The 124,680-nt window shown below is 41.3% G+C and overlaps 9 protein-coding genes and 3 non-coding genes across 19 annotated transcripts; 9 read left to right on the top strand and 3 right to left on the bottom strand.

Moving 5' to 3' along the window:
• Positions 1-3,003: 3,003 nt before the first annotated feature.
• On the top strand, positions 3,004-11,834 carry ccm2 (CCM2 scaffold protein). The gene is made up of 10 exons (XM_070849099.1): positions 3,004-3,389; positions 7,403-7,579; positions 7,734-7,817; positions 7,968-8,151; positions 8,633-8,769; positions 9,266-9,401; positions 9,543-9,600; positions 9,738-9,873; positions 9,977-10,115; positions 10,543-11,834. The coding sequence occupies exons 1-10, from the start codon at positions 3,360-3,362 to the stop codon at positions 10,836-10,838; spliced, it is 1,377 nt and encodes a 458-aa protein (XP_070705200.1). The 5' UTR covers positions 3,004-3,359; the 3' UTR covers positions 10,839-11,834.
• Positions 11,835-14,691: 2,857 nt separating this feature from the next.
• rps12 (ribosomal protein S12) lies at positions 14,692-58,417 on the top strand. Of its 2 annotated transcripts, none has more exons than XM_070849194.1 (6): positions 14,692-14,701; positions 55,328-55,374; positions 56,191-56,307; positions 56,496-56,598; positions 57,058-57,159; positions 58,331-58,417. In XM_070849194.1, the coding sequence occupies exons 2-6, from the start codon at positions 55,361-55,363 to the stop codon at positions 58,391-58,393; spliced, it is 399 nt and encodes a 132-aa protein (XP_070705295.1). In that variant the 5' UTR covers positions 14,692-14,701; positions 55,328-55,360; the 3' UTR covers positions 58,394-58,417. The 2 variants fall into 2 exon arrangements, with proteins under 2 accessions (XP_070705295.1, XP_070705294.1); XM_070849193.1 differs by lacking the exon at positions 14,692-14,701 and adding an exon at positions 55,138-55,203.
• Positions 17,143-22,351, bottom strand: fam167ab (family with sequence similarity 167 member Ab). The gene is made up of 3 exons (XM_070849638.1): positions 22,319-22,351; positions 19,011-19,547; positions 17,143-17,979 (listed from the first exon to the last, which is right to left on the bottom strand). Exons 2-3 carry the CDS (start codon positions 19,377-19,379, stop codon positions 17,716-17,718), a joined length of 633 nt encoding a protein of 210 aa, XP_070705739.1. The 5' UTR covers positions 19,380-19,547; positions 22,319-22,351; the 3' UTR covers positions 17,143-17,715.
• On the bottom strand, positions 23,693-28,759 carry lca5 (lebercilin LCA5). Its single transcript, XM_070849446.1, has 9 exons — positions 28,716-28,759; positions 27,016-27,416; positions 26,385-26,626; positions 25,852-26,157; positions 25,606-25,743; positions 25,393-25,489; positions 25,115-25,251; positions 24,804-25,002; positions 23,693-24,720 (listed from the first exon to the last, which is right to left on the bottom strand). Exons 1-9 carry the CDS (start codon positions 28,718-28,720, stop codon positions 23,801-23,803), a joined length of 2,445 nt encoding a protein of 814 aa, XP_070705547.1. The 5' UTR covers positions 28,721-28,759; the 3' UTR covers positions 23,693-23,800.
• sh3bgrl2 (SH3 domain binding glutamate-rich protein like 2) lies at positions 30,860-37,803 on the top strand. The gene is made up of 5 exons (XM_070849283.1): positions 30,860-31,076; positions 34,728-34,913; positions 35,812-35,892; positions 36,501-37,371; positions 37,458-37,803. The coding sequence occupies exons 1-4, from the start codon at positions 31,032-31,034 to the stop codon at positions 36,513-36,515; spliced, it is 327 nt and encodes a 108-aa protein (XP_070705384.1). The 5' UTR covers positions 30,860-31,031; the 3' UTR covers positions 36,516-37,371; positions 37,458-37,803.
• Positions 40,755-51,892, top strand: LOC139218312 (scavenger receptor cysteine-rich type 1 protein M130-like). The gene is made up of 17 exons (XM_070849875.1): positions 40,755-40,878; positions 42,059-42,133; positions 42,544-42,570; positions 42,706-43,017; positions 44,475-44,768; positions 44,900-45,214; positions 45,701-45,991; positions 46,157-46,471; positions 46,624-46,923; positions 47,412-47,720; positions 48,332-48,646; positions 49,184-49,492; positions 49,586-49,879; positions 49,977-50,312; positions 50,409-50,516; positions 50,974-51,058; positions 51,173-51,892. Exons 2-17 carry the CDS (start codon positions 42,085-42,087, stop codon positions 51,312-51,314), a joined length of 3,801 nt encoding a protein of 1,266 aa, XP_070705976.1. The 5' UTR covers positions 40,755-40,878; positions 42,059-42,084; the 3' UTR covers positions 51,315-51,892.
• LOC139218157 (SH3 domain-binding glutamic acid-rich-like protein 3) lies at positions 52,436-54,470 on the top strand. The gene is made up of 3 exons (XM_070849714.1): positions 52,436-52,580; positions 52,795-52,962; positions 54,110-54,470. The coding sequence occupies exons 1-3, from the start codon at positions 52,536-52,538 to the stop codon at positions 54,170-54,172; spliced, it is 276 nt and encodes a 91-aa protein (XP_070705815.1). The 5' UTR covers positions 52,436-52,535; the 3' UTR covers positions 54,173-54,470.
• Positions 56,023-56,097, top strand: LOC139218389 (small nucleolar RNA SNORD101). Its single transcript, XR_011585658.1, has one exon. It is a non-coding gene; the product is annotated as a small nucleolar RNA SNORD101 (small nucleolar RNA).
• Positions 56,346-56,428, top strand: LOC139218393 (small nucleolar RNA SNORD100). Its single transcript, XR_011585662.1, has one exon. It is a non-coding gene; the product is annotated as a small nucleolar RNA SNORD100 (small nucleolar RNA).
• Positions 56,706-56,789, top strand: LOC139218394 (small nucleolar RNA SNORD100). Its single transcript, XR_011585663.1, has one exon. It is a non-coding gene; the product is annotated as a small nucleolar RNA SNORD100 (small nucleolar RNA).
• A 376-nt stretch (positions 58,418-58,793) lies between the features above and the next one.
• On the bottom strand, positions 58,794-100,738 carry eya4 (EYA transcriptional coactivator and phosphatase 4). 7 transcript variants are annotated; one of them, XM_070848826.1, is made up of 20 exons: positions 100,436-100,738; positions 96,400-96,460; positions 79,363-79,412; positions 77,065-77,186; positions 74,344-74,427; positions 73,271-73,348; positions 72,517-72,583; positions 72,173-72,315; positions 71,421-71,564; positions 71,104-71,186; positions 69,843-70,017; positions 68,478-68,614; positions 68,155-68,238; positions 65,125-65,214; positions 64,521-64,579; positions 63,978-64,138; positions 63,023-63,137; positions 62,813-62,934; positions 60,906-61,186; positions 58,794-59,652 (listed from the first exon to the last, which is right to left on the bottom strand). In XM_070848826.1, exons 2-20 carry the CDS (start codon positions 96,430-96,432, stop codon positions 59,572-59,574), a joined length of 2,109 nt encoding a protein of 702 aa, XP_070704927.1. In that variant the 5' UTR covers positions 96,433-96,460; positions 100,436-100,738; the 3' UTR covers positions 58,794-59,571. The 7 variants fall into 7 exon arrangements, with proteins under 7 accessions (XP_070704927.1, XP_070704931.1, XP_070704930.1 ...); XM_070848830.1 differs by having other exon boundaries at positions 61,086-61,186; XM_070848829.1 differs by having other exon boundaries at positions 60,906-61,006.
• Positions 100,739-109,849: 9,111 nt separating this feature from the next.
• LOC139218311 (zinc-binding protein A33-like) lies at positions 109,850-115,718 on the top strand. Its single transcript, XM_070849874.1, has 7 exons — positions 109,850-109,973; positions 112,623-113,041; positions 113,161-113,256; positions 113,350-113,580; positions 113,679-113,701; positions 114,388-114,506; positions 114,675-115,718. The coding sequence occupies exons 1-7, from the start codon at positions 109,850-109,852 to the stop codon at positions 115,190-115,192; spliced, it is 1,530 nt and encodes a 509-aa protein (XP_070705975.1). The 3' UTR covers positions 115,193-115,718.
• The last annotated feature ends 8,962 nt before the right edge of the window (positions 115,719-124,680 follow it).

Below are 124,680 nucleotides of genomic sequence, written 5' to 3'. Positions count from 1 at the left end.
ATGATGAATGATTTGTAGTGCCAAGACGTAAAGTTTCTGTGTCGTTTGTCTCGTGTGAACAATACATCCTCTAGCCAAAACAATAATGCCTGCAGTTGGAGTAAAACATGGAAGATGTTAATGATGACGAAATGCGCAAAAAAAAATCACTTATGTCGCATTTTCTTACAATGGAATGGCGAAACAGGCCCGATAACTGATTCACTTTTGAATAACTTCATCTCCTGGTTTTCCCACCACCTTCCAGCATGCGTTTAGAACTCATTGTGAGGTGACCCTCAACATTTAGCATGTAAGTGCTCTCGACTGCACAACAGTCCCTCTGATTTCTGCATTAATGTGTAGCAGCAGGTCATTGTAGTGTTTGACTTGGTTAAAGTCTGTACCTTTGTGTCATGACCATCTGTTTGACCACTGGAGCAGTATGTTCAGATGATAAAACGGTGCATTTTCTTCTCTTACCTTTGATCCTTATTTGATTTGTGTTAATAACCTGGTGCTGAATAAACACATTTTAAAGGTGCTACCACTGTGGACTGCAGTCCGCTCCCTGGCTCTCTGAAAGCATAGCCTTCCGGTTGACTGAGAGGGCCCACGCCCTGCAAACTTACAGTCTCAAAATGCTACAGAGCTTGCACCTCAAATCCACACAGTTTACAGCAGAACTCAACACTCAATGGTGCCATTTTGATTTTCCGATCTGCACAAAAAACTACAGTTACTCTACTGTTCATATATTGTTTATTATACTGGTTTCAACATATGGTATGTTTCTGTTTTACTATGTTTCAATCTGCACTAGGATTTTTTCTTTCTTTTCTCTGAACAAATGAAACTGGCAGGTGACAAAATGCATCTTTTCAGCGCACAGGAGCACAAATGTACTTCTGCTATTGGAATTTGGGTAAAAAAAAAATATATAGAACGTGATTGCTGTGTTGTAAATTCCTGTCATCTATATGTCCTTATTCTGTGTGTATCTATTTTTGTTGTTATTGTAGAATTGGCTGTAACATTTTGTTTAAAAATGGATTTGATATTCCGATGAAGCGACTATGGTTGTCATATTAATTGCTGCTGATTTTTGAAATTGTTATCAAAGGTGTTGGGAAATATTGCTTTGTTTATATTCAATCAATTTCTAGATTGTGTTAGCTTGTTGGTGTATTTCACAAATCTATCAGGATACTCCCTAGACTATATGATTTATCCGGGGTATTCCAAGAGTTGGCACAATGTGAGAAAGCAAATTCGCTACAGTCTGTAGCATCTTTATGAAAGTGTACTCATACAACCTATGTTGTGACTGAGAACATATAAGGAATGATTTCTTTGTTGTTGTTGAATATAAAATGTAAGTAAATTGTTTCATGGAATCCCCGTTCTTTAAAAAAGCAAAACTGATGTCCTATTTTTGGGAACAATATGAATATTATTAATAACATATGGTGCTAAAGTTCTTTTTGTATGTTTTGGTTTTTAGATGAAAAGAGAAATATTATGCTGAAAATGTAATGTTAAGCCTTACTGTAGATTCATATATCAGACTGTTCATCCCAGAAGAGAAAAATAAATATAGTATTTGAAAGTGCAATATATCAGTACTGTATTCACGTGCACCTTTCACATTTCAGCAGATGAAAGCAGCTGCAATATGCGGCCTGCAAAGGTGTAAGATGTGAGCCTACACACTCTGGACTAAAGATGGAGACAGTTTAGTCAGTATGTCTTGATATAATGCATTCCAGGAAGTGTTTTTAACTCGTGATTATTACATCTTGAACTTGAGGTAAATGCCTGCACTTCACTTACTTTGATTGGACCTCTGCAGGTTGAAGTATGATGGGAATTATTGCATGTAATGTCCCAAAACTGATGTCCTAATAAGAATGGCAGAAGTTAAAGTTGTCAGACCCAAACAGCAACAAAACTACAAAAAAGTGAGAGAGATTACAATCAACATAGACAAATAATGAATGGCTGCACTGGGGCTTTTAACATGGCAGCAATCATTACACTAATTATGAGGTAACAGCTCTTGCACATTGGATCAATAATCAACATATAGATGTTGAAACATAAGCATAGTTTACTACATGACGAAATCCTCTTGAGACGTCATCAAAGTGACATTTCCTGACCATTTCAAACAAGCAGACACATTAACCTTCGCCTGATTTATTCACAGATTTAGGAAAATAAAGGCAGAATATATTTCAAAAGTATATATGACCGACCATTACCGAACGTACAGGCTTTCCCTTCTTTTGGTGGCACTCATGCAGTCAACCTAATGAGTGACTCTATTCACATCCTGTCGCTGTATGCATCTGTCTTTCTCCTCTTGTCTCCTCCGTCTCTCTCTCTGTCGCCATGTTGATGTCCGTCTACATTCTTGTCCTGGTAAACAGCATGTCAAGATACTTGAAATAAGAGTGACACTGAAAATTGTCTCTTACTCCGCTTACAAAATGGACTTCCATTTTAACTTCCATTTAATAATAATCTCTCGATAAAGTCTTTACAGAGCAAGAAATGTAAAGTTATCTTGCATGTTTTATCTACAAAATGCAAGTGTAACATTAATAACATCTGCTTTACATTTAGGTGTGCCAGTGCAAGCTGGAACACATAACATATATGAGCCACCTGTGCTTTCTTTGATATTTCAAGTAAAAATATCATCTGTTTATGAATTTTGTGCATAATTAAGTGGCAAAAAAAATGATTTGAGACTTCCCTTTAGAGAATTGGAGCAGTTGTGTCGAGATTTCTACCTAATATGTAACAGTCCAGTCCTGCAAAAGTCAGTCCTTGCCAGCATATATGGCTCAGGTCTGATGTGAGTCTCTGTTGTTGAGTAAATTGATATTTTCTGCAGCCACAGCGCAGCACAGCTCCGTCAGGCTGGCTTGTCTCATCACTCGTCGGTGTTATCGCAGTCAGACACAGCAGCAGCTGTTTGGGTTTGAGCAAAGCAAAGCATGCTGGACCACAGCTCAACGCCCAAAATGGCGGCACGATTGAAAAGTTTTGCCTGTTTTATCCGAGTTTGTCTTCTTTACAGACTATTTGTGTAGTTGCTCCAGCGGCACTGACGCATACCACTTTCACACTGGTGGCACGCCGGCATTTTTTCTAATGTTTGTTGAATAAGGCAGAAATCAGGATGGCGTTTTGCTATCAGCTCAAATTCGGGCATCAATTTACCAATGCTAGGCTAGGCTAGGCTAAGCTAGGCTAGCAAGCTAACTACTGTCAGATGAGTGCTGGTAAAAAGCTTCAACTAGTAGTAATGTCTTGTATCAACTGGATCTCCACGCTGAACAGAATATGAAGAAGAGGACATTTACATAGAAATGGAGGATGATGTGAAAAAAGTGAAAAAGGTAAGTCGGGCAGTTGACATAGTTACTATGTACTGCAAGTTGACTAGCTAGCATGCTAACGTACTAGCTAGTCATACCAGGCGAGCTTAGCTGTTAGCTGGCTAACTTCAGCCAACTATCTCATAAGTAAATATCAGCGCACAGGGGCCAAACACTCAGGATAACACACTGACAGACTTATTGTCGTTTAAATTAGTAAAATGTGTAACTTAAGGACCATTTAATGAATGTAAGTTCAGGCGCAACAGATTGAATTTTAAAAGAGCGAGTTAAGTGATACAAGTAAACATTTAAAGCGTTTTATCGTTACTGTTTCAGATCAGGATTACCGTCAGTTCCCATATGTTTTTGTTTTATATAAAGAAGAATTTCTTTTTATATCAGTCCGCTGTGATAAATCATCAGTCAATTTTGTATTAATGAGATTAATGTATAGTTGTTTTTTGTTGTTTGAACAGTGAGGGTGATGCTGGTATACAGCAGTGTCAGTTTCCTCTAAAAAGGTAATGAAAGCTTCACCAGGTTTCCCAGAGTAACAGCCCTTGTTGTTCAGTGTAGGCGTGGGTCATGGGCGATCTGTGTGCTCAACACCAGCTGTCAAAGGCAGCGGTTATCAGTGTCAGTCATGCTAAAGGAAATCAGCACTCCTCGGTTGTGGCAACCATCCTGCCCTTTCTCACACATACAGCACACACATAGTACCTAATGATCCCATTTGATGTGGAGACAGATCTTTATGTTGAGACACATGGCTGACATTTCTTATGTCTTTTCTTACCAATGTATCTCAGAACGGACACGAGGGACATTTCCCCTCTGTTCCTCTGATTTGGTACAGGAGGAAACTGAAGGGAGGACCCACCAAATCAGCAGCAGGACATGACACTGACGGGCTCTCGCAGCCTGAGCTGCTCACTGCTCATGAGAAGTGAAGTGTCCGAGGTTAACATCTTGGCTATGATTGTGCTGCTCATTCCATCATTTTTCCGTGACAAAACCTCTAATGTTACTTCCCATGTAATCCCACCTCCTCTTGATGTGAAGGGAAATTTGGACGGAAATGAAGTGATATCCTAGTGTTAAGAGGGTTTGTTGTGGCAAGGAAATGTTTTTCGACCGCACTGTTTATTGATCTTAGTTTGATAGAGCATTACTTAAAACGCCACTCAGAATAGCTTTTCACTAATAATAAGTTGCCACAAAAGACATGTCCATAGGAAACTAATAGCTTTATCCTCAAGTGGAAAAACAATATTTTTCTTCCCTTTAATCTCAGTACAAATTAATGTTTTAAGTGAACAGCTTCTTGAAACTGCTAATGGCCTCTTTTTGCTAGATGTTGGTGCCGAGTCATTGCAAGTATAAACTGAAAATGTGTGCTGTTGTTGACTCGTGTCCTCATCAGAGGTGATGAGCTTTGACTTCTAGGGATCAGCGGCACAAACACATATAGTTCATGTTTGTGCCACTTGGTGGAGATAGTGAACAGCATTTAGCCCGGGGGTACTTTTTATATCCGCTACATGGAGTGATGCATATTATTACACAGGTTCAAGTGAAAGCTCAGACCACTTCATATAACATGATTAAGTGTTTCTTTTATTTTGGTAATTTAGAAAGGCCTAAGGAGTCCTGGAGTGGTAATGTCTTACAAGGACTAACACATCAGGGATGAAGAACATCAATATGTAATAGAAGCGCTGCAGGGAAAGATTGTAGCATTTTACAGAAGGGCCACAGGTGTTTGGGGAACAAATCACAATGGGGGCTTGAATTACTCTAATGCTTTATGTAAATTTAAATATTAAATACTCAACTGTGAATAGCTCAGTCAGTCATCAACAAGATATGGTAATTACTTGTAGGATTGGATTGTTTTTCATACACCTTGTTGGTTTACACTGAATATACTTAGATCAAAACAATATGCAAGCTAGAGTGTCTCATCGTAACGCCTCTTATACTAAGTTTTGTTTTTAAGTATGAGGAAGTCCACCTGCATTGTTGCCACCCTGGCCATGACAGACAAAGAAGCCATACATTATCCTCACTTATGTGTCTTTGTAGACAGACTTTCACCAAAAAAGGGCACTTGTTCATCCAGAGGCCATTCACCGGGGTCAACTACGGTAGCTTTTGTCTCACATTTCACAAGGAGAAGCCATACAATGTTAATGCGCTTTTCTTCACGAGCTGCGTACTATTAAATAATGCACTGGTCATCAGTTGTGCTGTTGTATGGAGTCTACAGTCTGTGATCAAATGTCAGCACATCAGGCAGGGACCACATTAAGTGTAAAGAGTCAAATAAATCTCTCTGACCCTTTGCTGAATTCACCATTGTTGTGCGTGTGTTAACAGATTAAACTTGTGATTTTCTCCAAACCAAGGTTTTATGTATGCTCAACTTTGTAGATAAGTTAATACAACTCTACCAAGGACTTAGAACTACTACAGCATCATCATCTAGATCAAACTTATTCTTCCTGCTTGATATTGTGATTGTAGCTTAAAGTTGTTACTTTGACCTTTTGATAAGGTGGCTGAAAAAAGGAAATAAGCCCTAAAGAGCTACGTGAGATTGTCTGCATTGTTTTCATCTGCAGTGTCAGCAGCACTGCAGACGTAACATCTGTGGTTAGTATAATAGAATAAGCTCTTGTATATCTGTGGGTTAGCAATGATTTGTATGGACTGTCAGTTGCAGAGCTTAGTCTTAAGTGACATATGTAAGGCAGCTATCATTAACCGGTTGAATGAAATATGAAAATCTGGAGTAAAAGTGATCATCTTCTGTCATCTGTGAGGCGGTTTTGAAGAAAAAACAAGAAGTCTGCTGCTGTTTTTTAAACGTTTCAATATTCAACACATGAATGCGCGTGTCTTCACAGGAAGTTGTGGCTAGTCCTCTTCCTGTCCTTGTGCCTGAGTATAGAGAGTGAGAGAGACACTTCCCTTCCTCTATGGGGGGTCACACCCCTCACATACACAAGGGCTGCGTTCAGTCCTGTATGTCTGTCACCAGTTGGCAGCTGTCGCTGTGTCTGAGTGGAGGCAACAGGTGGTTAGTTTGGACAGTGCGCGCGTCACAGCATCCGTGGCCAGGCTGTGTTTAGCTGTTGAATAGGCAACTCTCATAGCTCGTGTTCATGGAGAACGAGGTAAGCATTTAAAAATGCTTTTGAAATGTTTCTTGTTATACACGAGCTCAACAGCTTGGACAAAATGTATCTCAGTTTTTAACTGAGCTAGCTGAGTGCTACAGTGTTGACATATTACCAGCTGATACAAGAACTAAAGAATGATATTTGCAAGCAAAATAATGAAGGTGCTTTAAAATAAAATTTTTTAGAATAAAAGGAAAATTTGTTTTTCTCTTGTGATGCAAGACACAATCTGTGGTGGCTGCTCGTTGATGTTTTGAGGTTGATGTTCACAACTTAGATGTTAAGATGTCATTCTTTGTCGTGTTTTACAACTGCAAAACCGTCCAGTATTGCACAATGCAGAGTTTCCTTTTGCGCGTGTTATTGTTGACATTTGAGCAACACATATTGGGTAACACTGAGGGCTGTGCATTTGCTCTCTGAAAGAGTCCATCTGCTGTGTCTCACCGTGCAGCTTGCAGCACAGTAAGGGGAGGCAGGAGCAGCAGAAATTACATGGCAAAAAATAAGCATGAACTGGACCTGTGTGTATGAACAGTCAACAGAAGTTTGATGTTGTTTCTACTTGTTTTTTGGGGGGACAGTGGCTGCGTTTGCAATTGCTTTACTACATTGCCAGCCCATTGCAATTGCATCATATGTGTATGGATATGAATAGTAATAATTATAGTATACCATTGTACATATCATTAATGGTATACTGTTGCATAGAAACGGATAATACCAATGGTTTATAATTTAGAGTCTCTGTTCTTGCATTTGCATTTTTCTTTGCTTTGCATTTCAGAAGATGGCTTAACAACCCTCTGCTTTCTCAACCCTGCTGTCTTTGTCTTTATTCACCAGCCTGGTATCGTGTCTCCGTTCAAGCGAGTCTTCCTGAAAGGAGAGAAGGGTAGAGACAAGAAGGCCCAGGAGAAAGCCACTGAGCGCAGGGCCCTCCACACCTTCTCCCTCTCTCAGCCTGACCACCGCATCGACCCTGACATCTTGCTTAATGACTACATTGAGAAGGAAGTCAAAGTGAGTGTGACTAGCAGAGATATAAAGTCCCTACTCAAATGTTGTAGTACTATGAACTTCAGAGTTAATGATAATTTACATGATTGTAGGCTACAAAGTGTAGATTTTTGTACAACTCTTAGTAAAACATTTGTGCATGTTCTGTCCTGTCCAGTATTTGGGGCAGCTGACATCAGTTCCAGGATACTTGAACCCATCAAGTCGCACAGAAGTGCTGCAGCTCATTGACACTGCAAGGGTAAGTATCCGAGTAAGAGGATTCGACCTGATCCATCAATTGGATCTTATTTATGGTGAACTGGAATATTAAAGTTGTCAGATATGGTATTTGTAATTTCCTTCACAATAAGGATAATAACCCACAATTGTATGTGTCTGTGATCCTCAGAAGTCCCATCAGCTGGCAGGCCAGCTGACATTAGAGCAGGATGCAGTGGTGAGCTTGTCGGCATACAACATAAAGCTTGTATGGCGAGATGGAGAAGACATCATCCTGAGAGTGCCCATCCATGATATCGCTGCTGTCTCCTACATCAGGGACGATTCTTTGCACCTTGTGGTGATCAAAACAGGTAAACAAAAAAACATTAAATGGTCCTGTAAGTGTTGTGATGTTAAAATTAAGTCATAAAATTAGTCTTGTAAGATGTGAGTCTACAGATGCTTAAGGACACATAAAGATGTGGCTCAAGATGTCGTTCTAGCAGGAGCGTCATATATATCTTCCAGACAGGAGTTACCTGCAGTCCTGTTGCAGCACACCTATTAAAGTTGTAGTCAGTGTTGCCCTCTGGTTCTTTGTCCTCATGGCCTTTCCCAAAGACAATTTCATTAGCAGGGAATAATTGGGGTCTGATTATGTTAAATCCAATTTAAAACAAGCGCTTAACTGACATCATCCTGCGAAAAAGTTGACTCAATGACTCAAATATTGTGGCACAATAATGAAGAAAATATTTAATATATTTAATAAAATGCCCAAAGTAAGTAAGTCTGCAACAATTTAACAATGGAATAATTAAATATGACTGTGTGTTTCTCTCTGTTTTTCAGCCCAGGAGTCCGGAGGCTCTCCTTGTCCCAGCTCGTGTCCTGATCTCAACAAGTCTCAGACCCTGAGCTCCTTATCAGAGAGTGGAGCTGTGCTTGTGGAGGTGTGCTGTCTGCTTGTGCTGGCTGTTGATAATAAGGTATTATTTTTCATCTCCGTACCTGGAAAATGGAATTCTGCAAAGTAAATTTTTTTAAATTCAGCTCATTAACAAAGATGAAAAAAATCAAATCGAATGCACAGCAAATCGAATTACTGAAACTGCTATAAATGTGAATTTAAATCATCAGGGCCCCTTTAAGTGTCAGGATGTAACCTGAGTCAACTGCAGAAAAAATACTGTTTTGTTTGTAAAATGACATTGATTTCTAATTGCCAGCAGTGACTTATAATTTTTGAAATTTATGGTAACAATGAAGCTAGGGCTAACAACAGTCTGCAGTTGTATGTACGTGCGTGTTCCTACTGGTAATTCCACAAGTGGTGAATAACTAACTAACTAAGTGAACAAAAATTCAGCTGATGGTGCTGCACTTGTCAGTCTCATCATGCCAAAAACTTTTTTAGAGAATAACGATACACAAGTTTCTACACAAGAGTGCACCTTTTAATCGCTAACTTTTCTCGTCTTTTAGGCGGCAGCAGAGGAGCTGTGTCTTTTGCTCAGCCAAGTCTTTCAGATAGTTTACACAGAGTCAACCATCGACTTCCTGGACAGAGCCATTTTTGATGGAGCAACTACACCTACCAGACACCTTTCTCTATACAGCGGTAAAAGAAAAGAATTTTTTTGAAATTTGATTTGGTGTGATATAGTGAAATACTGTTTCGTTAGTGTCTTTGGAGATTTCCCTCTTCTCAAGTTACTGAAGTGTGAAAGCTTAAGTCAGACCTTCTGCTACTACTTTGCAGATGACTCTTCAAGCAAAGTGGATGTTAAGGAGGCCTTTGAAGCCGAAGCCAGCACATTGTAAGTGCACAGCTGAAGAGTCCTACTCTGGTGAATGGTCTCCATTTTGGACACAGTGCCCAAGACAGACTTTTGACATATCTCTGAAAGTGGTTTACTTTTGCATGTCGCTTACAAGGGGTGCATACTTCTCTCAGTCCTTTCCAGGGCTCTATGGAGGCAGACGAAATCTCTCCATCTGCTTCCACCCCAGCATCTCCTCAGACGAAGACCGCGAGCGAAGGAGAGCTCAGCACCACAGCTGCAGAGCTTCTGCAGGACTACATGACCACAGTATGACAATTTCACCCTCTTTCTTTGTTCTGAGACACTTTTTCAAGCTTTCTTAATTCTTGTTTTCATTTTATTGTTCAATTTCTCTCTCCTCCCCTCCTAGCTGCGGACCAAACTGTCATCACAAGAGATCCAGCAGTTTGCTACGCTGCTCCACGAGTACCGTAATGGCGCCTCCATCCACGAGTTCTGCATTAACCTGCGACAACTCTACGGGGACAGCAGGAAGTTCCTTCTTCTTGGTACGACCACTCTGTTTTCTGTTAAGAGACGATGATCTTGTGTAGCCAGAGGTCCATATTATGGAGTTCAACGTGGTCTGGAGAAACTCGAGCACAAAATTAGATTAGAAAAGGAGATAAATGCTGCGTTCACACAGATTCCGCAAACACAACGTTCCTAATGGTACAGGAAGAACAAACAAACGAATGGCAGGATGCCTAAACGAAACAGGCATGATGATATGTTGCTATGGTGATGTCGTATTGTTCACAAAAAAAATTATTTAATTATATAACATGATTGTTTAGCAGTATTATATATTATATAATATATATTATGCATTATTGCATGCTTTCTGCTTTTGTGATGGAAGTACACAACACCTAGTTGTAAATTCTTTCATGAAGGATGGCGAAAAGTAAAAATATTTTAACTTTGCCCCTGCAGGCCTGCGCCCCTTCATACCAGAGAAGGACAGCCAGCACTTTGAGAACTTCCTCGAGACCATTGGTGTGAAGGACGGCCGAGGCATCATTACAGACAGCTTCGGGCGTTACCGGCGCACAGCCAGCTCCGCCTCCGACTCCACCACCAACGGCAACGGAGCAGCCGGAGGAAGCGCTGCCTCAGACGAAGGCCAGGAGGCCTCTGAGGGAGACGAGTGGGACCGCATGATCACTGATATCAGCAATGACATTGAAGCTCTCGGCTGCAGTATGGACCAGGAGGGAGTGGCACCCTGAGAGCAGACACAGAACGGCAGCCAATCCTCACACGAATATTAGGCATGAGCTGAACGGATCAGATGAAGGTGGTCCTTGGCACTGACCTAAGATTTGGTTATTTGTATTTTCCTCTAATTGTCAAGAGGACGTTCCACAGTCCCTACACACTCAAGGAAAACCTCAACGCATTACCACGAAAACATGAAGTCAACAAATGCACTTATGCACACCCTCTAGATGACACGCTGTCAATTGGCTAGTTTTGCATTTCAGAGAGTTTCATGGCCTCTGTTGTACTTCTAAAGTTTCTTTGATTTTTGTACTCATTTATTGGCAGTATCTGCCACTGCTGTCAGCAATGTAGCGAACATCTCCCGAGTCTTTGGGAATATCTCAGTCTGTTTTGAAACCCCTCAAAGACTCTGGAGAATCCATCAGAGGACTGTGTATATGTTTTAGAAGGTTAAGACTGAGGCTGTACTGGTTTGTGCTTTTGTGTTACAGTAGGTCAATCAGCTTCATCCACCAGGACAACTTTGGTTTTCTTCATTAATTTCACATTTGTGTGTTGCTGTGAGAGTGTAACATTTTTCTATATATATATATATATATATATATATATATATAAATATATGATTTTGTTTTTCAGTAAGATTTGTGTACCACTTTGTTTTACACTATCATTTGTTATCAGTGTTTACTCATTTTTATTATTTTGCCTTATTCAAACTGACCAAGGAAATGCTGTAAAAACAAAAATTCTCATTCAATTGAAGTGATTGAGTGGGGACTGTATTTGACAAAGCCAGTTAGCTTATGGCTGATGTAAATTTATGATTTTTGATTTTTGATTTTTTTTTCCTGCAGGTCATCTTGTTATGTCATACATTTATCTGTCATTGTGCCTTTACACTGCAGTACTGCTGCCAACTGTCTGTCACACGCAGACGGGTAATTATGAACTGTAACTACAGTTGTTGAGCAAATCATGGTTATTAAATAACAGCTACTTTACAGTGTTTTGTTGTAAAATTATGTTATGATGTTTGAAAGTACGTGGTTATTATCCTTAACACCTGTCTGCAGCTATATGAGCAGTTTAAAGTGAGACTGACCACCTCATTTAATTTGACTTTCATACACCAAAGATGACTCGAGGTGAGAGATTTGTAATCTGATTATGATCTTCTCTGACTGGCTATTTGCTTGGATGCACCTAAGCTTCTGTGGAACTTCAGCTTGAGTTTCATCAAAGCAATCACGCTGGATGTTGCCCTCAAGGTTGGGGATTAGTTCTGTGAGTCTGAGGGACGAGAAATTGGCAGCACAGTTCGAGCCGAGCACATTCCATTCTGTAAAGCCGCTCACCAGGCTTTTAAACCATTTCTTTCAGACCTGCTTTTACACGATTTTCCTTTAATAAGTTTAAAAGTGCAAAACAAACTGCAATCGAAAGATGTTTGTCCATTGTCTGGATTGTCTTGTGTTTGCTGTAGGAGTGGAGCAGAGGTATGGGGGCGCATGTACAGACTGGAACACTACACCTGGCTTCAAATATCCACTTTGGCCTGAGACACTGTCTGCCTCGAACAAAAGGATGAGATAATCAAGAAGCCTATGATCTCACCGAGCAAATAGATTCTCCCTAATCACACGAGCAAAATATTTGTGGTAAGTTGTACCCATCTGCGACAATGTTGTTTCATTGTTTTGGTACAGAAGGAGAGGGAAATGATTGTTTTTGACACAGTCTCAGTGTAATTGAACCGTGCTTGGCTTCTCACAGCGCCTGGCAGAATCCTAATTGGCCTCCTGTAAATTCTCATCTTAATCCAATTTTCGAGAGAACAGAATGACTCGTTACAGTGCTTCATTTGAAGCAAGTAATTATTAAATAGATCTGTCGGGTTAATTAAGTCATTAAAAGATCCCATGCTGTTTTCTAAAGAGTTTGCCAATTATCTTTACAGCATCGACTGGGGCCCCTGTAGTGCCTCCCACCACCTTACATGATCGTGCCTCGTGGAGAAGAATCAGATGGCCGATTGTTTAGTTGTTCCATTGAAAAGAACTGTGTAGTCAGGAATGAAAGCTTGAGGTCTCGGCCTTAGTGGTAAGTGGATTAAATGTACAGGCCTGGAACTTCACTGGGTTGGCAACTTCAAATATTAGACAGTGATGAAAAACTGATCATATCGTAGACTTAATAGTAGTGACTTCACAGTAATGATGTTTAAGTAGAAACATTTGAACGTGCCCCCCTTTATGCTTATTGATTCGGTCAAGTTTTGGTTGAATGTGTCCTGAATAACAATAATACTTCCAAGCAGCTAACACCAATACTGTATATATAAAAGAGTACTTCTGATGAGCGCTGAACTCACTTAATATTTATCTTCTGACTGCAGGTCTTTATGGAGAGCCCATCAGCTCAAAAACTGGCGATTTCAGCATGTTGATAACACGTGATTTTAACACAAAGTAACACATAAAGTTTACTTTAAGTTGCTGACAACATTTTGACAGCGCCTTATAACACGTTATCAACACACAGACAAAATGCTGGTGTTCTTAACATTATCAGTCAAATGTTAACATGTCAACATGTTGATAAATCGTCAGTATTTACATGTTGATAATGTGTCGTCAACCCGTTCATGACTTCTTGTTGTTAATGTGTTAAGAAGTTTAACATTGCGTGTATTTGAACCGATGGGCTTTCCATACTCCTCAGTTTTTTAGAATCTTTCAGTTCATTGTTTTGGTTTTATCGTCTGCAGTTTTAGTTCACTCTCACCATTTGCATGAACATATTTTCTGGCCGCTATTGAAAAAAAAGTCTGTTTACGCTGCCTGCCCAGGACCAAACTGCAGACAACATCAGCAGCTGGATATGCTGCATCTAGCTGAACATATTTTAGCATTTAGCAGCTAAAGAGCCAGCTGCTTCCCTCCCGAAAAGGTGGACACCAAAAACACAGTTTAAAGGAGAAAGATTTGAGCATTAATCTGGAGTTCTGGCCAAGTTCTGGTCTGCTGGATGTGCTAATAGGCAACTGTTTGCTCATCCTGTGTACAGGATGTTTGTGCTGCCCCTTGATGGTTAAAAAATCATTTTGTGCAACTTTAGCAAATTCAAATACACAGAAACCAGTAACCAGTGATTTCACATCCAAGACTCTTTTGCCCACTTGCCAAATCTTTCACACAGCACACAGCTTCATCCAAAAAGAAAGGGAATCTGCAAGTGAGGGACTTTTTTGAAAATTAATATCCCACATAAAAAGCTATGGTTATATAGCTATGAGTTATTTTTAGCTCCTGGACATTCATAATATGTGTCCAGGCGCTGTTCCAAGTGTTCCTCTGACCTTATAAATCGATTTTCCAACAAACCAACACAGTCTGAATCAGTGTCTCGACACTAGGGGAGTTTAATTGTGTGGGCAGGTTTAAGCCTCATGAGTCTGCAACATGCCTTGTTTCTCCAACCAAAACAGAAAACGATCTGATTCAGCCGTTATTTCCACACCATTAAAAATTAAATGTACCAGTGCCGGTTAAATGATTTCCAGTAAAGCATAATAAATACAGGAGTCTTAAGTTACAGCTTTGTGAAGTGTCACAAATGAGGAAGCAGGAAATCTCGTCACCAAAAAAAGAGACGAAATGGGGAATAATCCATCAATTAAAATCCTGCTGTTTGCCTGTTTTTTTTGTGTTCTTCTTTGGACCGTAGTGTCAAATGTGTCACCCTTACAGTTAACCTTTGCTGAGATGAGATGAGATGTGCAGAGACACTCCTGCACAAAGACTCGGCGTGAGATGCAGTCTGGGATCCTCGCCAGTCCCACCCCGTCGCTCACCTTGGTGAGGTTTCTGTCAGCCATTCACGGTTGAGTTTGCAGGAGAGGACGCCATCTCTGTGGTGTTACATCTGTTATATTCCTTGGCACAGGATGGCAGCTACATTCCCGGGCATGAACATCAGAAATACAGCTCTCGGTAGACACGATATCATGATATTTATCCAAGTCGCTCTAAACCATCTCCTTATTCAAACTCGCAACAGGATGCCTAATTGTGCATCAGGACTGAGGCTTTTAAATACAGTATCTGGTCGTCATGCTTCAGCAGCAGAAATAGTGCCTGATTTTATATGCCTGTCAAGTCATTTTGTCATGCAAATGAGATGGTTTAGGCATGAAATTAATGAAATGACAAACTCTGGGGACAGCTGTTGGGCAGGAGTGGACTCTAACCAAGCACAAAGTACTTTTTGTTTTTCATTTTCTCTGGAATAGTTTTTTGGAATGCACATTATTTGTTTAGTTGCAATTACTCAAGTATAATGAAAAAAATCTGCTGGCAGTGCTGAAAAAAAGAAATGAAACTACCGTTGATCGGTATCAGCTTGTTCGAAAAAGTGTGTGATCGTCCCCTTTGGCAGCCTTTCAGTCAAAAGGACTTGTGGCTTTCAGCAGCGATAAGCTCACATAAAGCTGGAGCTCATGCATAAAAATCTCAGGCTCAGCAAAGTCATTCATGACATGCCACTTCAGGCCCCGCAGATGGAGGAGGACACGGGAGGCGCTCACATGCAAAAACTCATGCCCCCACGCCCCATGTCTCCACACATGCCCAACACTGTGGGATCCCAGGCTGTTCCCAACTGTTGACACAAGTAGCTGTGTGGTTTGTACACATGAAGCTATTTGCAGGACAAAAGCTGTGAGAACAAAGATGACAGAGAGGCTCATTTGACCAACGGGCATGAGATATCCAATTTGTGTCACTCTCCCAAGCTTAAAGGAATAATTCAACATTTTGGGGGAAATACGTTTCAATACGTTTTCTGGTTGAGAGTTTGATGGGAGCGTCGATACCGTTTCTCATAACTGTTAATTAAATGTGAAGCTACAGTCAGCAGCTCTCTGCAGTAGCTTAACAGAAAGACTGGAAACAGCGAGCCTAGCTCAACTTTGCTTGTTTACATTTGCCGGTATTGGGGATTACGTGCAAGACTACACTTTTTGTACAGATTAAATAAAGAAAATCCTGTTAGAGCCTCAGAGGTTCTTTTCCAAGTCAAGCTAGCTGCTTCTGCACTAAGCTAAGCTAGCTTCATAAATAACGGACAGATATGTGGTGTGATTTTACTCTCTGCAGGTCATTTCCCACAATGTCGACAGTTTCCTTCATGCATCTGTTAATATTAATGTGTCTGCTATCACAAGGACTCCTAAAACAACAGTAGCTTCACAAGCAGATAGAAGATATTTAGTTAAAGGCCCTGAACGCCTCCAGAAAACTTCAGAGTAACTTTAGGTGTTTTGGTGACCCACTGTGACGTACTCTGCACCCAAGTGCTAAAAGATTGCTGTGCTCAGTGTATCTAAGCTTCTTTACTCCATATGCCTAATCTCCCAGATCCTTCCATTGTTCAGAGAGCACTTTAATACACAGTGTGCTGATCAAAGACTCCCCTCTTATCCCGTGTTTCACTGACACGTCTAACCACATGAAAACACCGTGTTGTGATGGCAGCACATTGACGGACGCATCCAACTTCTTCATGGATCGTTTATTTCCAGTAAATTTGAGAAAAGCACTAACAATGCCCCATTTAAGGTATCATATTTTACCAAACCAGTTTTTAAAGGTGTGTTCCAGGCTTAGTAACACAAGATCAAGTTGACATGGCAGTTGCTTTCTTGCCAGGTGGCATTGTGCCACTGTTCAGGGGACACGGCAAGCTGAGACAATACATAAGTGTGTTGTGCTGCTGTAAAAAGCTAATCATACAATGTTGGAACAGTCTGATCAGACACTGGTGTTAACTTTGTCAATTCAATTGTTGCTATAGGAGGTAATGTGCTCGCTCACAGTTGTGGCAAACATGTTAGATGTGGTGCGTGAGAGCTGGGATTGTATTATAGCATATCTGGGCCACAAGGAGGAGCATCGCAAACCCTGGAACCTCTTTTTCCAGTTGCAAGGCTTGTGCATTGGGACTATACTTAACTGAGATTTCTATATGCTTATGGTTCAAATGCAAAACCCCACAACCCAAGAGAAAATGAGCGAGGAAAGGTTACCTCCAATGATGTATCCCATCACAACTGCAGACATAACAGAAAGCTTATAACAAGATCCACATAATCGTGTCATTTGGTACACACAGAGATCCAGATGAGTTCTAAGTCAATGTTTACCCATGAACCTAAACAATGTCTTTGTTTCAAACAAACGATGCCGTCTCAGATGGTTACCTTCTGTCTGGAACGTAACAACTGAGGCATAAAAAGGGCAAAGCTCCAACCAAGAGCTAAATATATCTTTACTATAAGAAGCAAACCTGTGCAATTTGACAATCATTAACTGCTCACCAACTTATAAATGCATTGTGTACAGTATAGTGTCCAATTTATATTAAGGCATCTCTTTAAATGCACAAAACATTTAGATTTGCATCCACAATACAAACAAATTATTGACTGTCACTGAATGCATCATACATAGATCCGTATGCAGTAAAACTATATTTAATCTGAGCTTGATAACTTTTGTCTTGTAGACAGGATTGGAAATATACAAGATTTCTTGCTCTACTTTAGTTTAAAAACTGCAAGCATGCTGTTTCAAGTCATGGTGGCCTAAAGGTCTAAAATCTGACAAAGAGGTTTCAGGATATTGCTGCCACGTATAATTTAGTGGCAAAAAGTCTAATTATGTACCTATTACACTGAAATTACTGTCTAAATAATACAACGTACCTATATCTCTGTCTTTAATTATAGTGTCTGTAAAACTGGGTTTACCTCTAGAATTTCTCCTCATAACATTGTCGTCTAGCCCTAAATGAAAAAGAATGTATGAGGTGATCCCACTGCCACTAGCAGAGTGAGAAACGGCGAGAGTTAATGTTCATCTTGGTGACGCCGATGAGTCTCAGCGGGGCCGAGAGGCCCAGCCCGGGGGTGACAGGGCATTCGCACAGCAGGTCCGACAGCTCGTCCCGCTCCTCGAGGCCAAAGGTGGCGTCATTGAGCATCCGGCGATGCAGGTGGCACGTCTGCTCTATCTTCAGCTTGTTGATGTCGTTCCGGAGCCGCATGAGCTGCCTGGCCAGATGCTGGTCCTGCAAGCGCATGTCTGTCTGATGAAGAGAGAAACAGTGGCACTCAAACAACCCGCTGATTACCGGATTCATCAGTTCATCACCTCACAGATGGAGCTGCTCAGTCGTGGTTTTACAAGAGGTGTTAATTAGTGAGTCTTAGAGGTGCTTGTAGGCAGATTATGTGACCTTTGGACAGAGCCAGAGTAACTGTTACTCCCTGTTTTCGGTCTTTATACTAAGCTAAGCTAATTGTTTCCTGGCTGTAGCTCCATTATTTACTGTACAAACATTAGAGTAGTATTCTCTCACCCAACCCTCAATAACAAAGTTTCTCAAAATGTTCAATAGTTCCTTTAAACACAATTTGAAGTAACTGAACTGTCACAATTCGAACAACAATCTACGCGTCGTTCTCAGGATCTAGATTCCCTGGAGGACCATGCATTCAGTCCTTCAGTCTAAAAGGAAAACTCACAGCGGAACATACGCAAACCAACTTCTCGTCATAAGCTCTCACAATTTTTTTCTCCTCGGTGCCTACTGTCTGTGTGCAAACGCCTGTGCAAAAGATCACAATCATCTCTCTTGTCCACTGTCGTGCAAAATCTTCGTGGCCACATACTGTGTGAATGTGGTTGCGCCTCTGACGGTGCCTCTTTCCGTGCTCAGTCCGAGCTTGTGAACGGTGAGCGGATGTGCAGAGTAATTGAGAACTTGCAGAAACTATGTGTGACAAGCATTTTTCCCAGAGTCCTAATCAATCTCATGACTAGTGTCAATGGGCCAGTTATTGGACATTGTTTCCATCAATAACTTCTAATTGGGAGGAGGTTATTTCCAGTCGTGCCTTTAACTGTAAAATTATAAAGCTGTTCAATTTGAAAATGTGAATTAAAGTGTTTGAATTTGGGTTAAGTGCCAAAACGAGATCTTTGAAATAGGACCAACTTTGAACAAGGGCTGCAAATACTAAACGAAATGAAATATTTTGAGATGCCAAACTTATACCAAAGTACTCCATGTTTTACAGATAGATGACACATTAGTACACCGTGAAAATGTCTCACCAGTTCTCTCCTCAACCAACTGAGAGCTTCGTCGATGTTCCCAAATCCCTTCAGGACACCTGATGGCAACTTGCACTGAACCACATCAGAGTTCACTACAGTCCCTTTGGGCGTGACCACTTGCCCTTCGGGCTCCGCTTGGTTCAGGCCTTTTCCATTTCCCGACTCTCCGAAGCTTTCCGCCTCGAGCCGAGCTTTCCACTCCAGGTAAGAAGGTCTCCTGGTCTCCAGTCTTAATTTCTCCGTCAAGGCCTTCAAGTTCATGAGGTGGTCGTCTGTAGGCAAATCCACGTCCTCCACACATTCTGCTTCCTCCAGGACACAAGCCCCGTCCACCACAAGCTGAGGAACTGTGGGAGCGTCCATCATTATTCTGTCAGATACAAAGAGATCCCTAAAAAATGGGTCACAGTGAAAAAAGATGAAGATAGCTGGTCTTCATTGGTGGCCTTCTTCGTTGTCACAAATGAGTTGTGGGTGTATGGCCTTCTTGCGTCCACTTTCTCTGCTCTTTGTCATAAACGTCGCTCTTCAAAACTGTAGAGAAGAGATGATGCAAGTTATGAAACATTTGCTGACAATACCACTGTCAACCATCTCCAAATGACAAGGGGAGAAAACTAAGGTGACATCTGACAAAAGGGCTGTGCCTCAACTTTGGCACGACAGGCTCAGCGACGTGACTGGATAGATTAAATCCCAGAGAGACTGAGCGATGAGCGTAATGAGTGAAGTTTGTGCACTCGCTCTCCACGTTCCCTCTCACTCTGTAAACTGATATATTTTGAGCATTTGGCTTCTCGTGTTTGAAATAAAAAAAAAAAGAAAAAGGATTTGCACGCTGAGGGAGCACACCTCCAGGATTTCAATTTAACAGGAACAAATTGTTTCCATAGCAATGACACAGGCGCCGCAAATGAATCAGCAAGTTTCCACCGCCTGTCCTCGGGGCTTATTGCCTTAACCGACCTGAAGTGACAGATGACTGGCAGCAGTGCACCTTCTATTTTTGACTAAAAACATATGCAAGAATAATACATACGTTTCAAAAATGACTTTAACTGATCCTGAATTATTATTGTCATTATGTTCATTAGTTAATGACGTACTCCTCATTAGATATGTGCAAACAAAAACATGCTAGTCAACAATGTGCATTTTGTCATTTTTGAGCGAAATGCTAAAATCATGCAAACGTGCTCACAATGACACTAACTGTGGTCACCGCCTTAGTTTAGTGTGTGAGCGCTAAAGACAGAGCACAGCTGAGGCTTGTGGGAATGTTAGCTTTACAGGTGAAAAGTCAGGGGATAGCCAGTGCCATTATTATCATTATTATTATTATTATTATATTTGGCGACATCATGGCAGAGCTAATTTAGGACAATTCAGGAGATTTTTAAAGTTAGTGGGATTCTTCCTATGGTGACCTGTCAAACTTTCATACCAATTTTTCCAAATCCAAATATCCCTTTTTTATTCAGACCAATCTAGAAACACTGGTGTGAGTCTGGAGGCAAACAGAAACTCAGGAAATGAAGTCACAAACTAAATCTTTAACACAGCCTTTTTTAAAATTATATTGCATTCATACTTGCACTCATAACAGTGGCAGAAAGGCAGACTTTCTGCCCGGTGTCCTCTTACAAAGTCTTCAAGCGCTCAATAAGTGGTTAGCGCTCAGTTGTTCCATAATGGGCACAGCAGACCAGCAGTGAAGTCATTGCCCTTGTATCTAATGATAGGCTTTGGCTGTTTTTGCGAGGTAAAATAGACCTCTGACTGTGCAGAGTCGCTGACTTATGAAAGCCTGTGAATGGATCCCCTCCTTATTTTCTAAGGGAATCAGTGTGTCTCTGGAGACCACATTGTTACAGGAGACCATTAAAGGAGGATGAAAATCCATGCCACATGCATTTTTAAACAGTTTGTAAAGATCCTGCATGTACAGCAAGGAAGCGGGTTAAACTGTGAATAGGAACTGCCGAGCCAAGAGGTTTAGAAAGATGAGGAAGAGTGTGTGTACGCAAATATTATATAACGAGCTGTGATTGCCAGTATGAAGAAATAAGGGGTTTAAAAACATAATAACCAAAAGCCAAAACCAGGCTCTTGTTGGCTGCTTGATCATTTTTGGTGAACCAAGCCACATTTAAATAGACCAGCAGGAAATCTTTCTCTTGAGCCAAACTTTACATTCTGAATATCAAATGCAGCCTGGGCCAAAGACAAACAAAGACAAATCTAGGGAAGAAAAGCAAATCGACAGAATTTATTTTGTGGTGCTGGACTATAAGATGCCAAAACCTGGTCTGGCTTATAAAGTCAGGCTCTCTTATCTGAAACACGTCCACACATCACAGCATGGCTGCAGAGTAACTAATCAAGCTTGAAGAGTGCATCTCTCCAGTCTATAACATAACACTTCTGCGTCATTTCTATTCAAAGGTATCACATTTCACACCAGAGGGTTGATAATGTGCTGATATGCGATGTAGCACATGAGAATATGAGCATCGTCTGTAGAAATCATCAGCTAGATCACAAACTCGAGATGAGTGGCCTGAAACAAAAGCTATCCATGAAGGTAAACTCCCAATTACTGGGGCATGTTGGATTTCTTTGTTATGGCAACAGAAACTTATGGCACTTACTTGTGGCAAATATGCCACATTGACGGCCTAAACCCATCACACATACAGAAAAAACTGCATATCAACAGGTGTCCTTTTCTGGCTGTATATGATTATTTAGCAGAGTGTCCTGCATGACGTGCACATACATACAGGAAATGATCATTACATGAGTAAGAATAAAAAATATTTTTCTCACCATTTTTTTCCTCCATCAACCCAAAACATTGCCATTATTCGTAGTAATAGCAATAGAACTTATACATAATAAATATTTATGTAACAGTTCTTTCTTTGGGTTTCTGATTTCATTGACTTCACCTGATTTCAGTGTTAGTCCAGTCCCATTAAAGTGGGGGTGTGGGAACGCAAAGCCAATTTAACACATTTTTCCAATTCTGATCATGCAGCCAGTTGGGTTTTTTTTTTTTTTCTCTCAGCATGAAGGCACCACCATGCAGTTCTCGTTGGTTTCTTCAGGAAATGGCAGGGAATTCTTCATGGCATAATTTCTGTAATAAATCTGACGCCACATAAAGGCTGAAGTTTCCGCCACGCACCAATACAGCGTCCACATTTTCTAGACGTGAGCAGACATGTATTTAACCCCCTCCAGCCACCCTGATGGCGCGCTTCACGGTGGGGGACACTGTGTCACCCTAAGTGCTCTCTTACCTTGGAGGAATCCCCCCTCTGCTGCCCCGGCAGTCGTCCCAGCATGAGTGCAGACCTGCAGCAGCAGCCCGCTCCCTCTCACATTGTCCCCCAGCAGCACCGCCGCGGTCCGCTTGTTTTTGAGCAGGGAGCTACCGGAGGAGGGGCGGGACGGTTGCGTCAGGTTGTGGTTGCTTGGAGACGTCCCAGGAATCCCTATCAGACTTCCCACCGCATGAATATTAATGTTAGTGCGCCACAGACTAATAACCAACAACAGCTTCACTCTTACTGTCATTTATTTTCATTCCAACCCAACACATAAACCTTTTTTTTTAACCCAAAGCTGGAAAACAAGTACACAATGTGAAAAATTCAGAACATGAACACAGACTAATCAACCACAAAGTTTTCACTAGTTGCACATTATTTTCCCTCAGTAAAGTCACTAGAATAAATTCTGCCAGTATACATACAAAAAGCTTTATCAGAAAAGGTATATAAATATATTAAAGCAGAGTGGTAATAGCCATAGAGTTTCTGTGAGAATCTAGTTTTTTCCACCATGGAATATAAATCTATAACAACACAACATAAATATAGACAAAATAGAGCATTTTGTTTTAAAACTGGTGGTTTGTTTCAGTGCTGATTGTCTGCTGTTGTACCGGTGCAGGTGACACGACTAATGTCAATGAGTTTATAACTATTTTGAATAATTTGATTTGACATTAAAGGGTCATTGGGGCATTTTCCTTGTTATGCAACATTTAATCAATATCAATGTAATATTGGTTATTGTAAAACCGCAGAGACTCAGCATTTCTATAAAGTTGTAAAATAACCCGTTTATATAACTGTCAGTCTAAATATATTGTGACTGTTGTATTGCTTCGTTGTACACTCTTATGATACGGACTCAAAAATGACCCTGCCCAAACTGTGTAGAATAAAATCTGTCCACATACAGATGCACAAAGAAATGGAGGATACCAAACCAACCAGCAATAACAGCAACTCCAAACTATTAAGACTAAAAAAATATGGCAAAGTGCTAAATTGTGAAAAACCAAAAAAAATGTGATTTGCAGCAAAAATCTCTTTTTAGGAGGAATGTGTCAGGGGCAGGGATTCTGTGTGTTGTGGATCTACTGTCCTTTTAGTCAGATAAACTATGTCTTCAATACTGGAATGCAACCTGAGAAACCTCCTCATATTTAAGTGCAACCAGTTAAACCAAGAGTTAAACACAACACTTCTAATCAGCAAAAAAATCTTATGTTACCAGTTTCAACAACACTGTGACAGTGATCTTTGTCTTCCATGTGTTGACACATACGCACCTGAATCGAAGGTCAAATTAAATTACAAATTTTCCACAGGATAAAACATTAAATACAGTAATACAAGTTAAATGATTCATCATTTATATAGACTTATAGTATTTTAGATTCTTTTCACTTCTGTGTTGGCAGACAGACAAACAGATCTCAAGTCTGAATTTCATAAAGTAAGTTCCTCAATGTCATCATCGAATGAGGGGATGGCACGGATGGCAGGCCTGCTATCTGCGATGTGTAGGGTGTTAAGGGAGGATGCTGGAGGGGTGGAAGACCCTGAGTTGAAGCTGAGCAGTCCTTCCCTTCTTGAACGTACCCCGTTGATAGTTGGAGGACTATTGAGGACCTCCATTTTATTGGAGGTGCCCACGCTGTCACCAGCAGGTGTTGCCAGGGCACCGAACAGCTGCTGCATGAGGCTCGCCTTCCTGTCCTTCGCCACTCCGCTTTCCGTTACCTTTTCTTTCTCTGTCTCCACCCCTCTGAGACTAAAAATGCCAATGGCTTCTAATGCAGAGTCCCCGTCGTCTACGGGCGGAGGTGGAGGGAAGCCTGAAGAACCACGGGACGTTGAATGTCCGAAAGACGGCGCGTAGCTGCCGAATGCCAAGTCGTCACTGGAGATTTGGGAGCGCAGTGCTCTCCTCCCCAGTCCTGTTGTGACAGCCCCACCCTCTGTGCCCGATCTTCTCTTTCCACCATCCCTGCTTCCAGCGCCAGCAGGCAAACTGGCGGACACCTCTGCTTCTGTGAGGTTAAAAATCGAAGAGTTTTGGTTCCTCTGGTCAGGAGGATGAGGAGAAGAATGTTCGCTGGTGCCCTTACTGGGCTCAGATGGACTTGGTGCAGCATATATTGTGTCCGGGGTTCCCTGGTTGTGACGATCTATTTCACGCATCTTAGCCAGCAGCTGTTCTTTTTTGCGACGTGCCTGTGCTACTGCTTGCTGATTGGCCAGAGCCTCCTGGTTCCACCTCTCCACCTCTTCCTGGACATGGCCACGCTTCCTCTTGTTCTCTTCCTCTTGGTTTAACAGGGAACTTGTCCTCTTTCCATCTTCTTCCTCTTGTTGTTTCTCCCAGCCTGTGGACATAAGAGGGCCAAGCACTGTTACTAATTTCCTGAATGCGATAGGGGTGCACATGTTTACTCTTTGCTCATCTTACCATCTCTCGGCCTCTTTGCCTTCTCCTCAAGCACATTTAGCTCCTGGTTAAATTGCTGTTTGTCCTCTTTCTCCTGCTCTTTCTCCTTCACCAACTTGGTTTCCTTGTCCCTTTCTTTTCCTCTCTCTTTCATCTTCTGCTGATCTGGCTTTTGATGTCCATCTTCTGTCTCTGCCCGTCTGTCCACTCTGTCAACCTCCTATTGACATAAATTGATTGAGAGAAAGAACCATTAGAGGCAAATGATGAAAATAACAGTGACAGAAGATGAAGAGTGGATGTTGGGGTAAAGTGAAGTGGACTCACTCTACCTTGAGTGACAGGTATTCGTCAGGGGGCTGTTCACTGTACTCATTGGCATCAGTGATGGCAGGGGGAGGTGAGGGGAAATCGAGACTGGACAACCTGTCTGCAGTCTGCACTGCTTTGCTGCTGTTCCTGCTGGGGACTATGAGTGAAACAAAAGCAGATTATATATTAGATTCATTTTGCTAATCCTATTCCAAACCACCACTAGTGCCTCATGATCAATAAAAAAAGGTAATGGAGGCAAAACAATCACGAGGAGCCACCAGCGGTTAGACCTTACCTTTCCGCTTTGTCCCACCATCAGTATCTTTTCTTAGTGAGGGTTTCATCATGCGGTTGGCGTAGATGTTCTTGGTATCTAGTTCTCTCTCCTTCTCCTGGTAAGAAAATACAATCAGCCATACAATGACCACAATGTTTATGCCCAATTATAAAGGTAGACTTGTTTGTGGATGGATGTCGTGGGTTGTTTCAGTTGGCATCTTTAAGTAACCTTGAGTTTATTAGTCAGTCGTTCTAGCTCCTCCTGCAGAGTCCTGATCTCCTCCTGGGCACTGATTGTCTTCTTCTTCTCTGCAGCCAGCTGCCTCTGGAAACTGCTGTTGCTCAGCTCCATGCTGCGCTCCAGATCCTTCAAACACATACCAAATTACACCAAATGCTGCAAGACTAAAGGAAGTCTGATGATGAAGTTAATATTATCATATTAATAAATTAATGAAATCTAAAGTAAATTTACCTTAATCTTCCGTTCTGCCTCGAGGGCCCGTGTCTTCTCTTCCTCTAGCTTGCGGCTTAGCTCGTCTCTGGTTCCTAACTCTTGCCGGTCGACCAGCTTCTTCAACCGTGCGATGCTCGTCTGACTTCTTCGCAGCTGTTCCTCGCTGTCCTTTAGCCGCCGCTCAGCTGCCCGCTCCCGCTCTTGAGTGCGCCGGAGCCGTTCACGCAGCACTTGGGTCTCATTGGCGTGGCGCAGCAGTAGCTGGGAAATCTCGCTTTCTGTGTCATCGTAGCGCTGCAGGGCTTTCTCTTGACGCACCTGAAGCTGCAGCATGGAGGAGAAGAAATTGAGTTGTAGGAAGAAATTGAGTTGTAGAATTTTAAGGTAAAAGATGATGTGATTGATTTTCCTGCAAAGATTTGTGGGTTTATGTTGTTGCCAGAATTATTTTTTACTATAAAACATCAGTATTTGCCACTAAAATCAGATATTGTTTAGTCCAGACTTTTCTTGGCCTCATGTATTTAACTTAAGCAGAGGGTTAGAGCTACCTGTCTGAGAACTCGATTCTCCTTCTGCAGCTCGTCAGTTCGCTGTTGCAGCTCAGCAAGTGCATTACGCAATTCATTGATCTTTAGCAGGCGGGCTGAAAGCATCCTCTTGGTGACCAGGTCCAGGTCTTTGGGTGGTGTGGACTCCTTGCTTTGTGAGCGCACTCCCCTGCGATGCTGGAGGGTCAGGGGTTGGCCACCTGGACGGTGTGGGCGAGATGCACCCCGGGGCCCTGCACCACCTGCAAAGAGAAACACACATTACGTACAAATAATTTAAAGGGTAATGATAGTAAGTAAGAAGTAAGAACTTTTACAGACTAATACTGAAACACATGGACAAGTGGACCAATAGTGGTGAATATAAACGTTGAGACTGATCAAAATCAAACCCTTCTCATGACAACATCATGAATTTACTTTGCATGACAATTTATTTTGTGAGTCAAAGTTCAGAGTGAGACAAATTCTCTAAAATTAAAAAAAAAAAAATCTTGATCATCTTCTGCAGAAATCACCATGTTAAAGTCTGCCTTACACTGCCCTCACCTGGACAGTAAAGCAAATGTAATCAGGGTTACGTTTCAGCCATTTATCTGATCATACTTGTTCCTTTTCTTGCTTTACATACCTGTCTTGTAAAGGGGGATACTAGAAATCCTCTTCACCCGCACCCCTCTCTGACGGGTGGGGGATGGAGTCCGGGACTGGGAGTATGGTGAGAGGGAGCCCTCTGAAGGAGACTCATTCTCATAGTCCTCTGAGTAAAACGACCTACTACTTCTCCGTCCCTCTCCATCTGATATCTGGTCCCGATCTGGATCTGAATGCCAGGTTCGGGTTTTTGATCTGCTCTCAACGCAGCTGTCCTTTTCATCCTCATCCTGAGTCTTGTCCCGGTAGTTCCTCACGTGTTTTTGGAAGGATGATTCTCTGGAATCTTTCTTTGTCCTCTGGAGTGATTGACGACTTTGATCGGCATCCCGGTTGTCTCCATACGGGCCAGTTATGTTTTCAGATTCCATTTTGTCCCTTTGAGAAGAAACACTGGTTTGAATTTAAACACAAAAAGTGGGAAGGAAACATGTCAAAATTTGAGTAAAATCTGAATTTTTGTTTAAGCTACAAATTTAAAAATAAAACCAAGGCTTACTTGTACCTTACCTGATTTAACAAAATTACATTAAAAGCCCCCTGATAAACTGACTTCACCATTTGTACTCTACAATTCAGATGAAAATTCTCAAAATGAACCCAAAGCAGTAATAAGAAGCTAGGCCAACTGGTTTCTCTAAGGTTTGCTGTATTGTGTGTCTCGGTCACTAAGCGACAACACATGAGGTGGAATTTTCCATGAGGCTGAATGATGTATTATATCGCTGTTCATACGGCTGCTGCTACATCCAAAATACTAGGCTGCCCCCATCTGCCCTGGTGACTTATTAAAAAGCAAGATTATTACTAGTGCAGTAATATGCACATGTGCTCGCATGTTCTAATACAGAAAAAGAGAAAAATTAGTAAAAATAAGCATGGTCATACATTATAATTTTATTCTGTTGTATTATGTTGTATATAATGTAACACAAATATATATTATGTATTCCTGCAATTTTACCAGATATTATATGGTACCATATATAATTCTCAAAACAAAATTTTATGAGTAACTGTATATGTATCGTATATAAAACATGTCTACACTAGGCAAATCCTACTTTTCCACATATCCCCCCCCAAAATGTCTATCTGGACAAGAGCCCATGTTTGAAACAGAAACACATATTTTTTAAAAGTCCAGCATCTCCAGATTGTATTTGTTGTCATTTGTGAGACAACAAGTTTTAAGTCAAAAAACAGAATTAAAACCTTATTCTGAGGAGCCAATACGCTCTTTAGTATTGTAAAGGTCGTGCAGTCATCTGGCCCTTTCATCCGCTCTGACAACAACAGAATCACTTGATGATGAAGTATCTATGGCAACACCAGTACACACAGCAGCATCACCATAAATAGAAAAGAGCATAATAATAGGTGAGGGAGGATGGACAAGTCTTACACCTGAATACAAACCTGTACAAACTACAGATAAATGGCTCTTGTGTATTGCGATTTCTCCTCTCAAATAATCAGCAAGAAATACATATTAATAAACATGCATTAATGAAGACCGCTCAGTCAAACTAATTTGGCTTACAGTTTAAGGTTCATTATGGTGATGATTCAGTTATATGAATTACCAATACTTGCTACTTAAACCTATCAAACCAATAATTAGACTATGGAAAACATGCCTGGATGTACAGTAGTATCAACATATTCAACACTCACCACATTCAGTAGGTTACATTATATCCCCATCACCTCTCTGCTGTAATCATCATCCACGTCTGAGAAAATCTAAGCAGTGAAAGCAAATATACAAAGAGAAGTTAACAGGGGCTCACTATAGCGGTGGTACTAGCTTCCCCAGCCTGCTCTCTATGGCACGAACAGACTGGATTAAAATAGGCCATCTGTTGTTGACAGGTGCAATGTTTTGAAACTGCCTGCCCAGGAAAAATCAACAAAATGTAACATTAGCTAGTAACGTTACCTGACGCCAACCACACATCTGAGTGCACCGTTTACTCATATAACTACAACGTTATCAAATAAACGTGCGTAGGACAAAAAAAAAGCAGATGTCCCAAGCAGCATGAAGAGGTTGTGGAAAGCTAGCAGTGACAGAGCCATGACTTATTGGTGATAGCTTGTTATGCTAGCCTAGCCACAAAAAGCTACCATCAACAGGTGTGTGTTTTAACGTCAGGTTAACGATACCGCTCGTTGTTTGCTGACACCAAGCTGTCCGTCTTACCGCATCTACTCCTCTGCCTGGTTTACGTTTGACTTTGTAGCAATTAACGCTAACAGCTTCTGGTGTCGAATCGATCGGCTAATGTTAGCTAACTACCACCAAGCTAGCATGAACTTTAGCTAACTTAGCTAACGTTAGATGTAAGAAGGCCTAGTCGTCCGCCCTTTTTGGACAGAGAGAGTCGTGACTATTGTTTTAAAACGCGTCGTCCAGTAATTGTCCACTGTGAAACAGCGAGGCGGAGTGATGCTGCCAGTCTGGGCCGCTCGGATACGTCTTTTTATCGCACACCTCGATGTTAGCTGCAGTCCTGCCGCTGACGCCGTACCATGGCAACCACAGCCCTCCCTGCAATACCGCTCTGTGACCAGGGGGCGCTGTGGTGCGTGTTGTGATTATAAATAACTGTGGCTCACAGTCTACGGTTTAAAGTGTGGGGGTTTTCTTCCACAATGTTTTTACTGAGTTTTCAACAACATGAAATACAGCTTTTCATATTCATATGATATATAAACAGCTGTCCATTGCTGCAAAGAAAACAGAACAGAAATTCTCCTCTTTTTTAACAAATGGTAATCTTTGCAAAATGGAGTACATTATTTCCTTTGTGTAGAATATAACGAGTAGACCTATTAAGAAAATAATGATTTGGAAACTGCATTGTTTGCAGAAGCTAAGCTCTCAAATACGTGCTATTTTGCCCTTAAAACAATAAGTTATCCTTTCTGACGGGAGGCTTGAAAACATCTGTCCCATCCACTGAGTAGTGCTTGTTCTGTGAGTCTAGACTATGGGTTTTACTTGATTAATGTTTATGTTAATTAGCACTGCTATTTGGCCATCTGATATACAGGATATCATAGTCAGTCAAAACACGTGTCATTCACAGCATAGTGAATGATGTATAATAATGTTGTATTATAATAATAGAAAAGTGTTCATCTTCATCTGGTTCTAAAACTGTATCAACAAACAACATAGTGATAAACAGTCATTGGACATACAGCCAGATTTGTATGAAAGTTAGAGCAGCTAAGTCTGGACCCACACCATAAACCATGTCACGCCTAAATTCATCAAATCTGATCCAAATCTGAGACATGCATGTAAATCACAAACTCACCAAAAGAACAGGCAGCAGCCTGAGAACCACATTTCCCTGTCATCATGGCCTAACCTGAAACCCTCTGAGGAGGTCACCTGCGTCAAGTTACCGGATATAACCAGAGTCAAACACAAGTAAAAACAAAATCTTTCAAAATAAACAGTTAACGTTTGACACTAAAATTACGTGTTTGGGATCTATTTATTAAAAGCAAACCTGTATTAGACAATATTTAATTGTGCTGAGAAGTATGCAGAAAACAAAATCCGATTTTTTTCATTAAAGCGTAGAATACGTTAAACTATATTTATTCGGACCTCAGATTTGATTCGCACTCTTTTAATTCCACAAATGTACCCTCTATAATTTGTGTCCTACGTGGTCTTATATAGGGTCCTAGAGCTATCACGTCGTTTGATCTTCTTTTATTTTGAAACTTTTAACCGGAAGTTTGGTGTTTTGCATAGTGTCTGCTGTGTATGCGTGTGTGTGAGTGTGTGCGGTGAGACTCACGCTGTTTTATTATCATCATGGCTCAGTTTAAATACTGGAGACGCGTGTCTTCTCTCATCTGAAGCAGCCTGAAGTTTAAAGCCTGTTCTTGTCATTTTGGGGAGAAACGAGACTCGCAGCCCCCAAATCAGTTTGTTTGTCGCCCGTCTGACATCAATTTGGGATTAAAATGGTCATCAAGGTTTACATCGCCTCCTCAACGGGGTCTCTTGCGGTGAGTGTTTGCGAATATGTTTTCCAGCTTGTTGACAGTCGCTCCTGTGGGAAGCAGACATGTTACATAGACGTGTGGGAAATGTTTGAGCGCGCAAAACCGCCGAATAGTGTTTATTGGCATTATGTAACTGGACTGTGAGAGCGTCTGTTTGCACTCGTCGACTTCGGATTGTTGACAAGCAGTGAAAGTACTCAGCATCATTCAGACATGAGGTTTTACTCACTTAGATGCACATTTTTAATTAGCAGGGTGGATTTCTTATGTGCATGTGTCAAATCAGCCACATATGTTTTTTTTTTTTTTTTTAAATATGCATTTAAAAGAAAAAAAAAAACATTTTCCATGCAGGGCCTTCGTTGTGTAGAAGCCTTATAAATAAATTCTTGTAAAACTTCTCCCTCCTGTAAATAGGGCTGAGTACGTGTTTGGTGTGCAAACAAGCCATGAGTGGTGCACCCCACTCATGGGGAGGACCAAATATCAGAAATGATAAAAGTAATGATTCACAAACAGTACTTACGTTGTGTGACAGAGGATACACTGATATGAGCACATACTCAGCAAGAGTAATGTTAATTTAAAAAAAAAAAAGGACAGCTGCATTGCTCTACTCTCAAGCATTCACTTTTACCTTGAAAGCATCATCAGGAGCAGGTAGAGGTGCGCTTCTGTCCTTTTTTGGAGTAGCCTTTCTCTTATTTGTGCTGTGATGTTCCTGTCAGCCCCAAGGGTAGAGTTAAGGTATGAGAACCAGTGCAGAAGGCCTTAGTTCAGATACATAAGACTGATTTAGTCAGTAGCCATTTACTGTGAAGCTCATACACTAAAATCATTACTTGATTAGTTGATCAACAGAAAATTTCAGCATCTCGGATGTGAGGTTCTGTACATTTTTACATTTTAATATTATTGTATACTTAGTATACAATAATATTTGTGTCTACCGTCTGACATTCAATAGGTTTAACAATTAATGGATTAATCAAACAGTAGGCAGATGAACCCACAATGAAATCCCCTGTTGGGGAAACAACAGGCACATGCCTGTGAGAAGGCCCTGCTGATATTGAGTATGAGCCGAAAATCATCAAACAGCACTCCTGCGTGAATGCTTCGAGCCTTAGGTAATGGGACAAATGAGTAATATATTTACTTTATCATGCTCCATCTCTAGAAGAGGGCAGCGCAATCTTTGAGCGTTTACAAAAGGGGTTATTTTTAATCCTATGACACATACTGTACATTCAAAACACACAGACCCACTCTCTGTCTCACACACTCAAAGCACAGTCATACACGCTTGAATAGGTCCACCATTTGGGTCAGTTATGCGAGTGTGGCGCTCATGTGAATGCAATTCAGTCTGAATGCTTTTGAATTGAGTTACAAGTGATTGAATAAAGAGGATAAGTAGGACTGGACCCTTCAGCCGGTTTTAAAGTGAAATGAAAGTGTGCGAGTAAAAAGGGAAAAAAGAGAGAGACTGTAGTAGTGTGAGATGGAGCTGGAGGAAGACAATAATACAGTGAAAGATGGTGATGAAAACTGGAAAACAGACAGGTGCAGAAAGAGACAGACACATGGGAAAAGAAATAATCAAAGCAGAACGGTGTCCCCATAAAAATGAGCAGTTCACAGCGTAACCACAGCAGATTAGTGGGGCGGAAATCATTAACACAGAATGAATGACGTGCAAATTAGGTTATCCCCCACTCCTTAGTGGATATGTATCAGGTTTTCAGTCTCATCAGATTTTACATTTCCTCGCTGTTGATTTCTAACGTCCTGCTAATTGTAGTTTCTAATAATTGAAAATAGTCATTGCTATGTATCCTCACATTATCTAAGAAATGATTGTATGTGTAAAAAGCATAGTTTTTAGTTTTCAGATTGTTGGCTTTTATTTTTTTCCTGTCACAAGTCCCATCGTTTCCTGTGTCTCTGTCTTTCCACGACGAAAGGATTAGTCTTAACCTCCAGTTAATCCCTGCATGTCAGAAAGTGCCCTCAAACAATACATACATACTCATTTACTGTGATGTGAGTGTTTGTATGTCTTTTATTTCTGCATGCACAATCTGAACTCGTCCGTCCCCCGATGCACACTCACTCACCCTCACTGGGGGCACCTCTTTCATTATTTAGACTCACGCTGCCTGCCTGTCAGCTCAGAGGAATGTCGTGTCATTTGTACTATGTTGGAGACCAGCGATATACAGTATAGACTCAGACTAGAAGGTAACACTGGAGTTTTAACCTTTGACCAGAACACACGGGCATTTTCACTTTGAATAAAGGCAATCGGTAACCTTGCGATTCTTTTACTGTCTTGAGTCCAGATAAAGCTGTTTTTATGGCCACACATAGAGTCACAGTTTTAAAGACAGATTATTCAGTCTAGTTTGGGTTTGTGTCTAGAACAGCCTCTTACTGTCTTTAAGATAAGACAATAGCCCCATTGTGTCTCTTAAGGTCATTAAAACAATGCACACACATGCATGTGCACACACACACACACACACACACACACACACACACACACACACACACACACACACACACAGAGAGAGCAGCACAGAGCAGATGTCATTACAGTTTAATCATTTAATTATTTTTTGCTTTATTTCTCATCATCTCCATTAAAGGCAGGATTCATAGAGTAAGGTAAAGTACATTTTCAGGGTAGTGGTTAATTAATGGTAGCTTTCAGCCACAAAATAGTCCCTATATTTGTTCACACTGTCTTTCCCTCAATTGGTTTTGAATCATCAGCCCTTTTGTGATGTTAATGAATGCTCAAGGATACACAAAATAATAAAAAATACAATCTAGATGGGAATGAAAAAAGGTGAAAAAAAAAGTGAAACAAAAAAGCTGAAATTTGGTCAAATAAGTGTTTTCTTCCCTTTTGCATCCTAGCTAATTGTGCCTTGATTATGTTGATTGATTATCCTTCTAATTATGTTTGCTTTTATTCTTTTAAAAGTGTAGAACATCGGGACAGAGAGGAGAATGACACTCAGCAGTTACTGGTCTAAGACACCTCGACAGCATTTCTCTGTCTGACGTCTCTTTATGACCTTCCCTTCCATGGGAATTTTCTGTCCTCTAAAATTATCCTTGAATTTTTTTTTCTCCAAGCATTTGTAATCACTGTCATGCAGTTTCACTCACGTACAGAATGTCCCAGAGCACATAGGACAATCCTTCAGGGAGCTGTTGCATCCGTCCCATAGACCACAAACGGGGAAGAAAACACGAAACATCCTAATCTAGGACAGAATAAGAAGTAGCAATAGTTTGAGCCTATAGCCTCTTCTTAGATTTAGTGAGCTGTCTATATGTGACAGATACATAGCATACTGTATAGGAAAAGAATGGTAGCTTTCCAGTTTTAAACCTAGATTCTTCCACTAATCAATAATCCATCTTAATGTCACCATTACCAATGGGGTCGATATGCACTGAATACATACATTACACTCCACATATATGTGTGTGTGTGTGTGTGTGTGTGTGTGTGTGCACATGTGTGTGAGAGGAACGCTGCTCTAGTTTGATCAGTGTCAGCTTACCATTTGTCATTGCAGGAGTGTATGCTTTGTTCACTTTAGCTGCAGCTCTTTCTTTCTTTCTCAACCTCTCCAGGTAAAGAAGCATCAGCAGGCAGTAGTGGGTTTCCTGGAGGCCAATCGAATCGCCTTCCAGGAAGTAGACATCACCATGCTGGAGGATCAGAGGCTCTGGATGTACCGTAACATCCCCAGACACAAGCAGCCAGAGAAAAGCAACCCTCTGCCTCCACAGATCTTCAATGAGGATCACTACTGTGGGGTATGATGGATGTTTGTTTCTAGTGTTTATAATGAGCATATGTCCATTAGGCAGGTAGGTATGCACATCTGCTCTTTAAAGGTACGAATTCTCACCAAAACCCATTGTATGTATCAGCAACAGGAGAGTTGAAATCTACAGATGGGAGAGAGCGTCTTTATCTTCTGTAATGAGTGATGTATTTCTGAGTGAAACGTAGTATGTGTGTAGGGTTTAATTACGAGAGAGATGTAAAATCAAATCCCTGATCGGATCACTCGGCTTAGTAAATACAGAGCTATATGGAGGCGTAGTGGCATACAAATCTTTAGAGGGGGCCTGTTGGCCTCCACCTCCTTCACCTACGTTCTTACTGTAGATCAGATGGTGGGGGATGAGGGAGAAATGGAAACAAATCAGGCCTCAACCCCATTCTTAGGAGATGTAAACAAAGCTCTTACAAGCTGAGATCCAAACACACTCCTCTTATCTATATCGTTCTGTTAGCTGCAATAAGAACAATGAGATTGAGTTATTATATACATTGTTAATGTTCAAACTGGTTGTGATAATAGTCATCAATCAGTGTAAGTCAGTACAAGGTTGAGGTAACCATGCTGGGGGATGAGTTCAGTCACTTAGTGCTTGCCAGTTTATGTCCTCAACAGAGTTTGCACGCTACTCGGTAATCCTGTCGTAATCCATTTTCACGAATGGGGCAGATTATCTGCTCTGCCTGCAGTCACTCTCACTGGCCAAGGTAATCCAACATTACTCTGCAATGTCATGGTCATCGAAATATATTAAAAACAGCAGTTGAGAGGGTATTGGGGAGGGCGGGGGATGTTTATATCCATCTTTCAAACTTGTAGAGATTATATAACGCTCAGCATCCTCATTTTTTTGTCTTTCCCCTCAGGATTATGAAGACTTCTTCCAGTCAAAGGAGAACAACACTGTGTTTGCATTCCTTGGGCTCAGTTCCCAACCCTCTGTCAAAGTAAGTGAGAGGATTTAGTCATTTGTGGCTGTGCGACACACAAACACACTGTTTTCTCGTGGTATAAATCACACATTCAACAAGGTTTAAGCATCTCTCTACTTGGCCAGATCAGCAGCTCTAATTTCTGCAAGCTGCCTCTGAAACATTTGATTTACAACAATTAGTAGCACATGCACATCATTTTTTTTTTTTTATTGGTAAGAAAAAGAAAAGTCAGTTTAAATCCAATACGTCTAGATTCATTGGCCTTGTATCATTTGCTCACTTTGTTAGACACACATCAAGATTCATCTGCTGTGTCTAACAAAGATCCTCTTAGAGACATAAAAGGAGCTGATTTCCATTCATCACTTTGAGTATTTATTGGATTTTTTCCCAGTCACATCCTTTTTCTGTCTCTCTTCTAGAGGTTGATTGGATAACTAAGTTAAAAGAGATCCAATTATGTATAAACCAGGAGGATACTGCAGATGCACTCAGTTTGGAAACACTCGTGTTTCATGTTTAGCAGAGACGTCTGGCTCTAATGCATATAACGTCTACTAAGAATGTAGATGATCATTGTTCAACTTCTGTACACTTCCCCCCCCCCCCCCCATCTCTAGGATTCTGAGTCATAGCCTAGACCGACATCCAGGGAACCTTTTTAAGGACAAAGGCTGCATCACTTCCTGTGGTCCCTCTGCTACGATGCCAGCATGTTGCCAAACATCAGGATTACCCTACAGGTTTCACCCTGTACAACCTCCCCTGAGAGTAAAGACTCTTTAAACAACATTCCACCATCCCTTAAGTGTCTGAGAAGTGTCTGAAGAAGGGGATTAGCTCCATGATGGATGTATTTGTGTTTCCTTTTCATGTTTAACTCACTGTGACAGCAAACACTTTCAGTAGCATTAATTCTGTGCAGACTAGAAGACTATGCAGTGGCTTTTGCATCAGCAGACGAGTTGCTTTAGACGCTAATCTACAGTACAATGCAGTGCACGGGGAAGAACAGATCAGGTGCAGCAGTGCAGCACAAGACGCCTGAATACACACCTATATTGTGTGTGCATGCCTTAGTGTGTGTGTATCTGTCTCAATCAGCAGCTGTTAATGAAGGCTGTGGTGAGGGGACCTGAGAGGCACCACTTAATGCAATCTGAAACAACCTGAGGCCTGTGCGTGCGTTTGTGTGTGTGTGTGCGCGCACCTGCACGTGCACATGAGTGAGGATGCTTTCCCTGCACCTTACCACAAAGCAGAGGAGACTGAATACTGATCCTAAAATATATGAGGGATAAAAATTATACCCAACATCATTGCCAGCATTCCTGTTAAGTTTATAGTCACTGCCATCACATTAAACAAACCTTGTTCTTATTTCATTCCACTGCCAAACTGCTTTGATTAAAGTACAAGCATGGCATTATTCAGTCTTTTTTCCTCTTGTCAACAAATCCAATATTAAAGACCAACACCAACAATGTGTTAGTCTGTCTCTCAGTAGATTCTGACTTCCCTACCCTCTCTGTAGTATCAGCTCTGTGCCTGTTCAGTCCTACTGAGGACCTAAACAGGTTTCAAATGAATAGCCTCATTTTTCTAAAGGCCAAGTAATTTCCTTAAAAAGCAGGGCACTGTAGTTTTCTAGCAAATATTACTCTAAAAGGAGTAAATACACTTGAAGGAGTATTTTTAGCTTTGGGTTGATAACATTTGGTGCTCTAGTGAGTGTTTACAGCAGCAGGAAGGTGCATGTTGGCTTGATTCGAAATAAACTACAGTGCCCAGGTTCATTGTAATGGAAGAACATATCACCCAATGCAACGCTGCAGTTTTTGAGCAACAAGGAATTTGTTGACAACATGAACTCTGTAGATCAGCTTTATCTGCTGATCTGCTACAGACCAAGCATGGTTACAGTCAGGGTTGAGCTATAGGAGTTCACTTCACAGATCATTATTCCAAGTCTTATCTGACAGGACACAGGAGATAAAAAATGCTAGTTTATTGCTCAGAGACAATCAAGAGGCGAAGCTTTGTTATGACAGACAGAAAATTCCCCTGCTGTGCTTCGCCTTCTATGTATTTCCAAATGTCCGAGTAAACAGGTGATGTGAGCACACTGCCCTCTGTGTGTTTTACAACATAGATTGACACAGCGCAGCCAACTCTTGTCCTCCTTGTCTGTACTATATGTTCTCTCTCCCAAACACCATCAGTAAGCGTTTTCTCTGTCTCTAGTCCTTATTAAATTATCGTGGGTGGGTGCTTGACTAATTACTTTATGTTTACACACAAAGGACGCACACACACACACACACATATGCACATGCACAGATACACCCTCATCAGCCACTCTTCCCTAAATGTTGTGCCATCATGTGAAAGGATGTCATTTTCACTTGTTTCAAGTCACGTAGGAGAAATCACAACATATTTCTGTCACTGGTGACACTAGCAACATTCCTATTTTGCTGAATTGTATCTTCATTTATTGTCAAATCATGTTTGTTGTGATTTTTTTTTTTTTTTTGTGAATGGATACTAACAAGGCTGTTGGAATGCAAACTGACTAAATGTACTTTATGTTACACCTCTCTGTCTGCCACTCCTCGTCTTTTATGTGCATGTTATTCAAGTAATACTATGCCTACTACTAGCAATTTATCAATGTTTGTTTTTCTTATAGCATATTTGAAGTCAGTATGAATAGCCATCAGAAATGTAAAAACTTACACGTTTCATCTTGAGAGGATCAATCTGAACCCCCTTTAGAGTGGTGGTGGGGGGACATCATTTTGTTCTTTGTGATGCAGAGAGTCAGAATAAAGAATAAAGTGGATAAACATCACCACCTCCTGGACTCACCTTCATTTAATGGTCAGAAAGACGGGATAAAAATAATGGACTCTAGGACAGACTCCAGAGACAGGTGGAGTGGGGAGAAAAAAAAATAGCCTTACAGTGAGAAATCAACAAAAATCTAACAGCAGGCATGAATCAAAACCAGACGGCGGGTCAAGAGAAGAGAAACGACTAGAAACGTAAGGCAGCAAAGACAGGTTAGGAGGTGACTACCTACCTCTTTAATGGTGGGTGGCTGATCAGCCAGGAGGTGGAATCATTTGGTGCACGGGAGCTGGAAACTGCAGCGACAGCTAGTGGATGGCCGAGGAATGGCAAATGTGGACGGAGGAGGGACGTTGCAGATGATAAGAGACATAACGGGGCAAGTGGAGGCAGAAACGGCAGAGGGTTCTGACACATATCTGTATAAAATCTTTAATTTTATCATCTGTCAAACTATATCTTTAACATTCCACCATGTTATGACATTTAGAAATGCTTGAGAAGTCTAGGTAAGAAGTTGAAATTATGTTTCATGTTATGTTCTTTGTAATTTTAGTGCATTTTGTTATCAGTAACAGCAACGTGACACTGTTCGCTATCAAGCTGGAGTGCTGTTGGAAATGCAATCACAGACTCGATCTTCAGTGGGGAAACAAATGCACAAAAAAGGAGAAAAATCAACTCTCATTAGTGTCTCGACCTGTTAGATCAATAACCTGGTTTTGACATGATCAACCTTTCTGTCAGGCCACTCGCTCCGGATGAGCAATGTCATTTCCCATCAGAGAATGATGCAAATTTCTGTGTCTGTAATGATTTACCCAAACATCAATAGGTGCTTAACCTGCTGTCCAAACCTCAGTATCCTCAGTTCTGCTGTTAGAGAAAACTGAGACTGAGAAAACTGAGGTTAGTGTGTCTCTTTTCACTACTTTTACTGTGTTACTTTGACTGGGGCACTTAAATAGAACACAGCCACGTTCATGTTATTAGTGAAATACCTGTGCGCTTATTCCTACTGTAAGAAGTCACATTGTCTACTGTGATTAACAGTTTACATTTAATTCATCTCTCTCTCTTACACACACATAAAATACATATAAAACACACAGTATGCAGGAATTATAACGATGAAATAACAAAATAGCATGACAGACAAAATAATGTGACTACAGCATCAAGGGGAAGTTTGATACGTGGTTATTTTTAGAAATGGTGACATGTGCAGCTGTTACTGGAGGCAATTCATACCGGAAGAAATTCATGTGCGCAAACAAGCAACTCAGAAATGCTGAATAGACAAGTCAGTTAGGCAATATCACGTATATCCTCTGTGTAACAATATGTTCTTGTGGACAAATAGCTAAAGGACTACATGTCAGGAAAACTAACTGAAGAAAATAAAAAATAAAAACAACAATAAAAACAATTTAATCCACCCACTATGTTTGCCATCAGGAACAGTGCTTGTTTATCAGTAGACATTGTTACTATTGTCTTTAGCCTGATGTTAAAAAGGCAGCCTACAATAGAATAAAACAAGAATTGCAAAATTCATATACACTTTTGCCCATAAAGTTGGAATAAAATGTTTTTTACCTCTTCTCATGAAATGATTGTGACAATGTGATTTATTCTTGATAAATAAAGTGTATATCTTCTCAACTTTATTGATCAAACTCTTCCAAACATATCACAGTGAAACTTAAACCACAATTAACCTTTGCAAACTGTGTATTCAGGCTTTAACAAAATTGGGGGTATTGAACAATTATTCCAACTTTATGGGCAACAGTGTATATTAGCTGATATATATATAACAGCTATATACATATGATATGTACAAAATTGTATACTACACATACACCAGAAAATAATGCTACAGCATAACACACGGGCAATATTTTGATGTCCATAAAGGGAATTGAATGAATACAAAGATTACCTAAAGTCAAACCATAAGGGGAAGTTTTCACTATTTCCAGCCTTAATCACGCCATACTGACCACAAGATGTGGGACAAGAACTGATTCTGCCAAGTAAAGAGATTGTGTAAGAACAACATCGCAGTGGTTTGAGGTCTGTTGCCTCAAACCATTAGTACTCTCACTTCTGATGAGCAAAATTGCTTCAACCCATTAAAAGGTAGGACAATTTTTTTTATATTTTAATGATTTTAGGAAAAAAAGCTTAAAGGATGGTATTTCTGACCTGAACCACATCCATCCTTATCCATATTGCATTTACAAAATTGACAATATAGTCTTCTGAAGCCACATTGTGAGGATAAAATTGCCAAAATATTAACCAGACCTGACCATACTAAGGTTACAATTGAAACAACAATGCCACTAGCAGATAATTGTGTGCACTTCAGTACTGCAAAGCAAAGCTCATATTTAAAATGGGATTGAATGTAGAATTGTTTTCCATCAGCATTTTCAAATTGGAGGTCTAAAATCTAATAAAAAATAAATAAATTACAGAATCATTTATTCAAGGAAAAGTCTGTTAGCTAGTCATTTTTCTTTAACACATTCTGTTTTAGATTTGTACTCACGCCAAGTCATATGTTGTGTGGGGACTTTCTGACAGACAATTTCTGACAGACAAATTAATAAATAAATAAGAAAATAATAAAAAAAAATATGAAAGGGTGGGAAATTGCTTTGCTTTAGACAAATTCAACTTAAAAGTGCTGTTATGACTGACAACCAGAGGTGGGAGGGCAAAGGTGACTAGGTTTGGCATTTGGAGTCAGTAGTCATGTTCACCTCCTGACATGTGTTCATAACGGCTTTCCTTTTGATCTGCATTTGCCTTTTATTTTCCTGCAGCAGATCGTTTGCTGTGTCTACAAATAAGTGCTACTATCATTTACAACTGCTTGCCATGAGGGTGTGTTTTCTTGTCGAAAATGGTGTCTTTTTTAGATAGTATTATGGATACTGTGTAAAACAAAATGAAATCTCCAGTCATCCTCTATCTTTAATGATTGATCAAAATGTCAACATGCATCGGGTTGCAGTCCAAGTCCAGGCAGCCCCTTTTATTCATAACAATGTCTGGATCTGCGCATGGGGCCTCTATCATTTGGATGTTTCAGAGATGATCATTTGAACATTTTATTTTTAGCTTATTGAAATAGCTGTCCAGACTTGTTGGATTTAAAAGGTAAGAGAGCTACTCCGTCACAGATTTTGGTTTTAAAAAATGGATAGTTTCCAAAGTTAAAATGATAGTTAAAGTCAGACAAGGCTGTAAAATAACATCCTTTTTAAGTGAAGAGTAACACCTCTTCTTTCGTTTTACTGTACCTTGACAGCATTTGACCTACTTTGAAGGCACAACATGATCTTCATTTCTGCTGAGAAACTACATTTAGTTCTTCTGTCATTTGGTGAGTTTCTCTCTTTTTTTTTTACTTCTCCCTTTTGACTTCACCCTTTTTTTCCTGGACTTCCTGGAAGTGCAGTATATTCACATAGTTTGGTTGCACACTCTCAAAACCATGACAGAAACTCAAAGTTTGCAATAAAAGAGTATGATTTTATTTTTGAAAGTTTCTCTTTCCTCAACTTCAACTTTCTTTGATCAATTTGATGCTGTACATTTATGGGTTACATATTTTGGGACTGTCATGAAAATTAAATGGTTATCATTATCCTGAATCGTTAACAAATGCTGTGTATTTATTGACAATACTGTTTTAAATACTCATGACAAATATCCAAGCTGTCTCATTTGGCTTGTTTTGACTGACTTAATTTTTTTACTTTACTTTAATTTTACTTTATGTTTCTGCGATAGGTCTACTGAGTTTATCACTGCTTACAGGTCAGTAAATTCTAATTATGTCTCATGTCTGAAAACCCTTGAATATTGTTTCGATATTTACATTTCTACAGCCTGATCCAATGAAAATTACTTTATTGTCTTTAATTCTATTGTACTTTCATTTTTCTTTTCCAGAATGTGATAAAATCAAGCTGGTCGGGCCTTCGCGTTGCTCTGGTAGAGTGGAGATCTACCACAGAGATGAGTGGGGAACGGTGTGTGATGATCAGTGGAGCATTGCTAACGCTGAAGTGGCGTGCCGAGAGTTAAACTGTGGGACAGTTCTAGAGGCCAAAAGAGGTGCCTTTTTTGGAGAGGGGAAGGGGAATATCTGGTTGGATGATGTGAAGTGTACTGGTCTTGAGTCTTCCATCCTGAACTGCCAGCACAGACCATTCGGGGACAATAACTGTGGCCACAGCGAAGATGCTGGGGTTATCTGCTCACGTAAGGCTCAGTTCATTCACATATCTCAGTTATGTTTTCTATATTTAACCCACTTATGACAAATAGCACAATATACCTTTATTAAAGGAATAGTTGGCTTGCTCACTTTCTCAAGAAGAGGTGAGAAGATTGATACCACTCTCATATTTGTCCATTAAATATAATGAAGCACTTAGCTTCGCTTAGCACGAAGACTGGAAACAGGTGAGACATAAAAATGGTGAATTGTTGTCTTTTATGCAAACAAGGTATAATGTGTTCAGTGAGCTTTAGAGGTGCTGCTTTATGGATCTTGTCACCCTGGGACAGAGCCAGTCCAGCTGTTTCCCCCTGTTTCCAGTCTTTCTGCTAAGCTAAGCTAATCAGCAGCTGGATGTTGTTAAATTGAATTTGCTCATAATATCAAGCATCGCAAAACCCCACATTGCAAGTGTCTTCCTCAATTTATATCAAGACCAGAAATGTGGAACTGCCAAGAGAAATTGAGAAATACAGCTGTGGAGAAAAGAAGCAAGCACAGCATTTATCCTAGCACCTGATTATATTATTGGCTACTGTGTTGTAAGACTGTATTGGCAGTTCACAGTGTACTACTCTAAGTTGGTTACTACCTGCGGCGTCAACGCTGTTGCAGCAGGAGCACAACAAAAAAGTTGAGCAAATGACCAGCTGCTGCAAGTGTAAAGTGCAAAGGGCAGAAACTAGAGACAGGAGATAAACCAAAACTTAGCTGTCAACCGCTAACAGTTTTGCATTAAAAGTCAAGTATGATATTTATTTGTAGTTCCTTGGTACTGTACAAAACAGAGTTAAGCTTATTTTCAATGATGTGATCCTAAGTTAACACATTTTCTGCCAAAGTTAGAATGTTTTTTGTTATTTTCATTGAGAGTTTATGTTTGCTTTTGGTGCCAGCACTGTCAATCAAATCTGATCAAACCACACCCACACAGCCCTGATAAAGCAGCTAGGACATGTTTTTGCTTAACTGTTAATAAATAACATCTGACAATGTTTTTTTTTTAATTCTTTTTGCTTATTAAGTAATGTATATTAAAATTATTAGGACATAAATTCACTTTAATGCATCAAATAGTTAAATAATTCTGGACAGACTGAAACTACCTCTGGCCAGTCTTAATGCTAAGCTATGCTAAGATACTTCTGGCTTTCACTTCATAGTTAGCGAGCAGACTCATGGTTAATTGGTTGCATGGCATCTGGTCAGACACAAATAATAGTAGACAGTAGATAATGTGTCCAACAGAGAGACATATTTCCCAAAAAGTCATTTAGTTTCCCCGTAAGTATCTTCAACTGTGTGAGTCATCCTCACAGTTTGACAGCAATTTATTATTTTTTTTGCATCAGCTTGCATCAGCTATTCTACATGCCGTGTGGTTGTATTCACATTTCCCCCAAATTCTGAACGTATTTGTGTTTCACATCGTTTGCAGAACATGTTAGGGTGATCAACGGAACCAACCGCTGTAATGGCAGAGTGGAAGCCTACCATGATGGCAATTGGAAATCAGTGTGTAGCAATGACTGGGGCAGGGAGGAAGCTGGCGTGTTGTGTCGAGAGATTAACTGTGGCAGCTCTGTCACGCCAACTGAAGAGCCATATTTTGGACTGGCCCGTAACCTGGTTGGAGTCAAAACCACCTGTTACGGAAATGAAAGCTCCCTCTCACAGTGCAGATTTCACGAATTGAAGGAAAGCTGTGCTGATGCCACTGTTGTCTGTACAAGTAAGTCATCCACGTGTTCAAATGACATTGCAGTCATTTTGTGGTTAACTTTACATGGTTAGACTATATGCTGTTGCTGATGGCTTTTGAATGTAAGCATGCCATTTATTTTTGTCTTTTCCACCTGACAGACAGTAAACCAATTCGGCTGGTAAATGGGACTAATCGATGCTCCGGCCGATTGGAATTATACCATGAGGGACAGTGGGGATCAGTTTGTGATGATAAATGGGGCATGCAAGAAGCAACTGTTGCATGCCAAGAGATGAACTGCGGCAATGCTCTCACAGTCAAGTACAAGGCTTTCTTTGGTAGAAGTCAGGGTCAGATTTGGTTGGACGATCTTGAGTGCACTGGTCATGAGAAGTCCCTTGCTGACTGCCCGCATAGAGGTTTTGGAGAACATGACTGTGACCACAATGAAGATGCTGGTATTGTATGCTCAGGTATCACATACTGTATTGTTTATTGCTCACATAATGCCACATTTGCTGAAGTACTTAGAATCAAACTTTTGATGATACACCAGCTTTGAGAGCCAAATTGATTTGACTACAATCATGGAAAATGATGACTTTTACTCATGTGATGCATGCATAGCCATTTTTGGAAAATACTGATCATCTTTCCCGTGCATATCTGCTGTTGTTTTATCTACTGCATCAGCAGTTTTACTGAGAAATCTTCTTAATAAGTTTTTTTTACTTACTTTTAGTTCTAAGTATAATTCCTAAAACTCTAGCCTGTCACAATCATCATTTGCTGTTCCTCTTTTTGTGGTTACTCTCTGATGCAATGTCAACGATTTCGAAAAGGTTCAACCACAAACAAAACCTATATCACCCTGAGAGAAAAATACTGTATAGAATTTCTGAAATAATAAGATTTTTGTTGAACACTTTAAACACTCTTTTTAACTGCATGCTTTACAGAGACAGTCAAATTGCTCAATGGGACTGACCGCTGCTCAGGCAGACTGGAGGTTTTCCACAATGGCCAATGGGGGAAAATGTGTAATAATAACTGGGGCACTGAAGAGGCTACGGTGGTTTGTAAGGAACTCAGCTGTGGAGCTCCAAAAAAATCCCAGGATAGCTTCCACTACGGTGATAGCGGACTGAGAGGGTACACCAGCAGATGCTCTGGAAACGTGAGCTCTATCGCCCAGTGTGCACTTCGGGAACACACAGGGAGATGTGAAGGTGTTTCTCTCTCATGCACAGGTGAGACACAAGAGACTGGGACATATTGTTGCACTGTTCAACCAGGAGACAGGTGATCATTAGATGTGTGGTCATTAAAAACAAGATTGGCATACATGCATTAAATCTTCCCTAATATTTAACAATTTGACTTACGCTGGTGGGTACTTTTAACATGGTCCTCAGGTAATCCACCACTAAGGCTTGTCAATGGCACTGACCGATGCTCTGGTAGAGTGGAGGTCCTGCACGAAGGCCAGTGGGGATCAGTGTGTGACGATGAGTGGGACATCAGAGATGCTCAGGTGGTGTGCAGATCCATGGACTGTGGAACGGTTCAAACAGCCAAATCCGGTGCCTTCTTTGGCAAAGGCTCAGGAAACATCTGGCTGGATGATGTTGCATGTGTCGGTAATGAGACGTTCCTTTTGCACTGCCCACATCCCACCCTTGGAGAAAATAACTGTGGCCATGGCGAAGATGCTGGCGTGGTGTGCTCAGGTAACAGCGCGGCACATTATTTATTCCAATTAATACCTTTCTGATTAAGCTATAACAGTTGTTATAGCTTCACAGTTGTTTCCACTACATTTATCAATCAGTATCCAAACACCAACTACCCAATTGCTGATTGTCTTTGCTATGATATCCAGCTACCATTAGACTGATCAATGGGACTGATCAGTGCTCAGGCAGGGTGGAGTTCTACCACAATGGCCACTGGTCACCAGCATATAATGCTAACTGGGGAAAGAATGAAGCTACAGTGGTGTGCAGAGAGACGAACTGCGGAGATCCCATCGAGTCATCAGGATCATTTGGTGAAGGCAGCGAACTGAGAGGGTATAAGGTCAGTTGTAATGGCATAGAGAGCTCCCTCACACAGTGCATACTGAGAGAGTATGTCAGGACCAGCCAGGACCGCATCGAAGAGGCAGCTGTCCAATGTTCAGGTAAGACCGTAAGGTTGAACTAAAATGTCAATTCCCCTCAATTATCGTGTAAGGAGATATAAGCTACAATAATAGATTGACTGCGGACTTTGTTTGTTGAATGTGGATGCTGTTTTTGTTTGTTGGTCCTCTAGTGTGCGTTTTTGTTCTGTTCTGTGGTGTCTTTGTTTGTGGACATAGAGGGTGCTGTGGAAAATAATTTCCCCAAGGGGACAATGAAGTCTAATGTCTAAAGTCTAATATGGTAGCTACTGTGCATATTGGGCCATTTTTCAAAAGAAGATTGAACCAATTCTGGGCATCATTGGCTAGTGAGCCAAGCTTGCTGGGAATAACATAACTAAAATCTCAAATAGAAGTAAGAAACAGCTATGTTGGCTCCTCAGCTGGTTGGGTTACTGTCCCAAAGCACACAAATTGTTTTTTTAAAAAAGCACCGAAGTTGGACTGCATGTGCTGTACATTCATATAATAATTGTCATTTCCAGGCAATGTGAAGTTGACCCATGGGATCAGTCGTTGTGCTGGAAGAGTGGAGTACTTTGACAAAGGCCAGTGGGGGACCGTGTGCGGTGAATCATGGGATATGACTGATGCAAATGTGGTGTGCAGACAGCTGGACTGCGGAACGGCACATAGGATAACAACCATAGCTGAGTACGGCCATGGCACAGGACAGACCTGGACTGATCAAATAGAATGCAAAGGAATGGAGTCAACATTGAGTCAGTGCCCACAAAGATCGTATGCAGATAAAATCTGCAACACCACCGCTGTTGCTGGAGTTGACTGCACAGGTAAACATACGAAAAATTAGAAAAAAATAAAATTTTCTACATATTACAGCTTTCGATTTTAATGCCGACTTAGCTTCACAGAAAAATTCACAAGGTCCACATACTTATTGTTTCTGAATCGTTCAACCACATTTTCTGGTCTTCCTGCTCAGCTAGAAGTGCACAAGTGTCACGGTGATGGTTTAGTTGTTTTCACATGACCAAAGTATGGAATTTCAGTCATGTGGTGGTTGTACTGTATGTGTTGGGAGGGCATAACCCTTTCAAGGATGAAGAATGACCTTTCAATCTCAATGACTAAATCTATAATCCCTCTATCCACCATGTGACAAAAATAGATTGTCTCATAAAGCTATCAATAGATTAATAAAACTAAATCAGGCAATTCGTCTCACAACTGATGTGTTTTAATTTGTTTTTATTATTTGTCAGCTGATATTTTATTAGCACATAGTATATTCTTATGTCCTTACTGTTGGTTATTATGTTGCAAATCTGAATTGTGTTTCCCCAGTGTTTTTCTTTGAGTATCTCTAATATATTTAACTACATTAGAATTCATTTAAATTGTCTGATGCCATATAATCATTTTAGTTTACTTGACTTCACAGGCAGTTTGGAGGTCCGGTTGGCTAATGGTAATGATGGGTGCTCTGGTAGAGTAGAGGTCCGTCATGGTGAGGTGTGGCAAACAGTGTGTGACACAGACTGGACCCTGAGTAAGGCTGAGGTGGTGTGTGAGCAGCTGGAATGCGGCCGTGCAGTGGGCGCTCCCGGCAGTGCCCATTTTGGCCAAGGCAGTGGATCAGTAGTGGAGGCAAGCGATTCGTGTTTTGGCAATATAACACATCTTCAGCAGTGCTCACTCAAAGGTTTCAGCAGTGCAAGGTGTGGCCATGACCATGATGCTGGTGCTCTCTGTGCAGGTAAAGCCTTTTAAATGATGTGGTCAATGTATTGTATTCTTTCATCAATAACATCAGCATTTGTTTTACAATTATATTCTGTATACACATGCCACATAAACACAGTGGAGGTGGGACATTATTGTACTTATCTAAGCTAAATAACAGCTGGTTAGCCTAGCTTAGCATAATAGTAGTAAAAATAATGAGCCTTAGAGGTGCTAGTAGGTAGGCTTTGTTTCTTTTGGACAGAGCAGGGCCAGCTGCTTCTCCATTTCCAGTCTTTATGCTAATCGAAGATAACTGGCATCTGGCTCTAGTTACATTTATTGTAAGTGTCATTGAATGTCAGACTGTTGGTTTTCTGTTTCATGCATGACAAAAGTCAAGCAGTGCTTTCAAAACACAATATGAAATGTATTTAAACTGTGTTTTAGAATGTAATTGTATTTGTATTAATACACACAAAAGCAGTTGAAAAGTGGGTTTAGATCAAATGCGTATCTCAAGCACTGTCCTTTGCATTTGCACTCACTTCATTTCTGTTTCCATATGCAGCACAGATTCGGTTGGTGAGCGGCTCAGGTCAATGCTCCGGTAGAGTGGAGATCTTCTACAAAGGCGAGTGGGGAACTGTGTGTGACGATGTATGGGAAATGGGCCATGCCGATGTGGTATGCAGACAGCTTGGCTGCGGTCATGCGGTTTCTGCTCCTACAAGTGCCCACTTTGGTAAAGGCGCCGGTCCAATATGGCTGGATAATGTGGAGTGTACAGGCCAAGAAACTGCTCTCTCACATTGTACGCATCCCGGTTTTGGAGAAAATAACTGCGGGCATGGTGAAGATGCTGGTGCTATCTGTTTAGGTAACAAGCCTGGCTTATTTTAACTCTACGAATTAAGTCTAACTTCTCACCTGGTATTAGATGAAACTTATGGCAACTTATTATCTGTTTCAGGTGCTCTACAGAAGCCTGAAATCACTTTTAGTCCTTCTACAGAGGTAAACTGGGGCGACAGAGTTGAAATCACCTGCACTGTACTAACAGAGCATTTGGGAGGGACTTTCATCCTGAAAATGACCCAAGGATCATTTAAAATGGAAAGATACTCCGAAAACGAAGCTATAACTTTTAACTTCCCTGCAGTGGACTTCAGTCAAAAGGGGTCATACTTCTGTGAATATCAAAAGAAACTACCCAATCAAGTCATCTATTATCCTCAAGGAAATACTGCTGAGCTCACTGTCAAAGGTCAATAATTGTGTGTGCTGTTTGTCCACTTGAACATAATCGTAGGAAATTTGATTGTGCGAGATTGCAAACATGTTTTGTGATCTCTGTTCTGCAGTGACTTTGGAGACGCCCAGCATTTCCCTGACATCTCCTCATGCAATGGTGGTCTACAGTCCTGACAAAATATCAGTCACCCAAGGCAGCAGCTTCTCTGTCACCTGCTCCACTCACTCCAGATATCCTGGAGGTTACTTCTATCTGACAAAGTCCAACATGACCACGATTGATGCGAAGAAAGCGTTTGGCCACACTATCTTCTACCTGGCATATTTTGAATTCTCTGACATAGATTTTAAACACCAAGGAGAGTATACCTGTGTCTACGGTGTTAACATCTCCTCTATGTCCTTCTGTTCCACTCCCTCAAAGTCACTCCAAGTCACTGTAGTTGGTAAGACCCATAGCACCCATGAGTTTACTTCTACAGTGATTATAGTCAGTTTTCCCCTTCGCTAACTCTACTACTGAATCCTTTTAATCCTTACAGCAGCCTCATCCTCTTCAGTTGTCTCAGGGGTTGTGGTGGGACTAGTGGTGTTGCTACTTGTGGCGGTTGTAGGTTACCTGGTCTGGAGACGGAGATGGCGAGGTGCTGGTAAGTGGCAGACATACACACTTTCTATATTGCAAAATTTCTCCAATGCCGCCATTGTTTAAAGCTGCTCCACGTATTATTTTGATTTGTTTCCGCTGCCCCCAAGTGGCCAAGAATATTAGTTATTGGAGGTTTAATGAATGAAAAAAAGACTATTTGTAACCCACGCATGATTATCACCTGACTCTGTGGAATACTGTACCATCTTTTTTAAAATCAAAAAGCTCTAACAAACCCAGTGCACATTACCTGCCCAGCACCAAATAGCAAATTAAGTGTTTGCAAGTTTAACATATCATCACATTTCTAGATGATACAGCTTGTTATGGTGCCCCCAAGTGGCCAAAAATCAATTAATCTAGTAATGCAAGTTTAAAAATTATATAAACCTACTGTTCTGCTGATTGTTTAAAAGAATGAGTGCTGTTGTAATGGTAATGTTATGCTCACTTTTCAGGAGCCATGGTCCAGTTTAGTAACAGGTTTGGAGGAGCGCTTAAACAAGACATGGAAGACAGAAGCAATGGAGCGCTTGATGGAAGGTAGTAAAAGCAAAATGTAGCTGCTGTTATTTGCCAAGATACACATTTTATTTTTCAAACATTTTGGAATAAATGCTAGTAACGGCAATTATCATCCTCATTTTTCTCCCTCAGAGACCGCAATACCCAAGTGAATGAGTACGTCCGCCAGGAAAACAAGAATGTTGATGCTGATTCTGATAACCCTGTTGAGAGGGTCCCTGAAGACCTGGCTGGGAGAGTGTGTTATGAGCTTGAACCACTCGTTCTCTCGTGATAGCAGAATGACTCAAGGAATAGCGTCTGCATGACATATGTGTGGGTTATTTTGCTTGAGAGTAACATACGCCAGACTGAAAAACAGGCTTTCACTGCTCTGTCTGAAGGTTTCAAGTCTGCCGCACCTGTAACCACACCCAACAGTGATGTCATGGTGTACCCTGAGGAAAACAAGATTTGTTTTTAGCTGGCGTTCAGTTGCTCTTTAAGATGAACATCAGTGACCTGTTTTAAGTGTGCTTTTACAACTATTTTAAAGTAAAGTGAATCTACTGACTTCACATTTCCTCAAATGTATGCCGTGGCTTTTGCTTTTAAGAGATTTAGAAAATAAACCTGTAAATTGGAAATGTGATTTTGAATAACATACATGATGCTTGTGTAAAGTGCTTGTAGCACTTATTTTCAAACTTATCCTTGTAGTGATTTTTTGCATTTCCGGGAGATTCTACCAATCACAAAGCTGAGGTCCACTGACCTGTAGGAAGATACTGATTACATTGCGTTTACATTGCCTGATTCTTTGTATTTGGATGTGTGTGAGTGCTGATCAATAAATTTGTAATTCGTACAAAACTTTCAACCTTTCATTTGAGTTTTCTTTATCCAGTTTACACATCATAATTACACCCTCCCGACTGGGGAGCAAACGTTCTTAAACTTCAACACACAATATACACCATCAAATGCAGCAATGAGTTTGAGTAAATCTTTAAAATAATCATCCTTAGTAATGATATAAGAATAATCTTCATTTTAATCCGCACAGTGACGAAGCTGTGAAACAAACTTCAGCCATCATTAATGTTTTTCATCTTCCATATAAAAACAGGCCCATCTAGTGGAGTAAAAAATACAATATTTCCCTCTGAAATGTGAAGTAGTATATCGTAGTAGTAGTATAAAGTTGCATAAAATGGAAATAGTTGAGAAAATGTGCTTAATCGCTCAGCACACTGTCAGTGCATTCACAACTGATGCAGGCATGCTACAACTGGAATGGCAGTCAGATAAGTGGGTGTGCCCATGCAGGCAGGGAGGCCGTGTCCAAACCTGCTCACCTTGTCTGCTGTTGCAGCACACCAGCACCACATACCTGCGTTTAGGACACTGGAACGTTCTCTGTCTCTCCGCTTCTCTTTGCACTTCTCTACAAACTTGTGTGTGTGTGTGTGTGTGTGTCTGTCTGGATTGTGGTGTTATCGTTAAAACAGCAGATATGCCAGTCAAAGTGTATTTTTCCAGCGTGAGCGGTTCCTTAGAGGTACAGTATGCACTCTTATTTGCTTCATTCTTGTTGGCTATTTGAAGGCATAATGCAAACAACAAACTTATTGGTAACATTTAGTAAAATATAATAAGTCATGTCGAATTTAGCACATCATACTTAGCGTATACATTATTTACATTTAATTTCTGTTGACAGACTAATTGCTCGTTTGGGACAATGAAGCCATTTGCGCTGCTTTCCTCTCCAGATGAAGAAAAATCAGACCAGAATATTCTCTGTCCTGGAATCAAAGAAGATCCCGTTTGAGGCTGTGGACATTAGTCAGAGGTCTGAGGACAAGGATTTCATGAGGGAAAGGGCAGGGAACCCAACTGCTCTTCCCCCTCAAATATGCAATGGAGACGTCTACTGCGGCGTAAGTCTCATAAAAACCTGCAAAAGTAAAAAGAAAAAAAAAAAAGGTGTATTGATCATGTAACACCTTCTCAAAACTAATGGAGTTATGACTGAATGTAAATCATTTACACATTTGTCACAAGAAGAAAAACCTTTTGTAGTTTAGGGCGTAGACACAAGCATTGAATAAATATTTACAGTATATTTTACCTCCCACTGGTCTGCTCTCACACACACACACACACACACACAGATATCAGAAATGCATGCGCACAGCAACACTTTTCACATGCAGAAGTATGCTGGCACACACCCTCCAACACCAGATTGCTCCTGAGGGCGTTTGTCATTTCAGCATTCCTGTTTCCTGCACGCTTTACTGTTTGCAAAAGAACTCTTGAGGGATACAAATTTTCACAGTCACATTTTATGCTCTCAGATATTCTTATTTTTGCCCCCGCTGGCAGTGTGGTTCCATATGGATGTCAATGATAGCTGGTCGGTCAGTTTGTCCACCGCTTCGGTCCAGACTGAAATATCTCAACAACTGTCGGATGGACTGACTTAAATATTCATAAGGGATAATAAGGGAGAAGTCCTAGTGACTTTAGTGGTTGCTGACCTTTTCTCTAGAGCCACCAGCAGTTTACATTTCTTGTTCAAACAGAAATGTCTTGACAGGATGGACTGTACCATAGAACGTCATACAGGCATACGTGTTTCCCCGAATGAAGAATTGTAATAACTTCTCATCAACATTAGGTCAAAATTTCAATTCGTCCAATATGTTATCACCAAACATCTTCAAAACTAATGGCATTTTCATAAGTTTCAGCTGTGCTTTGAGTTTAGTGCCAGTTAGCAAATGTAAGCACAAATATGGTGATGACATTATAACATATGTAAACATTATCATTGTGATCTTAGACATGGACACATACTGATTCCTTAAGTACAGACAGACAGAGTTACTAGTGAGGCTGTTGACTCTTAACAGATACTAAAATCAAACCTGTATTAAAACAGTGCAGAGGGGCTGCGTTGGTGTGGACAATATATTAAGACTTATTAAAAAAAATCTTAACTCATAATGATTGTTTGCCTCTCTTTGTCTCTCTCCATCCTCTCCATCCTCTCCACCCTCACCACCCCTTTCTTTCATTCAGGACATCAATGCATTTGACAATGCAGTCGAGATGGAGCAATTAGAGGAGTTTCTCAAACTCTGAAAGGAACAGAGAGAAACCAGCTGTGGGACAACTCAACCTCATCCCCAATGTTCACTGCAGCACACACGCAAAAATAACCTATGAAAGACTATATTGATATCTCTGTTTTCTTACATTTGATTTGGTTATGACAGATGATTTATTTATATTTGATGAACAGTGCTCAAAGAAATGTAATTTTGTCTTACAGTGAGGGAGAAGTGCTTGTCTAGCCTTCCTTTGAGGGAAAGACATATGAGAGTTTTTGGAGTTGTACATGTGAACAGTTTGTATGATTAAAATAAAAATTCTTAAAGTCCTTTGAAGTCTGCCAGTTGCACTTACTGACATGAGGTGTGCCATCTCATATTTTTACGAAAGGCAAGTACAAGGTGATGTGGCTTCCTACAGCTCACCCTGGGGCGCGACCACATCAGGAAAATACCAAGGATACTCAAAGTAAATATTTTAAAAAGCACTATTGCAGAGAAGAGTTTAAATCTATATAAATGTAACAGAGTACATAGACTTTCTGACATAGCCTGTCAGTTATAACTTGAACTGTACATCGATAGATTGAAAAAGGTAATACTGAGTATGTTTATTCAGGCACTTTTGAATAAGTATACTGGATAGTTGTAATTGTTGCGCTTTAACCTACATTTTCTTCTGTTATAATGAAAAATGCAAGAAGTAGCATTTTTTTATTTAATCATTTGCCTGCATGTATGATGTACTGTAGGCATAGACTGTATATACAGTCTATGGAAGTAGACCTATAGCCTATTTATTGTCATATTGAACAGTTTGGGTTTTTGTATATGAATACAAAGATTTATTTCGTTGAATTCATTTGTCAAGTGTCACATAAAGTATTTTTGACTAATATCAAATGACAAAGATGGTCTTAAAGAGAAAAACAGCATTAGAGGGAGCTGACATTACAACAGGCATCACGCTGGACGCCTCTACGTGCAGCGGGCCTCGCAGTATTAAACCAATGTCGCGGGTTTATGACGTCCTCTTTACCCGCTGGCAGAGTGGAGGTTTCGGTGCGTTTCATCGACTACCGGCACAATCTACCGGATTAATCAAACATCTTAATGTATAAATTCATCACAGTGAGCTCTTTGCGATGGATAATAACTCTCCTTTCGTGTCTGTTCTTTATTGCAGAACTTTTAAGCCCACATCCATCATAAACTAACAATGGCCGAGGAAGGGTGAGCACTTCGATTTTGATTATCTGTAGCTGTTAACAACAAATGTATTTAACAAACAAAATGGTGCTGATGGTGAACCGACTTCTTCTGAAAAGTGTTGGTGGGATAATGTTAATGGTTTATCTGGGCACCAGTTTCCCTCAAAGTAGTGCGGCTCTTAGGCAGCCTCTTATTTTACATGAGCTAAGCGGCTATCTAGCTAAAGGATATGTGATACCTGCGTATGTAGAGAAGCACTCAGCTTTAGCAAAGAGTTATTTCTTGCTCTGCTGTTGTAGAAGTGCCATTTTTGTGCCAAACGTTAACCACGACTGGTTGCTAGATTTCATATCTCATTGTTCACTTTAAAGAGTATTTTGCATTTAAATTGAGTCATACATCAGGGACATAAAGCTTGATTTTTAGTATTGCACTGTAAAGTATTACAAAAATGAAGCATCACACAACACTCTAGGATACTAAGCTTAAGTCTATCTAGCCAAATGCTAATGCTAGTTGTAGCAATTATCAATATTGTGACCAGATTGTGAAAGCTAAAACATAATAAGCTCATTTTCCAATGTTGAAGGATAATAAAGGGTCTGCTGTCCTGATTCATGTACTTTTACTCTAACTGTGTGCTGTCCCTCTTTGAACGAGCTCTCTGGTGCTTGAATGATGACTTTGTTCTTTTGTCGGATACCCCTTCACTCTACAATGAGTGAGATCCTCTTTCTGACACGCTGGAAGCTCTATTGGAATCAGCTTCTTTCTCATTTCCAGTTTTGAAAAATGTTAAGCTTTTTTTTTTTCCCTCTTGTCTTTTTTTTTGGATAGCATTGCTGCTGGAGGTGTCATGGATGTCTACACCGCTCTCCCTGAAGTGCTCAAGACCGCACTCATCCACGATGGCCTTGCCCGTGGTATCCGTGAGGCTGCCAAGGCCCTGGACAAGTGCGTATAAAAATAACTCCATTCATTTTGTCCTTAGGTGTATCACTGATGATATCTTGGCTCCCTCTACTGAATACTGTGAGGAGAATGCCATTGTTACCCAATTTCTGTCTGAGATGTGCCATCAAATTTTGAATAAAAGGTGTAAGAACCCTTTTACTGTACATTAACTCTGTATTCTCTTACAGGCGTCAGGCCCATCTCTGCGCCCTTGCAGCCAACTGCGACGAGCCCATGTACGTCAAGCTGGTGGAGGCCCTCTGCGCTGAGCATCAGATCAACCTGATTAAGGTAATGAGCCTGCTCCATACCACATGGATGTAGCGTCGGGTGTGTGAGGCATTTTTGTCAGATATGTGTTGCGTACTTGGAATTAACGGTAGCATGTCGTGTACTGCTGGATCACTGATGATAATTTGGCTCCCTCTACTGAATACTGTGAGGAGACTGCCTCTTGTTACCCAATTTCTGTCTGAGATGCAGCCAAGAGTACCCACACTGCTACTGTTTTATCTCACCGCACACAAGTATTGTTTAAGAGACTTGAAAGTGCTTTTTACTTCATCTCAATTCCCTTTTATCATGAGTGATCAGCAATGTTGTAATTGCATTGTGTGAAGTGATTTAACAAAAGGGTGGTTTGCATGGCATGTTTGTTTTTTTCTGAGGTTACCAACATTTGCGCTACATCAGTATGTAACAGTACTCACGTGTAGGTATGACACAGGCTAAAACTGTCTTATTTTACAGGTTGATGACAACAAGAAGCTCGGCGAGTGGGTTGGTCTGTGCAAGATCGACCGTGAAGGCAAACCCCGCAAGGTGGTGGGCTGCAGCTGTGTCGTAGTCAAGGTAAATGATGCTCTTTTGAAGCCTTTTTCAGTATTTGGCTTACATTCGAGCCATATTGGTGGATAAAATCAGTAGAGGCAGGACAGATGTCCTTAGTCATACTCTACAACAGGAAAGGTGTTAAACAGATCACAGCCAGTCAAGTGCAGGTGCTGTGCCTTGTGCCATGCAGCTGTTGTTGATAACGTTTGGCTAGATGACAGCCACAGTACGAGCCCCGTCATCTACCTGTGGTGTCTGGGGTCCCTGAGAATGGCTACATATTAGAACACATGAAGCAACATGATTGACAGGCCATTGGTGTTGTTAATCTCTTAAACTCTGATGTGAGCAGCCTTTGTTTAAATCATTTCACCCATTAATTCCTCATTTCCAAAGATGGTAATGGGTTTGCTGAATTTTGGAAAAATCTGCAAGATGTACAACTAGAATATGTATTTTTTTTTTTTTTTGCCAGATTTTAATTGGATGAGTACATAACATGGTGTTTTTGGGTTGGATACTTGAAGCAGCATTTAACAGTTTATTCAAAGTGGGAATAAGCAAAACCAGTAATTTTGTATTCTGGCACACAATGTGCTACATGTTTTTCTTAATGTAGACAAACTTCTAGGACATTTAGGGTGTTTATACAGTGAACTTTTCATGTCAAGGGTTGCTCAAACTTGCTGTCCTTTAGATATTTGAGCAATCTGTCAAAGCCCATATTCAGATTGGTTTAGCTTATGTCATGATTCAGGTGAACCATTTTACAACTCTGCTCTAGTAGCACTGTCAAACTGTTGTGAGTGGGGTCCCTGTTAATGTGTGCCTCATGTATGAGGATGGACATGCATACAGGCTAGGTCCACATTCCTGCCAAAGATCTCACAGTACTCCTTTGAGCAGCAGGTGGTGCTAACTTTCCATCTAAAAGCTTGATTTTAAAATACTATGGTTTTTAGGAAGCAAATGCTCTTAGACCTCAAAGATGCATGCAATCAGTTTTGGTAACCATATGTGAATGTAAATCTCCACAGGATCCACAAACTTTACTTTCTAAATTACCTCAAACATATCTGCACTGACAAACACAGACATGTGAAATTAAGTTGGCCAGTAATATTGGCTGGGCTCTAATTTAGATTTGTCACACGTCGAACCTGCTAACCAACTGTTTTTCTGTCCACAGGACTATGGCAAGGAGTCTCAAGCTAAAGATGTGATTGAGGAATACTTCAAAGGCAAGAAATGAGGTGTTAATAAATGTGGAAATCAAGCTATTGTGTGAACTGTTTCCTTCACCTATTTTTGGATATTAAACCACCAGTAGTCATAATAATCACACTAATAGGCCGTGGCTGTAAACTTGCGGTCTACTCGTATGTAGCTATTTGTTAGCAGAACTTCAATTTGAAGCAATTCGGTTCATGCAAAGGATTAGTACGAGACAGAAGATGGTAAGTCGGCAAGGACAATTGCAATGAAGTGACTTGAGCTGAAGTTTGTAGGGGTCAAAATTGACATCTGATTTCACATCACTATCATAATTAAGGAGGAAAAACAGACTATTTAGAATTCTATGTAGCACTGTATTTGAGGTTTGATCAGTTATACATTTCATGAAGGAAGACAAGATGCATGTGTCACTTGGATAGGTTTTCTCCTTTATATCTACATACATAGACATTTCTGAATAAAGAAAAGACATTCAAACACATTAAGGCACAACACATCATGACGCACATCCTCAATTCCCCCCACCCTCCCAAATTACAAAAATCCAACAGAAAAAAAGACCCCAAAATTTCCTTTCTTTGACAAAAACATCCACCACTGCCCTGTAAGTTTATTGTAAATAATTTACAGAAGTTTCTGCCACAGACTGCATTGTGTTGTGATTATTATACCACCAGGAAGAAAACACTTAAAAAAAAAAAAAAAAAAAAAAAAAAAGCAGCTTATCCCTGCACACAATGCTGCCTGTACATAGAAACCCACATTGTTTTGAAGAGAGGTTGTCCCGGGTGACCCTCAGCAGGCCCGATGGTAGCCTGGGTGCTCCAGAACAAACCAAACGTCCTCCCAGGCCAAAGGAGGTCTTCAGCCTTTACAGGCTTTCAGTCTGCTACAGCTGCAAGGACAGTAGACAGGGTTTTCACAGCGGTCCTTTCCCAGCATCGGAGCCATGGGGCTTAGCCGGGTAGATGACTCATCTCTTTACCCCTCTGTTTCTTTAACTTTCACCTCTCCTTTGCTTCTTAAGACCGTTCAGAGTTTGTAAATCCAGACGTTCAAAAAAACAAGACAAAGAAAAAAAATCACAAACAGTTGCAGTGTATTGTTTGTTCTTAAATAGTTTTACAAAAGAAGGGGGCTGCCTGGCTGACCATGTCCATGGTAACATTGCATGAGTCCATATTGCTATAATAGTTACAGGTACTCAAACTCCAGTGCTTGGTGTAGTGCCAGCAGGTCAGAGTGGCTGGATATCCTCCAGAAAGGCATGTTGTGCTGCAGAGTGAACACACACATCATTAAAATGAACAGCACTTGTGTCACAAGTGGACACCACCACCTGAAGTCATGCAAGCTACACTACAGTAGCTTGTAGCTGCTTCCTTTTGCAAAAGCACTGCAAACAAAATCCATGCACTCCTAAGGCATAAAGGAAGAGTTCAGCATTTTGGGAAATTCGCTCATCTGCTTCCGTGCTGAGAGACCGTAATTTAGGTCAAATGATTGCTATAGCTCTCCTATCTGCCTGTTCTATAAGGCTGCAGCCATCAGCTGTTAGCTTTACATGAAGACTAGAAATAGGCAAAACCTCTGGCCGGGCTCTGTCCAAAGGTATACGAGTCCACATAACACTTTTTAAGCTCAAACACATTTGTTTAATCTGTAAGTGTAAAAACTGGTTTTATGAGGAACATGACTGCTCATGTGGGGATTCTTGAATCTTTGGGTCTTCAAACAAAATCCGACCGGACAGAAAGACAGAACCAGGCCAGCTGTTTCCATCTGCTTCCAGTCTTCATGCTAAGCTAACTGCCTGCTGGCTGTTGCCTTTTGTTAACCAACAGATAAGAGAGTGGTATCAATCTTATCTCTCAGCAAGAACGCGAACATGCGTATTTCCCATAATGTCAAACTATTCCTTCATCAATCCCAGCACCCAGCAATACAAATGACACCCAAAGCTGGAGAAGAGATGGGATTTGTAATTACAGGAAATACGTCCTAGTGCAATGAGTATATCACTACTTTTCGTCTTGTTTGTTGTGATATATCTCTTTTCTCTCACAGAAAATACAGTATCAAATAAGACTCCAACACCTTCGGATAAAAACCAGCATCATCGCTCTTACCGAATGAGATTGGTCAAAGCTTAATCTCTGTGTACATTTGGGCAGCCATTCATTTTCACTGTCAAATGTGACACTAATCGAGTACGTGATCCACAGTAATGAATGCCGCTTTAATAATTCAGCTGCAGCTCGCAAATTTGGCGTATTTGACTTTCAAAAGTAGGTGCAAAATGTACATTAGCCAAGCCTCAATCTCAACTTTTCACTCTGACAGGTGCAATCAAAAGTCTCCTGTCACTCCATGAATAAAGAAAAAAAAAAAAAAGCAACAGCAGGTAGAACAGAAAAAAGTGATCAACCAACACAAAACCTCTACAGCAAAGAAAGGCAGGCTTCGTCCAATCAGAGCGCACACTGTGACGAGTAGGTGGGGTCACGGTGAGGGTTGGGGTCCATTACCTTTTTGGCCGCCTGCTCCTCTTCCACACCGTCCCCAATTACAACATACACTACTTTCCTGCCAAACCTTTGCATTATGCGTTCAAAGCAACTCTCTTTTCCTGCAAAAAACAAATAAACAAGGGGAGGAAGGAGGGTCACAAGGTCAGAGGGGTCGAAGTTCAGAAGTTGTTTGTTTACCTGGCTGGCCGCATGCTCTTCATCCTTCCCATCTCCAATCACAACATATGTAATGTTAGTGCCAAAGCGGGAGACTATACGCTCAAAACAGCTCTCTTTGCCTGGAGACAAACAAATGGCTTTCACAGGTTTTTCATTTGTTGTTTAGAAGGACATAAAACACGTGAAGAGGCAGAGCTGCGTGCACCAAAGGGTGGAAGGGAAGGAGAGGACACACACACACATACACACGCCGTTATCCCACAACACTCTCACGCTCACTCTGATTAATCCTGACACCCACATGGTGCATCCTGAGAGGTACCTCAATTCAGATAAATATTATCAGTGCGGTTGCCACGACAACCCGAAGAGCAGACGTGCTTGTGAGCGTGACCACATTGACCTTTTATTTAGCCTTTTTCCTGTGCAGCTTACACACCGCTAATTACACTCAGAGTAATGTATCCAGGAGTCCACTGGACACTCAGGCAGCCTGCTTGTATGTTAAAGCTCAGGCGGTTGTCATGGTTACCACATTGCCACGTCCATTTGAATCAAGGCACCGAGGGGTTTAGCTCAGTGTAACGTAAGCTCAAAAACACACAGGCACACACACACACACACACACACACTTGGCTTTGAGTTTTCTTTCCTGACTGTTTTGGCTCACCCCCCCCCCAATACAATTTTATTTAGTTTCCTCTCCTCTGATTGATGTACGGTTGAATATAATTTATTGTTGGCCACACTTGCGGTACATTGGCGTTAACCGGCTGAAGTCCAGGCTAATGGAGTCCATTCAGAATGTGGGCTGGAAGGTCCTACGAGTGTCAAAAGTGGTTCAAGGGAAGATCATGTGATGTGAGCATGATGTCTGGGGTCGGTGTGAGCTGGAGAAGAAGTCTGAGAAGTGTTTTCAACACTTTTCTGGCTAATTAGTCTTGGGTGGAGCCATGCTGGAATTATGTTAAGCTCACCAAAATTCATGTACCAATAAGAATGAGGATGTTTTAACACCTGCACCAGTGAGAGGCTCAGATAGCTGTCAGCCAGGCGCAGTCTGTACATGCCCACAGTCTTTAGTCAGAATCTGAATCATCCCCGCTGTGAAGCTAATTTGTAAAAATGTTTATCAATATACAAGAGACTATGCAGCTGATTAAGACAGAAAGATGTAATATGATGCTAGCAGTGTGGTTATTATAGTACTATCATGGTAATCAATTATTATAGTAATATTTAAACTTAACCTAACTTTTCTATTCTGCATACCCTGCAATGTGTGTTTGACCAGCTTGGTCTGTGTTCCTTAAATAGAGATTTAATATGAATTGGACTCTCTCTCTCTCTCTGACACACACACACACACACACACACACGCACAGACACACACAGTAAGAAATAAAACACGCAACTCATAACTCAAACCTGAGCCCAACTAAAGCAACACTCAGGATATCAGTAACATATGGAGGAGATGAACACTATACAGATTATAAAGACAACTGAGGCAAATTATAATTTTTAGCTGTATAAATAAAATCTGACTTAACAAAATAATAGATAACCAACAAAGTACACGTAACCTTTGAACCAATAAAATACCATAAGTCAAATATATAGTCAATAACTATTTACTTACTTCCATTCCATATTATAGGATTGTATTTCCATCACTTTTATCATTGTTTAGAATCTAAGGAGTGAGCATGTGGCTCGCGTGAGCTCGAGTGTTTGTGTCTTACCTATTTTTGTTGCACTGTAAATGTTCTCGATGGGGAAAACAGATCCCAGACTATATAAGAGAACTTTAGCCAGCGCTGGTATGAGCTGTGTTGTGGTCACCAACACATTTACACAGTTACTCCTGTGGGACACAGAACATATTGTAGTAAAGGTGGGTGAAAAGATAGATGACTAGATTGAATAAAGACAGAATAAAGATAAAGTGGCACCTGGAGCTGATGATGGAGAGGGACTTGAGTGCGTGGGTGAGCCAGGAGTCGGTCAGAGCCTCCACCTCTGCCCTGAGCTGCAGCCAGGCGTCTCTTTTAGCAGGACCCAGCAGGCCTGAAACACAGCACGACTTAAGTGAACCCTCTCAGCGACAGGCATCACACACACATGGGTAAAAAGGCAGGAAAGGAAAAGACAAAGGTAGGACCAAATGTAGACCATCCTGGTGAAATATTACACGTGGCCTTAATCCATTATAAACTGTAAAACCTGTGAAGGTTTCGCTTCCTCGCACAATTAATTTATGCTCAATAGTTTTATGGCTTTTGTTAATATTTGTACAAAGCTGTTAAACTTAATTTACAGGGGAGAGTTTCAATGTCCAACAGTCTGAGTACTGTGTTAGTAGTTTCCACTCTGACACAAGTAAATGTCAGGAGGAAACACTAACTACACTGTATTCTTCATTTCAGCATGAAAGTGGTCAAATTAAAATGATTATTATATTGGGCATTGGTTAACAATTATTGGGCAACAGCAGAGTTCTTATTGATAAACCCATATTTATAAAAAAAACTAGAAATAGCTATATAGTTTTTATAAGGATTAACTCGATTATTGTATTTGTATGTACGCAAACACTGTTACGGACACTAACATGAAAATGGCCTCCAATTCCAGGTATTATCTGGATATTAATATTGTTATATTATCTTTCTCTCTATTAATGTATAATATCTAAAACTTGATGTACTGACATTGAGAGGTTTAAAGAAAACATGAAACAAGCTCATTTTTTTGATACATTTATCTTTTCAGACAGAACTCCAAGCTGATTCCAGACTCATGCCGTCCTGGTAGAGAATTTACAGGTTCAGCTAAACAAAAACGTCCCCGTCTGTCACTCCCTTAACTGTCCCTGGTGTCCAGCAAACTCCCGTCAGATTGGCTTACCCCCCACATTGTTTTTGTACGTGCTATACAACTCTTTGACTCGTCGGTAGCGGAAGGCCAGTTTCCTCATCCAGTCGACCCCGCCGCGGACACCCGTAGCCAGGCACAGGTTGGCGCTGGTTGCAGCTGCATGGAAGCCATCAGTTGCAAAACTGTAAGTACTGTCAATAATAATGATATGTTTTATTTGAAAAATCTGCTCTGGTAGAACAAAAAGATCAAATGGTTATCTTTAATATTCAGTACTGTAAACATAACTGTCAGTATGTAATTTGTAAGAATGCAATGTGTTACAATTTTTACATATAAATCTATACATATCAATGTTTTAGTAAAATTCATTAATGACAGTCCTTAAATGATAATACTTTAAAAACCAAGGAGAAAATAAATATAGTAATTTGTGAATTATTAGCCCATGAAAAACAAATAATAACTCAATAACATCCACAACGTTTTCAGTGTACTAACATAAAAATCATAAAAAATTGTAATTCTATAATTTGTCATGTGTTATTGTTATATTATCGGGTGACTCCTCACCTTAAGTCCTGGCCATTGTCGTCTGATGACACATCATCAATATGTACCTGATCACACTCCTGTACACGCACACACACACACACACACACACACACACAACACACATAAGGTTAGATACATAAATAAGTAACTTTGAAAAATAGAATGCTATAAAAATGATGAGCCTTTATTGTACACAAATGGAGCATGAAAAAAATAAAAGGGACTAAATATTAATGAGAAACATTAACAATCACTAAACTGTACTGAGACAAAAAGAGTCAAAATCTAAATTAACTCTGTATAGAAATAAGTTTCCAGCATATTCTGGTTGGACGGGTATGAATGTGTAAATCTGTTTATAATAAACAATTACAACAAAGCATCTATATTGACTAAAATTAGAACGGCGCATGTTGTGTTACATCACTTTACACCACTAGAGGGCAGTAGCAGTATTTACCTAAAAGACATTCTCTCCTCATGAAACTTTTAAGTGCTTAATGTTGTGCTTAGTGTAAAATTTGATCGCTGTGCAAGAAAAACTGCATCAAGAGCCCCTTGAAGTACTTGAAAATCTAAAACGTGTGCTTTTGTGTGTGTGGCTGATGTGTCTGTGTCTCACCTCCAGGTCGTTAAAGAATAAGTGTGTGTCAGCCAAGTTGAAGATCATCTCCTCCATCCTCAGACCCAGCGTCACCGCCATCGGAGGGTCCTAATGGAGGAAGACAATGTTGTCGTCATCACCATCATCATCAACATCACATCAGCTTCATGTAAAACGACTGCCTTTACTCCCTCCCAGTGACATCACTTCCTCTTGTCCCAAAAACCATTTCAGGTTTTACACACCTCCCACTCCGCCCCCCCCTGCGCCCACTTGTAGAGTTGGTATGCTCCACTCATCGCAGCAGATGCTGACAGACAGGTTGCACTTGTTCTGTCCCATCAACATTCCTCATGCTTGGTGTGTGTGTGTATGTGTGTGTGTGTGTGTCTGGGGGGTTGTTGAGAGGAAGAGTGTGTGTCTTCATGTGTGTATTGCATAGAGTGGGTAACCTCAAAGCGAGTCACTTGGAGTGTATGTGGTATGCGAATGGTTTGTGTGTGTGTGTGTGTGTGTGTGTGTGTGTGTGTGTGTTGGGGAGAACACAGCCTGCCCTGCCAGCCCCGGGGCTCAGCTGCAAAAACCATCATCTGTGATAGGTCAGCAAGGGATGACAGCTTGCCGCGCGATTCGCTGACGCTGTCAGACGACCAGAATAGAAGTAAGCTAACAGGAAGGGGAGTGAAAGTGAGAGTGAGAGTGAATGCTCCGTAAAGTCGAAAGATGTGAAGTGTGCAGAGCTCTCCAAAACTTAACAGCTGCTAATAGTGATAGCAGCAATTTTGACTGCATTTCTTTTCCAGCGTCCCTGTCAGTCACAGAGACAACAGGCACTTAGGTTTGTCTCCAAGGTAATGATTACGTTGGCTGCCAGCCAAAGAAGAGTTACAGACATAAATGTGTATTGAAACGCTCACAGCTGAAATGAGTTACTTCCCTTTAAGCAGTTGAATTTGGCCGCGCTTTGAGCTCCAGAAAGGCTGAGTTGGCTTTTTTTGTAATTTTTTCCCAGACAACTTGAATCAATCACAGAGAGCCTGCTAATATTACTTACGCCTGGCAAGGGTAGCCTGAAACAATCCCACTCCTCCACCTCCGCTGTTATCATTTGAGAGCTGGAAACTCTTCGCAATGATGTGAACATGGTTATTATAACTCCTGAGAAATGTGGAGTGTGCATCTGTGTGAAAATGATGTGTATATGTATATTCATTCAAAAGTGAAACATCAGTTTGAGCAGATGCCCTCAAAGCCTGTAGGAGAAGGGTACTTAGGTCTTGTGGTTGCAATGTAGCAGTGTAAACACTATTTTAGGCGAGGTGTGAACAGACACAGCTGCCACTATATTTCTTGAGAGCAGCAGCAGCAGCAAACGAGGTGGAAAAAAAAAAGATCTTACAATCATTTTAAGGCGAATATTCTGACGTGTATCTTATTTTTCTTTGCACATGTACCTATCCAGATGAAGGTGACAACTTGGCTTGTGCTTTATGACGAAACATGACATCTCATCAGGAGGAGTACATGAAACCTAATTTAATCCACTGACAACATCTTATTTATAATTTCTTTATAAATCTGCAGAAATACACAACTTTCTCTACTCGAGCCAACACTTAAACTGTGATATTATCCTTTGGTATTCCGTATTTCTGCACTATAAAACAATGCAAACCATGCTGAATTAACCACAAGGCTGGATGTGTTCTCATCCCCCACCCCCCCCCACCCCACACACACACACACATGCAGGAATTTACAACTCACCAGGGTCTTTCTCATACCCATTAAATCCCAATTGCCAAACATTAAATTCCACAACTGCAGAGAAACTAGGAAGTACATCGGTGCCCGCACACCCTATCTGTAAAGCGCTATGGCTGGCTCCACATGGTGTGTGTGCTATGCCAGCTTTTGTTTGACTGCCAAACAGGAATATCAGAATGGAGCCTGCAAGCTGAAGAGTGGGATGCAAAGCCCGTACGGGCAGGCTGGTGGCTACTCCGGTGCCCACAGGAAACGACATCACCCAATAAAAATCTGCAGCCTTGGCCACATAGGATGATCCCAGATCAGAGCCAAGAACTATTAAAATAAAGGGAACTATTAACAGAGTAGCTGTTATGTGAGAAGGTGAGACCACCAAATAAGTTCACAGTGAAGATTGGAATAAACATCAGTCCGAGTGAAAAACTAGCATGAAAAATTATGATTAAACCAATAACCACTAACAACTACTAATGGCTTCTTAATATGTAGTACATTTAAACACTCGTTCTTTTTTATGTGTGCAGTCATCATCATCACAAATTGACCATAAACATTCCTGAAGTAGTTGATGTAATGTTGGGAATACAAAGAGGGAAATTAAGCTTCTTTTGAATGGTGCGCTCATAGCATTGTATTTCATAAAAAGACTGTGTAAAGTTTAGAAATAAAACAAGTCATCTCAAAGTAAGGGTGTGGGTGAGACTATTGATTATTGTGATTTTGTAATGCTAGTCCAATATTGATGTATACATTTATACAAATTGTATGTAAATTGCTGAATTACCAGTGCACTATCCCTGTTTAAAATGTACACATTTAGTTTCATTGGTAGATTTACTGAATATATTTTTTTATTTTACTGCATAATCTGTGATTATCAACTTTTAGGAGAATATTAACTCAATCGCTATAGACAGATTTATTTTTTCTACCAATAAAAGCACTAAGATGAGGTGGAAATATGTCTTGGTGTCTGCAGCTCTTCCTGACAAGCTGTGCACGGCCACAACAGCCTCCGTCAATCACAGGGCAGGGTGGCCTGCATGTAGTCTGTAAGGCAAAGCCCGGGGCAAAAAAGAAAAAGCAACTTGTTGCCGGAATACTTGTAAGGCTTAATTAGAGGCCGATGATTGTGGTCATTTTTAAAAAGCTGGTTGTCCTAGGTTACAGCTGTCAGATGGACAGAATATGGATGGATAGACATAGACGTGGTGCAGGATGGCTACAGAGAGGAAAATAATAAAAGGGCAGCCAGCGAAGGCAGGGCCGTGATCTTACCTTGCCATATTTCTGCGCGTAGGAGCCCGTAAGCAGAGAATGGAAGACAATGATTGTCTCATCCAGATCCCACACAAACACCCTCTGGGGAACCAAAAAAATAAAAACGACTATAAGAGATGCTCATATATGCATTCATGCTCAACCGGACAGTCACATGGGTGGTCCTGCTCTCTATCAGCCTCTCCTCTGTTGTATTTTGAGACTTCAGTGAGCCGAGAGGATGGAGATCAAAGGGAATACCACATATCCATTGAGACTTGAATGGAATATTCAGTCAGCACTGTAAGTACACTGTCGGTGGATGTTTTCTGGTCCCTTACCTCCAGGTCACTATCAGGGGGAGGGGAGGGGTTGTTCTTGCGGCCCCTGCCCCGGGACTTGGACCCCCCACTCCGGCAGGCTCGGTCATCCAGCTCTTTGATGGGCGTGGAGGGGCTCTGCACTGTATCAAAGTCCGCTGAGAGTGTATGCAAACAGAGACAGGGCTAAACATTAGTAACATTCAAAATTTACAAATGATCAAATGTCTGTCTGAAACTGCACACGAGATCGCAAACTATATTCGCTGAATTAAAGCAACAGTAATGACGTGGTTTGAGCTGATCCCACAGGTGCTCCGGAGTTGTATCCACTTCAGGAAAAGCAATAACTCAGACTTTGTACAGTAATAAGCCCTCTTGTCAGGTTTAATAATTCAAGGTAATTGGCACAACAGACAACTTAAACGCTACCAAGAAACCTAAACAAGAATACCACTGGTGTTCTGACTGATTCATGATAACATCCAATGTCAAGATTTAATAGAGGAGGGGGAAGATGGAGCTGTGCAATAAATTAGAAAAGTGAGGTAATATGATGCTTCTTGCAAAGATACTGTACATACAAAATTCTGCCAGAGCATACATGAGCACACACACATTCCTTGTGCACACACACACCCTGCTAATGCCATATGCTTCCACTGCTGTGTGGTAACTAGAACCAGACTCTAAGCTTCGGCTCTCATATTGTTATGTCTCAATCAGGGAGACAGGCAGAGAGAGGCAAAGACAAAGAGCATGTGAGCGACAAAAGAAGAAGAAAAAAAGAAAAAAAAAACAGATACCAACTGCAATTCGGAGAAAAAAAAGAGAAATAGTGAGAGAAGCAGCGAGAGGGAAAGTGCCAGTGACAGGAAGAATGATAAGCTCCTTTAATCAGGCTTTCTGAATTACAGCCAAGATAAACCAGAGAAAAATGTTAAAAAAAAAAAAAAACAGAAACAAAAAATTTAATACCAAGCCATATTTCTGTACGTATGGGTGCACTTCAGCTCTTTCTTTGTCTTTCTCTGACTCGTCTACAGAAGTGCAATATTTAACATAAGTTCACTCTAATCAAAGTCTCTGAGGCTAGTGTAAACATTCGCCAATTAGCGAATGTGATGCCAGGTAACTATGGCTACAGTCTGAAGTTACTTCCTGTGCTTCATCATTGCTGAAAGAGAGTTTTGAACTCAGTTACCCAAACTGTGGTATTTTTCTAGTGGAAACAAGATTACAGAGCCAGTATCAAGGAACGGTGAAAAACCTGACATTTGTTTGCATATTTATGAAGTTAGAACTGTGGTAGAGTGTCGGTGGTTTGACTGGTGTGTGTGTGTGTGTGTGTGTGTGTGTGCATTTCTGTCTTTATTTAATACAAACCAGGGTGAAGTTCAGCAGCCTGTCCGGTAATGGCAGGGGTGGGATCTTGCAGCTGGTACGCTGCCGTGGAGCCTGTGCCATCCACGCTGTTGGAGGTCATATAAGTCCCGTAAGTGGAGGCGGCATAATACTGGGCATACTGGTTTTGGCCAAACGTCGTGTATGAGGGATAATCCTGCAGGGAACAACATGACTTATGAGCGCAAAGTGAGACACAGTGCAAAGAGCAGGGATGAAATAACCAAAAGAGGGAAAAAAAAACAGGAAAATGGAGATGTTTTACTTTTCTAGGAAGGTTCAGACTGACTTTTGAGAGAGATTTTACAAGTGTTCCCATCTTTTATTCCCTGAATTCTGTATTTTATATCTCCAAAACAATTAAAGCCTTGTGTTGCTGCTTTTTACTGACCCAGTGGAGATGGGCACTTTTATGAGTCAGTGCTCTAAACCTGTCACTATATCCATCTCTACAAGTCCTTATAAAGTGAAGCACACCACATGAATGTGCACACGCACGCACACACATGCACAGTTGGCGTGCGGTCAGCAATGTGTGTATGCAAGTATGCATACTCACACATAATGTATACATACAGACGTGCTTTCAATCAGTTTCTCTCTCCCTTTCCGTCTCTTTGTTGCTCACTCTTTTTCTGTTAAACTCATACACACACACTATATTCCCCTTAATCCACCCACACAAGCCAAGCCTTGACTTTCTTCCTGTAAACAGCCACATCTATCATAGCAGGACACTGAAATCCCCCTTTAAGCATTTTACTACCACAATACAATTCATCATATGGACATAGAGAAATATTCAGAACAAAACACTCTTTCACAAAGACTAATAGTCTGTTTCTTTCCCAAGTTTGTCCCTGTTGCAAGGTCACAGTCTAATTAGATTTCATTTCTCCAAGTGGCTCTGAATGAGGAAAGTTGTGTGGGAGTGGGACTGTAAAACCACTTCGGCTCTCAAATACTATCGCAACTGCACCATACAAAGTCCTCATCTTTGGTTTGAGCCGCCATAATGAGGAAAACGTCATTCACTTGCCCACTCAGAGCAAACATGTAGCGTGGTTGATCTGCTCTGACCAGAGCTCCCTTAGGAAATGGGCTTTCTTATTGGCCTGGGAAAATTACTTAAGCTAACGTTCAGCTGGACTGTGCCAGCGATCCAGGTTTGAATTAAAGGACAAGCCTGTGCACACACACAATCACACACACACACACACTCATTATGGAGACAGTGAGGTACCTGCTGTGTGGCAGTGTAGTTGGCGGGGTTGGACACTGAGTTGTTGGTGGCATAGAGGCCTGAGGAAGGTGTGAAACTGGAACCTTGGGACAAACAGAAGAAAGGAAATTAGACAGAGAAGAAAAATGGAGACAGAAACGTTTTACACATTTAAACTTGAAGTGAAATGAAATGAACTCATTTTCAGAAAGAATATATAACAGGATGATATCTCCCTCATTCTGAACAGGAAAACTATGCATGCTTATGTTATTAAACTGCTGATAAGTGCAGCATTAAACACTGAGCTGTTTGACAGTATATGTTTCGAAACTGACCTGGCATCTGATAAGGTGAGTATGCAGTCTGTCCGGGCTGAGGTGTGGTGAAGCCGGGGCTGTAGCTGAGGCCCGTCTGCAGAGGAGACTGACTCTGAGCCAGGCCGCTCTCTGTCTTAATGCCCGGCAGCATCACGCCAAGGTCTGCGATAAGGAAAAAAAAGAACACAGAATATCATACAAGTACCACGTACTTCTATAAACTGGTGCATAATCATAATTTGTTTTCATAAAACTACATATTTTCAACAATATTTCTGATGATTTACTTGCATTGCGTTGCATTTTCTGTCACCCTTTGGTTTGGCTTCAAAAGATCTCACTATGTCATGCTTGTAAGGGTGAAAAGACTTAATTTTAAGTATTTCTCTCTTTCAGTTTTTACAAAATCAGTTTTTATATTTCCTCAGTAGGTTTTAACTGACGTCATCTACCTCGCTACAGTTTAAATGACGTCTTTACAGCCTTGTTTGCTTGCTAATTTCAGAGCCAATCACAACAGCCAATCAAAACAGAAAAGTCAAAGTTAATCTGTCAATTTTTAATCACACAGAAAACATCCAACAATGTGCTGATATTCAATAGTATCACACATAGATCAGAGTACATTTCGAATGTATTTTCTTCTTTGACACATAGAGGCTCATTCTTTTTTCAGTGTGGATTACAAAATAAGACCCAGCTCAAATGTGCTAGTTAGTGCAGCTACTGGATGCCAGTATGTGTCTTTGTGTGTGTGTTTTCATCAGTACCATAGGTGGACAGTCCGTATGCCTGTCCTGTCTGAGAGTACGCAGTGTAGACGGTCGACTGCTGCATGCTGCTGAACTGGGGTTGACCAGCGTATGTCGGCATGGGAGGGGCTGCCGGTGTGGAGAGAATGTGAGGGTAGGGCCTGGGATGGGAGAGGAATGACAGGTGAGGTGAACGGTGGCAGAACAGAACAATGAAGGACTGAATTGTGAAGAAAAAATGACCAATTTTGGCAGGTAGATGGGTAATATTTAGTTTAAAATGATCTGTGTTGCAGAAGGGGAAAGACTACTGATAAGAACTCTTAAAAAGCAGATACTCTTGTGTAAAAAGTCAGACTTACTTTGACGGGTAGAGAGGTGGGGAGTACTGGTGGGCTGAACGAGGGCTATACCCGCTGCTGGTGATTACTAAAAACAGTACAGCACAATAATCAAAAACAACAAGGAAACACTGGGATATGCATGGTGTCAGCTCAAATCTTCCGTTACCTTTTACATTTTACAAAAAAAAAAAACCACACAATTCAAGCTCAATTCAAGGCCTCCAGCAGTCGGAGTTGAAATGCTGTTTCAGTAAACATAATTTGCAGCATTTTGAATGGAAAGTGGCCAAGTTCACCCCCTTCAGAGAGCACTGTAGTCTATGAAACCCTTACAGCGGGCCTCATTGTAAAACACAATGTCTGTTTGTGGTCATTGAGATGTCAGAGCTCAATACTGACAAACACCCCGCTGCTTCAAAACCCTCACTGTGCGTTGCTTAATGGTTTTGTGTATCGGTGTGTGTGTGTGTGTTGCAACGTGGAGGAGCAAAGGGTCGTGTGCAAGTCTAAAAAAAAGACGAGTGTAAAAATGTCTCTCGCTCTCTCTCATCCCTCTGCCAGCCTTTGATGACGCAATCCAAGGACAGGCAATACTTCACGGGATTAAAGCTTTCAGCAGGCCTACCACTGAGCTGCAATGGATGATGGTGTTTGTGTCTGTCTGGGGAAAGAGTCATGCAGAGCCGACTAGTACAGAGACATGCCAATTAGTTTTTTCCTTGATGAGATAATTGTACATGTGTGCGTTTCTGTGTGCTGGAGTGTGTGTTACCTGAGCCTGCGTATGTGTCCAGTGCTGTGTCGCCTGTCGTAGTGACTGTATCGCTGTTGTTCATAGGCTCTGTTTTCACTTAAGGAAGACGAAAAGATCAGTGTTGGGGGGGAGGGTGGGGGCAGTAAGAAGTTCCAACACACACTCACACACACACACACACACACACACACACACACACACACAAAGAAAACCTTATTGAGAAAAGAGCAGGAAACTACCATGCAGTTCCAGTATGGGAGCAAATGCTGTGTGCAGGGTTCCCACTATAACTGATAATCTATAACCAAGTCAAAACACCATGACCTAAAGGTTTCATGCTCTCTTGGTTTTTTTGGTGTTGAATTTTTAGTTAAGTTAGTTAAACCCGAAGTGCGGAACTCTTGTCTCCCCCTTCTGGCAGTGAGTGATTAAACAACGAATGTAGTAAAAAAAAATCACTGGATACAAAAAGGGTATGTTAGTCTAATAGGGCATCACTACTTACGTAGTTACTAAGTAATGTGGAATGAAGTAAACAAGTAGAATAGTTCATAAAGTAATGAGGGATTACTTAGTAATTAATCAGAATGATGCACCACTTTAGAAAGTATTCAGTATGTCTATTCACAGATATTTATGAAATGTAAAACACATCACTACCGGTGCACCAGCATGAGAATTTCAGGACAAACTGTAAAAAACTGTAAAAACTAACCTGATGGACATAGGCTTAACCGGCATTGTGTGACCTCGCCTAACAAGGGCTTGAATGTAACGGACGTTTATGTATATGTCAGTCCCGCACTCCAGCTTTAAGTACTTACCCAGCAAATTCATCAAATTCCCCAGTTTTATATATCTTTGTTGACTGGTGGGAACCCTGCAGATGTATAACAACTCCACACACGCTGTGATAAATTCACAATGGGATCCAAAGAGCAGAGAACACAGCAAATGAAAATCAATGCAAACCTGGCACAAAAAAACATCAGATCTAGGACCAGCCCAAACTATAGAAACCCATTCTTTTTGCATTTAAGGAAATATTTTATGGCTTCTGGCCTTGGATTCACACACATGCACCTCTGTACCATAGTCCTTGGAGCCCGGGGCAGGGGGCGGGCTGCTGCAGCCCAACAGCCAATCAGCCGTGTTTAGAACTGTCATGTTTTCACCTAAAGGGGTGCAAGGTGGGAAGGTGGTGAGGATACGACGCACTGAGTACCAGATACCACTCTCAGGTATATGGGACATGGTGTTGATCATTTTAAAGCGTAGACATTTGTATTGTAGAAGGTAGTTTTAAAGAAATAGTTAGATTTTGGGAAATACGCTCTTTAGCAGCTTAATGCTCCACTACTATTAGCAGATAGTCACCATTTGTGTTCCTCTGCAATTTGGTGGTAGTGCACAGGTTCTTCACTGAAAACAACTGTCTGCTGATGCTGAAAACTATATCGATGTGAGTGAAGCAAAACAGGAAAGTTATAGGCTATAAAACCAAAACAATGAGCTGAAAGATGCCAAAACTCTCTGTACAGCCGAGTTGGATGATAATTATCTGTGGCTTTCACATACAAGAAGTCGTGTGATCCATTGTAAATATAAAGAATATTGATTATAGCCCCTTTAACAGAGATATGAGAGCGGTATCAATGTTCTCGACTAACTCTCAACCAGCAAAAAAGTGTATTTCCCAAACCATTCTTCACAGAGAGGCACACCTGTTAACCACCATAACATCCTCACTGATGTTTTTCAGTTACTGTTCTCGTTTCATTCTGAACACGATTAAAACTCATCAGTGACCATCTGAGAAATCCATTTGATTCATGAAAACTTCATTAATCCCCTTGGGGAGCAATACAACCCACTGGACGAACCCTAATGAAGACAAATGAGTTGCTATGGAGATGACCCACAGGCCCAAACTCTGGCTGATGTCAGGTGAGGGGAATGTTGGGTATGTAGTTTGTTTTGGCTGCGAGCATGTAGTCCCAGCTCTGTCTGCTTAAACCATTAACTGTGAGCTCATCAAAAATGATTTAATGTCCTCTAATATGGTCTGAATTCGCTGTTAAGTCCACTCCGAGCACGGCTATTTCTGTGACTGTGTGTGTGTTGACACATCAAGTTGACTAAAATGCAGTATCTCACTTTTTCCATTGCATTTACTATTAAAAGTGGTTTCCCTTGCCTCCTAAATCAGCAATAGATCAAAGGATCACCCTCGACAAAAGCACTTACATCCAGCGCTATTACATCAAGCCGCTCTGTCAAAAATTATTGCAGAGGACAGACGACGAGAGAGAGGGGGAGATCAGGGGTGAAAAAAGCCAAAGATGAGAAGGAGAGTGAAACATAGACGGACTGAGGCAAAGAAAAGAAAGAAAAAGAAAAGGGGACGAAAAGAGAGGAGAGGGCTCACTGGTGTTGACATCTAAGAGAGAGCGGTGATGCTTTAATGCTCTTGTAGAGGAAATAGTTTCCAGTGGGATTTTGGGCTTGCACTCGCATATATACACTTTAACACACACACACACACACACACACACACACACTTTGCCCCGCGGTTAGCGGAGGAGAGCAGAAGTGCTTTACCGTGTGTTTACACACATTCTCCAGTGGTTTACTCAAGTCCTCCTGCCAGCGTGGGGTGTGTGTATGCGTGCGTTTGCATGTGCGCGTCTCCATCCGTCTCTATAAATTCCTTAAAAAGTACTTATCTCTGCATGTTCAAAATCTTCCTACATGTTGATTTTGCAAGAGATTTCATTGCGATAAACTCATCAGCTGTTTTTGCACAAAATGATTTACAAGGCACAGCGCAAAATGATGCCCTTTTTACCTCTGTTGGAGCAAGTAGATGTAAATGCATCTCTCCCAAACAAACAATGGCCAGTATGTACAGTAGAGGTGTTTAGACTTAATGTATTTTCTTATTTAGGTTCAGGAATAAGACATCAGTAGGTGCCAGTATGATGTGTCGAGGTGTTGTCTGAAATAGTGGGTTTTCTCAGTGTCTGATGCCCAACTTCAGAGATCACTCACTCTTTTACTGGTTTTCATTTCAGATGAAAACAGATTGAGCTACAAAGCCCTTAAAGGAATAATTTAACATTATGGAAAATATGCTTATTTGCTTTCTTGTCGAGTATCAGATGAGAAAATTGATGCCACTCTCACGTCAGTACGGTAAATACGAAGCTACAGCCAGGAATCGCTTAGCTCAGCATAATGACTGGACACAGAGGAAGACAGCTCGTCTGGTTATAACCAAAGGTGATCAAATCCACCCAACGGCCAATTTTAAAGCTCACTAATTAATATACTATATCTCGTTTCATCTGTACAAAGTATCAACATGCCAAGATAGCTGCTTTCTGCTGTTTCTAGTCTTTAAGCTAAACTGATCCGTCGACTACTGACTGGAGAAGCTCCAGTCAGTAGTCGACAGATTAGTTTAGCGTATTTATTATACAGACATGAAAGTGGCATCAGTCTTTTTATCTGACTCTATGAAAGTGAATAAGTGTATTTCCCAAAATGTCAAACAATTTCTTCCAAGTGGAATGCAAAAACACAGTTTTTATTAAGTAATTGCTCAGCACATTTTGACTTTCCAGTGTTTAGGATTCTCATTGGTGACTGAATACAAATCTAAAATAGAATTGGTCTAAAAACATGAGACCATACAAAAAAAAAGAAAAAAGAAGGAAAAAACAATGTTTGAAACACTAAATCTGACTTGTCTACCATTGACACAACTGCTCATTCATTACTGTAGCACAAAACATGTGCTGCCCTCTCACCTCCTGTTCCATTGGTGGTGATGGAGGGGCTGCCAAGGTTGTTCTTGTCCAGCTTGGAGCCCGTCGAATCTCCACCTCCCACACGGTTATGAGGACTGGCTAGGTCCTGCATTTCCATAGACCTACAAGGAGGGAGGGGGTGGAGGGGGAGAAAATGAGATGAACTGCGATTTTTGAATGAAGAACAGATCAACAGTAATATGCTCTCACAGCAGGGAATATCCCCCCTCTATATATTATGTTAAGATCTCACTGAACATATTTAGTGACACACCGTATATCCACACATGAACCACACACACACACACAAACACACACAGTCATAAACCTCATGCTTCTTCGTACTAGTTAGCTTACATGAGCATGTGTTCAGAGGCGTTAGACATTGTCTGCGGGCCTGCTGGCTCTTTTATAGAGTGTGTGTGTGTGTGTGTGTGTGTGTGTGTGTGTGTGTGTGTGTGTGTGTGCACTTCTGGGCTCCAATACAAACCCACAGCCTGCCAGCATGCTTTAGTTTTACAATGTGTTCCACATGCATGACTGGGACGAACCAGCACACAAGGTGGTATTGGTAGAGTGAGAGTGTGTGTGGGTATGTGTATGTGTGTGTGGAGGGTTGGAAGTGGAAGTAAATAAAGACATTAGCAGAGTGAAGATGCATATTCATAGTGGATCCCCATTTGTTGTTACTGTGGCAATAACATCCCTCCTTGGGGTCCGTTTCCCACAGTCAGAGGTGCGAGTGTTTTTAATACATTTTCATGTACGCACTCTGTAAGAAAAGCAACATAAAACAAGGGCTCATGACTCTTCATCACTGCTGCCACAAACCCAGATTTGTGCTTCGGTGAAAGACATGGGTTAATGTTGAGTCAATGTGTGCATGGACAGTTACTCATATGAACATTTGTGTGCATGTGTGTGTGTAGTCTCACGCTGCCCGCAGGTCGGTCACACTCGTGCTTTTGTGCGAGACATCAAAGCGAGAAATGGCAGAGATGGAGGGAGAATTAAACAAATGCGGGCTGCCGTTCCACCAGTCTGTCTGTGTGTGTGTGAGTGTGTGTGTGTCCTAATGAGAGTGTGTGTACGGTACATCTGTGTCGTGGTCTGGAAGCATGCCATCTCAATGCTATGGGCAGATAGCAGCGCCACACATGACTGCAACCCACAGACAGACTGACAGGTATAAACTCATAGCCTTCAGCACACGAGAAAGACACAGCTTAAGGGTGCAAAAGTGAGAAACACTTTAAATCGACTGTCTTTTTTTCCCCTATTTACAGCTAAACACTCATTCTGCTCTTGTGTATATTTTGAACTGAAAACACTGATCACTGTTTTAATGTCAACAATGATTTATGGTGGACGAGATACTGAGCCAAGCCGTGACTTCGACCAAAAGCCTAGAATATCCCTGCAATACATGGCAATAACTTTCACAGATTATGGTGCTTTTTCACTTTTCACTCTCTTTCTCTCTCTCTTGTGTGCTTCCACACTCTTCATCCATCCTTTTCTTTTGTCTCTCAACAGCAGGAAATGATTCTGTCTCTCCCCTCCTTGTCCTTTTTTTTTTTTTTCTCTCCTCTCAGTTTCGCTCCTCTCGGGAGGCGATGGCAGGAGTTGGTGTTTCATAAACTCTTTTCTGGTTTTCACATTATGTCCGTTCATTGAAAAAATAAGCTGCAGCAATTTACGACGCATTGGTGTGAAATAAATAGCTCTAGGCTAGCAACTCAGGATTATTTTCATTATTGATTTATTTTCTATTATTGTTTCAAGTAATCAATTTATCTTTCAGCGTATAAATACTTAAAAGCTAATGCAGAAATGGCCATTACAACTTCACAGAGCATAAGGCGGCGTCTTCAAATGTCTTGTTTTCTCCAACCAAAAATCCAAAATCCAAAGATATTAAATTTACAATCACATAATACAGCAAATCTCCTCATTTTTGCATGATTTTCACTTGAAAAATGACAAATTATTTATTGACTGTCGATCAACAGAGTGAGCTCTGAATAAATGACTGTGTACAGCATGCTCCCTTTGCTTGTCCTTCCATTGGATCTGTATATCTTTCCTCTGTGTGTGTGTGTGTGTGTCAGGCATTGGGAGGTCTTGGGAAAGTGTTGATGACCTCATCACAGCTCGCAACTGCAGTGAAACCTCACCTCTGTGCACCATGACCAGAGAACTAGGACACACACACACACACACACACACACACATACACGGAGTTCTGAAAAACTAAATGTTGTTTGTCATATTATACAAACAGACACGTGAGCGTACCTGGCGTCTGAAGGGTCTGGAACATGAGATTCACTGTGTGATTTCTTCACCTGCAGAGAAACCATACCAGAGGAAATGTTAACTAAACACACGCAACCACACACATTACATTACACACATACACTTCATAAGGACCAGCGTTTAGTGCGCCATAAACCAGCCTCATAAACCAGTGTTTATGAAGAAAGCAAACTATATTAGTATCATGGACTGTTGTGAATAGCAACAACATAAATTCCTGCCACACAACACAGAGAAAATTCTGCCAGCGAGAGACAGAACTCAAACCTGATGTAAAATGACCTCAAAGTAAACAGAAAAGTGCAAAAGAGAGCAGTTGACTTCAATTTTCTGATTCTTAAAATGCTACTAAAATGTAGAAATCATAATAAATCAAGAGCCAGTGTCTGTGATTGTGGCCACCAGCGTGACAGAAGTGCTAACTAAGTGCGACTAAGTGACACATATTAACTTTCCCTTGTTCACCCTTGACCCTGCCCCATTCGGAGCTCAAGCCCCTTCCCCAACACTTAAAGAGTTGAAGGGTCACGGTGGGGTCATGTTAGGTCACAGGGTTCACTCTCCACCCTTAAACGGGTCATCGTAGACACTAAATCGAGCCTCGACTTTGGGGGTAACCGAGACATTTGGCCATGTCAATCACCGTGCGCTGGAACTTTTTCTTCATCATTGATAGAAAAAAAAAAAGGACTAAGAAAACACACTTCAGCCTCGGTGCCTTTTCCACCGCAGCGCACACAGGCTGGTTTTATGTGCATTGCCGTGTGTGAGGGTATGCAGAGCTAAACGGCAGAGCAGCGGTTCTCTATTAAAATTCCTCTCTCTTATTTGGAACAGGAACTAATTAGAACAGTAAATGCAGGGCGGAGCGAGGGCCAATGTGTACCAGCTGCCCTATAATCACTGTGTCAACACACTGTCGAGGTGTAGGGTACGCGCGAGGTGCCAAACACACACCCGCGCATGGAAATGCACATACAAACGCACACACACGTGCGGTCAAATTCACCCAGACAGCATATATTCAAGTCATTTGCACATTATCGCAATCACAGGTAACTATACAGAGAAAGTGCTTTGCCAAGCAGACACTAAACTCCAGGTATTTGGAAAGTAGGACGTCTGTGTGTGTGTGAGACAGTGTGTGTATTTTTGCGTGTATTGTGGTGTTATGGTTTTGATTAGAGGATCCTGCTGAGAGCGAATAAGAAGCAGCACTTAGCTGTTTAAGACAGGGTTCAAAGGTTAGCTGGTGCCCTCGTGTGGATCACTTTACCCACGCACACACACGCACGCACACACACACACAGACACACACAGACACACAAGCCACTTTCATGTCACGTTTCATGCTTTACTGAAATTTAACAAGGCTGTCAGTCACGGCATCAACAGCATGGCCGTGAGAAACTACAATCCACATATAACGCACAAGGCAGGGCTACATACGAACACTGGTGTACACACGGCCCGCATGTGCACACGCTCTCACACACACACGGAAACACACGACCCAGGCTGTTTCTGTCTCAACATGATCTGTGAAAACACAAGCACACGCAGGCTTTGATCCCGAAAAGCTTTTATCATTGTGCTTTATCCGCTGCACACTTTCGCTCAGTGCTGACCTCCCGGAGTCTCACATCTCTCACAATCTCACTTCTTTTATCTTTGTAAAACACAACTTCCATGTTTAATATAGTCCCAAACATTTAATATTACTATTTTTTGTTTTGTTTTCTATTTTTTTTTCTTTTTAAAATACAACATATTTTTTCCTGTTGCTAAAACTTTACAGTAGACACTTGACATATCCAGTGCACACAATGTTAATGATCCTACTGATACCATTAAATCTACCCTACTGATGAAAAGCTGTCATACAACAATATCTTGCAGTAAGACACAATTTCACCTCTAATAACAAAACGAAGGGTCTCTTAGTGTTCTCGTAGGTGGCCATGATACCTGAAGGACCATTTGTGTCATCTGAGCAACTCAAATAGGTGACCTTTGACCTGGTTGGCCTGGTGACCGGTTTGGAACACAACCTGTTCAGCCCGCGGACTGCCTGAGGGATAAATACAGGTACCCCAGGTAATTAGCACTAATAATGATATAAATGATATATCTAAGGGAATTACACACTGCTATGTTTGTGTCGTCACTTATTAATGATATATGTCATCTGATGGATTTAATAATAACATGAGGCCAGATTTGACCCTAAGAGGCAGTAATAAGAAACAATAGGTGTGAGTCAGAAATAAACAGAGACAGTCCTACTTCTAAAGATGTGTTCTCTTGTTTTGTTCCTTTTTTTTCTCCCCACTTGTACTTTTTTTAATGAGCTCACTCAAGAATCAAAAATTTGACCTAAAAGGCGCATCAACAGCGTTTGTGTTATTGTTTCTGGCAAAAAGCCCTGCACAGGAAGAGAAAAGGAGGTAGGGAAGGAGAGAGAAAGAAGAATAGCGCTGTGTGTTTCTGGTAATAACCCAACCCATCTGCAATGGGACATCTGATACCAAGCACAGAGTTGCAAACACAAGCACACACATACGCGCGCGCACAGACACAGTCGAGTTTCCATCACTTTCGAGGACATTACATTGACTTAGATTAATTTCCTGGAGACATACCCTAAACCTAACTGTAAACCAAGTCTTCATCACGGGATTTGATGATTGACTATTTGCATTTTGTACCTAAAAGGAAGATGCGTCCCCTCGAAGTGACTGTGTAAACAGATTTATATCGCCACAACATAAGTAATACTTGGTATACACACACACACACTCACACGGTATATGAAGGCTTTAAGAAATTCTGTTACACAATTTTTATGCTTGTGTATAAGGCACATATTGAAACATGCAATATCAAAAAGCGTTTTTCAAGTAATACCTTTGCATTAAACGCAGCATTTCCATTTTACAAAAATTCTAATGGCTGTGTAATCATTTTTACAAGCACGATTTTTATTTGATAAATTCAAGAACAGAGCTGCAATCCTACACCAAACCTCATGTGTTGCAAAAAATAAGCAAGCAGAATATATAAGAGCATTTCATCACAATTCAGAAATAAAATCCAAAACAAAAACCTCTGTCCAGTTAATAAATAATAAAACCATGAAGGAAAGATAGATTCCAGTCATTTTACCAAAACTGTTATGAAATACTGTTAGTATGGTTATAGTGTAAATGAACTTATCTTGAATTTTAATGGCATCCTCAAACAATTACAGTGCTGTCACCATAACCTACTAACCTTATTTTTTTGATGCTCTGAATATTGCAAACATTCAGCTAGATTGTTTTTTTCAAATATTAAATAGCAAATTTCCCCTTTCCTTTATATGCACCAGCATTAAATCATTCAGAAGCCTGACCAGAAAAATAGAACATGTATGCTAATAATACAAAAACAGTACAGAGTGATGAATTAAAAAAATTAAAAAACTATAGCATTAGTTTGAGCACGAAACACACACACACACACACACACAGAGTCACTCATACGGAGTAAGAGATGCAGTCTTACCTCAGGGTGTAATCAGGTCAGTTAGCAGTCCTATACTTCCACAAAGCATTACAGAGCGGTACGATCCACTAGCTTCCCTTCAGACACAGGCTTGCTGGTCTCACACATAAACACACACATACACACTTCCAACACCAACACACTTGTCTATCTACCTGCCTCACTTTGTACTCCAGGTGTCACGTTTTTCTTGTTTTCGCTCTACAGGAGAAAATGCATTCTTTTTCTCTCTCTCTCTTTGCGTCTCTCTCCTTCAATCTGAACAAACATGTAGCGGCTGGACAAAAGATGCAAACTGGATATAGGCTCCACTTTTCTGTCTCGCTCTGTCTGAGGTCAATCCACGCACAGCTCCTGTCTTCCTCCACTCTAGTAATGGGGAACATTTCATTTGTCCCGTTTCCCACCTCCTCTGCCTCCTCCCCCTCTTTTTCTCCTTTCCTCCTCCCCTCCTCTCTCTCGCTCTCTCGCTCTCTCTCTACTGTCACTCATTACAGTCTCACTCAGTCTTACATTAAAAGCCAAAGAATTTTTTTTAAATGTAACACATGTAGGCTCTTTTTGTGTAGGTCTATTGTCTATTTTTTAATATAGACACAAATAAACTTAATTCCACACTGGAACTAGCCCATGTATGAAAATATAATAAAGAAGTTTAAAAAAAGTCCGAGCCCCTAGAATGAAAACGATGCGAGTGTATGACTCTCTGCGGGAGTACATTTTATGGATTGTAGCTCTGGCGTGATCACTTTCACGAAACTATGACAACGAGTGGAGACGTGGTGTGGATGCAATGTCAATGTCTTGCTGTGCTGCAGAAAGTACAGGCCAGACCATAAACTTCACACCATGCAATTGCCCCCCCCCCCCAAACACACTTCCACACACACCCTCCCCCATCTCACCCGCACTGCACAGAGACATGTACACCTGAGAACACGGGCACACGCACACACTCAATCTGTGTTAATTGGAACCACACGGGCTGCACGTGTGTGTCATATGTGAAGTGTAGCTGGGCTGGAGGGGTCAGCGGAGGTGTAGTATCAACTAGGAGGACTCCTCCAGCTGCCTCGGTCTGAAGATGGCACTCTTTCACTGTAGTCGTCAAGGTGTTGTCAAAGGAGGCACACGCTTGAACACACACACACACACACACACACACACACGTGCACACACATACACACACACACATACAGACAAGTCAGACACAGACAGGAAAATGATCCTAGTCTCCCAGTTACTGTGGATAATCCACATACCTCACTGTGAACAGCTTTCATTGGAATTACTTTCTATCTATGAAAACTGTGTTTGTTTTCAAACAAGCATTTTGGGAGCTTTCTGAGTTAAGTTACTTGTCATCCCACCCTGATTTTTGACACACAGCAAAATAAAATTTGTAGGGCTATTAGACAGTTGCCTAACAAAAGGGATCTTGTATGGAAAACAAACATCAATGTAATGTAACGAAAGTTTGTTGGTTCCCTTCCTCGCTCCTTTCACCACACCGTCTGGAGGTCTTAGTTTATCATACTGTTTTCAAGCACCATCACACATTCAACTTTGTAGTTTTTGTGCTGTTAAACAGCTGCGGCAATGTCGCTGAGCTGTACTGATTTAAACTCCATTTGGTCCAATTGTTATGTGTCATGCATGGTTAAAAGGTGGAGTCCTAGAATTGTGGGAACTGGGATACGCTTTACAGCCAAGATCTAAATTGGCAAATAAAACCAGAAATATCTGCTTGGATTGATACCACTATAATTGAGTGGAATTCTTTAATTTGCGTGAACTGACCCTTTAACAAGATACGGACCTGGGTGTTCATCCAGAAGGCAAAGGAAAACAGCTGAGAAGAGAGCTGAATGTATACAGGCCGAGAGACCAATTTGGAACGGGGCCACTATCTCCAACTGTGCACCAGCCACCTTTAGCTCGGTCACCATGGTGACAGCATGTGGCCCTATCCCACAGCATTTATCCCCCAACCCCAATAAACACCCTGATTGATAGACTGTCTGCGGATGTGTGTGCATACATCAGCGCAAATGTCTGTTTAAAGTGCGTTATACGTGCATGCCGACATGCTGTTGTGTGCGTGTGCGGGACCTTCGAGAGCGTATGTGGAGGACTAGCTGTCAGAACAGATTAGGGTGTTGCCGAAGCGCTTGACAACTCAAGCACTTTATTATTAGCCAGGCAGGACCCCATCGGGAGGGGGTCGTCCAAAAACATCCCCGATGAAATATTTTCACAGCAAGAGGAGAAGGGAGCAGGGGAGGTGTCCCAAAACACGCTTGATAAAATACAAAAAAGAAAAGAAAAAAAGGATAAAAACAAAACAGTAGCGAGGCATGGGCACATCGGAGCAGTGAACTGGGCCAAGGAAGCCGGCAGTATATTAGACAGCTAAATGACAGGACGCGGCTTTGGTTTTTGTTGACTTTAGGAGTGTTTTAAAAGTGTCTGACAGAGGTGCCTGGCTCCCTTTTAAGAGGCCCTCGAGAATAACTTTGTTCTTGAAGTGGAACAACAGCGGTTTATCTTCCCCTCAACAGACACAAAGACAGACAGACACACACTCTGCTCCTCTTCATCTCTTTTGTCTTCGTGTTTTTTTTCCATTTATCACGAAGGGAAACTTTTTCATGGGCCCCTATCTCTGCTTGAATCATTTTATTCATTAGGTGCATTTTTTTTTATCACGTTATCACGTCATCACGTCTCTCAAGTCTAAAGGAATAGGAAAGTTAGATGATTAGATCGATACCATTTTCATGTCTATACAATAAATAGGAAGCTAAACTTAGCCTAACTTAGCTAAACTGAGTTAGCTTGTCTTAGCATAGGCTCTAGTCAAAGTTAATAAAATCCAACAACCAGCACGTCAAAGTCTCATTTAACCCCCGGCAAGAATGCGAATAAGCATATTTCCCAAAAAGTTAAATTATCCCTTCAATATTATCAACAAATAAAAAAACGAAGAAAATGTTCAGCAACAGACAGATAAGAAAGACTTAAGTTGGGCTTTTTAAGTATGGACTTTCCAAAGAAATAAAAGACTGTCACACACACACACACGAACACACACCTGTGCAACGTGATCATTCAGGCATCCCTGTCTCTGGCATTGGCTAGTGTGTGTTGACCACAAAACACACTCATGAAGGATGTAACCCACCACACAAACACAACCTCCATCTCTATCTCACATTCTCTCTCTCTCTCTCTCTCTCTCTCTCTCTCTCTCTCTCTCTCTCTCTCTCTCTCTCTCACACACACACACACACACACGGTCTCACACATTTACCTGTCCCCTGCTCTCCCCATTTGTATGAGTGGTTATCGGTGTGGTAACTCTATCCTCTTCCTTTCATGTAAAATACATTGTGCTGAGCCTCTCCCCTCCCTCCCTCCCTCTCTCCACCACTCCTCCTACAACCCCTAGTTCCCCCAGCCTGAGGAGGTGTAAAACTATCCCTCTCTTTATGCCTCCAAAAATGCCCCTTTTTCAGGTGTAGTAGGAAGCTATAAAAGAAAAAAAAAGAACTGAGAGAGTGAAATGGAAGAACGGGGTGAGTCTGTGGAGCAGGCAAGAGGTGGAGGAGGAGGAGGAGGAGGTGGTGTTTGCGTGAAAAGGTACTCTCCAAAAACATCTCTCTCTGGCTACGTGTACTACTCTTAACCTGCCTACACTCACATGGATTTGCAAAGGGCTCCCGACATAGTGTTGCTCACAATGTGGAGGATCCACAGATGATAGTATATTTATACATAGTTTCTGCTCCTTAGGTATCTTGTGTATTTGAACTTTTGTCTTTGAATCGCCCAGGGTGGGGGGAAAAAAAATAGAATTAAAACTAGATGGTGGCCTCTACACCGAACCCCCAAGACAATACAAACAATCTGAGAAATTAGAGAATAACACGCAGCATGGCCGCTCAAAGCTACATAGCACAGCGAGGTTACACTATTGAAGAGAGAGATAGGAGTTATGGGGTCAGTTATATAGTGTGCGCTTTAACCCTTTTACTGCTTTTTTACATCATGGCCAGGGGACTACAGATGAAAACTAGCCTTCTGGCTAATTCTGGCTTTTTTAACCATGTGTAATCATGTGTTTTATGAAATTGTATTGTCCCCTTTCAAATAAACTAAACTGAAACTGAAACTAGGATACCAGATCTTCCTTTGATAATCCTTGTTTGTGGCTATAATGTTAAGATTTAAGCTTTAAATTAATGTTTCAACATTTTGGAAAAATGCTTCTGCGCTCACACGTCCGGGCTGTGCTGCTTTCAGATGATGAACAAACAAACTGAAAAATAATAAAATAAATAATTATAATAATTTTGAGCAAGACACATAATGCAAATTAAAAGCCTTGCAGATTCTCCAGCGATGGGCCATTATTGACTACAGGCTATATCAGGCTTTGGCTACACAGGAAACTTAAATATTTTGCAGAAGAAATACGGAAAATAAAAGCCTTACCTTTGCTCCAAGTAAACACATTTTACCTTCCTAAGTCATTACTATGAGATCCTCCAGTTTCGATCACATCCGTAGTGGCTTGCCAACAACGGAACAACCATACACCACTAAATACTGAGCGGTTTGCCGACAAGGGGCCAACCGTGAGCTGCAAATCTCCTGCTACCATATAACTACATTTCCTGGACGAAATTCCAATTTTACAGTATTGTGAGTTTAATAGGTCATCTATATTTTCAAAGATGTCTTGTGTTTTCATCTCTGTGTAACTATGAACAAACAAAGCTGCAAAGGTGGTCAGTGCACCTTAAAAAGTGAGAAACCCAAAGATTATTTTACTTTATCAACTTGTAGTGAACACACGTTTGGGGAGGAAGAGCAGTAGGGGATAAAAGTGACTACAGCAGCTCTCCATCCTCCTCAACGTCCTGGTGGTCTTCATATGTGCCATTTAAATTGGCTCCTCATTGTCTCAGAGAGTGAGGGGATCACAGACGTGATTTAATGCAGCTTTACTCAATGGAGACAAATGAAAAGTCACTGATGGATGTGTGTGTGTGTGTGTGTGTGTGTGTGTGTGTGTGTCCGTGGGCCGGTTCTGCGCTGTTAATTGTGAAGCGTTTGGCCTCGACTGCCCCTGCTCAGCTAATCTGATGAGAGTGATTAAAAAAACAACTGGGAGAAACCTAAACCAGTCCATGGATGACCAGGCGCACACACACACACACACACACACACACACACACACACACACGCACTCTGGCCATCACTGTACTAGTGGTACAGAAACACAATGAAGAACACACAAATCAGTATGAAATGTCTAAAGGTACAATATGCATCAGCATACAGACAGTCAGACACTGGGACAGATAATTCCAGAGAGAACTGAATGTGAATGAGCAGCTGCAGAGTGGAAATAACTGGTTGATTAACTCTTTCTATAACATTTATCTATAATATTTTATAGATGAAATGATTATGTAGTTAATTGAAATTAACAGCCATAAATGATTGAACAAAATGACTCAATACATGAATCAATACATGGATATAATATTACAGATATGTCCTTACTCACACCTGTGGGGTTGATTTAGAAACAGAGAAGAAGAAGAAGAATGATAAAGCATTGCACCCATAGAAAATTAACAGCTAGGGCAAGAATATAAGATGATTTTAACAACCTCAAAGCTACTTGAGCAAAAATAAAAGGGGAGAAAATGATGTTAAAACCCCTCTGCCACTCGCGACAGAGGGGTTTTTGAAATGCATCCACTGATATTTGGACTCCATGTTTTGTGACAGGGTTCAACTCGACGAAACAGAGCGAGTGGACAAGAAGAGTAAGAGCTCCTCTCTGCCGCTGTGTGAGACGTGAAGAAACACAACACCGTCCTCCTGCACCCCCCCTCACCCTCCTTCATCCCTGGCCCGACCGCAGCTACCGCACCCCCTGCTTGGTCCCCATACCGCAGCCTTCCCCCTCCGAATGCACCAACGCACGCCCCCGAGCACCTCCACATCCCTCGTGAAGCGAAATCAATGAGATGTGTGTGTGTGCCAGGAAAAGAGATCAGGTATGGCAGCCAAGAATCGGAAAAGTAAAAAGTGCAGAAATAAGTGTTTGTGTGATATGACTGAGAGACTAATTGAGAGTCTAAGTGTCAGTGGTGGTCATAACTAGAGTGTGTGTGTGAGCCTGTGTGTGTGAGTGCGTGTCTGTGGCAGCAGCAGTAGCAGCAGCATCAATAATTAAAGGTAATCTCATTAGGCCTCAGATCCCTTTCAGACGCTTTTAATTAAATGATGAATGGCCTCCCAGCTGCCTGTTAAATAATGCTGCTCATGACATCACAGTGTGTGTGCATGTGAGAGGCACAACATAAGGTAGATATCCTTCAAAAAAAAAAAAGGCTTACGGAGAGACATTCAGCAGACAGATAGGTAAGCTCTCACACACACACATGCCATCTGCTCTCAGATTCAATATGCTGCAGATTATTAGGAGTTACTGCTGCCCTCCGCGCCGACGAGAGCGAACAGGAGTTGAATGTCTGAAGAGTCACAAGCTGTTCCATCATACCAGGCCTTGAAACACTTCATATCGTCTTCCTAATAAAATCACTTACAATACCATATGTCTGCAAAGAAGAAAGGCAGATTGAGGGAAAGGAGGATGTACGTAAGCGTGAAAACGAAAAAGAAGGAAGGGCAGAGAGTCCGAAAAGGGACAGTGAAGAGCTCGGGGGTGTGAGAAAGATGAAGATAAAGGAAGACAAAGAGACATAGAGACCATAGGCCAAATTAGAGAATGGGAGCAACAGGTAAAGCAGAGGACAGGTAAGGGTGCCAAAGCGCCCCAGGCTCCAGACAGCATGGACTTGGCTATGAGAACACCCATAATCAAGTCTGTTTCTCATCCCCCCTCGACTCTCTCCACCCCCTCTCCCTCTATCGTCCACCTTCCTCCCCCCCTGCTCTCGGGCTGGCTCTGTATCGGATTGCTGACTTCACAATAGACCCTGAATCATCACTCTAGCCAGAAAGACACAGGGAGAGACGAAGAGGCGGGCAGGCCTGCGGAGAAAGAGAAGGTGGGACAGAGAGACAGACAGACAGACATAAAGACTCAAGGACAGGGGGAGTAAAATATGTCTCCCTGAGCGTTGACGCTGGATAGGTCAGAGCATGGTCAAAAGTGCTTGCCTACACAACAAATGAATAAATCTACAAGGACTGAAAATGAAAAATTGGAAATGGTTGCCGTGATACTAGAAAGCTTGCAGTGTTAAGCTAATACTAAATAGTGCTAACAATACTTCAAAAAAGGGTTAATGTTTCAACCAAGACAGATCTCACGTAGGTCCATAGTAGTACATAAAAATGTGTCAATGAATTAATTGGATCAACAGAGAATTTAGCATGTGTTGGCAATTGTTTTGTTTTCTTTTTCAATATCTTTGCCTTTATTGGATACATAGAGGGGTGTGTGTGACATGCAGCAAAGGTGAGCTACCTGGGGGCCCAAGCAATTGTTCATTTATCAAAAAAACAAATCATAAAAGCCACACTTCTCCTTGTCCCAACTTGTTCAAATATGACGATTTGCCATTTTCAGTGTTTTAGTCATTGAAAACCGAATATCTTTGGGTTTTAAACTGACGCTCGGACAAAACGTTTTTGAGAATATCTTTGGCTTTCTATTATCAAAGTCAAAATATACAGTATATATGTTAACCAAAAGAAACAAGTAATTGAAAAGTTAAACTATGGATTCATCGATAATGAAAATAATCGGTGGTTACAGACCTAACCTGCAATGCAAAGTCAGAGAGAGACCCAGGTCACATCCCATCTGGCCTCGGCGACCCCTCTACAAACTCTGGGGCTCTACGCTGCAGAGAGAGAAACACAATCTCCCAGCAAAGCTGCAGAGGAAGTTCTCGCGGCAGGCAAGGCAAGCAGGTTCCTCCGTAACCAAAGCACAATTGTTACAATTTCATTTCCTTCCCAGCAAAATGAGGAAATATGCTCCTTTTTTAGTAACCAATGGCAGATGAGTGCTCGGCCAGAGGACCAGGTCGAACAAACGATGGGCTGTGCTATCAGGGGCTCTATTCAAGAAAGCTATTTGGAACAAAGAATAAAAGGTTTAAGTGCTTTACCGAGGACTTCTGTTCATGTAATGTAATTTTCAGAGTTTGGAAGCCTTTGAATGCAGTGCCATTAGTGGTATTGTTTCTTTTAGAATCAACTTCTTTTCAAACATTTTATTCTGTAAAAATGTTCAGTAGAGAGACATGTAACATCTGGCAATGATGCGATTTTCCTTGAAAACTCTTTGAGTAATCAATAAAGTGAGGAATCTTGGCGTGACATGCTGCGCCTTGATTGACTTCCATTAAACAAGCATGGCCACAATATGAGACAGTCTCCACTCAGATGACCTCAGCCGTCCCACACCACAGAAAGTATATGTGTATAACAGAAAAAGAAACACCTACACACACCCATACACACACACACACACTCACTCTCTCTCATATGGACACACACAGCAGACACTCAAGCACACATATCATGTGGTTTCCTGTCTGGTGCGCTCCTCTAGAAAGCCCACGCTGGTCGCTCTGGGTTTCTAGATGGATTCTCCAGTCTGTTTGGGGGGTTCGACTCTGTCAGACTGTGATTGGCTCACAGGCCGTCTGTGACCTGCTCACCTCACACCTAGCTGGCTTTTTCTTGCCGGCCAGACTCTCACTCAACTCTCTCATATATGCGTTATAAATTATCTGAAGCAAGGGAAGAACTGAATAGGTTTTGGTGCGAGACAGATGTTTTGGTTGTCTTGAACGTCTTAAATAAAAGTTATTGCAAAACAGAGAGGGCGAATAAGTTCTTTTTCCATTTTTCACATGAAAGTAGAATCCTTTATCTACGGTACCAATTACCAATTAATTTGACACTGCACTGTAAATATCCAAAATATTAAATAAATTGTTCAACATGTTGGGAAATATCCTCATTAGACCTTTTACTGAATGTTAGATGAGCAGATCAATATTACTGTCATGTCTGTCTAGTAAACACTTGCTTAGCTTAGCTTAGCATTAAGGTTGGAAGCAGCTCGCCTGGCTCTGTCCAAAGGACACAAATCCACCTTCAAACATCCATAAAAGCTAACGAGTTAACATGTTATATCTCAATCATTTAATCCACACAAAAGCCAGAGTCTCAAAACTCCAAGTGGCTGTTTTATATGCCAGACTATTTCTTGGCTGGGGGTAGTGACGATCAGTACGCTGCGGAGGCTAGCCATTTCCCCCAGCTGCCAGTCTTCATACTAAACTAAGCTAACCAGCTGCTGGATGAAGTTTTATATTCACTGTACAGATGCTGATCATCTAATCTAACTGGGAATCCACATCAAAAGGGAGACGTGAGCAGTGTGGTCTGTTCACATCAACTTGGACAGTGGAAATCTACTGGGCAATTTAACTCTAAGCATTTTCTTATATTTATTGATTCGTTGATTTTTTAGAGACGCTCCCAGTGTTGTGTGATCAGTACAGATACTGCTAATAAGGTCAGAAAACATAAACAGTGAGAGATTTGTGTGATGCAAATAGCTGTCCGTGCAGATCGCACCTCAAAAAAAGATACTGGAGTGCTGGACTCACATTTGATAAAATGGAAGTTGTGAGTGGTCAGTATGGATTGGCTGTCAATCTCAGCGGGGAAAGCGAATAAGCAGATTTCCCAAAAAGTCAAACTATTCACTGCATAAACATCAACATCTACCTGATGAGTTTTTTGCGCGCTCCACATTTTGCTTCCCTTCTCACCGACTTCATCACCTCCTTTGCCATTGTTATCAATGACAACAATGCCTTTCATTTCATGAAAATATTAAGTGTCACACATAGTTTCCGCCCCCTCAGACGGAGGTGACAAGAAGTCTGAACAGCAGACTCTCTCAGCAACACTCAGCTGTCAGCTAACCATAAATCTCCCAAGAATCACTGTACACTAAGCTGAAATTGAAGTGCACCTCGGTGCCACAACTAGGATGCCAGCCTACTAGAGGGATGCCAGGGGGTAGCTGTTACACTCCACACTCCTGTGATCTGTCCACATGGCTTGTCGCCGGGCAGATTTTGAAACGACTGTCGATGACGCCAATGCAATCTTGGCGATCAGGGTTGGGCCGTGCTCGCATTTAGCTACTGCTGCTGCATGTAAGTTTGTGTGAATGTGTCTGTATGGGGTTGTAGGGGTGAAAGAGGGGTGCAACCTGACCCCTTTCCTCCTCTAAGTTGGTCTCTCTCTCTCTCTCTCTCTCCGTCTTTCTGTCTAACACACACACACACACACACACACACACACACACAGACTGGGACAGCTGCCATACTCTGGGCCTCTCCCAGCGCACCAGAGGAAAACGCTACGGCTAAAAGAACCTTTTTTCCCCTCTTTTTTCATCCTTTTTTCGTCCTCCTTCATCTCTCTCACTTTTTTTCTTCTGGTGGCCATACATTTAAATCCTGCAAGGCTCCCTGGGGTCAACAACCCCCACCTCTTCCCACCTTCACTGCTTCCTCCACTAGCCAGCAGACTGCAGACTTCAATCAGGGCTCTGTCGGATCGAGAGCCATTGAGGGGCCGTGTGTGGAGTTTATGTGTGTACTCAAGGACTCCTGCTGGTCTTTCTATACTAAATATCTGCTTAATGCTTACACAGATTGATATTTAGAATTTAATGACATGTATAATGAAGCATATGTATCCAAACAGCGTCATCGTCGTCTCTTCATCATCATCTCACAGAGCACCATAACCAAAAAACTGTTATCACCTTTTCTCCCAAGCTAAACAAGTATGTGACAACAGGTGGAGTGAGACACTTAAACAAGCTAAAAGTAGCGTTACGGGGCTAACCACGGCTGGCCCTGCCTCAGGCTCCTTCCAGCGCTCCCTGAGGACCCCAGACGGCAGGCTGGCCCTCGACAGGCAGGCGGCCAAAGGGGACGGCTGACCATAACCCAGATGACGCGCGATGGATGTGGTGGGAAAAGGGTGGGGTGGAGGAAGTAAGGGACGGGGGGGGGGGGGGGGGGGGGGGTCTTTAAAGGGTAAAGGGGAGGGGTGGGGGTATCAGGTAACAACAGACAACTCCCCGAAACTTTGTGTGTGAGGTCTGCACTGTTTTCTTAGTCACCCGAGACACGCCTATTTCAATGAAACAGTGCGGGGAAAGAATTAGCCACTTTCAGTTTAAATATTAAACAAGAGAAAAACATTCAAAGGAAATTAATTACAATTATAGAATCAATTTACATATAAAACCTTCTTGTTCAGTTGAGGGTAAACTGAATTTGTGAAAGCTGTTATTCCTACTTAGAATTTGAGGTTCAGTTGTAAGAAAAGTGAAACAATAAGCACAAAACTACAAATAGACATGTCTACAGCGCACAACACTGATATTGTTACACGATACGAATATCATCTTGGATTTGAATATCGTTATAGGCCGCATGACTTGAGAGCTTGAAATGATTAGTCCATTAATAGATTAACTGCTACTGAAAAAGTACTTGCACGTCTATGTTGATAAAACGTTAAGCAGTAATGCCAAATGTTCATTGATTTCTCCTGCTCAGTTGTGATTGTTTTCTGGTTTTCTTCATCTTCTATGACATCAGACTAAATATCTCTGGGTTTTGGACTGTTCGTGGGACAAAACAAAACATTTCAAGATGTTACGTTGGGCTTTATCACAAATGTCATGGCATTTTTCACTGTTCTTGGACAGAACAATTAATCAGTTAATCAAGAAAATAATTGAGGAGTAATAAATAATGAAAATAACTGTTAGTTGCAGCCCTACATGACAGTTAAATGACTATGTCCTCCCCATATGAGGGCTTAGGTTAGAAACAGTATAATACAATTCAACATCACCATACAACTTAACAAAAAAGTTGAATAAACACCTTTTTCGTAACATTTTAATAAGACCTGAACATTATCACCTAATGCACACGGGGTTCATTGCCGGGCTGTTGTTTTAGAGTGCATCCATTTCAGCTCGGTGCTGATAATAATCTGAATATACATTACGCACTGAGGTTCATCACAAACTCATTCAATACTAGATATGCAACAACAAAATTCAAGAATTGAAGTCACTAATTACCTACTTTAAAAACTTAAACTATTTCTGGCGGAAAAAAGGTAAAGACGAAACATTAGCAGAAGTCACAGATCTCAGCTCTATAGGTCTAATATCTCTATGGGGTGAGATTAAAATCTGTGCCCTTGCTCTGAGGTCTCATTTCCAACCTGAACAATTAATCAATGCCTTTGAGCCGCAGCTCAAATTCACATTATAAATGATATCACTGCCCTATTTAAAGCAGCTGAAGTAATTGTGGAATATGAACATCAATATTTGATATTTGGATGGCAGCAAGACAAGATGGATTCTCCTCTCTGCTTCTTTCTTTCTTCCTTTCTTCCTTTCATGCTTTCTTTCTTTCTTTGTCTTTGCGTGGTTTTGTTGTGTACATGGACTGTACTGCATGCGTGAGTGGCAGTACTCCACTGGGGTCAGCCCGTAACATGAACCGAGGGTGAGTCTGACAGAGCAACACAAAAAGTGGAGGAAAAACAACATACTTCATGTGTTCTGTCCCACTTTGCGCTATTATTACTGTCGTGGCTGGCAGGTCAGAGGGAGAGTGAGGGAGAGAGAACCAGGCTTGATGGAGGAGGAGGAGGAGGAGGTGGAGGAGGAGGAGGAGATGAAATTACACCTGTTCTGGTGGCTGACTAACGACTTTGAAATGCGAGTGGACCGCACTCGCCGCCAAAATCATTTTCCCAACAATACGGCCTGATCTTTAAACAAGCAGAACTGGGACGCTGCACTGACATGACGCAGAGACGACCTGTTATGCTGAGACACTAACAAACCCTCAGGCTTGGTGTGTGTGAGTGTGTGTGTGTGTGTGTGTATGTAACTGAGTTCTAGAAGATATGGGAACGATAAAAAAAAGACCTACTTTTTCAATTAAATTACTCAGTAACTTAATTGACTGTGGTTTCACTTGTATTACATGCTCACCTATCCCCAGACATGCACTTCTGCACACACACACACACACACTCCCACACACAGAGTTCCTAAATGTATATCTCCATCCAGCATTGTTTCTAATGAAGTCTCATTCACTCTGACTGCTGCCATATGGTTACTGTACACTCACTGAACCACATCTGCTGCATGTTAGCGCACACACACACACACACATCTCCACCGCATCCATACCTTTGACTTGTGTGGCCAATAGAAGGCATACTCACCCACCCACACACATACACACACCCGTACTCACACACACACACACACACACACACATATATATATATATATATATATATATATATATACAGTAGCATTTAACTCACCATCTGTTCGCTGAGGTCCTGTGAGGCCTCCATTGCTTCTTAGGCTGTGATCCACCACACACTTGAGGGGCAAAAATGAGAAAATAAAATGTGGGTCAATGGATAGAAAATGAAAAGCTCAACTTTAGCTCAACATTAACGTGCACAGATCTGGTTATGGTTAAACATCACCTGTGCTATCACTGCTATCTCAAACACTTGCTTGGAGGTTTAATTGCCGAAGTGAATCACTTACACTCACATTGTGGATAACCCCCCCCCCCCTCAAAGGCATATCGATTTCTTTTCTTTTCATATATATATGTGCATCTGTCGGCTAGACCTTGTGTGACTGTGTTTAAGTGTGAGCAATAGGAGACTGAAGGAGGGAAGCAGCAGCGTTAACTTCAGCATATCATCTTCAGCCGAGGGTGAAGTGGAGAGATAATTGCAGAAGTAAATATCAACAATGAAAATGGAGAAGTGTAAATGATACGGCAGTTTGGCTGGCTCTGGACCACAGACACAGTGGCTGACTAGCACACGAGGACAGTGAGTGACCCTATTAATACTAGACAGGAGACAGGTTGGCGCAGGAGTCTGCAGCGACTGAGAGTCCGAGGTGATTGTCTACAACTTAAATCAGATTAAATGTTGCGATCAGAAAAACACGAACAAAGAAAATACATTCTGTCCTTGTCCACCCTCCCTCCCCTTTTCTCTGCTTTCTTTTTTTTTTTCTGCTACTTTCACGCAGAGGGTGACGCACCAACAAAAGCCCTGTGGAAAGAATGGAAAACAACGTCATCATACCAATGGAGTGGCACAAAATGGCTCCTCTCTGCTATGTTATGCAAAGGCCGTCAGAAAAGTTTGACAGTTTAACAAAAGAGTAGGCTGCAAAGATACGGACTCACGTGTGAACCCAAAAGTCCTTCCTTGTCAGTAGATCAGTGTTTCCCAGCAAGTGTGGTAAGGAGTGCAACACAAAAAAACACTATTATTTCGGTTTTTATGCACTTATGTGTGTCTGTGTACACACACACACACACACACCTGCACTTTGAGCGAGTATCAAAAGCAAGGTGCTAATGCTGTCCTTTCTGCACGGTGCCATCAAGGCGTTGTGTCATACAATGTGTTCAGCTCAGTGAATTAGAGTGTATATCAGAATGTATGTGTGAACAGTGTGTGTGCATTGATACTGTAAAGGTTAGGGGAACTGTTCACTCCTCTCATCAGCATTTTATTATTATTTTTGAAACCTTGATCCAAAATATGTCCCAAAACATAGTTTCCCAACAAGTAAGAACATCAAATGAAGGCAATATGAGACTTGCTGCTTCAGTTTTCAGTTTGTGTGTGTGTGTCTGTGTGTGTGCGTGTGTGTGTGTGTGTGTGTGTGTGTGTGTGTGTACGCGCTGTGGAGTTTTCTGGCTCGATCTTTTAAACTAACTGGCATCCTTTTAATTTTTCATAGCGTTCAGCTCCTCCTCGCCTGAAACCGAAGACAATAATGCGTCTCTCAGGTGAATTGATTTGTGCCTAAACCTCCCTCCCTCCCTCCCTCCCTCCCTCTCACCCTCACCCCCTCCTTTTCTTTCTCTGCCTCTCCCTCACTCCCCTTCCCTCTCACCTTTGTGGAGGACAGAACCAGCCTTCTAGCTCTTTGCATTTCACTCTCCCCTTCATGATTGATTCTTCTTTAAGCGGGGATGTAGTGGACAGTAAACCCACATAAAATAAAGAACATTTTATTGAAGATCATTTTATTGAGCGGCATTTGTAACTTTGGGTGCAATAATGTGACAGGCTACATTTTGACACTCATATATGAGGTAGCATACTTTGGAGTGTATAAATATATTTATATATATATATGCATAAATGCTTTTAAACCTTTTGAAATATTCCTAGTCTTTGTTAATAACTGGTTTGCCCACCTCTTATGTGTTCTATCCCACACACACATGACTGACTCTCATGGCCCTAAAACCACCCAGTAGTTACCTGACACTGCACAGGGAATCAATAATGGCTGCCATTTCCTTCAGCGTCCCAGAAGAGAGAATTATATTTCTCTCTATGGCTATTGACAGCGACATGAGAAACACATATGAGACGGCGGAGGATTAGAAAGTGGACTGCTCGGCTACCCTGCGGTAATTTCACGCTATAAAAGCCGAAGAGAGGAGAGTGTTGAACAAACCGCAGGCTGCTGCCGGTCGTAGGTTGTAATAGAAAAGTCGCCTCTTCAATTCGACTCAGACTTTATTGACCAAGCAATCGTTTTTACGCACAGGTCGATTTTAAAAATGACTCTTATTTTTAAAAGCCAGTGATGGAATTTTTTCTGTCCAAGCGTCTCTTTTGGTTTTACGGAAGTTGAGGACACGCGTCTGCGTTTAAGGGGCCACACTTAATATTTGTCAAAATAAATAAAATGAAAAATGTCTCATGTGGGCCTGATCATATCATAACTATATACAACCTAATACGATTTAAACACAAAGATTAACAATAAATTTAAAGAAAACTACAAGAGGCATGACGCTATTTTTGGCACACAGCGATAAATTAAATTCTGATTGAATACAATTTTGCGCCCCTCTCATTTAATTCTACGGGGCTTTTCCTTCAATGCACTCTCATATTATAAAAACTAAATAAAATATATATTTAAAAAAAACAACCCGAAAAACAATGATATAATAAAATAGACAAAAAAGCAATAAACAAAGCAAAGGCCTGCATCAAATTTGAAAAAACGACACAATTACACAGACTTTAGGCAACTGGTACAAGAAAATAATCTATTATAAACAAATATTGCTTTTTTAAAGAAACATTTAAAATATATTTTGTAAAACAGGTAGACTAAGGAATATTTTCCCTGTCATAATTCTAAACCAACTATTTAAATTCATTGCATAATACGTGCTGTACTGTAGGCCATATAATAGCCTATAGGTAGTTAATTCACAACAATGAATTATTTCCAGCGCCCATGTACAGTGGACTTCATCATTTCCTCAAATCCCCACAAACCAAATCCCGTCCATCCGTCTCTTGCGCATTAATGCGCGTTGGTTAAGTATGAGTCCTTAATGTGAAATCTAATCTGTATGGATTACAGCGCAGGAGGCCTATCAGATTTTGAGTCGGCGCGTAACCTGTCATGTTGTTAGGGGCAGGCCAATAGCCAGGGGCCATTCAAGCCCTGAGAGCCCGGCCGTGGTATAAGATTCCCATTTCCTACATATCAAATATAAACACAAACTCCACGTGGGATGAGAGGAGAGATGGGGAGAAAACCGTGGACACACGGAGGGATGCTGGCAGAGCACCGAGGGGACACTCAGGGGGCTAAACTCCTCCATGTGGGATGAAATCTGGATAAAAATGATGTGGAAAACACACTGACCTGCACTCAAAGATCATCACACTGCAGACAACCTCATTTTATTTTCATCACATCATTTGAAATGTTCTCCTCATAAGACGATCTTCATGTGACACCAGGTTTACACCGACGGGGCAGATTAAATCCACTTTAATTTCCTTATAAATTATGTTCGTATCAATCTAGAAAAGGTAAAGTCTTTACCTGAAAATCAAGGGGGGGATAAAATAAAAAAAATTAAGCGGCTTTAACGTGCCAAGATCCCCTGGATGGAGTGAAGTTTAGGCTCCATCCCAGACTGAATCATGACATCAACTTAAACATTATACCTTCATCTGCACTAACAAACGCACTGATGGTAATTACCCTGCAACTACATACATTCATGACACTGACATTATTAATTGTGAAAATTGTAAAAAACTTTATTGATTAGTTTGAATAACGCTTAATTTGAATAGGATATGCTTCGTTTATTATCTAAGAAATCATCACCTTTCTCACACTAAATCAAAGTCAATAACTGTTTTAATGGCTCTGATCGAGTTATCAGCGCTGGACTGCAGCCACCTGAACTATCACCGGCCTGAGGTCTGGCAAAGTAAAACCACAGATCTGTAACAGTCTGCAAAAGGAGAAATAAAGCGAACCTACCTGTGCTCGAATTATTTTCGTCCCAGAGAGAAATCAGCTCCCAGATTTCCTTCACTTCTTCCAGGCGCTCATAATCAAATGCAGTGTGGTCGCCGCCGCACAGCTCTCCCTGCTGTTTGCACGCTGTCACTGACTTGATCAAAACACTTCAGCCACTGCTGGCCATTACCAGCAAAGAGTCCACAAACAAGCCCGAGGAGTCCGTCAGACCCGATAAAACACATTTACAAACTCAAACCCAAGCTGCGGGCCTCTGTTTCGGTGGCCGGACCGCTCACTCCTGCGGGAAACACCATTATTTTCAGTCCGCGTCCAAGTTTGAGCGCCAGTCTGTTCAGAGGCATCAGACCCAACTTCATTATTGAGCACCGTGCTGCTGCGCATGCGTCCAGCTGCCACGCGGATACTATTGGGCAAGTGTCCAAAGGACTAATGGGGGTTCAGAGGGGAGGGAGGGGGGGGATACCAAAATGACATTCTTATTAATAGTTTGGCCCAAATGACGAGCTCACAGTTTTATTTATCCCATCAGAGTAAAAACAACATGTACCCACTGACCACCCCATATCTATCTATCTATTATATACATATATATATATTAAAATCCAATTAGACTTGTAGGAATTTATTATGTGTTTGTTAAAATATTTCTTTTTTTTCTAATGACCATAAGAAGCCTTCCCAGTGCAGAAAGAGGAAAAAAGAAATCATGCAGCTGTTGAAATTTTGTTGCCAGTGTTTTCAAGAAAATAATAAGAAGGAGAAAAAAATCCATCTCAAACAAGCAGTTTTTTTTTTTGTCTTTTTATGCTTCCTGGTGATGCAGAGAGTGTCTCCCTGCTGCTCATGAATTCACTGTAGGCTTTTGAATATTAGATAGTTGGCTCAATATAGATTACAATACAACAAGCTGTCAATTGAGTATTTTCTTTGTTGTAGTTCTGATTTTTTTAAAAAAAAATGTTCAGACTGTGGTTATTCTGTGATCAAGTGCAGTTATAGCAGTTATTTGAAAAACATGAGAAATATAGAACAAAACAAAATAGATCCGCAAGAACCACTGGTACATAACCCAAAAAGAGATTGAAATTATATGTTTATATAACAATACATTAATTAAAATGCATTTCACTTGCAGTTTGAAGCTTTTTTGATTAGAAAAAATATATATGATGTAAAATGGTAAAATGCTCCAAGATTTGTATAGAGCAACCTTTGAAAACATTTGTTTACATCTGGGAAGACATGATAGAAAAAGCTCATGCTGACTTATTCCACCTACAACGTGCCGATGACATAGAGAAAACAACACTCATACTGGAATATTCAGTAATACACACATCAGAGCAGAAATTGATTGCAAAAATACAAAATCACACAGACAAACATGGTAAACATGCTGCTGGTTAATCTGTACGCGGTTGCACAGAAAAAGGAGAATAATTGCGCCAGTAAAAGCCAGAAAACACGCTGGGTGAACATAACAAAGAAACAAACATGGCTTGAATAAATCTTGTGAGACTAAAGTCGGCACTGCTCCACAGTGGCCATAAAGAGAAGACAGATTTGGCCACAGAGTGTAGTTTATTTGAAAAAAATTGAATGTTTGTTATGGCTTATGGATTCTGTGACTGCTGGATCCCGCTGGCCTCTGATCAGCACTGTTTTATCATGCTGTCATTTATTTGAGGTGATGATGTCAGCAGCCTCTCTGACTGATCCCTGATTGTTGGTTTAGAGATCATGCTGACACACACACACACACACACACACACACACATGCACAAACACACACGTGCACAAACACACACATGCACAAACACACACATGCGCACACATCTTCTTTCTTTCCCCTGATTTTCTGTCATCTGCATGCACACAAATGCAATTTGTTAATATGATTCAAAAGGCTTCTTGGTAATAATATGTAGAATGAAAACAGCCAAAGTTTCCCTGGCATCACACACACAAACAGTAACAAAAAAAAAAAAGATTTGCTCTTTGTGGCATTGGCTGGTACATCAGCTGGCAGATTTAGAAAGAAAGAGAAAGCCACTGGCAATGCAAAAGTGAAAAAGAGGGAGCAGAGAGAAAAGGATGCTGTCATATTCATTTTCTTACCTCGGCGCAGTGTTTGCCCTCAATCCTTTCATCCTGTCATTTCTCTGTCCCTTAATTTTCTTTTTCCATTTGTCTGTTAAACTGAGTGGATGTAGATGATCCCAGCTGCAGGCTGCAGGAGAACATGGATGCAGTTTTAATGATGTCACCCTCATATTAGCGACTGGATCTTCTGAAGACTCAACTTTGGGTTCATCACTTGGCACCATCGATTGTGGCCCTGCTATTAAAAGACCAATGTTGACTTACATCGGGTGGAAATAGGAAATGGACGGTAGTCTCTGGTGTTCCAGTCTGATGTTTCTCCGGCAGAGGACGAGGGAGTACAGCGATAAGGACATCATCCCTCACTGGCCTCCCACCACATTGGAAGCAAGTATTTTATTTTGATATAAAAATAGAATCGATTAACAACTTTAAATGCTGATGAAGTCTACAAATATACAAAACAACTACATCTCGTGAAAAATTACTTTATTTACACTTAAGTCACACATATTTTTTTTCTTTATTTGCACTTAAGAATAAGAGAAATTACTGAAACTAAACCTACTAAAATTTCAAAAGTAAAGAAATATTTGCTATATCTTCCTGAATAAAATGTGTGAATTTTTTGCATCATTTGAGGTAAAGCAAAGCAAGAGACAAGTCAGCATGTAGCAGCCATAGAATGTATCTCAGAGGACAGTTCTGCATCAGCTTTCATGACATACGTTCACAGCGATTTCCGATTGCTGCTCTGGGTAGGAGGTGACAAAAGACAAGCTATCATTTCATCAGCAAAAACACAGAATCACTTTGCACGACGCAGCTGCCATTGGACTCTGGGAGACAACCCGAGTGAAATTAGGAAGGGGTGCAAACTTTTTACAGAAACAGCAGAGAGTTGAGCCCTGATTTGTCGTGCTGCAAAGTGACACTGCTTTGCAACTGAGCTTTTTGGTCATTTATTACACGGAACTGCACAAGATACGAACTGCAAAGTCATATGATGCTGTGAATAGTAGATATGACTACACACAAACTGGTGTATGTGTGCTTTGGCACAGCACTGGGAGAGTCAAATTCAAACCCTTGGCATGGCCTGTGGACAGGCACTGGCATGGCAAACAAACAGTGGCCTGACACTAAGAAAGAAAATAATAAACACCACATTCACCAGCCGCTGTTTAAGTATTAGATTAGATTGTTGCTGAGACTATAAGACAATCAGGCAAAATGGCCCTAGAGGCTCATCTGGAATTGTTCCATAAAATTGTTTTGGGAAAGTTAGTATGAAGTCCATCTTCCTGCAACAAATATCAATGTCCACACCTTCATAGGGAGCACATCTTTAACATATCACACACAGCTACGGTTTTTGACCACTAAAGGATTAAACTTAAAAATACATTGGAAAACATTTGTCTCATTTTGACAAATGTATAAATGTAAATATAATGTAACATGGCCTTAAGGGTGTGCTTGACAGACTGTGTGCACAGATGGCACATCTGAAAACACAGTAAATGCATGTAAATGTCTCTGTCCGTTTTTGAGTACAGGTCCTTACCTCCTCTGTTGGCTGGTTGGTTGTTCGGGCTGTCGACATCTCTTGTACTTTTTCTGGGAGGCGTCTTTACATGAGTATCCCGGTCTGATTTTATCATTAGCATAGAAAAGTGCTTCCTCTCTATCTCACACATGCCTGACGGAACTATTTTAATCAATGCAGCTGTCTACACAGGATGCATAATGGATCATGTTTTACTTTACGCACTTTACACATGTAACTGCAATCCGAAGCATAAGACACCAGGTCTATTTTCTTCCAATTTATTTACATAACAATAGTGATTGTGTATTAATTGTGACCTTCACACAGAACTGTACCTGAATGCATCTTGTGTAGCTGCTGCTCGGCTAATGTGCTGCTTTCACTATGCAGCCTGTGTAGACACTGTGCTTATTTAAACTTATTTGTACCTGCCACTCAAACAAATCTTTTCATATGAATGTTTCTTGCTTGAGCCCCATTGTGTCACCTTTTGTTTGTTTGTTTTTTTTACCTGCCTTTAATGAGCTTCACTGAGGGGAGATAACATGCTATACATCTCCCCTTCATCCAACCAATAGGAGTCACCAGTGCAGTGAAAAAGACATCGTCCCACTCTGGTTTCCACCCCAGTGAAATTAAACTTTTTTGCTTTTCGGTGCTGACAGCAAACGTTTTCATGCTATCGGTTTGTTTTTAGTCTTGTTTGACTCTCTCAATAAGGTCTAACCCGCTGTGCCTTCCTCCCTCTCCCTTCCGCAGTAGACTCTGGCCTGGACCCTGCTGCTCAGTGATTGACACATTCTGGCAGAATAAATTAAAACCTCAAGCTGTGACAGAGCCCGAAATAGCAGGAAGCTGTCACTGGCCCGCAGTCTCCAGTGCCACATGTCAGCAAGCTTAAAAAACTTGGCAGAACATTCTGCTCAAAGGAATCATGTACAGGTGTTTGAGTGCTGCTGGTGTGTGTATTTACATGAGTCAACGAGCACTAATCTATGTTGATGCTTTAACTACAACTGCAATGTCACAGATGAATCTTACAGGTGGCCTTAAGCTGAACCGGCATGCTAATGTTTGGTACCTTTAACTAAATCTTGAAAATCAATTTCGACTTGTTTGATTAAACTGAAACCACTTTGGAATTTGAAGGCAGTGGCAGATGGATCTATTTTTTTGGCCAGCTGCTCTCTGGAGGGTGACGTTAGGGTTGAGGGGGGCTAAGCCCCAAGATGTTTAGTGGCGTAGGACTGCGGTTGCCTTTGCCAAGTCACAAAGCTTCTGGTTCTTGCCAAGCAGGGGGGTGGGTGAGAGAAAATGCCATTTAGCTGGCTGGTATTTATAGATATGTGAGGAACTTGTGCTCAGGCCGGGCCGAGGTGCTGACGACGTAAAACGAGAGGACGCTTCCAGAAGTCGAGTGTCAGGGCGCACAGATAAAAATACCCGGTGAAAGATGGGCCTGGTCATTAGTGGCGCAGTCTGGCATGTGACATGGCAGCATTTCAGAGGTGATTTATGATTATTACTATAGCTAACCTATACCTCTCCCTTTCCTGCCCCCACCCTCCATCCCAAATTGGTTTGCCAAATGGAATGGTGCTTGGGGTTTATTTCAGGGGCCGAGTACAGAGAAAAAATATCTGCTGGCATTTTAGACTTTGGCAAAGGGCCACAATTGGGTTTCAAATTTAACCACAATATTGAAAGAAAAACAAAAGTAATATTAAATTAATCTGTTCTGGTAATTAAGATGGTGGTCAAGTTAAATGCATGCTGCTTTCATACTTCTTACACATGCAAGAGTTTTTATGAACGTGTGAAAATGGTGCTGAATCGCTAGTCATATGATATTAATTCCTGCTGTAGGTACCAAACAAATAATTCAGCAAAAAAATGATGTTAGAAGACACTGTGATAGAGCGAGGGTGGGTGGGAGGGGGGTAATGAGCTCATTGCAGGCTGCTGCCTTCCCTAATTGCCAGAGCGAGCTGCCGCAGGGAGGAACAAAGGAAACATTTAACACATCGTAAATTCCTGTAATGTCCTGCCGAGGAGCTGCCGCTCTGGTTACACTTACAACTTTTTTTTTTGCTGACTCTCTATTAGTGTCTGGTGACAGAAAGAGATAGACATAATACAGTAAAAGACAATTGAAACAAAAAATCAATCAAGCTTTTTCTGCATGTTCAAAGTTTCTTTGTGTGTGGTCTCCTGTAATCACTGCTATCAATTCATTCCCATGTTCTTCAGGGAGTGAAAAGGCTTATAAAATATCAGATGGCATTAGATAGACAGGTGCTGCTAACCCTCATGTGGCAGGAAAGGCTGTTTCAATTTAAAATGAAGACATATAACACTTAAAAGCTTTTACAAAATGATTGGTGGCATTAACATGAGTCCTGCTTCAGACATAATTGGAGCAATTTATCATGTAAAGAACATGACTGGTGTTTTCTTCTCTTCATTTGAAATAGTTTACATTGAATATCAAGTCCAGATTTAGACTCATGTAGTGTTTCTTCTGTTTCGCGGACGGGAAAGCTGTGCAGCTGAGCACTGTTAATACACACAAATACAACACTTCTCTCCAAGAGTCTGCAGAGGAGTGCAACAGTGTCTCGCTGAATTCCTTCCCAGTCCTTTGTCCCTCAAGGCAAATGATGGAGCATATGACTTACTCAGTGAGAGGTTGATCAAGTGTGTGTGAGAGCATTTGAGGGAAGAGACGGGAAGAGAGAGTGAGGGAGGGAGAGATTTTGCCCCATGTCGAGGATCCTCGGAGACTCCTCACTTGATACAGTGCAGTATGTATGTTCCACTTAGACGTGTGCACTGAGTGTGTGAACACAACACCTATTGCATGTGTGTGTGTGTTTTTTTTGGAGGGGAGGGGGGCGTTGGGCCTACAAAATTAGTTTACCATCAGCTGTGCTCTGGCTCTCATTCGGTCCCAGCCTCTGTCCAGTATTTATTCCAGCTCCCTCCACCTAATGGCGGCTCGGGGCGGTTTTACTGCGCCGCCCTGGGGAGGCTACTGTGGCCAGATCCAGAACACTTGGCTTTATGTGGATTGAATGTTTTATAGTTATGGACATAATATTTAAGTATAGGAACAGTCTCACATGAATCCACCCCCATTATCCCGAGCCCTAATAATCGCACCAGCGCAGGAAAAGTAAGTTGGAAAAGTCTGTATACTGCAGGAGAGACATTATCGTGAAGTTATGTAACTGAACTCTGTGAGAGATATAGATAGACTGTCAGTTTGATATCCAACCCCAATACTGATGCTTGAGGTTTTTACACACTGACACCAAACTATATCAAACCAAACTGAACCAAAAATGATCAAGGATGAGTTTTAAAAACTACTTACTTACTTTTTTGCTAGTTTCTGGCAAAAGATTAGAAATGCAGTTTATAAATTGTTTTTTTTTAAAAAACATACTCACTTAAAGTTGAAGTAGAGTTTTAAAACAAATGTATCCTTAAACAAAAGGCTGCATTGAAGGATACAGAAAATTACACCTACAACAGGATTAAGCTTCATCTATATCGAGATGTCACATGGGAAAAGCTCAAAATCCAAAAACAGGAGAGGACACCGTTTGAACAGTGTGGGACCGATTAATGAAGTTTTCTGCTTTACAGTCTGTGTGAGAAAAAGAGAAGGAGAGAGAGAGGGAGAGAGAGAGAGGGTAAAGAGTTGCCACATCAGCTGGCCACATGGTGGTGTTTGCTGTCATGTTAAACTAGTTAGCCTCTGATTGCTATTGCTGCAGTGGTCAAGGGTCACATCACTTGTGATTTTCAGCGCTGTGAATTTGATGAATGCAGCTTGTGTGTGTGCTTTAATCTGAATGAGTGTACATGGGAGAAAAGAGAGAGAGAGAGAGAGAGAGAGAGAGAGAGAGAGAGAGAGAGAGGGAATGAGAAGAACATGTGAGAGTACTGCAAAGAAATACCTTTTCAAATCCTAATTTTCTCGCAATAAAATACCTGCTGGATTTTTTTTAGCATGTATTTGTTCATAAACTGAAGATTATTGTATCTACTGAACTTGAAGACACCCTATCTTGACTCATTTAACACTAACAGAGAGGCGCTTTTGAAATTCTTCTCTTCTTTCCTCCAACTCTTATTCAGTTTGGATGTCCAGTTCAACACAACTATCAAAAATGTTTAATATTAAAATTGCATGGTACTGCGTGAGCACTCATCTACTTTTTTTTTTGGATGTTCCCAGTGGTAGTCACACAAATTACTCTTGTACCAAATTTACAGTTTAATATTGGGACATTAATATAATTCAGTCAGGAGAAAGTTAATTGGAGTGATGCTTCAAGAATAATACAATTAATTTATTGACATAGTGCGCAATAAGAAGGTCGAAGAAAATTAATTTGGCAATTAGACCCATGCAAGAATGTGATTGATTTGACTGAAGGAGTGAAACCCCTCAGTCAGCTGATTGAGTTGGAAGGTGGTAATAGACACAGACACTTACGCTAAGCTTCATAACTGCAAACAAATACCTGTGTCACAGGTGTCTGGTTATACTGGAAGATCACTGAAAGCAGATCCATGCCTTTCAGCCAATCAGAATCAATCCTCAGTTACCCGCATCTGTCAAGTGATCCTCACCTTGCAGGCTGCAGCAGTCTCTTGAGTCTCCCACACAGTTACAGACCGACTTACCTTCCATGGCGCAGCAGTTTGCAGCGGCCACAGCTTCCTGTTCAATGTGGGGTCATTGTGTGGTCGCGCCCACTTTTGGATTGACCTCTAAATGCAGTGGGAGCCTTAAGCCACCTCCTTTGGGGCGACCTCTTCGGTGACTTGGGCCTCCTCCTTTGGGGCGACCTCTTCGGTGACTTGGGTCTCCTCCAGTGGGACGACCTCCTCGGTGACTTGGGCCTCCTCAAGTGGAGCGACCTCTTCGGTGACTTGGGCCTCCTCCAGTGGAGCGACCTGGGACTCCTCCGGAAGGGCAACCTCCTCTGCGACAAAAGTGTTCTGTGGTGCATGGAGGTCAGTTGTGATCAAGTTGCTTACCTTTGAAATGGGGGTTTTTCCAATCTGCTCACACACCTGGAGCATCACTGGGTTTTTGTAGGTATCAACTTGTTTCTGCAGTTCATGCGTCTTTAGTTTGAAGACCAACAGAGAGTCTCTTTTGCCTTTCAGCCTTTCTTCCAGGCTCAGGACTTTGGTGACTCTCTCATTAAACTCAAGCCTGAGTTCCTCCAGTTCTTTTTTCAGGAGGTCAGCTCTCTGCCTTTCAGCTTGGACTTGATCTGTGAGATCTTTGATCAGGTCGTCTTTGTTGTTGTTAGACCCGTCCAGGGGCTCGGCTGCGAGGGCTGTGGAGGAGAGACTCTTGATTTCCTGTTTGAGCCTCACCACCTCCTTGTCTAGATCGAACCTCAAGCTCTGCTGCTGCTTCAGTTTCCACTCTGCTTCTTCACGCATGTACTTCTCATTGTAAGAAGTTTGCTGCTCCCTACGTCTCAAACCTCTTTCATAGTGAAGGTCGGTTAGGGCTTTCTGCAGACGCTGGTGCAGAGGTGGATTCCTCCCCCAGTAGTATGGAGATGACTGGCCACCCTGGTGGTTTTGAGATGACTGGCCACCCTGGTGGTTTTGAGGTGGCTGGCCACCCTGGTGGCTTTGAGGTGGCTGGCCACCCTGGTGGCTTTGAGGTGGCTGGCCACCCTGGTGGTTTTGAGGTGGCTGGCCACCCCGGTGGTTTTGAGATGACCGGGAATCCCAGTAGTATTGAGATGACTGGCCACCCCGGTGGTTTCGAGATGACTGGGAATCCCAGTAGTACTGAGATGACTGGCCACCTCGGTGGTTTTGAGGTCGGCCGCCACCCCGGTGGTTTTGAGGTGGCTGGCCATCCCCGTTGATTTGAGGTTGCTGGCCATCCCCGTTGTTTTGAGGTGGCTGCTCCCTCTGGGTGTTTTCATGAGGCTCTCTTGCATCCATCGGAGCAGGAGAGACCTCATTGGACTCCCAATCCATATTTTCGACAGCGCTGCTGCCATCAACAGGTAGTGTAGCTAGTAACTCCTGTTTTTCGTCCTCCAACTCCATGATCTCTCCCCAGGTGAGACCCGCAGGCACACCACGGTGGTGTGTCTCGGATGTGTGGTAAACGTGTATCTCTCTCTGTCTATCTCCCTCAGCTCAGTTTGGGTTCCGTCTCTATTTATATCGATTCAACATTCTGGAAGCCTCTGAGGTCATCAGTGACACCCTCAGCCAACATTCTGGTTACTTACAAACTTGTTTTTGTTTGAAAAATAGTTTTTCCAGTATTGTTCATCACATAGAAATATCTCAAGACAAGATATCTCAAGATATCTTGTGTATATGTCAATGGTTGCAGGAGTCCTTTAGGAGTTTCTGAGAGCTCTGGAAGTGGCTCTGCTATGGCTTTTCATATCCGAAACTTTAAAAATGTCCGATTTATTTATTTCCTCATAGAAATGAATGTGAAAAATTTTCAACATTCCCATTTCTTCACCCGACTTCTAGCCCTCACAGCTCCTTCATGCTTTTAGCTAGAAACTCCATTGAAGCTTTAAAACGTTCATCATCTCTCCCTCTTTCAGCACATACCTCTACCTCCTTTGTGCCATTCACCACTTCATCACAGTCGTCTTTTAAAACATTTTAAAACTTTTTCTCATTTTACATGAGTGTGTATGTGGCCGCGCTAGAGTGGGTGACGTCATTGCTAGAGTGTGGAGGAGCGGAAAAATCACATGAAACTTTTGTCTTTAACTCGCTGGTTTGGCCGAACCGTTTCACCCACAGTCACAGTTTATCACTCAAAATGTAGCTTAAGTCTTTGGACACGCAGTCATGTGACTCACAACACACAGAAACGCACGCAGCACGTCCCACGAGCCTCGGAGCGACGGGAGCACCGACCGAACGCCTCATTGACTGCCATGTTAAAATGACAGAGGAGGGAGAGAGAAACACTACTCTTGCGCTCATTTCACCAGATAGACCTTAGATTACATCTACGTGTTCAGGAGACTCTCTTATGTCCACTGGTCTGCACTTTATGGCTGTGACATGGACCGTTTTCAGTAAAACCTGCATTTTCAGGGCAATGCAATAAACAACTGAATTTTCTGCAAACTTTCATGAGTTTTCGTGCATGTTTAGGCCCCCAAAATGCAATTCATTGGGGAAAAGGAGGAGGAGAATAATAATAATAATAATAATAAGAATTCCTTGCATTTCAACTATGTTTTTGGCCCCCTGGTCTCCTGGTTTTTTTCATTTCACGTATTTTTTCGAGGCCTACCTGCTCGAGGCCTATGAGGTCCGTACACCTCTTGGTTCTTGGGTACTGGCCCGTTTCCTCCCTTGCACATTTTTCCCCCACGCAGTTTCAATAGGGTCCTCGCACCGCTTGGTGCTCGGGCCCTAATAAGGCAAGAGGGGTGGTACACCCTGGACAGTCAATCACAGGGCTGACACAAAGAGACAGACAGATATTCACGCTCACACTCACACCTATGGGCAATTTAGAGTCACCATTTAAACTAACCTGCATGTCTTTGGATTGTGGGAGGAAGCTGGAGTAGCTGAAGAAAACCCACGCAAGTACAAGGAGAACATGCAAACTTTAGCTTTGGGATACTTACTAAATATCTGCATCATACACTTGTGTTTTTACTTTGGAACAAAACAGAAGTCCAAGGAAAAGAGTATTATAAGGGACACACTGCAGGCCCACAGCCGATATGCTGATGTTGCCTTATTATGGGGTACAGCATTGTCCACAGCAGCCTGAGGTAGTACAGGTTTATGTGGATTGACACTAGCAAGATGAAGGAGTTAATGGTGGCAGCAGCAGGCAGAATACACACATTACACCTATTTTCATCCAGGGGGAGGATGTGGAAACTGTGCCGGATTACAGATACCTGGGAGGACACCTGGACAGCGAGCTGCACTGAGCGAAGAACACCAAGCCATTTTGAATGAACCACATACACTTACCTGCACTCCAGATCTGATACTGTGCACACAGCACACGTCTGTATTTTAATAATGCTTATATTGGATTTGTACCTTACTGTTCACCAGCTGATAGTTATTTCTGATCACTACAGTTTACATTTTTGGCTTAATGTAGGCCATTTTTGGATTTGAGATTTCTTTCGTCATTCTTTGGCTATATTAGATGGGTTTTTTTATGTGATTCATGTGGATTAACTGCGCAGGACACAACAGAGCTCCAGGAATCGAAAGCTAAACTTTAGCAGGAAGAAGTTAGTGGAGGTCGTGTCGAAGCTGCTCGTGTTACTGTAGCCTATTTCTAAAGAGAAATAAGACAGACAATCTAATACATAGGGCGTGTATTTATGTAACTGGGCAATAATGAGTATTTATTGAGGCCAGCTGGACCTAAAAGTTCTGAATCTGAGCCCTGGCGAAGCAAATCGGAGTCAGTCGGTGAAAGTGAAAGTAAATTCGGCAGTCTGAGAGTCTGAGACACAGGAGAAATCAACACAATGGCCTCGAACGCAGCCTCGCCGGAAGCGGAGTGCACCTGCCCTGTGTGCTGTGACATATTCATGGACCCCGTTGTGTTGTTGTGCGGTCACAGTTTCTGTAAGCGCTGTCTTCAGGAGTGGTGGAGACAGAGTGGACTCCAGACGTGCCCCATGTGTAAGGAAATATTTCCAATGGCCCAGCCCCCGCGTAATCTGGCGCTGAAGAACCTGTCTGACACTTTGAGAAGAGAGAGGACTCAGAGAGCTAACTCATGGTGTAAGGAGATTTGCAGCCTGCACAATGAGAGGCTCAAGCTCTTCTGTCAGGAAGATCAACAGCTTGTCTGTGTGATTTGCAGGGATGCAAAAAAACACAAGAAACACAACTGCGTCCCCGTCAATGAAGCAGCAGATTCTCAGAGGGTGAGCACATATTAAAAACAAGTGGAAGAGGTTTTGGGTTTGATCATTTTCTCAGCAGGCAATGCATTGTGTAACTAATCCACTGTTTATGGATTTAATGAATGAGCCTTTATTTGTAGATTCAAGTCAGGTTTGAACTGATGCGCTTGAGAAGCAAACTGGAGTCATTTAAAAGGGAAAAACTCACCTGTGATAAAATGGCTTGTCACATCAAGGTAAGTCTCACACACACACACACACACATTGGTTCTAGAGGCATGCGTTGGCTGTGTGAGGTGTGTTTTGATTAAAAAGGTGTGTCTCCTCAGCTCCAGGCACAGAAGACTGAGAAGACAATCAGACAGGAGTTTCAGAAGCTTTATCAGTTCCTGCGAGCGGAGGAGGCCGCGAGGATCGATGCGGTGAGGAAAGAGGCGACAATCAAGAGTGAGGCAATGAACATCAGGACTGTGAATTTGTCTGGAGAGATCTCTTCGCTCAAAGACAAAATCCAAACCATACAGGGTGAAATGAAGGCCGAAGACATCTCATTTATGCTGGTACTCACATATTTCCTGAGTTAATTCATATTCTGATCTAAATATTTATCACTTACTAAAATTGTAAGTATTGATGTGTTTTCCTGTTTCTTTGACAGAATATCAAATCCACTATGGAGCGGTGAGTTGCCTTCTGTGCATTATCTATCAAAGCACAGCAGCATTTGAAAGGGATAGCAACATTATGGAAGCAGGACTGATGGTAGTTTGTTACTGTTACTGTTACTGTGTCCTCTGTGTGGGGAAAAGTTCTGGATGCATCCCATGAAAACGTTTAGGGGAGAGGGGAGCTGCTTTGAAGTCTCTTGATTGAAGGTGGGGAAGATAACCTCCCACAAATTAGAAAACTGAAACATACACGTACTTGCTTATTCCTCATGTTAAAATGAACATTGAAGTTGAAACTATAATCCTTACGGTTTCAGCTCGGGTTAATTTTGCAACACCAACTATGTGTAATGTGTGCATTCTCTGGCTCCTGCATTCCAAATTTCATCCAGTGGGTTCATTCTTAGTTTCCCATGAAGCCATTATGCATGTGCACGCCAATTGAATCCAGAGTAGGAATGGTGGACTCTGCAACTAACAAATCAAACCACTATATGGGAAGGTAACTAATGCGTGTAGATACATTTTACAGTATTATAAATATATGAGAGAACACATACCAGCCATGAATAATACATAATACAAAAAAATGTGAGGAATTTGCTGCTTTGCACCCTGAAAAAAGCAAACAAAAATTGCCAATGCGGCAACTTTTAAAGCATTTCACTGTTATTCTGTGGCTGCTTAATATTCCTTCAGATTCCAGTGCAACCTACCAGAACCAAAGACCCTATCAGGAGCTCTGATCGACGAGGCCAAACACATCGGAAACCTGCTGTTCACAGTCTGGAGGAAGATGAAGAGTATAGTCCAATACAGTAAGCAGTGTGTTTCTGCCTTGTCATGTTTTTACATTTTAATCCACAGGTGTGTATATAACTGATGAACCTTATCACCAAAGCCAGACACTGTACTGCCATAAATCCTACCCATATACATGTAATTTAATCAGTATCTTATTAAAGTTTCCCCTTTTTTCTCTGAAGCTCCTGTAACTCTAGATCCCAACACTGGCCACTCACTTGTGACTATATCAGAAAATATGACGTCTTCAACATATCATGGCAAGTGTCAGCCGCTTCCTGACAACCCAGAAAGGCTGCGCGGATCGGAAGCGCTCGGCTCTGAAGGCTTTAGGTCTGGAAAGCACAGCTGGGACGTGGAAGTCGGAGGTTATTGGGCTGTTGGTGTGGCCATTAAAACCAAGAATCAAAGGTTGGATCCTAGAAAGGTCTGGGCCATCTACATGTGTGTTTGCACTGACATTCTCCGTGAACTTACTCCAAGTGATTATGTGAAAGTTGTATCTGAGGATTCATTTCCTCAAAAGGTCAGAGTGCAGTTAGATTATGACCAAGGAGTGCTATCATTTTTTGACCTTGATAGGAAAACGCTTGTACACACCATCAAACACACTTTCACAGAAACTGTCTTTCCGTATTTTAAATGGAATGCAAAAATCTGTCCATCTGATTTGTCAGTGAGAATAAGACAACCCACATAGACATCCTGCGTTACTGCAGAGGTCAGACAACAAGAAAAAGTCTTATTTTGTGACCTATGAACAAAAGTCTTCATATTTTAATTTAGCTCTTGTGCGTACCCCAACTTTATGGAGGTACAACTGTAAATTGTTGGATTATCTGTTTAACATAATTCATTGTATGTTTGAAATGATTTACAGGTTGGTAGCAAGGCCACATATATGTACCTGTTGGAAGTTTTGTTGGGAGTTTTTTTCTTTATCATTTTTAAGTTTCATTCCATAATGTGGTATGATATGAATGTAAACGTATACTAATTAAAGTGACTTAAGTTTTTCCTTAATCTCAGCCAAAATGTATATCAATCAGTCAAATGTGTTTTAAGTTGTTTTTCATGCTCATGTCAGTTTGACTGTCAGTAATCACGCATGGAGTCCAGGGTGCAGTAACATGACTCCTGGTTACTGTCTTGGTGAATGTGGAAAGAAAGAAAGAAAAAGTGTAAGCAAACTAAAAGCAAGCAAATAAACAAGAGTGCAGCTCTCAGCCGGTCTCAATGTCTTTATGAGGAATCTCCAGTATTCCCATAATGCCCCTGTGTGGCTGATGCGCCTGCCTACATGCACGCATAGCACAGGGATGAATCATTATGAGGCAATGCCTAACGTCTCTAGTGTATTGCCATCTCTCTCTCTCTCTCTGCTCGCCGCTGACACACGAGTCTGAATCCCCGCACTGATACTGAATCTCAGTGGTATTACAGCTGGAATGCCTGCTATGTTTTTTCAACTAATGAAAGAATGAAGAAAAACAAACAGAGGGGCCAAATTAAAAGAGAAAAAGGATTGAGAGAAGAAAACATACTGAGGGGGAAAAGGAAATAGAGGGAGAAAGGGGCACAGGAGTGTCTCTCATTCAATTTGTATTCCTCTCCGTGTTTTACATGATGAGTGTTTCTGAGTCCAGTTTTCTCAGGGCTAATGAAGGTTGGGGATCAGGCACTGATTGACACAACATTCGCTAAAATGTGATCTTGAGGGATATTTTTTTCTCCTCCCTGATTCCCCAAGATAAATCTCAAACTTAATAAGTCTGTCATGTCTTAAGTGGTTACTCATTCATGAGTTTAATAAAGTTTTGGTTGGACATTTAGATGTTTTCACACATTTATCCTGTAAAATTGTAATCAGTAATGTAGGGGCATTTAGCTGCTTGGCAACAATGTGTCATTTTTAAATACAGGGTTCATAGTCATGAAATTAAAATTGATCCTTAAGTCTGCTAACTGAGCAATGATGTGTCAGATTTCAGATTTTTTTTTTTGGAGTAAAAGCCTTGTCTTTGCCATTTTATATTTTACTTTCTCTCTACAAATCATCATTCTTCCTGTATAACCCATTACTTTAGCTCAAAGGAATGACGGCAAACCAGCGTATCCAACTTTTTTTTTTTTTTTCTCAAAATCCCCTTTGAATGATCAATCATCTGATGTTGACCAGAGAGAGAGAGAGACAGAGAGTAGAATACGTCAGATGTTATTTTACTGAAAGGCCCATTTTTCTACTAATCAGATGAAATAAACACATTAATCTGAGGAATTTTAAAGCGCCGGGCATTGTTTTTGTAACCGTGTGAGAAATTAGTTTCGTCCCAAAACATTACAAAGAGAATCAATCACATTTAACATCTATGATTTTAATTTCATGTGCAAAAAGTTGCAGCAAAGCTATTTGTGTGTATACACTGTACATGAGTGCATGTTTTTGTGTTTGCGTGTAGGTGCTTTATGTGAGTGTGCTACTCATAAACAAAAAGCTGCTGAAAATGAATGAATCTGGATCAAAGGCTCTGAACTGGTGCCAAAACGGTAAGCACATATCAAGTTAAGACACAAGAGAGGACAACAGACAAGAGAGATATGTGCCTGTTGCCTGAAGGTTAGACACAGACAACACTGCTCCCCTATGTAGTCCAACTTGGCTTGGCTTCTGAGGAGAGGACAGAGTGTGTGTGTGGTGGGGTGTTGAGGAATGATTCGTAAATAAAGATGGAGAACTGGATAGAGGGTAGCGGTGTGTTACAGAATGGTGAAAACAAGCATAAATTGTTATGCTATTGGAATATAATAAAAAAATGAGCTCAATATACTGTATGAGAGCACCAAAATTATAGTCTGAATTAGTGTGGTGGCTATAGTGTGATGTATGGATACGAGAACACACGCATGGAAACAAGCATGAGCACTTTTATGTGGTTGTTTTTCCATCTGCTGCTTGTTTTCACGTCCCTTATGGTCACTTTTTGCTCATGTTATTGTGGTCTGGATATCTTCATGAGACAGATTCCAAGTATATGATGTTGTCATTTCTCTCTGTCTCTCTCTCTCTCGAAGGGTTTATTGTTTTGTTTGGCTTTTCTGTTGCGTTTGGAGGCAATCATTGAAGAATTTGAGCAGCACGTGTCCTCAGCAATCATAATCATGAAATCCCTACTGGTTTCACACACACTCACACACACACACACGCACACATGCACACATATATATATATATATACACACACTCACCCACACAAGTCTGATTACTACTCTACTAGTCTGGTCTGTATAATGTTATCGATGCAGATTGAATGTGTCAGGACCTCACAGGAGGATATTAGGAGAGATGCTGAGGGAAGGAAGGAAGGAAGGAAGGATGGAAGGAAGGAAGGAAGGAGGGAAGAAAGGAAAGAGGGAAGGAAGGAAGGAAAGTGGTGAGGAGGGAAGAGGAAGTTTGCTTTTTAGCACTGAATGAAGTTGAAGGTTGAAATGTGTAGTTTGGTCGTGTTCTTGCTTTCTAAAAATACCTGTACATGACAAAATGTTTTGTTAAAGGTTCCTCTTCCTCGCTCTAACACACACACACATTCACCGTGACACACACACACACACACACACACACACATACACAAACACACTTTCACCATGACACACACACTTGCACCAGCCAGCCTACATGGTCAAGTGCTGTGATAAAGTGCTGTCTAGTGTTCTCTCACTCTCTAAGCCCCCTGAGAGTAGATCAATACTCACTCAGCATCAAGTTACCGCTAATGTCTTCATGTTTTTAACCAGGCAGTGTGTGTGTGTGTGTGTGTGTGTGTTGTTAGTGAGCCAGTGTGTGTGCGCATCTGCCCCTGGTGTGACCCAAGTTATAATTATCATTAAATGTCAATGAAGGCAATATGAAGGGCTCGACTGCAGATAAATCCCAGAGCACTGGCTCACAGCGCCCCCTGAAGGACGTTATTTAGACACTGCAGTCATTGTAAGGGATCTGCATCTGAGAGAGATAAGGGGGTGAATTCAGTGGTGTGAAAATGCTATGACATTATGTGTGTGAATCACCACCTTTTGACTCTATGACTATAATGAGAAGAAGGCCTTTACCTTATATACCCCCGGCTGTTATCTGCCTCCTTTCAGCTACTATTTCACATCCACAGTCATGTTGCTGAGTCATACAGGATAGTTAACACATTAATAATATATGTCTGTCTTGCTGAATCAACAGGTATACATTAACTTGAATAGATACTCTAGATAGAAATCAGTGTGGTTAGTGGTTTTCAGGATTTAAAAATGCGCGTGAGTCACATTCATGCCAGTGCTGACTTAAAGGGACATTCGACTTTATTATCAAAGTTGTAGCCATCATTTCTATCCATTATGACAACATCGTGCTCACCAAAATACGTGCAGAGATCATGGAATGCGGAAATGAAGTTTAAGGGGAGCAAGATACACGAGTCAGCAGCAGAAAGTGTTGGTGGATGGTGAGCAGAATAATAAAGAAGTCTAAAAGCATACAAAGTGCAGGATTCAGGGGTTTGGGCTACTAAATAACCTTGGTTAAGGTTAGGGAAACATCATGGTTTATTCTAAAAGTAAGCAAATGTTATGTCTTGTGCTTCAAGTCAGCGATGGCTCATTCAAATGAGTGCATAATCATTGCCATAAAAAATGTCTTTTCATGCTTTGTTATAGTGTGGATAATGTAGGAAAAGCAAATTAAATAGTGCCCGTCAGCATTTTGCAGATATGGTCAGTATATTTTGAAACTTTGAAACATTTCCTCAGTATGTTGATGAAAACAATTTGTTCGTCATTATGTTTTTACTCGATGTATTTGCTATTGGTCATATATTAACAGTATATAAATATATATAAACATAATTTTTAGGGAACGGGATTGGACTCAAAGTTGGTCTGTAAACTCTGATGGAAGTTTAAAACAAATAATTTGGGTAATAAAACATTTTCCTTTAATTCTTCTACCCAAATACGTTTGGCAACCCTGTGGTTTTGATTTAAACTTTTATGATCATCTGAATCTCAGCTAACTATACTAACTATACCATTTAAATACAAAATATTTACACATTAAAGACAGAGGAAGAGATGGAGGTCAGTCAGACAAAAACAGAGAGGAACAAGAGCTCTAAATGCAGTAGGCAGGTGTAAGTACACACAATGCTGCATTCGAGTGTATAATAACAGTTATAATAGCAAAGAATAAGTGTTTCACCCTGCTCCACCCCTCCTTTCTCTCACCTCTACCTCTCTTTATCTATTCCCTCATCTCTCCATCCCAATCAATCTCCCCACCCCCCCTCCCCACTAATGCACTCTTTCATGTGCTCTCCTATTTCTCCCTCTCTCTGCCGCCCTCTCTCCCTCACCCTGATGTCTCATGGCCCTTTTGTAGGCCCTCGACATTTTTGGGGGTAATGTGATCCCCCCATTTCTCCCCAGGGTGGTCCGCTCCTCTCATTCAAACAACAAGCTCGGGTTGAATGGAGCAGGCGATGAGAGGGGAGATGGAGGGAGAAAAGGCTGGAGGAGAGGATGGAGAGAACGTAGGATAATGGGTATGTAAAACAGCCATTAAATCTCATCCTTGTTCATTCATATCTTACACCGACAGGCAGGACATGCATACCTAATGCATCACATTAGGCAAGTGGATCCTGTGTGTATCTGTGTGTGTGTGTGTGTGTGTGCGGGAATTAGCATCATACCTGTGCCATCTGTTCGGTCACATCCAGCAGCTGCTGCTGTGTTCTGCCTCCAGTATCAAGTCTTCCTCAATATTGCCTCAAGGGCGAATTTCCATCAAAATGTGCTTTACTTTCATTTATAAACATACACTATCAAAAGATGTGCTTAGTGTATTAGAGAGGTATTTTTAGTGATCTGATCAGGGCAACATTAATCATTTTGGGGGGAATTAGGGGCAGCCGAAAACCTAATACTTGACCCATAAAGCTCTAAACATAAACAGCTGCATCCAGCAGACACGGAGCAACATTAGTATTCATTCACAGTCTTGTGTCTGGCTAGTTGACAAATATAAGTCCAATTTACTTTCAGCTCTGTTTTGGTCTCCACCAATTCCTGGAGAAAATATCTTTCTCTTTAAATGCTAAATGCTCCACTATGTTCACCAGATTGTCTGTCTGCTGTCTCAAAATCATTTTTTTACTGTTTACTTTTCTACAAGCATGTGCTTTAAATCACATGTTTAAGTTTCAGTTTTCAGACATTCTTACAAAGAAATCAATTCTTGCATGACATTGGTTAAATGTACATTAAAAGTTAGGCTCATATGCAGCAAGGCAAACATTTTATCAAGTCATTTATTTATCAAGTCTTAAAAAAACAATATTGTAGATGAGGGGGCACCCTTATCTGGTGAAATTATCTCGGGGGGAAAGAAGGATAATAATATGGAGTTTGAAACTACTTTTCCTGTTCTGAATTCACTTTGATGTCTCTTATTAGTGTTGGTGCTGTACTAGTAGGACACTGTCTCTCAGGTCTACAAGTCTGCTTTTATTTCAACACCATTCTCTGATGTGTTCCTGTTTTATTGTTGACACATTATGTTTCTGTTCTTACTCTCCAGCTATTCTTCCATTCTCATCATCTCACTCTTTCATGTCCCCAATTTCCACTTCTTTTTCTGTCGTAGGCTGTCATCCTCCTTTCCTGTCATCTCTGAACCATTATGTTTCCTTGCCAGGGGACGTATACACACACACACACACACACACACACAGACAGACACTCACCTATACATACCACTGTGGTGCCCCAGACAGCCCTCCACAATGTGGATGCCCCAAGGGAGCTTGGGTAACTTAGTCCCCTCTATCTGCCAACTGCTGTGTCACAAAGAGGTTCGCATTACACACACACACACACACACACACACACACACACACACACACACACACACACACACACACAAACACATACTTGTTCGCATAATTAAACACACTGGCTCATTCAGATCCACAAGTACATACTCAATATTTAGGCATAAAAATACAGAATACAGTCGATCACACACACACACACACACACAAAGACACAGACACACACATGCACGTACACACATTCAACTGATATCAAGCCAAGTGTCTTTCATTGTCGGCTCCAAAGGCGAGCTCATAACGAGGGAGAAGGAGGATTAAGGAACGGGGAAAAAAGTGAAACCGAGCTAATGTCCTAACACACCGGCAGATAAGCTTTAAGGCCTCACACAAGTTCACTGCAACACACTCAAAACACACATTCACTTTCCAGCAATAAAGACTGACAAAGTTGTTTAAAGGACACCAACTTTGTTGCTGTATTGAATGACTTTTTCATCAAATATTTTAAAAATCCTAAAAAATAAAAATAAAAATCACTTTATCCTCACTTGCCACCTTTCAGGGTGCAAATGTGTTTAACCAGGACTGTGTCTGTGTGTATGTGTGTGTGTGTGTGTGTGTGTGTGTGTATGTGTGTGTGTGTGTGTGTGTGTGTGTGTGTGTGTGTGTGTGTGTGTGTGCTTGAGTTAGAAGTTGTTGTTATTGGCTGGAGGACTGAAGTTCAGGTCCAGTTGGGCTATGAGCTACAAGTCTCAGACGTCCCCCTCCCCCCAAACACACACACACAAACACACACACATACACACACACGCGCGCAAATACACATGCACACACACACACACACACACACATACACACGCACACATAGTGGTTTGTAAAAGTGTATGGAGGGAATGCTGTGGTCACACCTGGGAATGCTCTTTCAGCTACAGCTTCAGCTAACCTGCCTGAGGTTTTCTCTCTCGCCATCATTTCCTTGATTTAGAGGTGGAAAGTAACAAATTACATTAACTTAACTTGTGTTTTCTTCTCCTTTAAAGAAGGCATTAGTTACAGGAATAAGCAGACAGAAAATTGTTGTTTTTTTGATAGAATTAAACATTGTTGATTTGCAAAAACTCACAATAAAATCAATCAAACTCTTAATAAAAGACATGAAGCCATGTTAGAGTATGAAATACATACAGAATACATATTTTTTACACTGAAATCTGACAATTTCATGAAAAATTTAATTTTCTTTTCACTAAAATCTTACTCAAATCACAGCATATCTACCTAATTTGGTTCATATTATAAACTCTATATCTTTGTCATTTTGGGAAATACACTAATTGGCTTTCTTGCCATGAGTGCCAGTACAAAATTAAGCGAAGTGGCTGGTGACTGCAGCCTCATATTGGCAAGAAAACTATGGTATCAATCTTCTCATCTAACTCTCAGTAAGGAAGTCAAAAAGCATGTTTTCCACATTTTTTCATTATTCCTTTAATTTTACCCTGTTGCCTTATATCTGTATGTACTTAGCTTGAACCCTAACTCATCCCTCTTCCCCTCCTCCCTGCCACTAAAGGCAATATCCCTTTATTGGTAATACTATCGTTTCTATTAAGAGTACTCAGGAGTATCTCTCATCCTCAGTGAACGGATTACACCGTCCAGGGGCAAAGCCACTACAGGAGGGATTATAATGTAAAGTTACCACACACACACACACACACACACACACACACACACACACATGGTGAGACAGTTTAACACACAGCAGGCTGCTGTCGCGTTGTCCGGGGTGGACATAGTCTCACAGTGTGAATTTTAATTCTGATTTGATTGGAATTAAAGTGGTTTTAAGCCAGAGTTAATGGGTTTAGACTGGCTCTAATCCTGGTTTAATGAAGGCCTTGGTGGGCTTCTTGCCTCTTTCATCATCCTGGACTTCAGCCCATCATAATCCAAGTGGTGAATTAATCAACCACTTATGGTAAGTGTAGGACGTGTGTGTGTGCTCTATGTGTGTGTACAAGTTCTGTTAAGCACTTGAGAAATGAATACATAGTCTAATAAGACTGTCTATATGAATTTTTTAGAAAGATGCACTTAGAGGATAACTGGTTCATTCTTGACTTTCTCGCTTTCTTTCTTTCTGGACTTTCATGTCCATTGTGTGTGTGTGTGTGTGTGTGTATGTGCATTCTTCACCGTGTGCACTTGGGTACGTGCACGTTCTCTCACTCCCCATCCCTATGTAACTGGAGCCAGCCCTCCCCTGTCAAAAATAAAAATCATTTGTCCGCTGCACGAGTGTGTCCATTAAAAATGCATGGTGGAGGGAGCTGGGGGCCGCTGGGGAAGAAAGCTGATACTCTGTTCTCCGGAAGGGCATCAGAGTACCAAGGTGGACAAATGGCATCTAGAGAGAAAGAACGGGATGGAGAGGGAGAACGAGGATGAAGAGAATGGGTGAGTCGGTGGGTGTTGCGTTTTTTTCTTAACATGCTTAAACTCTCAACTTGTGGGGTCTTATGATAGTGCCTCTTTTTATCTTTCCTGCTGATCCTCACATACACACATAAATGTATGCAAAAAAAACACAGATCACAGATCTTTCACAGTGTTAATTTAAGGCAGGGATACAGGAGAAGATGCCACACTGCACTACTTTATTTAGAGTGTAATCATGAAGAAAAGAAACCCTCACAGATTTTTTATTTCACTGCAGCTCCTCTACATTTGACAATAAATATGATGGAGTATTACTAATGACTCCCACTGTCTCACCTCAGAGTTGCCCATCTTTCCTGTTCTTTAGTTCTGGCCACATCAAAAGGTGACACCCCCTCCGGTATTTTTTTGTCTTCGACAGAATTTCATTCAATACAGAATTATTGAAAGGGGAAACAGCTCCTCAGCTATAAAGCTAGCAAGCAAGTTTGTTTACTCAGATGTTAATAATAGGTTCACGCATTAAAAGACATATTTGTGACATTGACTCCTGTCTTATTACTGTCTGCAAGCAATTCCTTTCTGGTGGAGCTCCAGCAGAGGCAGATGGTGCAGCACAGCTAATGTGCTACAATATCCTCCTTCAGTTTCGACTCTCACAGGACGGCACCGTCAAGGTTTACTTTTCTCAAATTTGCCTGCCAAAGTTCATCAAAGTAGAATTTGGTGAGAAAGATTCAGTCAGATTGAATTTGACCCCGCAGTTGAATAGCCAACTGCAGCAATTTCAATGAAACCTTTTTTTTTTTGTCATCAAATTTTGCTGTTTTGAATGCTGGTGTGATGGGGGCCTTTAGTCTGTCACAGCA

This window comes from Pempheris klunzingeri, chromosome 18 (assembly GCF_042242105.1).
Source record: "Pempheris klunzingeri isolate RE-2024b chromosome 18, fPemKlu1.hap1, whole genome shotgun sequence".
NCBI classification, from domain to species: Eukaryota; Metazoa; Chordata; class Actinopteri; order Acropomatiformes; family Pempheridae; genus Pempheris; species Pempheris klunzingeri.
Note: the sequence above shows the minus strand (reverse complement) of the source record. Positions and strands in the feature narration are given on the sequence as shown.

Coding starts and splice junctions, on each gene's coding strand:
- ccm2 (XM_070849099.1), top strand. CDS start 3,360: ATGGAGGATGATGTGAAAAAAGTGAAAAAG. Junction 7,818..7,967: donor AGCTCATTGACACTGCAAGG/GTAAGTATCCGA, acceptor TGTGATCCTCAG/AAGTCCCATCAGCTGGCAGG. Junction 8,770..9,265: donor TGCTGGCTGTTGATAATAAG/GTATTATTTTTC, acceptor CTCGTCTTTTAG/GCGGCAGCAGAGGAGCTGTG.
- LOC139218311 (XM_070849874.1), top strand. CDS start 109,850: ATGACCGGGAATCCCAGTAGTATTGAGATGACTGGCCACCCCGGTGGT. Junction 109,974..112,622: donor TGAGGTCGGCCGCCACCCCG/GTGGTTTTGAGG, acceptor TCTGAGACACAG/GAGAAATCAACACAATGGCC. Junction 113,702..114,387: donor ATCAAATCCACTATGGAGCG/GTGAGTTGCCTT, acceptor ATATTCCTTCAG/ATTCCAGTGCAACCTACCAG.
- sh3bgrl2 (XM_070849283.1), top strand. CDS start 31,032: ATGGTCATCAAGGTTTACATCGCCTCCTCAACGGGGTCTCTTGCG. Junction 31,077..34,727: donor CCTCAACGGGGTCTCTTGCG/GTGAGTGTTTGC, acceptor CAACCTCTCCAG/GTAAAGAAGCATCAGCAGGC. Junction 34,914..35,811: donor ATGAGGATCACTACTGTGGG/GTATGATGGATG, acceptor CTTTCCCCTCAG/GATTATGAAGACTTCTTCCA.
- rps12 (XM_070849194.1), top strand. Junction 56,308..56,495: donor GCTGCCAAGGCCCTGGACAA/GTGCGTATAAAA, acceptor ATTCTCTTACAG/GCGTCAGGCCCATCTCTGCG. Junction 56,599..57,057: donor ATCAGATCAACCTGATTAAG/GTAATGAGCCTG, acceptor CTTATTTTACAG/GTTGATGACAACAAGAAGCT.
- LOC139218157 (XM_070849714.1), top strand. CDS start 52,536: ATGCCAGTCAAAGTGTATTTTTCCAGCGTGAGCGGTTCCTTAGAG. Junction 52,581..52,794: donor GCGTGAGCGGTTCCTTAGAG/GTACAGTATGCA, acceptor TTTCCTCTCCAG/ATGAAGAAAAATCAGACCAG. Junction 52,963..54,109: donor ATGGAGACGTCTACTGCGGC/GTAAGTCTCATA, acceptor TCTTTCATTCAG/GACATCAATGCATTTGACAA.
- LOC139218312 (XM_070849875.1), top strand. CDS start 42,085: ATGATCTTCATTTCTGCTGAGAAACTACATTTAGTTCTTCTGTCATTT. Junction 42,134..42,543: donor TTTAGTTCTTCTGTCATTTG/GTGAGTTTCTCT, acceptor TTTCTGCGATAG/GTCTACTGAGTTTATCACTG. Junction 44,769..44,899: donor TGCCACTGTTGTCTGTACAA/GTAAGTCATCCA, acceptor TCCACCTGACAG/ACAGTAAACCAATTCGGCTG.
- fam167ab (XM_070849638.1), bottom strand. CDS start 19,379: ATGATGGACGCTCCCACAGTTCCTCAGCTTGTGGTGGACGGGGCTTGT. Junction 17,980..19,010: donor GTTGGTTGAGGAGAGAACTG/GTGAGACATTTT, acceptor TCTCTTCATCAG/ACAGACATGCGCTTGCAGGA.
- lca5 (XM_070849446.1), bottom strand. Junction 25,252..25,392: donor TGGTGGGACAAAGCGGAAAG/GTAAGGTCTAAC, acceptor TTTCACTCATAG/TCCCCAGCAGGAACAGCAGC. Junction 24,721..24,803: donor GGCAAAGAGGCCGAGAGATG/GTAAGATGAGCA, acceptor TTATGTCCACAG/GCTGGGAGAAACAACAAGAG.
- eya4 (XM_070848826.1), bottom strand. CDS start 96,432: ATGGAGGCCTCACAGGACCTCAGCGAACAGATG. Junction 72,316..72,516: donor CCACCTCTCTACCCGTCAAA/GTAAGTCTGACT, acceptor CTCCCATCCCAG/GCCCTACCCTCACATTCTCT. Junction 64,580..65,124: donor TATTCTTTAACGACCTGGAG/GTGAGACACAGA, acceptor GTGCGTGTACAG/GAGTGTGATCAGGTACATAT.